Source organism: Neovison vison, chromosome 4 (assembly GCF_020171115.1).
Source record: "Neovison vison isolate M4711 chromosome 4, ASM_NN_V1, whole genome shotgun sequence".
Classification (NCBI taxonomy): Eukaryota; Metazoa; Chordata; class Mammalia; order Carnivora; family Mustelidae; genus Neogale; species Neogale vison.
In genome coordinates, this window is record NC_058094.1 from 137,256,938 (window position 1) to 137,378,833 (window position 121,896).

General features: G+C 56.6%; 4 protein-coding genes across 14 annotated transcripts; 1 reads left to right on the forward strand and 3 right to left on the reverse strand.

Annotated features, from left to right (window-relative positions):
• The first annotated feature begins 5,794 nt into the window (after positions 1-5,794).
• Positions 5,795-14,038, forward strand: LOC122904666 (histone H2A.V). The gene is made up of 5 exons (XM_044245731.1): positions 5,795-5,967; positions 8,157-8,234; positions 10,992-11,105; positions 13,281-13,410; positions 13,711-14,038. The coding sequence occupies exons 1-5, from the start codon at positions 5,965-5,967 to the stop codon at positions 13,770-13,772; spliced, it is 387 nt and encodes a 128-aa protein (XP_044101666.1). The 5' UTR covers positions 5,795-5,964; the 3' UTR covers positions 13,773-14,038.
• A 10,783-nt stretch (positions 14,039-24,821) lies between these two features.
• On the reverse strand, positions 24,822-27,835 carry PPIA (peptidylprolyl isomerase A). Its single transcript, XM_044245732.1, has 5 exons — positions 27,716-27,835; positions 26,590-26,620; positions 26,398-26,486; positions 26,049-26,221; positions 24,822-25,149 (listed from the first exon to the last, which is right to left on the reverse strand). The coding sequence occupies exons 1-5, from the start codon at positions 27,782-27,784 to the stop codon at positions 25,017-25,019; spliced, it is 495 nt and encodes a 164-aa protein (XP_044101667.1). The 5' UTR covers positions 27,785-27,835; the 3' UTR covers positions 24,822-25,016.
• Positions 27,836-39,542: 11,707 nt separating this feature from the next.
• ZMIZ2 (zinc finger MIZ-type containing 2) lies at positions 39,543-53,754 on the reverse strand. 7 transcript variants are annotated; one of them, XR_006384241.1, is made up of 20 exons: positions 53,376-53,448; positions 47,849-47,970; positions 47,592-47,706; positions 47,175-47,377; positions 46,835-47,027; positions 46,387-46,635; positions 46,064-46,219; positions 45,400-45,477; positions 45,034-45,202; positions 44,301-44,445; positions 44,002-44,212; positions 43,489-43,594; positions 43,220-43,377; positions 42,722-42,789; positions 42,389-42,457; positions 41,918-42,162; positions 41,387-41,556; positions 41,062-41,301; positions 40,773-40,970; positions 40,375-40,457 (listed from the first exon to the last, which is right to left on the reverse strand). XR_006384241.1 is itself a non-coding variant. In XM_044245736.1 (19 exons), exons 2-19 carry the CDS (start codon positions 47,896-47,898, stop codon positions 40,350-40,352), a joined length of 2,733 nt encoding a protein of 910 aa, XP_044101671.1. In that variant the 5' UTR covers positions 47,899-47,970; positions 53,736-53,754; the 3' UTR covers positions 39,543-40,349. The 7 variants fall into 7 exon arrangements, 6 of the variants coding, with proteins under 6 accessions (XP_044101671.1, XP_044101668.1, XP_044101669.1 ...); XM_044245736.1 differs by lacking the exons at positions 40,773-40,970; positions 53,376-53,448 and adding an exon at positions 53,736-53,754 and having other exon boundaries at positions 39,543-40,457; XM_044245733.1 differs by lacking the exon at positions 40,773-40,970 and having other exon boundaries at positions 39,543-40,457.
• Positions 53,755-60,584: 6,830 nt separating this feature from the next.
• OGDH (oxoglutarate dehydrogenase) lies at positions 60,585-115,588 on the reverse strand. 5 transcript variants are annotated; one of them, XM_044245745.1, is made up of 24 exons: positions 115,483-115,588; positions 104,205-104,453; positions 93,404-93,595; positions 91,806-91,908; positions 86,329-86,373; positions 78,052-78,167; positions 73,802-73,956; positions 73,573-73,719; positions 73,402-73,492; positions 72,819-72,998; positions 70,970-71,098; positions 68,607-68,786; positions 68,102-68,254; positions 67,796-67,898; positions 67,535-67,663; positions 67,258-67,408; positions 66,910-67,037; positions 66,628-66,806; positions 66,209-66,280; positions 65,664-65,792; positions 65,199-65,271; positions 62,098-62,261; positions 61,833-61,987; positions 60,585-61,657 (listed from the first exon to the last, which is right to left on the reverse strand). In XM_044245745.1, exons 2-24 carry the CDS (start codon positions 104,424-104,426, stop codon positions 61,537-61,539), a joined length of 3,117 nt encoding a protein of 1,038 aa, XP_044101680.1. In that variant the 5' UTR covers positions 104,427-104,453; positions 115,483-115,588; the 3' UTR covers positions 60,585-61,536. The 5 variants fall into 5 exon arrangements, with proteins under 5 accessions (XP_044101680.1, XP_044101675.1, XP_044101676.1 ...); XM_044245740.1 differs by lacking the exon at positions 91,806-91,908 and adding an exon at positions 92,027-92,117; XM_044245741.1 differs by lacking the exon at positions 86,329-86,373.
• Between the last annotated feature and the right edge of the window lie 6,308 nt (positions 115,589-121,896).

The following is a 121,896-nucleotide window of genomic DNA, read 5'->3' on the forward strand; positions in this document are numbered from 1 at the left end:
ACCCAAATGCTCTGGCTACAGTTGGCTCCATCAATTCAGCATGTGGTAGGAATCTGTGGCTGGGGCGCCTGGGTGGCTCAGGCTGTTAAGCATCTGCCTTTAGGTCAGGTTATGATCCCAGGGTCTTGGGATCAAGCCCCGCATCGGGTTCTCTGCTCAGCGGGGAGCCTGCTTCCCCCTTTCCCTCTGCCTGCTGCTCCCCCTGCTTTTGCTCTCTCTCTCTCTCTAATAAACAAACAAAATCTAAAACAAAAAATCATATGGCATCGTCATCAACTTTTCACAGGTTTCAGAGCAGCTAAACAACAAAATAGCCATGAGACAATGAGTGTCGAACCTAGCAAGTCCTGGAGCACAGCACTGTGGGTTTTCACTCTTTGTTGTTAACATCCTATTTTAGAAATGTTTGAGCCTCTGAAAATCAACATAGGGGCACCTAGGTGGCTCAGTCATTAAGCGTCTGCTTTCAGCTACGGTCATGATCCCAGGATCCTGGGATGGAGCCCCACATCCGGCTCCCTGCTTGGCGGGAAAGCCTGCTTCTCCCTCTCCCACTCCCCCTGCTTGTGTTCCCTCTCTCACTGTGTCTCTCTCTGTCACATAAGTAAATTTTTTTTAAGGGGCACCTGGGTGGCTCAGTGGGTTAAAGCCTCTGCCTTCGGCTCGGGTCGTGATCCCAGGGTCCTGGGATCAAGCCCCGCATTGGACTCTCTGCTCAGCAGGGAGCCTGCTTCCTCCTCTCTCTCTCTGCCTGCCTCTCTGCCTACTTGTAATCTCTGTCTGTCAAATAAATAAATAAAATCTTTTAAAAAAATTTTTTTTAAAAAGAAAGAAAATCAACATATACTGAATTGACATTTTTTTCTTGTAAACGAGGCCTCTAAATTTTGGTGGTATTTTGTTCAAACTCAGTTGGAAATCACTCATCCAAGCATTTGATGCATGAACTGGTAAGAAACTTCAGCTTTTGATGTGTCCTGAATCATCAATCTCCATTATTCCCAAATAAATCCATTGTAGCTGATAAAAAAAAAGGGGGGGGCACTTAAGCATTTGAAACTCTTAGTTGCAGTTATCGGAAACCAAACAGGGAAGCGGTGAATGTGGTCCCTTCAGAAGGACAGACCAAATAATGGTGGAGCATTCTGGAATGTGTCAGCTCGTGAACAGACTCTTTTAGTGGAATTCCTATGTTCAACTGGACAAATGTACAGTCTGCCCTGCAGTGGACTGAAATCGAGATGGTCTCCCATGTGGTAGCATCGAAATTTGGTGAAGAGTTGAAAGAATCAGAGACAGCTTACAAATGACTTGACGTGACTCACATGGCCTTTCTGGATCTTTCTGGTGTGAAAAATGAGAATCATAGATTGTACTTTGCTTTTTATTATAAGGATCAAAAAGCATGTATGGAAGGCACATTATACTTAACGACGGCATCTAGCACAGAGCAGGGGCCCCTCAAATTTTAAGGCTGCATGAGCTTTCATGCTTGAAAAATGTAGTCATTTGTCCTATTATCATATTAATTTTTTTAATTAATGTAAAATTGAAACATTTTTAAATGCTTTTTTAAAAAGATTTTATTTATTTATTTGACAGACAGAGATCACAAGTAGTCAGAGAGGCAGAGAGAGAGGAGGAAGCAGGCTCCCTGCTGAGCAGAGACCCCAACCACCTAGGTCCCCCAGTTTAAAACTTTCATAATAAAAAATTACAGGGGCGCCTGGGTCGCTCAGTGGGTTAAGCCCCTGCCTACGGCTCAGGTCATGATCCCAGGGTCCTGGGATTGAGTCCCACATCGGGCTCTCGGCTCAGTGGGGAGCCTGCTTCCCCTTCTCTCTCTGCCTATAAATAAAAATCTTTTTTTTTAAGAAACGGCCTTTTTTTTTTTTTTCTAAATTTTTTTAAAAATTTTATTTATTTGGGACGCCTGGGTGGCGCAGTTGGTTGGACGACTGCCTTCGGCTCAGGGCGTGATCCTGGAGTCCCAGGATCGAGTCCCACATCAGGCTCCCAGCTCCATGGGGAGTCTGCTTCGCTCTCTGACCTTCTCCTCACTCATGCTCTTTCTCACTGTCTCTCTCTCTCAAATAAATAAATAAAATCTTTAAAAAAAAAAAAATTTTTATTTATTTATTTGACAGAGAGAGATCACAAGCAGGCAGAGAGGCAGGCAGAGAGAGAGAGGAGGAAGCAGGCTCCCTGCTGAGCAGAGAGCCCAATGCGGGGCTGGATCCCAAGTCCCTGAGATCATGACCTGAGCAGAAGGCAGAGGCTTAACCCTCTGAGCCACCCAGGTGCCCCAAATAACAATCATTTAAACAATTACAAATATACATATCCTGTGCCTGTCAGTCAAGGTCTATTCTGGTTCCAGAAAGCACACCTGTTGTCGGAACAGAGAGGATGTAAAGGTTGCTAACTGGCAGCTAGCTACCTCAAAGAAACAAAAGGAAAACCTCAGAACCCTAAGGGAAGGGCCTGTGGCCTGGAGCTCACCCCTGAGGGGAGAGCTGGCTGGGCTGCTGAGCAGGAGGGAGGGGCCAGTCTAGTTTTGCCGGTGTGGGGACAACAGATTCAGTCGCTGCTGTGCAAGGAGTGAAGCATTGCTTGGGTGATGCTGGAAGCGAGCAGACAGACGTGCTGGCCTCTCCCTCGCCGTCTTGGGGTCTCCCTTCAGTCCTCCCTGTTGGCAAAACCTAGCAGGGAAGCAGGCGGCAAGTCACCCAAGGAACACCCGGGGTGGCTCAGTTGGTTAACCCTCTGCCTGCGCCTTCAGCCCAGGTCGTGAGGATCCTGCCTCCTGACAGACCTCATCCAAACCAGGCAGGTTCTGATTCATGGAAGCTGTGATCTACCGCCGGGGGCTGACCTAACCCCACCTTTTCTAATTAAAAAATAAAAAGAGAGGGGTGCCTGGGTGGCTCAGTGGGTTAAGCCTCTGCCTTCAGCTCAGGTCATGACCCCAGCGTCCTGGGATCAAGCCCCACATCAGGCTCTCTGCTCAGCAGGGAGCCTGCTTCCTCCTCTCTCTTTCTCTGCCGGTCTGCCTGATTGTGATCTCTGTCTGTCAAGTAAATAATAAAATCTTTTTTAAAATAAATAAATAAATAAAAAGAGAGTGTGTTTGTTATATTTCCGAGAGCGGCCCCAAGAAAATGTCTGTCTCTTAAAGGCTTTATGATGTTTTGGAGAATGCCTCAGTGTTAAAGGGAATTTAAAACTCAACACAGGGGTAAAAGCTTGAGGAATCTATGTAGTAATCCTGTAATTGTTAAGGCTGTCTTCTCCCCACACTGGCAACCCCAGGAACACAGATGATGGTAAACGGTCATCCTCTACTCTTTGTACCTTTACAATTCTGCACGTGAATATACGGCGCACTCAGGAACTTAATACAACTTTGCAAAGCAAAACCGTCTCCAGGATGCCTGGGGGGCTCCGTGGGTTAAACGTTTGCCTTCAGCTCAGGTCATCTTCTCAGGGTCCTGGGATGGAGCCCCTCATTCTGCTCCCTGCTCAGTGGGGAGCCTGCTTCTCCTTCTCTCTCCCCCTGCTTGTGTTCCCTCCCTCACTGTGTCTCTTTCTGTCAAATAAATAAATAAAATCTTTAAAAAAGAAAAGAAAGAAAGACCATCGTGCCAGGTCAGGCTTCCCAGGAAGCGGACTGTAAGGTGGGACTTGCCCTCATGGGGCCTGCTGCGGAGTGCTCCTGGCGACATCGCCATCAGCCGTGTGAAGGAGAGGGGACAAGTTGAACAGCAGTGCAAGCAAATGGGGGTTAATGACACACGGGAGACTGCAGTCATTTCAGATCAAGGCACAAGAGCAGGAAAGAGCGGCCTTGCTCACTATTACCCCACATTCAGCAGCTGTGGGGAGGCGGGCTACTCCCTTAGGCCAAGCACAATTCCCGGGAAGACCCCTGACCAATGACCAGGCAGACCAGGTGGCTGAGGGATCCCGTGCCTCTGTTTTGGAAGGGCTCTGGGTCGAGCATCACAGCTTCCATGACCCCGGAGCTTCTCAAAGTTGGGTGCACACCGCAAGGCCTGCTGGCCCCGCCCAAAGCTCCTGATCCGGTCGGGTGGGCCGGGGTCCGAATCTGCTCTTGCAACGATTCCAGATGGTACTGGTAGCGCCTAGGGCCCGCACCACGAGAACCGTCACCTCACCCTGGACCTGATCCGGTTAAACCCACCCACGTTGAATGCTAACGCGCGGGAGTTCATCGCTTGGGGATGCTAATTCCCAAAACTCCCTGTTCCGACGGCGGTCCCTGTGGGCGCAGGACACCTCCTCCGCAGCTGCAGCTCCGGGGGAACTGGACCGGGCTAGCTAACGCGCGTGCTGGCTGCTGGGCTGCAGGCAGTGCTCACAGTGCCCGAGAGGCCCCCGCGTTCCTCCGTCTGTGGGCCTCAGCCTGGCTCTTGGCTCTCCGCAGGGTGCGGAAGCCAGGGCAGTCCTGCCTGCGACGCGCGCCAGGTACGCGAGCCTAACTCCATTGCCCCATTCCGCCCACCCCCGCATCTGAGGCCTGGAAGAGGGAACCCACCTGCTGCTGAGGAAAGTTTATCGGCTGTTAAACCCGCGCTAGGTACCCGGCGGGGGTACCAAACTCCGCACGGTGGGCCGGGCGTAGGAAAACTCGGCGCCCTCCTCAGATCACACGCCCAGAGAGCGAGGGCAACAGGTCAGGTCTCCGGGGACGGGGTCTGCAGGTGCGCAGGGACGCCGGGGGAATGGCGGGGATCTGCAGGTGGGGGTGGGGGGACGCGGGCAGGGGCGGGGTGTGCGTGTGAGCGGGGGGTGGGGCGCGGTCTCCAGGTGCGCGGGGTGGGGCGCGGGGAGTGCAGGTGCACAGGCGCACGAGGAGGCGCGGGGAGGGGAGCGGACTGCAGGGGCGGGGGGAGGGGCGGGGTCTGCAGGTGTGCGGGGGGGGCGGGGTGCCGTGGAGAAGGCCGGGGATACCGAGGGCACCTGCTCCGGGGCCGGCCTCGGGGATGCTGGACCCGAACCCCGCTCCTCACTTGTCCCCTCCCTAACCCCTGCGGTCCGAGTGAGCCCACGCACCAGGCCATCCGCACCCCACAGTAGCCCCCACGAAGACCTCCGGGGTCCCTGCCGGCGGTGCGGGCGCCCCCCTCCGTCCCTGCCCCGGGGCGCATGAGCGAACCCCCGGCGCGGACGCGGGAGGAGGGCAGCAGGCGACCGCAGGGACAAAGGCCGACGCAGCGCGCCGCGCGCGGGAAAAGGTAAAGACTGGGGCACCTCGGCGGGGCGGGTCCTAGGGAGGCCCGCCGCACCCCGGGTGTCGGCGTTCTGTCCGTGCTCGGGCGCCGCCGGGACCCGAACGCCCGGCACCGAGGGCCTCGACCTGCGGGACGCCACACGCACAAGCTACGCCCGCCGTCGCAGGCGTCACAAACATTCCTCTCAGGCCGCAGAGCGGGAGCAGAGAACACGCGGGAAAGCCGCCACCGCCTCCGGTCAACCCACCCATTGGCTAACCCTGACTTCGTTCACGGCGACCCGCCTCTCCTGCTCGCGGGCGATGTTCTCATTGGCTGACTACCGCCAGCCGTCCGCCCTCATTAGCCCGCCCCTCCGTTCGTCGGTCTGGAGCGGTGGAGACAGGCCGAGAGCCGCGCGTGGCCCCGCCCCCGCTCGCACAGAGGCGCGTCGGTGTTGGTGCTGGAGGCCCCGCCGCCCCGTGCCGTGTGCAAAAACAAACAGCCGTTAGGGAGGAGGTGCCAGGGGCGGGGCCTGGTTAGAAGAGGCCGCTCGATTGGGCAGCCTCTGGGGTTCAAACCAACAAGGCGAACGAGGATTGGCCGGGGCGGCCCGAAGCGGGCCCCGGTTATTGTCCGTGCTTCGGCGGCGGCGGCGGCGGCGGTCGGTGCTCCGGAGCGGCGGCTCGGCGGCGGCTCGGCGGGAGCGAGGGCGGGAGCGGCCGAGACCATGGTGAGGGCGGCAGCCGAGTGGTCTGGCGGCTGGCGGCGCGGATACCTGTTGAGGCAGCCCGGGGTCGCCCCGCCCGCGGTGGCGTCGGCGCGCAGCAAGGGGAGCGGGCGGTGAGGCTGGCCTGCGGCCCTCCGCCGGCGGATGAACGCACGGGCGGGTCTCGGGAGCCAAAAGTCCCGGCGGCGGCGGGCTGTCGGCTTGCTGCGGAGCCGCGGCTCCCGGGCCCGGCGGGCAGGTGTGCGACCGGCGGCGGCCCCTCCGACCCCGGCGGCGGACCTGCGTGGGCCGCTGCCCCGTGCGGCTCGGAAAGCCCGCGCCTTAATGCCGCTGCCTGCGGAGCGGCTGGGACGTAAGTGACTTCGGGCCCGGCCGGCGCTGCTGGCGGCTGAGAGCGGGTCGGTGTTTTCGGACTCGGCACTGCGGGCCGCCGGAGCCGCCGGAGCCCTGGGCGCGGGGCGGACGGGGAGGGTCCCGTCCTGCGGAAGGACGGAGTGCAGGATGCTCGGGACGGCTCGTAGGTGCTGCTGCCTCCGTGCTGCCGCCGCCTGCGCGTTTATTGCGGAACGTTAGAGCCGCTGAGATGCGTGCGGTGGACGCTGTAGCCTCCGGGTGCTTCGTTTTGTGTTTCTATTGATGTGACAGAGATCACAAGCAGGCAGAGAGGGGGAAGCAGGTCTCTACCGATCTGAACGCCCGACGCGGCGCTCGATCCCAGGACCCAGGGATCATGACCCGAGCCGAAGCCAGAGGCTGTAACCCACTGAGCCCCCCCAGGCGCCCCTGTAGGCTACAAGTTCTTTGAAGAGTTGCGCTGCAGAGGGGCCGCGCGGTTTCAGAGCTTAGTGTCCACTCGCTGGCACAGCTGGTCAGTCTCGTAAACGGATTTTAAATGTTGACGACGCCGCGGTAGACTTGAATGGTACGGATGAATCCGTCCGGCCGAGAACCTCGGGTTCCGTCTTAGCTCAGGTCCTTGGTGTTCCCTCCCCGAGGCCAGAGTGTGTCTCACTTACCAGTGATGTCCCAGTGGTGTGTGCGCACGCCTGCTGCGCAGCCCGGCTCTACGGGGCGGGGGGGGGGGGGGTGGGGTGGCTACGGCCCTTGTCTTTTTCTCCAAGACGTAGTTTTGTGGGGGTTCGGGTGGCGCGTACCTGCACTTCAGTTGTTGAAACGGCTGTGAAAGTCTCCCTTACTTCCCTGTACCAGGTCCTGTTTGTGAACGGTAAGACTCCCCAGTCCTCCTTTTACTGGCTGTTGATAGTAGGAATCATTTAGCCCTTTCCGTGTAGCTGGAAGGTCTTTCTGATTCTCAAATATATCGAACAAAGTTTGGCATTGGAGCCATTCTTCAGTGTCCCATCAGTGGCATGAAGTCCTGTCACCTCACTCTGCAGCCAGCCCTGCCAGTCGTCTTCAGACTGCTTCTTTCTTCCAAAGTGACACTCTGCACCCGTGAGGCACTCACCCTGGTTCCAGCCCCCCTGCAGACTCTGGCACCCATCTTTCTCTCTGTTCCTCTCGTTTTGACAGGTGCCTCCTGTAAGATGCACCAACAGTATCTGCCTGTGAGGGTCGTGTCCGGCAGGTGCCACGGTGCCCTCCTCCTAGCTGAGTGCTCGTCTGGTGGACGTGCACAGTGCATCTCTGCCCCAGTATGCCAGCTGCTTGTGCCTCTGGGCTGCTGGGGACCTGCGCGCTGGTCGCGGCCTCAGTTTCGTAGTAGAGCCCCGGGTGGGACGGCTAGAGCACGTGCTACTTCATGGGCATGTTCTTGAGGGTTTGGTTTTTATAAGGTGCTTTTTTTCTCTTTCTCCAAACAGCTGACTTCTGACTATTTCTGTGGAAATGATATATGTTAACTGGTTTTTAAAAAATATTTTAAAAATATTATTTCATTATGAAATATTTCCAGCATAAAAGTTACATTGACTTGTTGAAGGTTCTTCAGGGTGAAATTTGAGAAAAAAAAGTCAAAAGTTCGGGAATCTCATTTTAAATAAGTATTTAAGATTCAACGTTATGTTTATATAAATTAATAAATGGTGGCATAAAACCTGTATGTCTGAACTTGAGGAAGAAGATGACCTAGAATTTTTTTAACTACCTGAGGTAAAACTGGAAGAAATTGTTTCCCATATCTTTTTGAAATATCATTTTCAAGTCTTCATCTGGAGCTTTTTTTCACTTAGGCTGGAGGCAAAGCTGGAAAGGACAGTGGGAAGGCCAAGGCTAAGGCCGTGTCTCGCTCCCAGAGAGCCGGGCTACAGGTAATTGATGTTCTCATAATTCGCTATTAAATTAGTTCCTTTACTGTTATGATTCAGGACCCAGAAGTGTTTCATTAATTATGAAAATGTACTTGTATTGTTGGCCTTTTAATGAGATTAATTGGTCGAAATTTAAATACTAAAACAACAGTGTTTTAATTTGTATTTTTCTAAATAAGAACAAGTCATGAAGTGACCTTAAATGAACTCTGTGATTTTGCTCTCTTAAAATCTGTTATTTCTGGATTGTAAGTATGTTCTTGGTTCTCTTATAAATTGGGTCATGTTCAAGTAAGTCTGCTGTGGGCTTTCTTCTGGGGGAGGTGTGTGTGGTCGGGGGGTAAACTCTGATATGACAGGAATTTGGGGCAGAATGACAGGCAGTTCGTTAGTTCTTTGACTGTCCCCAGTAGTTTCAGCTCTAGACTGCAGTGATGTACCCGAAACACTCAGTACCTTCACACTTCTTATATTTCAGTGGTTGCGACTGTAATCCACAAACTCAGAATGTTCTGAATAAGTACGAATTACTCCCTGCGTGTAAGACACCCTTTTCAAAGGAAGGTGTGAAGGCCAGACTGTAAGGTTTGGATTTTCAGCCTCTCGGCTGTGGTGAGCCACTGAGAGCTTTGGAGCAGGAGCATGGCATGACTCGTGGGTACTGAAGGAAGGGGCTAGAAGTTACCCCTGATGGTGCCTTCTGTATCCAGAGCATTGTGTGAACCTGACCACGGCGGGTTAGAGACAGGCACGGCGGCTGGCCTTGGTGCTGTAGTCGGCAGCGCGCCCCTACGCGGGTGCGGGGCAGAAGGAGCAGCAGGCGCGTGTGCGATCTGCCGGTAGAGGGTTGACAGGCGAGAAAGGTCTCCCTAAGGCTCAGAACCTTCGGGCGGAGGAGTTTGTCTTGAGGCAGAAGCAGGTTGTGACATAATCGGTGTCAGGTGGGTAACTTGAAGTTCCCCAGAACACCGGCAGGAAGAGACTCGCCAGTCATAGATCGGAGCCCCCATTCCAGGAGGGAGCGATCAAAAGAATGACAGATTTAAGTTCCCTTGTGTCAGATAGATTGTTGATGCTGCAGATGTTTGCTGATAGAGCATGAGAATAGAACACAGGGACCCTGGCGGACCCTCAGAAACACATGGGATCTGAGTCAGAGAAAGAAAAGCCTGAAGACCAGCCCTCCTGGAAGACCATTAGAGCTCTGTGTCATCCCTGCAGCTGATGGAAAAATGGGGTTCCAGGGGCGCCTGGGTGGCTCAGTGGGTTAAGCTGCTACCTTTGGCTCAGGTCATGATCCTGGGGTCCTGGGATCGAGCCCCGCGTTGGGCTCTCTGCTCAGCCGGGAGCCTGCTTCCTTCTCTCTCTCTCTCTCTCTGCCTGCCTCTCTGCCTGCTTGTGATCTCTCTCTCTGTCAAATAAATAAATAAATAAATCTTTAAAAAAAAAAAAAAGAAAAATGGGGTTCCACGTCCTAGTGTGTCGTTAGACAGCCTGCCTGCTCCGGGGGAGCCCGGGGTTAATTAGTGAAGGATTGTAACTGAGCAGAATGCCATGCCTTTCCTCCTCAAGGATGTGATCTAGAAGTGGCCTCTAGATTTGGCAGTTCGGGTGTCACCGCTGACCTTCAAGAATGATGTTCGGCAAAAGCCAAGTTTGGGTTGGCTTCCAACCCAACTTCCTGAGGTGACAGGAATGTTAGGGGTTTGGGGTTTCCTTTTAAGTTTTGCCTTTGGAGGGTCACCTGGGTGGCTCAGTGAACCAGTTAGGTGTCCGACTCGAGATCAGCTCAGGTCAGGCGAATTCAAGCCCCGAGCTGGGCTCCAAGCTGGGTGTGGCACCTGCTTAAACATCAGTCCATCCATCCGTCTGGGCCTTTGGAAAGGAGATGTGCAGACAAGCAGGAGCTTTGCTAGAGGCATGGAGGCGTTCTGAGCGAGGTGCACATGAGAGGCCGCATGGGGGTGCTGGTGGAGCTGCTACAGTGCCAGAGCAATGTAGGGTGGGGCGGTCAGGCACAGGGGTGCGGAACAAGGACCCCTTGGAGCTGAGGAAGTGCCTCATCTCAGGAAGAGTCCCAGTAAGAAAATGGTGTTGGTTTCTCTTAGCCACCAGATCACCTCTTAAAACCAAGCACAGAAGGGTGGCCGGGGCCCAAGGAAGGTGGCGGGAGAGGAAGTCCCACGAGGCTGTTCCATGAAGGGACTAATGATCCCCACACGAGGCGAGGCCCTGTGGGGTGTGCGCCGGCTGCTGCACCGCGTGCTTTCTCTGTGCGTGGCTGTGACACTCCGCGTTCTGAACAAATGCTGTTCTACCTTTTCTTCTCTCCACAGGAGAGTAACCGGCATGGAGGGGTGGGCTCCTTACTAGGACATAAGCACAGGTCCCGGGAGCTCTCTGTTGCTAGATCGGTGTGACTTTTTTTTTTTTTTTTTTTTTAAGATTTTATTTATTTATTTGACGGAGAGATCACAAGTAGGCAGAGAGGCAGGCAAAGAGAGAGAAGGGGGAAGCAGGCTCCCTGCCGAGCAGAGAGCCCAATGTGGGGCTCAATCCCAGGACCCTGCGACCATGACCTGAGCCAAAGACAGAGGCTTAACCCGCTGAGCCACCCAGGCGCCCCAGATCAGTGTGACTTCCGACATGCACAACCACATTCATCTTCTGTCCTCTGTCACCCCCATCACTCAGCCTTCGGTCACACGCGGTGGTGTGACGGTGAGACTCTCAGGTGCCTGATGGTTTGTCTTTCAGTTTCCCGTGGGCCGCATCCACAGACATCTGAAGACTCGCACTACGAGCCACGGAAGGGTCGGTGCCACGGCTGCCGTGTACAGTGCCGCGATCCTGGAGTACCTCACTGCGGAGGTGTGCGGGACGGGCTCATGTGGGTTCTGGTGGGGGCGGTTCTCTGAAGGACTGGAGCCCTCGGAGTTGGGGCTCAAGACAAAAAAACATGCGTGCTTCGAGATGCGTCTTACTGGCTGCCAGGGTCAAGCGGAACTTTGATGTACCCTTGTCTAAAGTCCAGACGAGGGTCTGCAGTCCGTACCTTTAAGCGATGTGACAAGGGAGTGTCACATACTCTCAGTGCTCCTCTAGTAACGCAGGGAGCCATGACTGTAGGTATCACTGCTCCGTGATCTTTTTTTTTTTTTTTTTTTTTTTAAGATTTTATTTATTTATTTGGCAGAGAGAGATCACAGTAGACAGAGAGGCAGGCAGAGAGAGAGAGAGAGGGAAGCAGGCTCCCTGCTGAGCAGAGAGCCTGATGCGGGACTCGATCCCAGGACCCTGAGATCATGACCTGAGCCAAAGGCAGCAGCTTAACCCATTGAGCCACCCAGGTGCCCCCACTGCTCCATGATCTTTGTGAGATTAGACCACAGTCTCCTGGCGAGTGAGGATTTGGGGTGGGTAGAGATTTGCCAGTGTGAGGATGCATTTTTAAAAATCGCAGGTACATAATGGTGATGGGGTCATATGCATAAAATGCCGTATCTTGGTCAGTTTGATACTTTAGGATGATAAGTTAGTTAATTCTTAACAGTTGGGTGATGAATCAGCACTGCCTCGGTTGTGGCCACTTCTAAGGCTCTGAAACTCCTTCAGCCACCTCCCAAGCCAGGGAAGTCATTAGATAAGCAAGCAAGCCAGACGGTGGCCATGGCCAACCTGGTGGAAATAAGGAAGGTTATTCCTCAGGAGAGCTGTGGTCGGGACCAAGGCTAAAGGTGGAAGTTTGATCTGTTCACTGTCACTGCTGCTGGTCTGTTAACTTCCCCAAGTCCGTAACGTGCGGACGGCCTCGTCTCCTTTAGGTCCTGAGCCAAGGATACGGTGTTGGCAGCATGGACCGTCTGCCCCCTTCTCCTGCAGCTATCCCAGTGTGCGTGCGCATGTGTGTGTGCTTAGCGGCAAACTTTGGAGAGGGCCGTACTGCATTTGCTCATGTGGAGGCATAGTCTTCTGGCTCAGAATGTTCCCAATAGTTAAGTTGGGGAAGTTAGTCATTAGTAGAAGTAAAGAAAATACTGGAATCTAAGGTCAGGGATAATCACTTTTCAGCCTTGGTTTTGCACTTGGTGAGCTCTCGAAAGATGCTGGTACCCCGCCTCCCGCCAGAGCAGCCAGTTTTGGAAAGAACGGAGCGGGGTCCCAGTGGCTTGTAAAGTGTTCCCATGGCTTCCGGTGCACACCAAGGCTTCCGGCTGCTCTGTCTCTGTGCGGCTCTGGGGACTTGCATTTGTAGGTTGTACAATGCTGGAATAGTCTAGGGAGGCAAAAAAAAACAAATTAAAAATGCAGTTTTATGGCCAGCTGGGGCTCTGAAGTTCTTTTATTTTATTTATTTTTTTTTTTAAAAGATTTTATTTTTTATTTATTTGACAGAGAGAGATTACAAGTAGGCAGAGAGGCAGGCAGAGAGAGAGGAGGAAGCAAGCTCCCTGCTGAGCAGAGAGCCCGATGCGGGACTCGATCCCAGGACCCTGAGATCATGACCTGAGCCGAAGGCAGCGGCTTAACCCACTGAGCCACCCAGGCGCCCCTTCTGAAGTTCTTTTAGTTGGAAATTCCCATTCTAGAATAAAGCTTGCTGCCTGCAGATTATAGGGCCCACTGATGTTAAAAACTCTAAGTGAGAAATTATTTTCATTAGGTTTTTAAACTTTTTACGAGTGCTAAGAAATAAACAGCAGCCGCTAAAGGCTGGGCAAAACTAGACTACAGGGACACAGAAAGAACGCTTTTCCAAGGCGTTCGCATTGAACATGGCGGCGAAGGGACAGTCTCTCCCTCACCGCCTTCTTGTAGAAGTGGGTGCTTGCCCGAGGGTCTCTTGTCCCTGCAGCAGGCGGCTGCGGAAGGGCCTAATGAAGTAAGGAGAGTCCTCTGAGAGCATCAGGAACGTGCAAGCACAGGTTGTCGGTTCCCACATCTGTCATGTCCAGGAGCCTCGGGGATCTTTCTCACTCTGATGGGTCCACACTGACCCTCAGAGCCTCCGCCTCCTGACGCGCTGTCCCCCTGGGCGCTTTGTAGGTGCTGGAGCTGGCAGGCAACGCCTCCAAGGACCTCAAGGTAAAGCGGATCACTCCACGCCACTTGCAGCTGGCGATCCGTGGGGATGAGGAGTTAGACTCGCTTATCAAGGCCACCATCGCCGGGGGCGGTACGTATGCTAACCTGCTGGCCTCGGCCATCCGTGGCTTCTGTGAGGAAGGCCAGAGTCATATCTAGGCTCCCCGGTGCCTGTGCGGTCCACGTGTGCGCACACGTGCTGACACATGCACACCCCGAAACCCATAAGAGCGCTATTCTGCACAGTTTCATTGGGGCTCCTGGAGCCCGAGAGAGGGAGCCCTGGGGGTAGGTACTGTCACAGGGTCGGCGTGTGGAAGAGGACTTGAGTCTGTGCGGTCGCTGACCGTCGAGGCGCCGTGGCAGTCTGATTCTGTGCGCTTCCTTGCAGGTGTGATCCCGCACATCCACAAGTCTCTGATTGGCAAGAAGGGACAGCAGAAGACCGCTTAGAGCATGGTTTTAACCAGCCCCTTCCTCCCCGTCATCGTACTGTAACCGGGTCGAAGAAAGAACGGGGCCGTGTGGAGGTTTTCGGAGAGGCGGGTGGAAAAGCATAGACAGTTACTGTAGACGCGATGAGAGACCTGTGTGTGTCCCGAGGCTCCAGTTTGACAAAGCCCCTTTCCACGTGGCAGCACCTGGGTGTTGATTGGCTGGGTTTCTCCCGTGTGTTTTATACAAAAATGGAATCGATAAACCATTTTTTACAAAAATAACATGTCTCAGAACTGTTCTGTTCGTGAGGTGTTAGAACTGTTTTGCTCCTTCTTTGAAATTTTTAAAATTTCAAATCAGTTATCCTATATTCACGGTAATTTTAAAACAGAGATTGGGAATATGGACTTCCCAGGATTGATACCATGTCCTTCTACGGGGTTGTAGGCATGCTCCGCTCATGGGACGCACCCTCAAGTTACACACCTGGAGGGAGGGAACCGGCGGTGAGACCGGGGCACGCCAGCAGTTAGGAGGTGCGTCCCGATTCCACAGGGACTCGAGGACAGAAACGTACAGTCAGAACCTATATACGAGGCTAGTGGAGTTGTCTCCGGCGCCCTTAACTGTGTGGCAGGCCCTGAGCTAAGCACTTTAATGATCAGGAAATTGTGCGCACCCACTCACGAACATACGGAAACTGGGGCTTGCAGATGTCACCGTTAGCCAGAAGATGCTTCTCTCATAGACAGAAGGCGGCTGAGCCGGGATACAGCCTCAACTTGGCCGACTCCAGAACCCACACGCGCACCTGGGATTAGAGTTAAAATTGATCAGAGTTTCTGTTTCTGCTTCAACCTCCAGCTTCCAGTTGTCTTGCCTTGACACAGCAGAGCACTCAGCAGGTACGGGCCGTGTTTCCGGACGCTGGCTTGCTTGGTCAGCTTCCAAGTAACGCGTGCGATTGAACGCAGCTGCCAACTCAGAGACCATCAGAAAGCTCTATGTTTCTGCCAGGGAGTCTTCGCTAAAAAAGAAAGTTTAATGTTTTATAATGTAGCACTATCAAGATAAAACTCATTTTAAAAAACATATTTTATTATGGAAATTTTCAAAAATACCGAAAATAAAGAGAATAGTGTAATAAAGCCTGGCGTGCTCCTCCTCCGGCTTCCAGGTTACCCTGTGCTCAGTCAGCTCTGTCTTACCTATGCGCCTGCCTGGCCCTCCTCCCAGTGGGCTGCTTTGAACCCCATTTCAGGCGCCATCTATTTGAGTGCCTGCATACTTACTGAGCTCTAAAGAGGGGACACTTTTTGGACCATAATCACAATCTTTTCTTTTTTTAAGATTTGATTTATTTGGGGCACCTGGGGGGCTCAGTCGTTAAGCATCTGCGTTCAGCTCAGGTCATAATCTCAGGGTCCTTTTTAAAAAAAAAAAAAAAACAACTCCTGGGACACTTGGGTGGCTCAGTGGGTTAAGGCTCTGCCTTCAGCTCAGTTCATGATCTCAGGGTTCTGGGATCGAGCCCCGCATCAGGCTCTCTGCTCGGTGGGGAGCCTGCTTCCCTTCCTCTCTCTCTCTGCCTGCCTCTCTGCCTACTTGTGATCTCTCTCTCTGTGTCAAATATTTTTTTTTAAAAATCCTTAAAAAAAAAGATTTTATTTGACAGCAAGAGACACAGCGAGAGAGGGAACACAAGCAGGGGGAATGGAAGAGGGGGAAGCAGGCTCCCTGCTGAGCAGGGAGTCCAGTGTGGGACTCGATCCCAGGACCCTGAGATCATGACCTGAGCTGAAGGCAGTGGCTTAACCCACTGAGCCCCCCACGTCCCCCTACAGTCAATAATTCTCATACCTACCTCCTAGAGTCTACAGTTAATAGTTCATCATGTAATTATTCATCTGTGGGATGGCTCTCATTTGCCTGATGTTTTTATGCTCTGGTTGTCCTGGTTATCCTGGTTTTCTTGTTGGAGAGGGGAAGGTGTGCGATCGGATCATGTCGTTATGTCAGATGACTGACAGGTTTTGAGGATCTGGGGACACAAGCGTCCCCTGGGATATGTGCTAAGTTCAGTCGAGGGCTTAGTGTGTTGAATAAGGACGTTTGCCTCTGAGATTCATGAATCCAATTCTGAGCAAGATCTGTCATCTGCTTGAGAGGGGCTTCAACTGAAAGTAATTTCAAAGCACTTTTTGGGGCATGTTCTATCTGTTCGGCCTTTGGGTGATGCACACGGCCTCCCCGGCTGAGGTCAGAGTTTGAGGCGTGCAGGCGCCGGGGAAGGTTAGGGCACAGCCTGAAATGTGCGAAGTTGAAGGCCACCCCCACCCTGCAAAACCAGGCTTTGGCACAGTTTACCAGTCGCCAACCAGTCTTTCTTTCTTTCTTTTTTTTTTTTTTAAAGACTTTATTTATTGGGGCACCTGGGTGGCTCAGGGGGTTAAGCCGCTGCCTTCGGCTCAGGTCATGATCTCAGGGTCCTGTGATCGAGTCCCGCATCGGGCTCTCTGCTCAGCAGGGAGCCTGCTTCCTCTTCTCTCTCTCTCTCTCTCTCTCTGCCTGCCTCTCTGCCTACTTGTGATCTCTGTCTGTCAAATAAATAAATAAAATCTTTAAAAAAAAAAAGATTTTATTTATTTATTTGACAGAGAAATCACAAATAGGCAGAGAGGCAGACAGAGAAGGGGAAGCAGGCTCGCTGCTGAGCAGAGAGCCCAACGCGGGGCACGATCCCAGGAGCCCCGCCGACCAGCCTTTCTTAGCGCACAAATAGGAAGTTAACGTGTGATCCGATGAGGCTCCAAGCTTAGAATTCTCTTCTGGAGGTAGGGAAGGTCACTACACATTTTCTTTGAAAACTCCCCACACATCTTCTATGGATTTGCCTCTAGCCCCCTAAATAAATCTGAGAAAGCAAAGAAATCCAGACCCACGGGCGTTCGCTAGCTGGTCTGGCTGGCCACACAGCTGGAGTTGGAACTCAGGCCAGTCTGACTGTGGGTTCCAGGCCCGGCTGCGCTGAGGCCACCACGGGGGACGAGGGGCCTGCTGCCCACCCAGCCTGTGCAGGCGCTGCCGTTCATTGTGTGCTTGGAGCTTCTGCTAGAAAATGTGATTAACGCAGACCTGGACATCACTCGAAGGAGTTCCTTCCGACACCTGCATGGACAGCCCAGGGGTCTTGTGTGACAAGTTTCCGTTTTCTCCCGGTTCCCTCTGTGGCCTCAACCCTCACTCAACTGCCGTCCTATCCCCTTCCTTCCAGGATTCTGCTGAGGGGTGAGCACACCCCCCATACTTCCCACAGGTTTCACGGGAGTGCGTTCCGAGTTTATACTTTCTAGAACATGCGTCCCGATTTTTCCCAAAAATGCCCCATGCCGGACCCTTCCCACTCACCACCCAGGCCACCATGCTCACCTCCTGCCCTGCCTCCCTGTTTCAGCCCACACCATGCGACACTGCCAGATGCATGGATGTGTCACTTTTAGTGTCACAGCCAGCTCCTAGGCTGAGTCCGTGCACCCTGTGAAGCCCTCCCTCTGCAGGGACCCTGCTGCCAGGATCTGCTGCCCCCATCCGAGCCTTGGCTGTGCCGTGAGCTATCCACACTCCCCGCGGCAGCTTTGCGTGAGGGCCACCAGAGTTTCTGGCGGCCGCACTCAAGGACCGCCGTGAGGCTACGTGCTGCATAGGACGTGGCTCCCCGAGGACTGGCACCATCCCTCCCACCATCCACAGATTGTTTTATCAAGTATCACCTAAGATTTGTTCCAAGTGTTTAAAAATTTAAAAAGTGTTTCGAAATGTTCAAAAGGGTCCAAGTAGGAACACCTCCGAGTTCAGACAGAGCTCAGCTGAGGGGCTGGAAAACCCAGGGAAGTTTGGGCAAGTGACAGGACCTTGCCATCAGTGGGGACAGGACTGGGGTGGGGGTGGGGGCGCAAGGGAAGGATGCATTCCTGGGGAGGATGCCCCCAGGGAGGAGGCCTCTCCGAAGGGGATGGTAGTTTGTGAGTTGTGCTCCATAACTTTCTGCCTCCGAGGTGTTCCTGTGTCCATCCATGGTCCCAATGGGGAGGAGGTGGTCTGAGAGCGTGATGATGAGACTGGTGGCCTGGGAGAGGACGAGGCGACGGGGGAGGGAGCTTAGGACAGATCATCTGAACGCAGAGAGCCGCAGGTTGCGGAGACGTGGGTGTGTCCACGTAGACGCCCCATATTCTGCAGAGAAAAGTGAGGTCTGCACCTGCACAGCCAAGGACAAAGGGCCCAGTGGGATGACCTCTCCCAGGCAGAAGCGTCAGAGCTTCCCAAACCAGGCAGCAGCACTTTGCACCACCAAGCGGGCGGGCCCTGAGGCCCCAGGCCCGGTAGGAAGTGCCTGCTGCTGGAGGGCAGAGGGAGCGGTTTCCAGTTCGCACGTCGCCCTTGACAGAAACCCGGGTCCCCTCCTGGCTCCTGCCTTCCTCCTTCCCTTGGCATGGAGCGCAGCGGCACTCCCGGTCGTGCCGGCACAGCTGCAGACGGGCTCCCAAGTTCACCCCGTCTGCACACGTGCGTAAGGGAACCCAGGCAATGGTCCTGTTCTTTTTTTAACAAAAGTCCAGGTGAGCAAGTTTTGAACTATGAGTCGCTGTGTCCTTCCTGCAAGCCTATCACATTCCGCCCGCCCTGGGGCTACTCCCGGCCTGCCCATGGCTTAATGGAGGCCTGCCCGGGCACTGCGCTGGGCTTTGCTGCCAGCAGGACGGACGGTATCTATCATCTCAAACCGCCGCACAGGGAGGAAGGAGCTGAGGCCAGCCCTCTGCAGGAGCGGGACGCAGTGGCCCTTTGCAAAGCTCTGACCTGGGACATAGAGGAATGGCTTTGGGGGATGCAGGTGCAGATACGGGGCGCGGCCACATGACTGGTGACCAGGACACCGCTCACTCTGGACCCGGGACGCCCAGTGCGCGATGCCAAGGGATCTGAGCAGCTGCGGCGAGCACTCTGCCCCCGGGACATGTGCCCGGCCCTGGGGCTGGCCTCCACTCCCCAGCCTCGGTGGGGGCACCGGGGCTGAGCCTGCACGGTGGGGCCCTCAGCACCGGATCCTCCGGCCCTCCTGGCCCTTCCCGGCACCCCCACCCCCGCAGCCATCCCTCAGGACAGGGAGGGGGCTTCAGGAAGTCTCTCCACCCTAAAGAGCCCTGTCCCCTCCGCATACACTCTGGAACACCCGATCAGCTAAGGACGTGGCGGATCTTCAGGGGAAGGAAAGGCCTGCACTTCGCCTAGTGTGGGCACAATTTCCCAGCTCTCCGTGGTACTTTCCAGCGAGGTCCGTGATCTCCTGGCTCTAAGCAGAGAAATAGGCTGAGTTTGACGACGCCCCCCACCCCCGCCATGTGGTCATCCTGGCGGGCGCATGGTTTCAGGGGCCCAGAACACTGGCCAGAATGTCTCACCAGTGGGGAGCGCGATGCGCTGGAGCTTTGCACCTGCGGTGGAGAGCGGATGGGGGTCCTGGGCCCGCCAGCACTTCCAGTAAAGAGGTGGAGTTGGGGACTGTGGCGCCAGCATCTGTGAGCGCATCGCTTCGAATCTGTCGTGAGCCGCTCATACGGCAGCTCTCGGGTCAGAAGCTATTGTCTCGGGGCGCCTGGGTGGCTCAGTGGGTTAAAGCCTCTGCCTTCAGCTCAGGTCATGATCCCAGGGTCCTGGGATCGAACCCCGCATCAGGCTCTCTGCTCAACAGGGAGCCTGCTTCCCTTCCTCTCTGTCTCTCTGCCTACTTGTGATCTCTGTCAAATAAATAAAATCCTTAAAAAAAAAAAAAAAAAGCTATTGTCTCCTTCTGGGTTTACCAAGAATCCATTTGATTTCTTCCCAGATCTGGTTATGCAAGTAAGTCGTAACTATTTTAAGTATGCAACTCAGTTAACAATTATGTAACTCCATGATTAAGTAAGTTGTAATGTCTAGGACCTGTAGGTTTGGGAAGGGCCCAGGAGCACAAACTCCTGTTTGAGAAGTGAGAGGCCCGAGCAGCTGGGAAAGACCTGGGTTTTGCAGGGATGTGCTTCATGGAAGGCCATGCAGATGCCCCAGTGGCAGGCCCTGCACGCAGTCACAGCCGCACCTGCCAGTCCGATTGGAGTAAAAATCCCATGTTTGGGGCACCTGGGCAGCTCAGTCGGTGAAGCGTCTGCCTTCGGCTCAGGTCATGATCTCAAGGTCCTGGGATCGACCCCCACATCGGGCTCCCTGCTCCGCGGAAGCCTGCTTCTCCCTTTCCCACTCCCCCACTGTGTTTCCTCTCTTGTGTCTGTCAAATATATAAATAATATCTTTTTTTTTTTTAAGATTTTATTTACTTGACACAGAGAGAGAGAGAGAGATCACAAGTAGGCAGAGAGGCAGGCAGAGAGAGGGGGAAGCAGGCTCACCACCAAGCAGAGAGCCTGACGCGGGGCTCGATCCCTGGACCCTGAGATCATGACCTGAGCCGAAGGCAGAGGCTTAACCCACTGAGCCACCCAGGCACCCCCTATAAATAAAATCTTAAAGAAAAAAAAAGTAATGCTGCTAGGACTTGCCTTGGGTTTGGCCACAGTTTGTTTTTCCCAGCTTGCAAATCATTTTTATTTTTTAAGAATATTTTATTTATTTATTTGACAGACAGAGATCACAGGTAGGCAGAGAGAGAGGAAGGGAAGCAGGCTCCCCGCTGAGCAGAGAGCCCGAAGTGGGGCTCAATCCCAGGACCCTGAGATCATGACCTGAGCTGAAGGCAGAGGCTTAACCCACTGAGCCACCCAGGTGCCCTGAGAGAGAATTTTTCTTTTTTTTTTTTTTTAAAGATTTTATTTATTTGTCAGAGAGAGAGAGAGGGAGAGTGAGCAAGCACAGGCAGACAGAATGGCAGGCAGAGGCAGAGGGAGAAGCAGGCTCCCTGCCGAGCAAGAAGCCTGATGTGGGACTCGATCCCAGGACGCTGGGATCATGACCTGAGCTGAAGCAGCTGCTTAACCAACTGAGCCACCCAGGCGTCCCGAGAGAGATCAAGCAAACTCCCTATTGAACCCAAAGCCCAATGTAGAAGTCGATCCCAGGACCCTGAGATCACGACCTGGGCCAAAATCCAGTCAGATGCTTGACAGACTGAGCCACCCAGATGCCCCTGCAGATTTTTTTATTCCTGAAATAACTCATCTTTTGTGGATAAAATGAAGCAATAAAAGGTACACTTGCCGTAAAAGTACATGTACTTAATTTTCACTGGTGACCACCTCCCGCTGGTCCCTGCACACCACTTGCCCCAGATGACACAGCGGCCCCAGGACCTCCGCCTCTCACAGTCTACACTCGGCACACAGTCAGAGGGACCCTTTCACAGTGTGAGCTCCATGGATCTTAATTGGATCCGCATTTCAATAAACAGGGATAAATTATTCCAACTGGGAATAAAAAACACTTCCGAGACAGAAGACACAGGAGAGGGATTGGATAGTTGATGATATTAAGGGAAATTATTTTAGATGCAAATAGTACTTTCGTTATACTAAAAATGCAAATTCACATCTTTTGGAGACACACTATGTACTAAGACATTCGTGCATGTGTCTGGAATTTGCTTCGAAACAGTCCAGTTGGAGGACAGGGAGGACGAGGGAGGAGAGCCGGAGCCCCACCATCCCTGAGCCGCGCTTCGCACTTCTGTCCGGTGAGCCTGGAGTGGGAGCTTACTGAGCAACTGTGGGGTTGTGGAAAAGAGGAGTATACCCATCTGAGTTTTGGTGGTGACTTTTGTATTTTGTATCTTTTTTTTTTTTTTTTTTTTTAGTTATTTATCTGGGAGAGAGAGAGAGAATGAGTAGCAGGGAGGAACAGAGGGGGAGGGACAGAGTCTCTCCCCTAGGCAGGGAGCCTGATGCGGGACTCCATCCCGGGACCTTGGGATCATAACCCGAGCTGAAGGAAGACGCTTCACTGACTGAGCCCCCCAGGCGCCCCTAGATGGTGACTTGGATGCAAGTATCTACTTCTCTCCATGGACCCTGATGTCACTGCAGCCGAGGGAGTGGGCCAGGGAGGGCTCACCGCGGGGGGGGCACCAGGCCAAAGTCACACAGACAAACAGCTCATGTCAGACAGGGGATGGCGTGAGCGTCCCAAATGGTATCGTTTCTAACAGGTTGAGAGTGAAAGTCCACGAGTCCTTAGTTATCAGAAGCGAGAGATTTGAAATTCACTCTATTTTCACAGTTTCAGAATAATGATTGATTCAGGCCGAGGTGAGACCAGAGGCCTGGGAACCGAGGCAGTGTCGCCTACGTACCACCTGCTCACCGGGAGGCGGACAGAGTCCCTTCCAATAGGGCCGTCCAGCGTGCAGCACTGCCTCACCGCGGAGACAGCCTGAGGTCAGGTGCACCCCACCAGAGGCGGGATAGAGGGCACACAGCCTCACCCACAAGGTCTTCCTGCTCAGAAGGGTCAGCTTGAGAGTAGTGAACATTCTCCGCTTCACTTCCAGATCACAGAGAAACATTCAAGGAAGGGACACGGACAGGTGATGTCTGGCAGCTCCAGAATCGAGGAGCTGCCTGACGTCACTGTTCCCCGCTACTTAGGGAGCCAATGACATAAAGAAAAGTGCAGGCTGGGGCCCCTGGGTGGCTCAGTCGGCTGGGCATCTGCCTTCAGGTCATGATCTCAGGGTCCTGGGATTGGCCGACGCCCCCCAACCCGGAAGCGGGCGGGACAGCACATGGGTCCAAGCATGTGGTCTTCCTGGGGTCTGGGGCGATGGATTATGGGGACAATTGCCCAAGTCAGTAAGTTCACTAATAATTATTCTATTAAGAAGGGTGAATTTTGGGACGCCTGGGTGGCTCAGTTGGTTAAGCAGCTGCCTTCGGCTCAGGTCATGATCCCAGCGTCCTGGGAGTCCCACATCGGGCTCCTTGCTCGGCAGGGAGCCTGCTTCTCCCTCTGCCTCTGCCTGCCTCTCTGTCTGCCTGTGCTCGCTCTCTCCCCCTCTCTCTCTGACAAATAAATAAATAAAATCTTTTTAAAAAAAAAAAAGGGTTAATTTTATGATGTGTAATTATAATCTCAAGAAAGTACTCAACAGAAATCCCACTATGCAAAAAAAGTGGAAGGATCGTTGTGGATTTAAAGAGACTGGAGACACAGAACAAGATGTGGGGCCTGGGCTGGGTCCCGGCCAGGCGGAGAAGGGGGTTGCGGAAGGCACCAGTTGTAGGGGAGTCCCACCCTAACAAACTTGTCCCAAGCCCCCTGGGGAAAACCTAAATATGAACCAGGTACCACAGGTTGTATGGATTTTGCCCCATTTTTGGAGGTACGAGAGGCGTTGGGTGAGGCCTGCCTTCAAGGGAGCGTGTTTGGCCAACTCCCCAGGGCATGGGGGGACACCGCAGCCACACCACAACGCAGACCTGCCCACCCTGCCTTCTCCTGGGGGCCTTCATCATGGAGCACTGACTGACCCTTACTTTGCATAGGTTTGAGCTGGCTGCCCTCATTTTGAGAACCAAGCCCATTATGTTTTGGGGAGACACATGGGTGCTGGAGACGGACAGGGACAGAGATCAGAACCATGGCTGCCTGTGGCGAGGCAACCAGCACGCCTCGAGTGACAGGCAGCTGCTCTCCTTCCCAGCCCTCCCAATGCACAGACACTGGGCAACTTCTAAAGGTGGCCTGAAAGGATTCCCACCCTGGTTTTGCGTGCCCTTGTGTGGTCCCCTCCCCTCAAGGGTGGGCTGAACCCCACAAACACAGCAACTGTGACACTGCGTTGTCCCGTTGTGGGGACTGACTTCCACGGACTCTGGTGTCACCCCCCGCATCACCATAAAGGACACAACCACTGACCAGGTGTGGATGATCGAGGACTAACCTGTTAACAAAGGAACAAGGCAGACTGGGTTGATGAAACATCTCCTGGACACAAGACGCACATGGACAATGTCCCCAGTCACCCTGAAGACAAGAGAAAATGACAAAGCCACAGACACACCAGCACCATGTGCAGAGGGAACTAGCGAGCAGCCGGACATTCTCACACCACTCAGCACAGCTCCCGGCTCAAGAGCCCCTAAGGGCAGGGGTGCTGCGGGTCGCAGAGGGTGCTCCTAGCTTGTAGTTCTAGACCTTCAGCAGGCTCCCTTCTGCCTGCCCAGCAAGCTTCTCACTGAACATTTGCACCACTTGGTCTCAAGCCCAGCTCACGAAGGGGAAGGGCCTTGCCTCAACCAGACCTGGGGACTCCAGATGATCAGGTTCCCACGATGGCAAGGTGGCAGCCCTGGGACGGGTCCTGACAGAGGTGAGGATTCAAGTCATGAAAGTCAGGCAGAGTCCTGGGCTCTTGCCCACCTTTCCCCATCACTTTCCTTTGTTAACATCCTCGCTTGCCAACCTTGTCCCCTAAGGCTGTTCCTGAAGTCAAGCTGAAGATCCAGCTACTCCACAATACAACATGGGCCAAAGACCTTCCCTAGGCTCTCCTGCAAAAGCACTGGGCACCTACAAAGCAATCGCCTCACAGGAAAACCAGAACCAGGTGCTGCCAGCGGTTAGAAGACAGCATACGTGATCTGGGGCCAGGCGGGTCGTCTGCCTTTGGCTCAGATCATGATTTCAGCATCCTGGGATCAAGTTCTACATCAGGCTCCCTGCTCAGCAGGAAGCCTAGTTCTCTCCCTCCCACTCATAAAAATCTAAAAAAAAAAAAAAAAAAGCACATAGTCCACACAGCAAGTGGGGGAAACCTAGCACCCCCTTAATGCCAGCAGACTTACATCCCAATGCAGGCCTCCAGAAGTTAGGATTCCACTTCCTGTAGCAGTTCCCACCCGCTCCAAACCTCTGGTCCAGCATGAGTCACCTCCTGTTGAAGTCACAGCCTGTGGACCCCCAGCCCCCACGTACTCTGGGGTCACCTTGTGATGGCTATTTCTTGGGTCAGGGGAGCAAACCAACCTGTTGCTGCAAGGGAAGGCTGTATGGACCCCCCCCCAAACAAGGACAGACAGCTGTGGTTTAGGTTTTATTTCATCATAAACTGAACTCTGAGATCCAGCTAGGCCTGGGGGTAAGGAACCATGGAACCCGCAGAACTGCAGCGAGCAGAGATTCTGGGGTAGTTCGAGCAGGCAGGGGTAGAGGGACGCTCTCCCGAGCTACAGAAGGAATGATCGGGTAGTTAAGATAAAACACGAGTCAGACTGATCAGATCTGTCCACAGTCAGCAATGGTGATCTTCTTGCTGGTCTTGCCATTCCTGGACCCGAAGCGCTCCATGGCCTCCACGATGTTCATGCCCTCTTTGACCTTGCCAAAGACCACGTGCTTGCCATCCAACCTACAACACGACAGGCGGCATCAGCGCTGGGGCCAGTGACCAAACAAGCTCGCACTGCGCAGGTAAGGGAGTGGGGGCCCCACACCCCAACAGAGTACATCCGGGAACATCAGGAGGGGGGCGCTCTCGGCTTTTAGTGCCAGCACCCACCCACCCAACACTGCATCCGTCTAGATGAACAAACGGCAACACCACAGTGACTAGGAATCGGCCTCAGAAGATGAAATTCTCTCAACTGCTGTTAACAATGCTCTGCTCAAAACAGACCCTGAAGCGCACCCGTGTGACCCAGTGAGTTAAGCACCTCCAGTCATCATCTCAGGGTCCCAGGGTCCCTGCTCAGGGGGGAGTCTGCTCCTTTTCCGCCTCTCCAGTACCTCCGCCAGCTTGTGTGTGCTCACAGGCCCTGGAGAGCCAACAAGCACACGCCAACCACAAAAAGCACCACTCTTTCCTTGTTTGTGAGTGATCTCCACACCCAACACAGGGCCTGAATTTATGATCCGGAGATCAAGCGTTCGGCCCTCCTGCGGAAGTGCCATTCACTCCTCTGCTGAACACCCCTCTCCCCATTCCAGTGTCTGTCTTCCAAGATTGTATTCATTAGACAGAGATCACAAGTAGGCAGAGATGCGGGGGGGGGGGTGCTGGGGGGCAGTAGCAGGCTCCCAGCCCAGCAAGGAGCCTGAGGCAAGGATCCTCGATCCCAGGACCCTGAGCCCAAGGCAGAGAGGTTCAACCCACTGAACCACCCAGGCATCCCCAGTATCTTGCCTTCTGTAGCACAGGACGGAATTCTGTAGCTCCCCCACATTCCCCCACCCCTTTAGACGGAAAACAGGAACAGGGAAGCGAGGGTCTATCGCCCCTCGGTATTCTTCGCCGTGCTCTGCCCTTACCACTCAGTCTTGGCAGTGCAGATGAAGAACTGGGAACCGTTCGTGTTGGGTCCAGCATTGGCCATGGACAGGATGCCAGGACCCGTGTGCTTCAGGATGAAGTTCTCATCATCAAACTTCTCTCCGTAGATGGACTTGCCACCAGTGCCATTATGACGTGTGAAGTCCCCACCCTGTAAACAAGAGCAAAACCTGTCACTCCTGGCAGCGTGATTGGAAAATGCACCAAACTTCGAAACTCTACCCTGAAAACACCAGCTCCAGCTGACTCGCAAGGTCAAGTGGGCAGCAGCTCCCACACACGCACCGGCTCGCTCTCCGGGGAGACTCACAGCAGCGCAGCCCGTACCTGGCACATAAATCCCGGGATGATCCTGTGAAAGCAGGAACCTTTGTAACCGAATCCTTTCTCCCCGGTGCTCAGAGCACGGAAGTTCTCTGTCGCGAGAAAACACACACACCCGCATGTACACAGACACACCCGCAGGCGCTCAGGGTCGCGACCTGCTGCACGCCAGGGCTCCGCACCAAGAACACTCACCTGCCGTCTTCGGCACCTTGTCTGCGAACAGCTGCAAGAGAACAGAGCGTGGTTAGAGTCCGCGCGCGTCTGCGGCTCGGCAGCCCGTCTCGGGACCTCCAAAGCACAACAAGAAAATGCCTCTTTGGTGATTATCACGAATCCCAAGAACCAACGGCTCCCGCCAGGCGGAGGTCCCGTGGGGTCGGGATGGGCAACAGGAGACCCAGACGCGCCAAACTCCGCCACCGGCCAGGAACCCGCGCGACTTCCCTGCCCCCAACGTCAGGGGCCTCACACTCCGAACGCGCGCGGCGGCTCCGAGCACCGGCTCCGGAGCGCTCAGACCCCCGCGGCGGCCTCACCCCGTCGGCTCCCAGAGGCCGTCCTGCACCGGGAGTCCCCGCGGGGCGCGGGACCCACCTTACACGTAACTGACGCCGCGTGCCCGCGCTGGGGCTCCGGACGCGCCCTCCAGGAAGCCCCCGCCCCGCGGCGCCCGCCGCAGCTCCACCCGCAGGGGTGCAGGCGCCTCCCGCAAGCCCCGCCCGCCCGACATCGGGGCGGGGGACGAGGGGGGACGGGGGGGGGGCGGGGGAGGCTGGGATCTGTCCCCGGAGGCCACCAGAAGGGGATTCCGCACGTCCCCCAGCAAATGAGCCCCCGGGAGGGGCCGAGGGCGCGCCACGTGCGGAAGGCTGCCGGGCGCGTCCCCGTGCGCCGCCCGCAGAGCTGCCGGGGGACCGTTGGGCGGGCGGGGCCGGCGTCGTCGGCGCAAGGCGGGGGCACCGCACGCTTCCGCCGGGCGGGGCCGGGCCGCTTCCGCAGTGCGGCCCCCCTCCCACACCGCGGTCCCCTAGGCCGCCCCCCGGGGCCCCCGCCGGCCCGCCTGCGGGCGTTGCCTACCCCGAGCGCGCGGCCCGAGCACGTGCACGCCGCCCGTCCCCCGCCGCCCCGCCTTTGTCCGCCACCGCCCCTCCCCCGCCGCCCCCGGCCGCCCAAAATGGCCCCTCGTCAGGAAATGGCGCCGCACCGCCCGCGCTCCTCGGGCCGGGGCCGCCCGTCCGCCCGCGCCCCCGCTCGCCGCCGCCCCCCGTTCGCCCGCGCCCGCCCGCCCGCGCCCGTGCGGCGCGCCCCGCCCGCCCACCTCGAAGGAGACGCGGCCCAAGGGCTCGCCGTCCACGGCGATGTCGAAGAACACGGTGGGGTTGACCATGGCTGGGCGGCGCGGACGACTCCGAAGCGGCGGCGTCTGCAAGGCGGCACGAGCTGCGCCGCCGTCCCTTTTATAGCCCGCCGGGCCCCGCCCACGGCCTGTCGCGCGCCCGGACCCTGGCCAATCGCGAGCGCGAGCTGGCCGGAGTGATGGTGCGGCTGGCCTATGAGCGGAGACGGCCCCGGAGGGGCGGGATGGGGGCGCGCGTGCGCGCTGACGGCGCAGGCAGGTTCCCGCCTGCGGGCTCCGTCGCTTCGCTGCGGCGTGGGGACTAAGTCGGGGACGGGGTGCGGGCGTGGGGGGCCGAGGCCCTGCGCGCCGCCGGAAACCTAGGGGGCGCCGGGCGGGAGGAGGACGGAGGCGACGGCGCGGGCCGGCCTATGCAGCCCGGCGGCCAGGGCGTGTCCCCATTGCGCAGAGGGGGCAACTGAGGCGAACGCAGGCCTCAAGGTCGCGCCGCCCGCCAAGGTCGCCCGCGCCCCCCAGGCCTGCATCCCACGACCCCGCGCGCGGCTGGGGGCGCCGGGTGTTCCCGGGCATTGCCCCCTTCAACAGCGCAAGGGAGGCGCCGCCGCCCCCGTCTCAGAGGTTACGAAATGCCTCCAAATGCCCCACTTTCCGAAAATACCCTGCAGAGTCCGCTCGAGCTTTCTCCGGGAGGGGGACGTTGACGCGAGGGCCCGGCAGGCGCGCGCTCTTGCCCCCTTTCGACCTGGGGAGCAGGAGTGAGCCGCGCCCCAGACGGCGTCCACCCCCACGCCCGAACTTGGACGCGGACGGTGACCCCGTCCCCCGTGCGGAGACTGGAAGGGGGTCGTCAGGTCCTCGGAGGCCGCTTAGTTGCAGCAGTCCCGGTGTCCTTTCGTGTGTCGTCCGCCCGGCCCGGGAAGCCACTCGATGCGCCCCGCCGCGGGCGTCCCGCGCTGTCCCGGCAGCTGCGTGCGGAGTCCGGGTGTGCTGGGCTGGCAGACCCTGCTTCCCGGCCCCGCCACCCCGCGGCCCCCGCTGTCAGCGCTGCAAAGTGGGGCTCCTCCCTGTGAGCAGCTGCTCGGAGTCACCGGCCTGCGAGTGTTCCGAAACCAGACCTGGAAACCGTCGCCCCCCTCCCGTATCACCTGGGGCTTGGTGGCCTTGAGGAAGCTGTGCGTTCCCTTTTGCATGAAACAAAGTGCCCCAGGCCCTCAGTCCTAAACGCGCGGCGCTGAGCCCTGTAGCACTTAGGGACCCGTCCTAGGGAAGGGAGGACCCTGCGAATGCAGAAGCGACCGGGCTCACGCTCACATCCCAGTAAAGTCCTGCCTTCTCGTAAACATCCCTGGGGTCAGCACAGTCCCGGAGCTGCCCCCTGCATTCACACCAGCACGCAGTGTGTGCACTCAAGGAGATGAGCATGCTAGAGGAGCCGGTGGGGCAGGGAGTCCCGAGTTAGCATTATCAGCTGAACCCAACTTCCTAACTGAGTAAAGTATCAGCTGGCCCAGAACCTCAGGAATGCGGGGCTGTCCTGCCTTGTTTGGATGAATCACACTTGAAGCAAACCCGACCGAGACAGCTCCCTGATCCCACTAGCTCCGGGGTGCTCTAAAGCCACCAGCACAACTCTGTAACCTTGTTCCTATAGCATGTTCTGCACAAATGGGTCCCCCAAGATGTCTCTGAGCCACAGAGAACATAATGGGAGAAAAACCAGGTTACTGAAAACATTAAGGAAACGGAAAAGGGTGACTCGACTCGTCTCCTGTGTACCTCTCGCCCAAGGACTGCCGTGGACCATCTGTCTTCCTGCTGCTGCTATGACTTCAGAGTCCACAGTCCCAGGGCTTGTCCAGGGTCCCCCTTCCCTGACACTGCCCTGCGTCAGCCGTGTCCCCCACAGCTCCTACTGCTTCCCTGAGGCCTTGGCTCCCCCAACTGTCTCTCCAGTTCTGCCTTCTCCCATGAACTCCTTCAGATTGTTCCTGAGTCACAGTTCTGTGTTCCACTTGGTGATGCTCCTTACACACCCACCACGGTCAGTCTCACCCATTCCCGAGGCTCAGATCACTGGGAGGCTTCTAGGCCAGTCCCTGAGCCCACGGCTCACTCCAGAGCTGCCATGGATCCTTCTGCCATTCCTCCTCATGGATGAACCACTCGCAGACAGCTCTGCCACCTCCCTCCCCAGGCTGCCGCTGCTGCCTCCTCCTCCTCCTCTTCCCTCCCTCCCTGGGCCTTCCCACAGCTACAGTTCCTGCTTGGCCTTCTGCAGCAGCGCCCTGCCTGATTACTGGGCCCCAGCTTTTCCAGGGACTTCCAGAATGATCATTCTCAAATCCTCTGAAATTGTAACTCCCATGCTAAACTACACAGGACAGATGGAAGCAGCCCTTCATGGCCGCATCTCAGCCGGCCTGTGCTCCGGTTCTGTCGGTGGACGGTCCTCCTGCCACCTGAGCTTCTCCGCACTGCCCCCCTGGCTTTGCAGGACTCACCCTTTGCCTACACAGGGCCTCCCTGCTCCCCACCTGCAAAGCTCACTTTGTGCTGGGTCCTCCCTGGGATGCTTTCCCGAGCTCTCTTGGAGTTGGGTGCCTGAGAACACCCCTCAGAATAGAGCTCAGTAAAGATGTGTTGAATCAATGCCCAGGTGAGGCCCGCAGTTCCGTGTGCTGAGTGGAAGGGCCCACAAGAGCTGGCTCTGGGTGCGTCTCCCTGGTGGGCTTGTCCATGAGTCCCCCCCACGGCCTGGCCTGGGCCTGCGCCCACGTGGGTGTCAGCTGGCTCTCCCAGCTTTGGACAGTCAGCCTGCCCATGGATGTGGTCGAGGGATGGGCAGCTTGCCTCTACTCCCACCCACCTCGACAGGCTGCTGAGAGCCGTCAGCACCCTTGCTTTCTTCCCTGACCTGTCTGTCCTCTCCCGGCTGCTGTCTGTCCAGGCCCGACCTACGTGTGTGGCCTGCCTCCTTCCAACCCACCACTCTGAACTCGCTTGCAGGGATAGCTGGCACTGTCACGTCCCAGACTCCTGCCTCACTTTGCCCCTCGAGCTGCTCCCACCCAGGCCCCCTGACCTCTGCTTCACCAGCCCCACGCACTTGTGTGCTTTATGGCGGCTGGTATCCGGTCCCGTGAATGAGGCAGGGTCCTCCACTCGGGGCCGCAGGGACCACCCCACCATTCGATTCAGAGCAGGCCAACAGCAAGGGGGGATGCCCACAACAGTGGCTCCCAGGGGAATTTGTCTAGGCACTGAGGGTCTAGGGCAAAGCCCAGCGCCTATGTGCTGTCAGAGGATCGAGCTGACCGGGAAGTCCGGAGTCAGGGAGCTGTGTGGGAAATGCCATCCCAGCAGGTACCCCTGTCCGCACCCGCTCCCTGGGCTGGTGGGCCTGGAAAGTAGATGGAGGTCCTCTGGCTGCCCCACAGGCACAGACACCACCAGATACTGAGGAGATATTTATGGACCTGAGGACTGCATCATGGTTAAGGAGGCTTATTTATTTATTTTTTTAAAGATTTATTTATTTGACAGAGAGAGAAAGTGAGCACTAGCAGGGGTGCTGCAGAGAGAGAGGGAGAAGCAGGTTCCCGCTGAGCAGGGAGTCTGCCTGATGTGGGGCTCGTTCCTGGGACCTTGGGATCATGACCTGAGTCAACGGCAGACGCTCCACTGAGCCACCCAGGTGCCCCGTGGTTAAGGGTATTCAGAGGAAGAGAACTCTGAGATGGCAGACTGTGTGTCCCCCTGGCCTGTGAGCAAAGGGGTGCAGGCAAGGATGCGTCCCCAAAGGACCTCATGCCCACTTTTAGGAACTCGCTGTCCCCAACCCCAAACTGCATTTTCAAATGAGTAGTTACAAGTTGATTGAAATTTCCAGTTCAGACCTGCGCATTGAAATCCTGCAAATGTTATGTATTGTGTCTTCACATTTAAGACAACTTTACGTTCAACATATTTAGAGGTTCATCAATCTTATTTAATGCTCAGGGAGATTTTCTTTGTTATTTTTGGCCAAATAAGGACTTTAAAAGGAAACCAGATAGATTACATTTAGAAAGGCTGTTGAAGGGCTCCTGGGTGGCTCAGTGGGTTAAGCCGCTGCCTTCAGCTCGGGTCATGATCTCAGGGTCCTGGGATCGAGTCCCGCATCGGGCTCTCTGCTCAGCGGGGAGCCTGCTTCCTCCTCTCTCTCTCTCTCTCTGCCTGCCTCTCTGCCTATTTGTGATCTCTCTCTGTCAAATAAATAATAAAATCTTTAAAAAAAAAAAGAAAGGCTGTTGAAATATTTGAAGGTGTATTTGAACAATTTCAAATCTGCTGTACTCACAAGCAGACTAAGATGGTTTGCAAGCTAAAGAATTATGTGTTTGTTTTTAGATTTATGTTTTTAGAAAGACAAATGTAATAAATTAAGTATCAGCTGGTAAAAATAAAATAACACAAGCCTACATGAGAAGCCATAGGGCCCACAAGGCCACAACAGGGGCCCTGGGGACTTGGCTCCTGCGGTCCCCAGGCTGGTCAGCTCAGGGTTCCAGATAGCGCCTCTCCCCCGCTCCGTATCTCCCAAGTTCATGTCCCAGTTCATCTGGCTGGGCTGCCGGAAGACCAGGGAAGGGGAAAGAAGGAAATCACAGGCTGGGAGTGACGCCGCCTATCAGTCCTGTTCCCAGCTTCCCCCGAGCCTCCCAGAGGCGGTCGCCCTCCGTGCAGTAATCCAGGAAACTGGATATTTGGGCCTGGGCGCACCACCAGCGAGCCCCCTGCATTCTGCTGGTGATGAGGTGGCGAGAGGGCGCTCCGGGGAGATGGACGGCCGGCAGCAGACAAGGGACTGGGCATCTTGAGCCGAGCACAGGGAGGACCAGACCCTCCAGGGCTGGGGGAGGCCCTCCAGCTGCTTCTTCAGCCTCCAGACCGGGCTGCGTTTTGGAGGCGGAGCCAGGTGTCTGCTGCGTGGATCCCAGATGGCCCAGGTCACCGGAGGCTGCTGGGGTCCGGGGCTTTCCCACGGCCTCCCACCGGGACTCACGAGATGGGGAATCCCTCCAACAGAAAAGGAGGTACAGTAACCAAACCCAGGGGACTGAGGCCTGAGTCCATTCAGAGCTCTAGGGAGTGTCCGGTGCCGTTCTTGGGGTCAGTGTGGAGTTCTCCCACCAGTCCTTCGAAGTGGACGCTGGTAATTTCCCCAGGGAGATGAGACTCAGCAAGGCCACACGGCTGGCAGGAACTAGAGGCGGGTGACACCTGGTCTCCCGGGCCCGGGTCACCTGCTCATTGCCGGCACACCTGGTCCCAGAAGTAAACCAGATAGAGGGCTCTGGTGCCGCACACACAATAGGACATTCGCTGCTTCAGCTGGTGTGGACAGCTCCACCACACGGAGCGCGTTCATTTCACGCTGCCACCCCCACCCTCCATCTCCAGAACTTTCCGTCTGTGCCCCCCCAACACGGAGTCCCCACCCCCTCCCCCACACCCCTGCCCCCTGCTCTGCCCACTGTCTCTTACTGCAGCTTCTGGGATACCTCCTGTAGGTGGGACTGTGTCCTTCTGTGACCAGCTCATTTCATGCCGCGTCGCGTCCCCAGGGACAAATCAGTGTCGCAGGTGTCCTTCCTTTTTGTGGCTGTGTGATGTCCCATGGCAGGGACACGCCCTCTTTTGTTCATCCGTTCACCTGTGGATGCACACTCCGGGCGCTTCCCGCCGCTGGTTGCTGTGAACGTGGCCGAGTCCCTGCTGTTGGTCCTTCTGGGTGCGTGACCCCGAGTGGCTCTCACTGGGCCACAGAGTTAACCTAGGTTTCATTCTGTCAGGAACCGCCATGCTGTTTCCTGCCACTGTGGCCCCGTGGCCACAGCCACCAACCCAGGTCCTCCAGGTCCCGCCAGCACCTGCTGTGTCCTGCTTGTTTCTCTGATTTGGTGGTTGTGAGGGGCGAGGTGGTGGTTTTGTTTGGGATTGTCCTCATGGTCACAGACACCGCGCATCCTCTCCGGGGTCAGCCGTCTGTGTCCTCTTCCGAGAAACGTCTGCTCAAGTCCTCCGCCTATTTTTTTCATGGGATTGTTTGCTTGCTCTTTGTTTGTTTCTTTTTTTAAAGCTTTTATTTATTTGAGAGAGAGAATGCGCGCAGGCCAGGGGAGGGGCAGAGAAGCAGGCTTCCTGCTGAGCGGGGAGCCTGACGCTGGACTCAATCCCAGGACCCCAGGATCATGACCTGAGCCGAAAGCATACGCTTTACCACCTGAGACCCCCAGGCGCCCTGTGTGCTTTTTCTGACTGTCGAGGTGTCTGGCTCTGGTCACATTCTGGGTATTAACCCTTTATCAGACGCGCGACTGCGCGAACCGGAACCTCTGCCGTGCGGACTGCGTATCCTTCCCCTGCCACCTGCTGGGGCTGTTTGGTTGGTTTTAAAGTCAATGACCAGCCGTGAGAATTGTATTTGGGAATTACAAATAATACGTAAAAGGCCAACTTTTGAGCAGATTTCTTTAAATAGACATTTTTCGAGCAGTTTCGCGTGTACAGCAAGACTGGGTGGAAGCTTCGGATGGAGATTTCCCCCAGGCTCCCCCCCCCCCCCGTGCCCACCACTCATGTCCTCACAGCGGGAGGTGCTGGTGACAAGGGATGGGCCGCGCAGACGGGCCATCCTCACCCAGAGCCCGGGGCGCACCTCAGGGCTCCCTGTGGCTGTGGACGAACGCCCTGCCTGTGTCCACCGCAGAGCCCTTTCGGCGCCCCCCAGCCCCTGCTTACCCCCGGCCGATCCTTGCAGTCTCCGGACCTGCCCATTCTCCAGAAGGTCAGACTTGGGATCCCGCAGGCTGAGCCTCCTCAGACTCTGTTGCTCAGAGCCGGACTTTGGCATCTCCACAACGTCCCCCCGCTCGCGCTGCTGGGAGTCCTCTGTCTGGACGGGTGGAGGGGTTACCCTCTCGGCCGCCGAAGGATATCACGTGCATCCGAGTTTTGCCAACACTGTTTGTCAGCACCTGTGTTCGGGTTCGATGCGGACACAAGTTCTCGGTTGCTTTGGGTAAATACCAAGGAGCCCAGCTAATTGCCCTGCAGAGTGGCTGCCCCATCTGGCATTCCCGCCGGCACTGAGAGCTCCTGCGGCTCTGGGGCTTTACTTTTATTATAATAATTATTATTTATTATTTTAAAATATTTTATTTACTTATTTGACAGAGAGATAGAGAGCACAAGTAGGCAGAGCAGCAGGCAGAGGGAGAACGAGAAGCAGACTCCCCGCTGAGCAGGGAGCCTGATGTGGGACTTGATCCCAGGACTCCAGGGTCATGACCCGAGCTGAAGGCAGCTGCTTAACCAACTGAGCCACACAGGCACCCACTTTTATTAATATTTTTTATTTTTATTTGATAGAGATCACAAGTAGGCAGAGAGGCAGGCAGAGAGAGAGGGGGAAGCAGGCTCCCCACTGAGCAGAGAGCCCGATGCGGGACTCGATCCCAGGACCCCAGAATCACGACCTGAGCTGAAGGCAGACACTCAACTGACTGAGCCACCCAGGCGTCCCTATTTTTATTTTTACCTTTTTTGCCATGAGAGGGTGTTTACTGTACAGAAGCAGGCTTTCCTGGTTGCAAGGAGCTCTGGGGAACCATGACTCTGGCAGCTGAGCTCCATGGGTGGCACTGTGGGCTCGTCTTACTTTGGGCTCCCGGTGGGTGGCGGGGGGATGGGTCAATGGACACGGAGGCAGATGGCTACCGGCCACCCACCGGCCACCCACTGGCCAGTGACAGGGGAAGCTGGAAAAGCAGGCTGGTGGAGGGCCAGAAAGCAGGATCTCAGGCCCTGGTTTGGCTTTGCGACAGGTCACCTCATGAGGCTGGCAGGCTCCCGCTGTATGGGTGCCACTGACCTCAGCACATGAGGGGAGTGCCCCAGAGTCAGCGCTCAGGAAGGAGAGGCAGCACCATCCTGCCTGCTCCCACCGGGGTCCCTCCACTGGAAGGTGGCCCTTGGGTGTGGAGCCTGTCTCCTGCTCAGCGAGTCCCGCCGAAGAGCAGGGCCACTCCTTGCGGAGTGGACGGGAGGTACCCTGCTCGGGGTCTCCAAGAGTGGGCTGGGGGGGCCTGTGCTGGGAGCCAGTCCTCATCTCAGCAGATGCTTGCCGGACACCTGCTGACCATCCCACTGGGACCCTGCAGGGCACAGGTGCTCAGCCGGCAATGGGGTAGGCTGGGAGTGTGGGGGGAGGTACAGATGGGGGCGCCCCTGAGGGTGCTGGATGCTCAGCACCCCCTGCATGCGGACCGCAGGCAGCCCGCTCCTATTTGCCCCTGTCTGCCCAGGTTAATCTCTTGGACAAACTTGTTGGCTTTGGGATAAATCAGGACACAAAAGAGGTCTGTTCCCATGGAGCTCACAGTCTCATAGGAAAGGTGGGTAGCAATGCTCATCTGACCCAGAATGTTTAGTCAAGTTCTAGACGTCCCCCTAGGGGACAGGGGACAGGACACACAGGGGTGAAGGAGAAAGTGACCCTTGGACTTGCTTCGAGGCATCGTGCCTGAATCGTTCAGAAAATTGGTGTAAGGGGAAAACGCCAAGGACTCTCCCACGTTAAGAGAGTAGAGACATAACGACCAACCCCAAGTGTGACCCAGACTGCATCTGGGGTTGGATGCAGTTACAGGAGGTGCTGGGAAGCCAGGCTGGGAGGGAGCACAGCGTGGAATGCGGCTCTCCTGCCCCGGTAAGGGTGCTCCCATAAGGGAACGTTTTTGCTTTTCCAAGATGCGCGCTGAGCAGCTCATCTGCATCGGACTTTCCCAACTCAGCGGCCACTAAACCCGCAGGGGCATAAAAAATGCAGCAGCATGGGAAGACGGAAGGAGCTGGCCGGACTGGCAAAATGTCAGCCATCCTCAAACCCAGGGCTTGTGCGGGTGCTCCCTGTGCTGTGTGCAAAGGCTCGTTTTTAAATAAAACATCAGAAAATGATCACTACTGAGCTGTGATTGATCAGCTGTGATGGGGATCAGGGAGGCAGCTGTGGGGTGGAGGGGAGCAGCAGCCGCTTATTCCAGAAGCAGAGGGCTCCCTGGGGCATGGGCGAGTCAGCCAAAGCCTGCAGTGGGTAGGATGTGGAGGACCCTGGCAAACCCCAGGGGTGGCCAGTGTGCCAGGTGCGGGGCTGGAGAGTGGTCAGGTGGGTCGTGGGCAGGGTGGAGAACGATCCTAGGGCCAACCCACGCCCGCCCCCTTCTGGTACCTGTTCCCTGTGTTGGGAAGCACTCCTGACCCCACTCTGGCCGAGGGCCCCTTAGCTGCCACCAGAGAGTTGGCCAGGGCCTTCCGGTGGCATCAGCAAGAGCAGGGCTCAGAGGCTCTGGTCTCTGCTCCGTAGCAACAGCCGCTGTAGACAGCGAGGCTCTCCAAGGGGACGGGCCTATCACTCTGGAGCTGTGTCTGCCCATGTCTGGCCTTCTCCAAGGCCCTCGGTGTCCTTTTCAGGATGGCTGTCTTGAATTCTTCCCCCCCAGTGAGTGGCCTGTGGGCACTTGCAGCCTGAGCTGAGGCAAGCGGACATGGGAAGGGTTTGAGCAGGAGGCAGGGAGCTCAGAGGGGCATCCACAAATCCCACACCCCGCCACAGCGTCACAGCCAGCGGTGTAGCCTATGGCTAAATGTGGAGTGCAGCCCTGTGGCTCCACTCACGGGTTCAAGACTACGTGAAGCCAGTCCCAGGTGGCAGAGGCGGCTGCAGGGGATGGGGATGGGCGCGTGACATCACGGAGCCTAGTGCACTTGGCATCGGGGCAATTCTCCGCTCCTCAGCTCAAACAGATTGGGCGAGTGACTGATGACCCCCGACTCAGAAGGCATCCGTAGTCCCAGGACCTGAAACATCTTGGTCGTGTCCAGAATCCCCACCTGATGGTCCCAATGGGTCCCTGTGATCAGCCCAACTTGGGAGGTGACCAGGTGAGGATGCCAGCGGGCAGGGACCATGGGGACAAGGACATTGCCCTGACATCTGGTAGCATCTGGTCCTGGGCCAGGGTCTCTACCCTCTTCTTTGTGCTGTCCACTGCTTCTCGAGCTGGTGCTCTGGGGCCCTGTGCTCTCACGGTCGGGGTGGGGGCATGTCTGACCGCCGGCAGCTCATGGGGGACCCCCTTCTCGTCCCTCTTGACAGCTGCTCCAGCCCCACTTCTGACCCAAGTCACTTGTCAAACCGAAGTTTTGCTTGCCTGGATTCGCTGCTACATTTCTGGTCTCACACCTGTCGTGTCTTCATTCCTTCTGCTGTTTTGCCTCGTGTGATTTTTCTAGTTCCTTCCAGTGGGCAGTGAGGTGAAGAGAATTCCTGGACCGCAGACGCTCACAGCTGTCCCATGTTGTCGTGACGCTGCGCAGCACCTCTGAAGGTGGGCGCGCCGCTATGTCTCAGGATGGCTCCTGATTTCACCTGCGATTCCTTCTCCCACCCCCAGGCTGTCCGGTGCTTAATTTTACCACCTGTTACTGTTTCCTGAAATGGGACACATTGTTGCAGCGATGCTGTTAGCAAACCTGAGCTTCATTCCTCGCAGTCAGGGACAGGCTTGGCACGTGGTTGGTTTCCATTTCTGCACCGGGGCTCTGTTCCCGCGTGCGTCTGGTCTGAGGTCCACTTTTCTGAAGTGGTGCGCGCAGCACCCAGGGGAGGAGGTGACTGATGGGTGTAAGGTGGCAGCTGAGAAGACAGCACTCCCCTTGAGGAGCCAAATGTCACTGGCACCTCCCCCGTCCCCGAGTGCACTCCTGTGCCACCCCGCAGGGAAGTGGTGTGGGCAGCCCATCCACGCCCCCACCTTCTTCCTGACCAGCGGCACAGACGTGGGACCCCTGGGAAACCCATGTCTGGTGTCAAGCTGTACTGAGATACATGGACTTCCGCATCCTGCTCCCTCACTGCGTGCTCCCCACGGCCCTGTGCTCCCTGTTCCCCTGCTGTCCTGTCGTGGCCTGGGTCCACCCTCCTGTGGGTGAACGCTGGTTCATCTCTGGATTTCTCCATTGTGCCCAGCAGCACCCAGGAGGACAGCATGTGTGGCACCCGTTCTTGGCTTCCTCCCCAACCCCAGCCTGGCTATGGATGACAGACAGAACTCCAGACAGGCCCTACTCATCCCTGGGCCTCCTTGTCCATCCCCCCAATCCCAGCCAGCACTGAGAGTGTGCTTCTGCCCCCTCAGCCAGAAACAGGCTGCGGAGGCACGAAGGTCCACATCTGGGGTCCCCAGTTGTAAGTGGGTAAAGCCACCCAGGCCTGCCTGCCCTGGACCCCACCCCCCCGAGCTTCCAGTGCCCTATGGGCACCCCCCTTTCCCCGCTGCAAGGCGCATCAGCCTCTCCTGCTGGGCCAGGAGGGAAAGGCCACCCAGGCAGCTGGTACACAGCTGGAGGGGGCTGTGCAGGCCCAGGAGCCCAGGGCCACCCTCCATGCGCCTCCGGAAGCTGCTGTCTGGAGCCAGCCCGGCCTTCAGCCCTGGTCCCTCCTGAGGCCCCTGACTCAACAGCTGGCTCCCTGCCCCAGGCACACCCACACAAGGTGACAGGGTGGCAGATGTGTCTCCTGGCCCTGGTGACACTTCACAAAATAGTTCTCTGGCAGAAGCCAACTTGGAAAATTCCAGAGACAGGGAAATTTACCATGAGGCCGGAACAGCTGGGTCTGGGCTAGGAACAGAGCCCCGCCCACGTGGAGAACTCAGGCTGGCATGAAGGAGGGACCCAGCAGGCCCGCGGTGAGGGAGTCCTTTAATAGAGATGGGCAGACAGGGGACACAACTCGGCCCTAGGCCAGTGGGGGCAGTGGCTCCTCCTCCCCCACCTGGCTTGGCCTCAGGGTGGACACGGGAAAGGCAGTTTTAAAAAACACAGCGGGACTGATTCTTCACTTTCACGGAAAAGGGGACCTCAGAGGAGCAGCCCGCTGGAGAATCTGTACACAGAGCGGGTCTCCGCACCCAGCCCTTTGGGCCGAAGCCTGCAGCCACCCCCACCCCCGCTGAAGGGATGGGCCGTCCACACCCACAATGTCCCTATGTTATGTACATCGTTGTGCTTTGGAGCGCCCCGCCCTGCAGCCTTAGCCTGGAGCCTCCTGTGGGAAGAGGGTCCCATTCCCACTGCGAGCTCGGACTCAGGACAGAGTAGCCCTGCTCCTCGCCCGTGAGCAAAGGGCTTGTTGAGACAGAAGGGTCAGTGCTGGACAAGATGCAGGCTGGTGGGAGCAGGCAGGACCGGGGACACCGGGGCAAGGCATGAGGCCAGGGTAGCAGGTGTGTGTGGGTGGGGCAAAGCTGGAGTGGGACCAGGCGGTGGCTTGGGGCAGGGCTGAGCATCTAGTAGAACCCCATTCCGCACTGGAGAGAAGGGGTTTGGGGGTCCACCCGCGGCCCCCTCCCACCCAGCGCAGATGCTTCCAGTGTCAGGGGCCAGGCAGCTGGCCCGGCCCTGGCTCTGGCTCTGGGTCCACAGGTGGGGAGGGGCGGGGCACGGTGATGTCTGCCTGCGTGACCCGGCTGGCTGGGTAGGGTCTACAGGATCAGTTGTTCTCGAAGAGAGAGAGCAGGTCGTCATTGTTGTTTGTGGGGAGGTCAGGCGGGCCCAGGTAGGACAACAGTTCCTCCGGGTTGGTCAGTTCTGGGAGCAGCTGGGGACAAAGCAAAGCCATCAGCAGCTCCGGCCTCGGACCCACCACGGCCCTGCGTGGGACCCTGACCCTCAGCCTGCACAGGGCTTCCCCCTGCCGGAGGCTGCTCTTTGAGCAGGAATCATTGCACATGGGTTGTCCAAGGCCAGCCAGGGACGCATGGTGCCGGCAGGGCCAGCACACGGGGTGGGCTCACCGGCGCCCGCGACTCACTATTCGGAGAGGCTCTAACTTCCCTCATAATGAACTTCAGGGAATTTGGGTTATTCGGGTCGAGGACGGTTACCTGTGTTTCACACACAGATTCTGGCTCACCCAGCAAGGGGCGTCGGACAGGCCAGCCCGCACCCTGCGCCGGTGTGGTCAGTTCCAAGCGCAGTCTTCTTGGGCGCTAGATAGTCCCCAGAGCCAACCTCGCGGCTACAGCAGGTGCCCGACCTCCTCGCCGGGGCTGGTACTACCTGCCCAGCTCTCCTGGCTCTGGAAGTCACTGGGGCGGCGGTGTTCTCCCTTCTATGAAGCATGTGGACCCTGGGGACGATGTGCATGCCGTCCTCCCCAGCCCCAGCTCCCACGTGCTCCCCAGCATGGGGCCCATACTCACGTCCAGGGCTGGTTCCGGGGCCTCCCCCGCCCCAGACATGGGGGGCCCCATCACGCCTGTGGCCGTGCTGAAGGCCAGCTCGCCGATGGGGCCCGAGCTCACTGGGCCCAGGGGCTGCCGGGATGCTGGGGGAGGGTTTGGATGGTGCAGCTGGGGCCCTGGGGGCCCCCCAAGGCTGGGAGCATGCAGCCCCTGTGGCCCAGGGTTGTGGGACGGGTCCAGGTGACCCGCTGGTGCCATCTGAGGAAGGAGAGAAGAACCTGGTCAGATGGCCCTGGGCCCCCCTCCCTGGGAACTGGCCCCCCAACCCTCTGCCAGCACTGACCTGCCCTGGGAGACAGGGGGCAGACTTCTCTGGTGTCAGGAGGCTGCTGGGAAGGTCAGACTGATAGGAGCTGGGGGGCAGCCCCGCGGTGAACTCAGGAAGGGCCGGGGTGCTGGGTGCGGCAGGCGGGAAGGCGTCAGGGAAGGTCCCGGGTCCCAGGAAGCTGGAACCTGAGAGTAGAGCCGGTCCTGGGTGAGGCCTGGGGGCTGGCGCTGGTGGAGTGGTCCAGGGAGGGGGGACCCCAGTGGTCTCCCGCAAGTAGTGCCAGACCTCACAGGAAAGGGCACTTCTTCTCATCACAGACGTTACTCTGGGACCCACCTCACCCAAACACACCCACACATGGCGTCAGAGAGGCCCCAGAAGCAAGCTGGCAGAAGGTCCCTGCTCCTCAGCTACCGCCCACCCCCACGGCCATGTCCCCGGCAGGCCCCAGGTGCGGGACCCGCGTGGTAGTGCTGCAGTGGTCTGAAGAGGACAGACCGTTGGCCTGTGGTAGCCGTGTCCCCGGGCCCAGCCCGCCGTACTCACCCTGGCCGGGGTAGTCGCCAGGGGCTGGGGCCGACGGGGGCTGCAGGGGGGCGAAGGGGGCGGCCCCGGGGCCCAGGGCTGCGATCATCTCCATGACACTGGGCATGAGCACGTGCGCAGGGCTCACGGTGCGGCAGCGTTTCAGCACGGGCCCATCGGGTTCCTCCTTGATGTGCACGTCAGGCTTCACGGGCACCGGCTTCCAACTGCACGTGGGGTCGATGGTGATCTCCTCATAGTCAGAGCTGGCCAGGGACACACGCACTACTCACGAGCTGTCCTGCTGCCTCTCCCGGCCTCCAAGGCTTGTGGCCACCTGGCACGTTCCACGGGCCCGGGGTGGGGGGCTGTGGGTTCTGGCCATGGCAAAGCAGTGGGGTGGGGGGTGCCTCCCAGTCATCCTGGGGCTGCCCGCTGCCAAGCGCAGATTAACCACTGCCGACCGCAGCCAGGCGAGGGGAAGACACTTACTTCTGAATGTAAATGAGAATCCCCAGCATGTACTGGTCCACCTCCAGCCCCTCCAGCAACGCCGTCTTGCTGTTGGAAACCAAGAGGATGGGGCTCGGAGGCCTGTCACTGCTCCGCTCCATCACTGTGCCCGAGACCACCCCGTGGGAGGTGATCCCTCAGGAAGGGGACCCCGTGTGTGAAGTCTCTGCCCTGAGCCACAGCGTTCTCGTCTGGGCGGCTACCACTGAACTTGACTTGGGTATTTTCTGGTGCTGCAGGGGGAGCGGACAGCTTCTGACAAGGACCACCCTGCACCCCGGGCCGTCATGAGGGTGTCTCAGGAATACTCACTTGCACACGGGGCATCTCCAGGTCCCCCGCTCACAGTTGAGCTGTAGGTAGGACTCTAGGTCGAAGCACTGTGGGGGGCAAGACAGGTGGCTTCTCACACGGGGGTCGGGGGCGACCTGGCCGCACCACACGATCAAGCTGCGTGCTTCTGGGCTGATCTGCTCATGTGTGGAGAAGCCACACGTGCCAGGCTTTCCCCAGGGCGCCCCTCCTAACAGACAGTCCTCACAGGGACTGGGATGCACGAGGCCAAAGGCCTGGGCATCTGTGCTGAAGGGCCACGTCCAGGACACATTGTCCAAGGAGACCCCGTGGCGGAGCGTCGGGGATCCGAGGGGTCGCTCCTGGGGCCTTGGGAGGACCGCACCTGCGGCCTCATTGCCTTTTGAGAGGAGACCCCGCAAATGCAGGGCAGCGGTGACTGTCCTCGGAGACAGGGGAGGGCTGACAGAGAACCACTGTCACAAGTCCTGGCAGAGCTCCACAGGGACCACCCACCTGGATGTGGCGGCAGTCGTGGCCGCGGGCAGGGAGCTGGATCCTGCGGAAGGTGATGGGGCACTTGAGGGACACCTTGATGGCCGTCTGTTCCACGCCGTCCTCGCCGTTGGGCCCGGGTGTGCCAGGGATGGTACCGCTGCTGAAGTTACGCTTTACTGGTGTCGACAGGGCAAAGGGCTAGACGGAGGGGCTGCCGCTGGCGCCACAGCCCCAAGGGACCACGTGGGCCGCCCACTGTTCCCCCAACCCCCTGCAGGGCCACTCACTCTTGCTGACGCAGTGCTCAGCAGGCAGGAGTCGCTTCTTGAGCAAGCCCTGCAGCACCGCGCGCACGGCGGGCCGGTGCACCAGCTGCAGCACGAACAGGTGCGACTGCGGCGGGAGGGGCTGGTCAAGACTGCAGCGGGGAGTCTCCCCTGCTCTGGAGCCCCCATGCTGCAGGCTGGATCTGCCCATCCGGTGAGCCCGCCACGGGGAGAACACCGGCATCTGGGAGCCCCCAGCCTACGGCAGTCCCGTGACCGCCCCAGAACCAGCTGGGGTGCGCCCGGCTGCCCCTCTTTGCCCCGGTGAGTCCCAGCGAGGCTTTCGGGATGGGGAGCCGGGGGGGCCTGCTGAGCCTCCTCACGGGGAGACAGGGTCAGCAGGAGCGCTCCATCCGCCTGCGCGGTGTGGGCCTCGCTGGGAAGCAGGGAGGTGGCTCCACACCGCCGTGGGGCCAGGAAATGAGACAGGTTGGGCGGGGCTGACGCAGGGGCGGGGGGTGCGGGGGCACTCACGCAGCAGCAGGCCGTGACCGTGATCTGGATGGTGTTGCGGCCGGGCTGGCACACGTGCTTCAGGTACAGGGGCTTGTGGGAGGTCTTGTTGTCGCCGCGCTCGATGGTGAGGGGCGTGGCGTTGACACTGACCTGCACCGAGGCCGGCCAGTTGGTGTTCATCTGCCGGTCCTCGTGGTGGTAGCACTTGAACTGCAGCTCCAGGTCAGGCCTGCGCGGGCCAGGCGCACAGTAAGGACAGGCCGGCGGGGGCGCAGGTACAGGGGTTGGGGCCGCACGCCGGGCCGGCGCCAGCTCACCTCAGCATTAGCGTCTTGTAGACGGAGTCGCGCAGTTGGAAGGCATGGTTGCTCACGGCCAGGTTGTGCTGCAGGCGGAAGGGTTCCAGGACCACCCCATCGCGCACGGGGAAGGTCAGCCGCAGCTCGTCACAGGGGCCACTGCCTGCGAGCGGGCCACGCTGGCGTGAGCCGGCAGCTGGCATAGAGGACGCCCCCCCCCCGCACCCCTTACCGCAGGGATGTGGGCTGGGGAGCAGGGCCCCTCCTCCCCCACCTCGGGGCTGGGCTGTGGGCAGCATCTCCCCTGGGGCCCCAGGATCTTGAGATCCTGCTGTTCCATCCTGCCTCAGGCACCTGGCCCAGGGTCCCCTAAATTATGACTGGAGAACGTGCCCCAGACCCAGAAAAAGAGGGTGACACTAGTGCTTTCGGGAGGGTGGAAGGCTGCAGAGGTGTGAATGGACCCCCTTCACCATCCCCACACTTGAGCTAGGTTTCTAGGACCTTGGGTTCTGCTCTGGCAGTCTACCCTGGACCAGGGGGTCCCTAGCCAGGAGAAGACTTCAAGGGATACACAGACTCCCTAAAATGATCCAGAGTTTCGTGTGCACGCATGTCTTTCTAGAGAGAAGATCCACACCTTGAAAAATCCGCTAAGACGTCTACGGGTGAAAGACAGGGTTATGGGCCCCCAACCCTCATGTCCCCAGAGGACCCCAGCCCAAGCAAGCTGAGAACAAGCGACACTCACCGGGGGGAGACGGGTGCAAGGAGCCCACGCTGGGCTTGAGGTCGGGCAGGAAGGGAGACTTGACCTCCTGGCTGGCGGACATGTAGGGGACGCTGCTGCCGGGAGTCATGGGCGGCGTGGGGCTCCCTGGCAGTGGGGAGCTGGGGTAGCCAGGGGTGGAACGGGTGGGCTGTGGGGTCGAGCAAACGGTCAAGATGGAATGGTGGGGGGTGGAGTTTGTTCTTGGAGCACCCGCGGGAACAGTGAGGACAGAAGAGAACAGGGGTAGTCCCAGAGGGTTCTGGCTGGGCACCCCCAATTTCCTCCTGTTTGGGCGCCCTCTCTCCATGGGCCCACCCCGTGAGCCTCCCGCCCGTCTGCCCGTACCCCACTCAGGCCAGGCTGGCTGTAGCTGACGCTCCCCCCGTTGAAGCTGGCGCCCTGCCCGTTGAACTGCTCTGTGGGCTGCAGGAGAGAAAAGTGCATGCGCCCAGGGCCCCCGCCTGGCCCTGGCACTTAACCCAAGGAGGGGGCTGGAGGCAGGGTGCCACCGTACACAGGGGCACTGGCCTCTAGTCTCTTCTTTGGAGGCTCTCTTCCTTCAGCAAGTAATCAACAAGGGGCTCACAGTGCTTTCATAATTTACGACATTACTACTCCAGGAAAAGAGATAGACTACTCACGCCCCAAGTTAGAAGGGTCGCAGGAGAGCCAGGAAGAGGCCGAAAAAACACACCTCCTCCTCCCCACATGCCCCCCATGGGCCCGTCCCCAGCAAGCAGAGGGAATGTGGTCACTGTGCCCTAAAAGACAATCAAGTGGCCTGGGGGCCTGCCCTCCGCCCCGCCTGCTCCCTACAGTGATTTTCTGAGCAGATACACACATCCCGCAGAGGATCCTTTCAGAACTGGATCCCCACACTGCTTGGGACCAGCGGAGCTCCGGGCTGCCTGCTCACTCTCATCCCTCCAGGCCAGCTCCCTCATCAGCCTGGCCAGGGCCCAGCACAGGGCCCTGCGGGGGTGCGGTGGGCCAGAGGGCCCAACCCTACCTTGTAGTGCAATCCTGCAGGGCCAGTGGCAGGCAGGGCCTGGGCCACGCTCTGCTGCAGGGGCAGCCGGTGCCCAGGGTAGGAGGAAGGGGTGGGAGGCTGCCCAGCGCCAGGTGCGTACTGGCTTCCTGGCAGGTACTGCTGCCCAGGGTAAACCTGAGAGACAGAAAGGGCACTGTGCTAGGGCAACGGCTGTTGGGGAAGTCAGCTCCCAGGGAGGACGCAGTGCCCACCCCATCCGGCGTGGCCGCTTCCCTCCCGTGGATGGCCGCACCCGCTGCGGCTCTGGGTGCAACCGGGACGAGGGTGGTCCGGACGCTCACCTCACTGGAATAGGCCCTCTTGACCCCCTGTCGGGGCAGTGGCTGGGCCTGGGGAGGCCCGGGGTACCCGTGCTGGGGCAGGCGCTGCCCTGCGTACAGGGGTGCCATGCCTGTTGCCCGGGTGGGGTTCAGGCCAGAGGGGCCCAGCAGCCCTCCCACGGCGGCAGGGTTCATACTGCTGGGGACACTGGGCCCCCGGGGACCTCCGTGCTGCAGGAACTGGTTGTTAAAAGCCTGCCCAGCCCCCATCTGGGGAGAGAAGACAGGAGCCATTCAGGCCAACCCCCAACCTTGGGTGCCACCCAGGGACCCCCACCGTGCCTCACCCCTTCCCCCCACTTTATCTCACTACGCACCCGTCCCCAGACCCTGACCCTGGTTGCCCAACCGGTCCCTGCTTTCCAGACCAGCACATGTGGGCGCTCCGGGAGGAGCGGCCGGGCCTCACCGCTCCGTACTGGCTCAGCTCCTGGCTCTGCTTCTCCTGGAGGGCGGCCACGGTGGCCGTGGCAGTGGCTGTGGCTGTGGCCGCGGCAGCAGCCACCGCAGCTGCCGCCGCTGCCTGGGTGAAATCAGTGGAGGGTCGTGTGGCATGTGAGGGCAGACCCAGGCCCCCGGGCCCCCCCGGACCGCCTGCATACCTGCGGGAGACACACAGGGCCGGGCTCAGCAGCGCTTGCCGCCCATCACCTGGGGGGAGCCACACGGTAGTTCTTGGGGCTCCGCTTGCGTGCACACAGCCCTGGGGGAGCCCCCAGCAGTGCAGCCAGGGGAGGGGTCCTGCTTACCCAGGGGAGAAGCCGGGGCCGCCAGGGTAGCCCCCGCGGCCATACACCCCCTGTGGCACAAAGCCCTTGCTGGTGGCGCCGTCACCAAATGCCTGCTGTCCAAGGCACTGCGGGGAGCTCAGGGCAGAGCTGCTGCCGGCCACGCCGGGCATCACGGAGCCGCCAGGGGGGCTCCCTGCAGGGCCCATGGGGTTCCCCAAAACCTACGGGAAACAAGAACCACCAGTGAGCACCACCCACACAACTTACTTCATGTGGTCGCTCCAAGGAGAGGCCTGGCAGTGGGGGCGGGGGTGTGGGCAGGGCAGGGGGTGCAGAGGTGAGGGGAGGAGAGCAGGGGTGGGATGCAGGGCGGGAATGGCATGAAGGCCAGAAGACTCCATTTCTCCCTGAGGAGGGGGGCAGGCACGGGCTCACCTGGCTCTGGGCCGCGTTGCCGACGCCCCACACGGTCGTGACCACGGACAGCGATCCCGCCGGCTGAGTGGCGCTCTGTTGCCAAGGCACTGCCTCGTAAGCAAACGGACCATCACTGGGAGCAGAGAGGTGGGTGAGAGGCCCAGGTCAGGAGCGCCCTGCTGGGGAGGCTGAGCGCGGGAGCAGCGAGGTCCCGCCCCGCCACCAGGCCCGCACCCCTGGGCCTGAGGAGGGAGCGCAGCACGAGCCCCACTCACCCGTGTGGCGTGGGGGGCAGGGCGGGTTTCACGGGGTGCATGGGGTTCATTGGCTTCGGAGCAGCCTAAAGGCCAAATCTGTAGGTGGCAGGAAGTGGTCCTCACTGCTGGTGATGCTCTGGCTGCTGGGACAGGAAGGAGGACATCAGCGGAGAAGCAGCCAGGGGCTGTCGGCAGCCTGCAGGGAGCCCTGAGCACGAGGCCCCCCGGCGCTGTGTTGAAAGAGGGAGGGCAGGATGACACCGGTGTCTGAGGGCCACCTTGCCCTGTGCTGCCCGCCCTGCCCATCCTCTGCCTGCCTCAGCCCCAAACCCCAGCCTGGAAGCCAGCATTAACCCTGTCTGGCCAGGACCTGGACCAGCTCTGGAAGCAGGCTTTCTGAACCCCAATACTTTCCATGCTTGTCCTCCCACACAAAGGCCTGGATATCTGTAAGAGTCAGGGAGCATCTAGCACCTGATTGCCAGAAGCCCCCAAGAAAGCACCAGGGGGGCAGGTCAAGGCCAAAGCCAGAGAGGAGGCTGGAGAGGAGCACCCGGGGGCACTATCTGCTCATGCTCTGAGGCCTGCCTGCTACAGAAGGAGCGCTGGTAACCAGGGGGGAGTGAGCTCAGCCGCCCTGCACCCTCCCTCCTGCCCTGGATGGCAGGCCGCTGCTGCAGCAAGTCCCCCAAGGGCTGCTCTGGGGCCCAAGGGTGCCATCTGAGACTGATGTGGGCACAAGGCCAGGCAGGCAGACCTGACCCACTGGACAGAGTTCCTAAAAGGGGAGGGATCCACACACGGAACCATGGGCGGAGGGCTGGCAGGTGCCCATGGACATGGCAAGGGGCCAATGGGAACACAGCAGCAGGGCTGGTGAACGCTTGCAGGACCCGTGTGCCCATGCCAGGGGCTTTCTCCTACCCTGTGAGGCTCACTCTCTCCCATTTACTGTCTCAGAAAAACCAGTGACGGAGGGCTAGGCCACTCACATCCTCCAACACCCCCAAAAGCAAGTCCAGACCCTTGCTGGCATGGCTGGGGCCACGTGCTTCTGCCTGGTCTCCGTGCAGACACAGGCTGGCGATGGTCCTCAGGGGGTACCCTGGGGGTCCTGGGTGGGGAGGCTACACCCCGCCCTCTGGACGTTGACATTCTGTCCCGGAGCACCGCTGCCTTTCTGGGGCTGTGAGGCCTCATACACGCACACAGACACATCACCTGGGCCAGGCTAACCTCCAGTGGCTCAGTCCTGCCACCTCAGCACTCTCGGGGCGTCCTTCAGGCCCAGGAGTGAGAAAGTGGCTCCAGCATCCACCTGGCCCCGAGACTCACATTCCTGAGTGCTGCCTAGGCACCTCCAGAAGGTCACGTCCTCTGGAAATACAGTCCTGGAGGGGTGTGGGGGGTGGGTCCCTCAGCGGGGACCCAGGGGAGATGGGGTGCAGTGGGGACTGCGATCCGGAGCCTCCCCCACCGAGCACAGAGGTACATGCATCCTGGAGTTGCAGCATGGCTGGGCCCGGGGCCGGGTGAGAGGGGGAGGGAGAGACAAGTGGGCTTGCCCACCTCACAGCTAGTTCTGCTTTCCTTCCCCGCCAGACCAGGCCCCACTCAGGAAACAGGGGCCAGAAAAAGCGGGCGTCAGTGAGTCCAGAAGGCTCTAGAACCCTGGACTCTGGGCAGAGATAAGCGTGGGAGCCAGGACACCGTGACCAGGCAAGGGAAGGCTGGTCCCTACGGGTCCAACTCCAGGATGGGGATGGGGGTGGGAGGTACAGATGGACAGACCTGCCAGTAGGTCAATGGAATAGACCAGAGAACCAGCTGGTCTCTGATGAAGGTACAGAAAACATGCACTGGAGGAAACCTGCCATTTCAACACAAGGTGCCAGAGATGCTGGATTCCCGAGCAAAAAACAAAACAAAACCAAACCCTAATCTTCCCATCGCATACAGAAATTAACTCAAAATGTGCCACAGATTCAAATGTCTAGCACAAAGCTGTAAACCCTTTGGAAACACCTGGGAGTGAATCTTCGGGATCCAGAGCCAAGAGTCCTCCCACAACACACTGAAAGCACACACCGTAGAAGAGCAAACAGAGAACCTGTCTGCAGAGCCCAGATGGGATGAAGCTACGGACCGGGCGCTGCCTTCAAGAGCCACCGTCCCTGACAAAGCATTAGCATCTAGAATATATAAAGAATTCTCAAAACTCAAAATAACCCAAAAAAACCAAAACCCAAAAAACCCACCCAGAAACTGGGCAGAAGAACAGACATTTCACCGATGAGGCGGTAGGGACAGTGAGTCAGCGCTCGGAACTGGGGTCCAATCCACGGAGCTGGGGTCCAACATCAGGGCCATCAGGCACGGGCAGAGTAAAGCCGCTGGGAGCCCTGGCCGCACCCCCGCTTGGAGCTGCTAGGACAGTGCCAGCGCCGGCCAGGCAAGGAGACCCGGACCTCGTCCCCATGGTGGCTGGGAACAGACCAGGGGCAGCCGCCCTGGACCACAGTTCTGCGGCTTCCCATAAAACAAAGCACACAGCCACCCCACGAACCAGAGATATTACTTCTGAACATTCATCTCTGAAAACTGTAAATGTCCGGTCACAGGAGAACCTGTATGTGCGTGTTGCCAGCAGCCTGCAGGGATCTCGGGGGACCATGCTGTGTGGGAAACGCCAGTCCCAGGAGATTCCACATGCAGGGTTCCCTTTATGTAACACTCCTGAGATGACAGAATCCCAGAACCCAAGAGCAGAGCGCGTGGCCAGGTGGGGAGGAGGGAGACAGGTGTGAACACAAGGTGGGGAAGGCCGTGTCTGTATCTTGCCTGGCGCCACCTGGCCTCCTGCTGGGACATGTCCTACAGCTCTGTAAGATGGCATCACCAGGGAAGCCGGGTAAAGGACACGGAGGTGTTTTTTACAGCCACACGTGAATCCAAAATTCCCCCCAAATTAAACTTCAGAGAAGGAACTGCCACCACCCAGCTCGCTGTCTCCACAGGGATGCCCACGGCAACCATCCCTCCCCCAAGCTGGTGGGCCTGGCTGGGCCTGCTCTGGTCCCACAAGCAGTGGCCAGAGTCCCTGGGGCTGGAGGGCTCTGCTTCGAGCTCCCGCTTCCCCAGCGTGGCCTCCGGGACTTCAGACTCACCTGCAGGGCTGGAGCCGGAAGACCGCATTTCTAATGGGTCCATGGTTGAGGACGCTGCTGATACAGGCACCCCAGTGTGAGAGCCAGGGATGCGGGGGTGGGGCGGGGACTCCACGGGCCTGGGGTCCCCGGCAGACTCCTACGTCCCATGGGTTGGGGGAATTCCACCCCCAAGACATCTCTGTTGTGAACGAGACCACAGATGTTTCCAGTTCCCTGAGCTGACTGCTCCTGTGGCTGTATGGGTGTGTACGGGTGTGTACGTGTGTGTGTGTGTGTGTGTGTGTGTGTGTGTGTGAGAGAGAGACTTCCTGCCAGACCAAGTCTGGTCTCCTCCCTGAGAAGACCTACACTCTCCGTGACCCTCTGCTCCTGACAGAGGGAGAGGGGAGCTCTGAGCACAGACCCTCTTCTCACTTCCAGGCCTGGAAGGCAGAGCTGGGAAAGCCCGGGTGTGTGTGTGTGTGTGTGTGTGTGTGTGCGCGCGCGTGCGTGTGTGCAAGGAGGCCTGAGCAGGCCTCTGGGGGCTTCTGGCGGCCAGAGGCTCTCCTGTACGCAGCTCCAGCAGGAAGCCAGGACCCCTGGGCAGAACCCAGCATACGGCTAGCTTAGAAGGCCCCATGGCTTTCTGTGGGTCAGGTCACATCTTCCTCCAGAAAAAGAGCTACAGAAAACTCACTATTCTGACCCCTCTTCCCCAGGGGCTCAGAGCAGCTGCACCCAGTCTCCTGCGTCCCAACGAGAGGCAGACCTTAATGTGGGTCATCCCTCTTCCACCTCCACTCCGTCCCTGCTGCCTGGTCACCCAGGAGCAGCACACCCCATGACAAGCCACCTGACCTCAGGAGGAGAGGCCTACTCCACAGTTCCAGAGCAGGGATGCCGGGAGCCCGTGGCTCCTGGGAAAGTCTCCGACCAGAGGGACACCGGAGCCTGGGCTCTACTGGGCTCTGAGAGGGTGGAAATGATGGCTCCAGGGAGGCAGGACAACACAAGGCGGGGACTCATATGCTCAGGGAGCTGAAGTTCTGACGCTCTCCATGTGAGGTCACAACACTCATCCCAAACCCCCAAGAACGAGCATCTACCCACAGACCAGACGCGGGACACTTCAGAGAGCAGCTAGAGCATTTCACTGCTCCAAGCCTCAGTTTACAACGTGTACAACGGGTACCTGGTGCCACCCTGGGACTGAGGAAAGGGGAGGACACATGCCCACCTTTACACTCTCAGCCCTGACCCTTGTAGTGGGGGCAGCTACCGCTGGACACTTCAGGGGGAGGCCTGGCTGCCTGGTCTTCATTACCTTCCTCTCCTCCCTGACTTCTACTCCCAGCCTGTATTGAGCCCCTGGGCATGACAAATCCTCAGGCCCAGTACCCACAGGGTGAGGCTAAGACCCCCCTCCGGGATCCTGTTATCCCTTTCGAGCCCTTTCAACAGAGGCCCTCTGGCTCTAGCACGCCAGGATTTGGTGGGTGAGTCTGTGTTCACCCTCTCTGCATCCACCACCCTCTTACAGACCAAGTCACATGTTCTGTGTATGTCCCTGTGAGATCTCAGATAACACAACCGACTTACAGAGGGGGCCACGGGTGTTCTGCAACTATCAGGAAAAGAGCAGGGCAGGGTGGGAGAAGGATGGGGGGAGGGGGCAGGAGGGAAGCAAGTCCGGGAGCAGGGCAGGGAGAGAGCATGTCAGGGGGCGGTAAGGGGGAGCAGGGCAGCGGGGAAAGGGGACCAAGGCAGGGAGGGAGCAGGTCATAAGCGGAGAAAGGAGGGCGGCAGGGGCCAGCGCAGAGGGAGAAAGAGGAGGATGAAGGGGGCAGGTCCGGGGAGCAGGTGACTCTCCTGCCTGGGCGTGAGCACGTCGGGTTAGGAAAGGGGTGTCCCCACGGAAACCACGGCCGGAGGCTGAAAGGTCAGCCCACGTCGCCGCCCCCGGGGCAGACACGAGCGGGTCCCACAACGCCTCGCCGGTGGGAGCGCACCGCCCAGCACCAGCCCGGAAGGCGAGCCCGCCGGCCAAGCGCGGCGTGGAGGCGGCGCAGCCAGGTGGGGCGAGGGCCCCGGGTCATCCGCCCCGCTCAGGAGGTCGCGGGGGCCGCGCACACCCCCCGGGCGCTCGGCCGACTTCCGGCTGCCCCAACAAAGGCTCAGGTGAGGGTCGCCCTGCGCGCGCGAGGACGGTGGGCCCAAGCGCACGACGCGCACGAGGCAGGTGCGGCAGGTGGGCGGCGGGGCCGCCTCCAACCCGGCCCGAGCCTGGCGGAGGCGCCGCAGCGCCGGGCCCCGGGCGCAGCACCTGCCCGCCGCGCGCACCTGCCGCACCTGCCGCCCCCGCCGCCCGCCCCCGCCCCCCCCACCGGCCCTCTCACCTCCGCCTGGCCAGGCCCGGCCTCTCGCCGCCGCGGCCCCCGGCCCGCGCTGCTCCATGCACTCAGCCCGCCCTCCGCGCCGCCCGCTGCCCCGGGGCAGCTGCCGCCGCCGCCCGCGCCATCGCGCCGCCGCCCGCTCCGAGGGCACAATGGAGCCGCCGCGCCGCTCATGCATATGCATGACGCCGCGCGCCAGCCCCGCCTCCAGGCCAGAGCAGTGGAGCCCCGAGCCGGAGTCGTGCGCGCGCGGGGCGGCCGCGGGCCTGCGCAGGCCGAAGCGGCAGGCCCGGGCCGGCCAGGGGCAGGCAGGCAGCGCGGGCGGCGGGGGATCACCACACGCGCCCTCCGCCCCCTCCACACCTTTCCGAACGCAGCGTCTGCGGAGCCCCCTGCGCTTCCTGCTCGCTAGCCGTCGGGGCGGGGCCTGATGGAAGGGCGGGGCCGAATGGAGCGGCGGGGGCGGGCGGCGGCGGCGGGGCTTGCCGATGGGCGGGGCCTGTCAGAAGAGGGTGTCAGAGCCTGGTGGAAGCGGCCCTGTCGGAGGCGGGGCCTGGCGGGGGGCGGAGTCCGTCAGAGGGGGGCCGGCCAGAGGGGCGGGACATTTGAAAGGGGCGGTCGGGGGCGGGGCCCTACGGGGGCGGGACCTGTCCTAGAGAGGCCGGTCAGAGGGGCGGGGCCTCTGGAGGGGGCGGGGCCCGGAGGGAAAGCGTGGCTGATGGTCCTCGCAGCTGGGCCTCAGGGTCGCGGCCGAGCCGTAGCGGTGGAGGCGTCCTGTCTGCCCCGCCGGCCCCTTCTCGCCCGGTCAGCTGTCCCGCGCGCTCCTGCCGCCGGTTCAGGGAGGCCGCGCTCGGCCGGTGTGGTCTCTGGTCGCGGGCACGGGACGGGGCGCGTCTCGGGCGCAGCGGGGCCGGCCGCCCTCACCGTCGTCTGCGTCGCCTCGGGCCTGTGCCTTCGGGCCCGGCTCTCAGCCAGGGGTCGCGCAGCGCTCATCCTGGGACGGCCCGTGTCCTCGAGGTCCGCGCACGTGCGGCGGGGCCGGGGCTGCGTCCTCCTCCAAGCCGCCGACACTGTCCGGCGGGTGGGCCGCGCCTGCTGTGTCCGCTGTCCTTTCGGGGCTCGCCAGGGTTTTCGGCACTGCGGACATGTCTCCCCTAAGGCCGGCTGGACCTGTGCCCTGTTGCTTCGAGAGCTGTCTGCTCGCTGGGTATGGGGCCTGCTGTGTGCCAGGCTCTGGTCTGGGCTCTGAGCCCTGCTCCAGGCCTCAGCCCCAGTGGAGGCTCGAGAAGTTGCAGTGTGTCCTTGAGGGACAGGGTAAGGATGACAAAGAAAGCAAGGCCAGAGGGTAGGGCGAGTGTAGGCTGGGGGAAGGCTCTATGGAGAGCTGCCCACATGAAGTGGGGAGCAGGTACCTGGGGACCCTGATGCTCTTCTGCCTCCGCGAGGCCAGGAGTGGCTTCGTGAGGGTCCAGGGCCTGGGACTGGTAGGCAGCTCTGCCCTCTCCCCAGTGTGACCGCCGCCCCAGTGACCCTCTGAGATGCCGTTTGGTGTCAGCCTCTTCTACAGTGTTTTCATCTTTGACCATACGGACTGTTAGAAAAGTCTCCCCTATTTACTGGGGAAATATGCCTTCCTAAAGCCTTTCTTCTAGGACTGCAGAGAATGGGAAGCCTCCCTTTGCTATCTGACAGCTGCGTCTGCAAGCATGAGAAGGAACTTCCCACCCCTTGAACCTCCCGCTGGAGACACGCAGGCCCACTCCCTTAAGTGCCAGCAGACGCTTGAACGCGGGGACTTCGTTCCAGTGGGCTGTCTCCTGGTGCACGGCAGCTGGACAAAATCCTTTTTATTTTTATTTATTTATTTATTTATCTTTTTAAAAGATTTTATTTATTTATTTGACAGACAGAGATCACAAGTAGCCAGAGAGGCAGGGGGAGAGAGAGGGGGAAGCCGACTTCCCGCTGAGCAGAGAGCCCGATGTGGGGCTCCATCCCAGGACCCTGAGATCATGACCTGAGCCGAAGGCAGAGGCTTTAACTCACTGAGCCACCCAGGCACCCCCAAAATCCTTTTTAAAATGTGACACCAGAGGGGACATGATACTCTGAATGTGACCAAAACCTGCACTTAGTTGTAACCTCAGACACTCAGTTATTACGAACGGCTAAGCACCCACAGTTTTCTCACTTCTTGACTTGCAGAAACTAGCTTGAGAAAGAGAAAGCGGCCACTTCTTTGCCTACAGGTGTTCTTCTGTGGAAAATACGGAGGAACTTTCATAATCAGTCGTGACCTTTCATCATCCAAGTATTGAGTGTTAATCCCTGTTCATTTTTTGGTCTCTTTTCTCCCAAGTGCTTCTCCGCATACGGTTGCAGTTTGGAGGTTACAGCCTAATGCGTGACTTCACACCCTTACTCCTTCGCTCCATCCACAGAAATGTGTCCTTTCTTATAATGCATCCTCTGAAATAAGCGTGAAGACTACGGGCAAGGACGTTTGCCGTGGCCTTACCTGGGCTATTGAAAATCTAGACTCAAGCTGTGTTCGTTCCTTCAAACTCTCTGTCGAGCGTCTGCCAGATACTGTTGTCCGTGGAAAACACGTTAGCCGGCAGAACAGCACAGAAGTCCTGGCGGCCCAGAGCTTCCACCAGTAGCTCATAGATCGACCCTCGTTAGATCGACCCTCGTGGGTAACACGGCCGTCATCTACCTCCATGGGCTGGAAACCCAGTCAGATCCTGTCTGAGGAGGTTTTTAATGGTAGGAGAAGAGTTTCCCAGACTTGCTAAGTGAAAAACAGAATACAAAGTTGCATGATGCCAACATAGTTTCTTTCTTCTTTTTTTTTTTTTTTAAGGTTTTATTTATTTATTTGAGAGAAATCGTGAGAGAGAGAGAGAGATGATGAGCTGGGGAGAGGAGCAGGGGAGGGGGGAGCAGGTTCCCCGCTGAGCAGGAAGCCCGATGTGGGGCTCGATCCCAGGACCCTGAGATCATGACCTGAGCTGAAGGCAGACGCTTCACCCACTGAGCACCCCCAGGCACCCAGCCAGCAAATATAGTTTCTAAAAAAAACCCTCAAAACAAAAAACCCAACACCAAAATACACTTATTCGTATAAGCTCGTCCTCCAGGCCACTAATTAACTTGTCAGGAGTGGAGAAAAGTACCTTTACGAAAGATGTGGGTCAGGCACCACCTTAACAAAAGGGCCAAGTCAGCTTCACCGAGCATGGGTGCGGCTGACATCCGTGCCGTTGGTGACATGGTGAGAGAAAGGTCAGAGACACCCCCCTGCCGTTGGTGACATGGTGAGAGAAAGGTCAGAGACACCCCCCCCAACTCCCAGTCCCGGTGGCAGTGACAACAGGAAACGTTTCACCTGGATCTAATCACAAGTCACACAGAGTCAGCCTCCAGGGCTGGCCTGGACTCAGAAAACTCCAGAAGACCAGCCTGGGGAAATGGTCAGAGGAGACCAGAGAGCCGGGACACTGGGTGGGGACTGGGCCACGCCCTAAGCCTGGGCAGTGCTGTGCTAGCGCGGCCTGGGGGTGGGTGCCCAAGGGTGACACTGGGGCTGCTTGGGGGAGTGCCCTGTTCTCTGGAGGCTGTCCGGGAGCAGGCCGCCGGGGGGAGCACCTCGGACGGGCCGCCAGGGCTCCCGTGGGTACAGCGAGCCTGCAAAGCATGCGTGGCTGGAAATAAAGGCTGAGTCTTTTCAAAGGTATGAAGAAACGGCATGAAGGTTATGTTATCTGTAACTTCGATAAAATGATGTAAAATTCTTTTTTTTTTTTTTAAGATTCCATTTATTTATTTGACAATCAGAGATCACAAGTAGGCAAAGAGGCAGGCAGAGGTGGGCAGGGGAAGCAGGCTCCCTGCTGAGCAGAGAGCCCCATGCAGGGCTCAATCCCAGGACCCTGGCATCCCAGGACCCTGACCTGAACCGAAGGCAGAGGCTTTAACCCACTGAGTCAGCCAGGTGCCCCATGATGTAAAATTCTTTGCAACACTGTGGATCACCGCCTCCTTCACAGGCGTGTTATGATCCACGTCATAGGCGATAGGGAGCCCATCAGGGCCTTCACGGGGCTGCAAGGTTGTGCCCAGCGGCCACACTAGGAGCCCCTGTCAGATGCGGGCTGACCCACCCCAGGCCCCATCCACCCAGGCCTCACCCCAGACCCTACCCCCAGGTTTACTAAATTGTATTAGCTCTTATTTTTATTTTTTAAAAAAGCTTTTAGTTATTTATTTGAGAGACAGAGAGAGAGAAAGCGTGCGTGGGGAGGAGGGGCAGAGGGAGAGGGATGCTGACCTGAGCTGAAGGTAGTCGCTTAACTGACCGAGCCATCCAGGTGCCCCTATATTAGGTTTTATTTTTATTTTTTATTTTTATTTTTATTTTTTTTTAAATAAATCTTTTTTTTTTTTAAAGATTTTATTTATTTATTTGACAGAGAGAAATCACAAGTAGATGGAGAGGCAGGCAGAGAGAGAGAGAGGGAAGCAGGCTCCCTGCTGAGCAGAGAGCCCGATGTGGGACTCGATCCCAGGACCCTGAGATCATGACCTGAGCCGAAGGCAGTGGCTTAACCCACTGAGCCACCCAGGCGCCCCTATTTTTTATTTCTAAAAAATATTTTAACTATTTACTTGACAGAGAGAGCGAGAGAGGGAACACAAGCAGGGAGTGGGAGGGGGAGAAGTAGGCTTCCTGCTGAGCAGGGAGCCTGACTCAGGGCTCGAGCCCTAGACCCTGGGATCATGACCTGAGCTGAAGGCAGAGCCTTCACCGACTGAGCCACCCGGGTGTCCCTGTGTTAATTTTTGAATAAAGAGTGTAAATGACAGGTCCAACTTCATTTTTTCTTATTGGGATCAGTTGTCCCAGTTGTCCAGTTGTCCCTGATTCCTTATTGGAATCAGTTGTTTTCATTGAAAACAGTCTTCTTCCCTCTTGATGCCCGTGCTGAAAATCACTGGAGCATCAGGGAAGGAGTATTTCTGGGCTGTCAGTCCTATTCCATCGGTCTCCATGTCGGTCCTCATGCCGGCACTCACTGACCTCATTGTGGCTGCACTGTAAGCTTTGAAATGGGGAAGTGTGAGCCCTCCAACTGTTTTCCTTCTGCAAGGTTGGTTTGGATATTCTGGGTCTCTTGAAGTTCTGTGTGAATTTTAGAATCAACTTGCCAGTTTTTACAGAAAAGTGTGGGACTTTGATGGGGATTATGTTGAATCTGTAGATCAGGGTTTTTTTTGTTTTTTTAAAGATTTTATTCATTTATTTGACAGAGATCACAAGTAGGCAGAGAGTCAGGCCGGGGTGGGAGGGAAGCAGGCTCCCTGCTGAGCAGAGAGCCCAATGAGGGACGCGATCCCAGGATGAGATCATGACCTGAGCCAAAGGCAGAGGGCACTCACTACAGGAGCCCCCTGTAGATGTTCTGAGTGACGCCATGTTAACGACATTAAGCCTCTGATCCATGAATGTGGGATGCCTCTCATGTTCAACAACAGTCGTTTTCAGAGTATACGTTTCACACACTGTTGGTAATTACTCTGGAGCACTTTCTCTGATGCTGTTGTACGTGGAATCATAGCTTCGTTTTCATTCTGTCTGTTGCCACGGTCTAGAAATACGTAGATTCATATGTAATGGCCTTGTACACTGCAACCCAGTTTGTTTCATTTTGTAATTCTAATAGTTTTGAAAATTGATTCTGTAGGATTTTCTTTATATGAGATGGTATCATCTGCAGATGGAGATAGTTTTACTTCTCCCCTGCCCGTCTGGCTGTCTTTCATTTCATTTTCTCGCCCAGTTGCCCTGGCTAGGACTCCCACACAGTGCTGCGCAGAAGGGGTGACCAGTGCCTCAGCAGGGACGGTTACCCGTCCCAGCCTCTCCCTCCCTCGGCCAGCAGAGGGCGCCCTTTGAAGCGTAGCTCAGCGTGGGGCGCACCACTTCTCAGAGCCCATGGCTGCATGCTCTGCCCAGGGCCCCTCTACCTTTACCTCGGGGACTCTCCGTGCTCGGCCCATGCTGGGCCACCTGCTGACCCCCAAACCTTTCCAACTCTTTGCCTTTTCACACCTTTGCTCCTTTCCCAGATTTCCACATGACTTTTCCCTTATTTCCTTTGGGTCAGTGGCTCCGGCAAGTCTGTACTCTAACACTTTTTTTTTTAAGATTTTATTTATTTATTTGCCAGGCAGAGATTACAAGTACGCTGAGAGGCAGGCAGAGAGAGAGAAGGAGGAAGCAGGCTCCCTGCTGAGCAGAGAGCCCGATGCAGGGCTCGATCCCAGGACTCTGGGATCATGACCTGAGCTGAAGGCAGAGGCTTTAACCCACTGAGCCACCCAGGCGTCCCTCTCTTAACACTTTGTGATGGAGACCCTACGTCTGGAAAGATGGGGGACATATACTCTTCCTATTCATCCTGCTAAGTACAACCCAAACCTTAGATGTTATATATAAATACAACATAAGACGGGGCACCTGGGCAGCTTAGACAGTTAAGCCTCTGCCTTCGGCTCCGGTCATGATCTCAGGGTCCTGGGATCAAGCCCCTCATTGGGCTCTCTGCTCAGCGGGGAGCCTGCTTCCCCCCCAACCCTGCCTGCCTCTCTGCCTACTTGTGATCTCTGTCAAATACATAAATAAAATCTTAAAAAAAAAAAAATAAAATACTGAGGCATGCTCCGCCTACACATGGCCATCATCCTACCAGAGCTGGAGGACCCTTGGGTAAGCTACAGGGAGCACGAAGAACATACCAGAGATTCCAAAGATGCTCCAAGGACAAGGGACACAGGTATGATCTAGAGGATGGGGTGGTCACCAGCCCCTATGTCCACACCCAGGCCTTTCCCTGAGTGCCCGCCCCCCAGGCCAAGGATGGTGTGCTGTGGGCCCAAGATGGCGAGGCTCTTGTCAAGAGGGGACACTGGGCCCCCAGGGGCCCTGCTGGTATGGCTGGTGCCTGGCAGAGGTCTGAGGAGCTGTGTGGGCTTCCAGGGGTGCAGACTGGCCAGGGAGCAGGGGGGCTCAGGACCAGGCACCACTTGCACCCATGGCACAGGGCCAAGCAGCGAGGGGCTGCCTCCCAGACAGGGTGGGGAGGCCTAGGCCAGCTCCTTCAGGGGGACGGGGCGGGGTGGCCAGAAAGGAGGACACGCAGACAAGCCTGGGGGTAACTTCATTTATGGGTCAAGCCAAATGCAATGCACAGTTGTTTTTGTTCTTTTTTTAACCAAAATAAATAAATCAGATCTGTCCCTGTGATGGGTGAGGGAAGGACCCCTCTCCTCCAGCTGCCCCTCGGCCCAGCCCTCCTCTCCCGCTCCTGACCAGCTGAGGCACGGCGGCACAGAGAAGAGCGCTTCCATCTTCATGGTGTGGGAGTGGATGGGATGGGCAGGCGGGAGGCAGGCAGTGGCCGCGCCGGGCCCAGCAGTGAGCCCTGAGCCCCACCACACCCTGTGGCTCCAGTGCCCCCAGGCCCCAGGTGGGTGAAGGAGGCACGGTCCCCACACGTGGTCCGGGACCCTCCCGAGTGGAGGGAGTGGACACTGCAGAGAGCGGACCTGCCCTCTCTGTGCCAGGCTGGGTGCAGGCCCCCTCCTGCCAGCTGCCCCAAGCAGTGCCGCAGCTCCCTGCGCAGGGAGAGCCCCACCGGAGCCCAGCCTACCCCACGAAGTCTGGACAGTGATAGCTCCCTCTGAGAGGCCTGGTGCTCAGGGTGGGAAGAGGCGGCCACCTTGTCCAGGTGCAGCAGCCGCCGTGTGGGGTGATCAGGACAGTTGGTACCTGCGAGGCCACGTGAGGCTGGTCCTATGGGGGCAGCGGGAGGGAGGGGGCACAGCTGACCCTCCCAGGACACTTGCAGGGGCCTCCTTTCCTCCTCCCGCTCCCCGTGGCCTCCATGAAGGATGCTCAGCTGGACGGAGGTCACAGCGCCGGGGGCCTCTGGCCTCGGGGGGCAGCCAAGCACACGGGGACAGCAGCCTAACTGGTAAGCGAGAGAGGGGGAGCATGGTGCAGCGGACGGGCAGAGGCGTGGGCAGCGCTGAGGCACTATTCTTTAGTTGAGAAGCGAGGGGTGGCCGTGGCTGTGGAGGGCAGTGGCCCACGCGGCATCTACGAGAAGTTCTTGAAGGCGTCCAGGTCGAAGGCCGTGTCCAGGAGGCGCTGCAGCTCCGTAAGGTGGGTCTTCTTGTTGCCAGTGGCCGGAGCGGCGGCGGGGTCCCGGCCGGCATACCTGAGCGGTGACAGCAGGTGAGGGCTGAGCCACGGAGGGCCTAGCCCTGTGGCTCTCCCGGCGTTCCTGGCAACCCCCCGCGGCTCTCCCGGCCTCCATGGCTCTCCCAATGCTCCCAGTCCCCCGCAGTGCTCCCAGCCCCCTGCGGCTCTCCCGGCCTCCCGGGTGCACGCACCACACGGGCTTGGCACGGCTGATGGTGGTGCGCAGCCTGGGCTTCACGTAGTCATAGTAGCCCTGGTTCTTGTGCTCCTCCTGGCACCAGGCCAGCTCGGCATTGGGGTACTTCTGCACCTCCCGCAGCAGAAGGTCAAAGGGGAATGGAGACAGCTGTGGAGAGAGCCAGGGCTCTGGTCAGGAGGGGCATGCGGGGAGCCCGGGAGGAGGCACCAGAAGCGGAGGGGTGTTGGGGGCCCGCGCTGCGCCCTGCCTAGCCTCACCTGCTCGATGCGCGTGATGGCCACCTGCTCCTCCATGCCCCGCGCCTTCCGCTCCCGGGTGAGGTCATAGTATACCTTGCCCGTACAGAACAGAAGCCGCTTGACGTTTTCCGGGTTCTTGGCGGCAAGGCCATCTTCTGGGATGACCCGCTGGAAGTGGGTTCCTGCGAGACAATCCCCGCGGCTGGAGTTTCCCTCAGGACTTGGTGGAGGACACCCAGGGCCCTCCCACTGCTGTCGTGCCTGGGCGGGACCCCTGAGGCAGGGCTGTGACCCACGCTGACGCCACGACATGCAGTTGCCGGTGCGCACCAGCCCCAGATGCCCTCGAATCCTCCCAGACCAAGAGCCTCGAGCAGCACATCATGCACAGTGTCAGCAGGCCAGGCCAGCCTTGGACCGCAAGTGGTGCCAGGTCCTTCTTCCCCAACAGCTCATCCCAGAAGACCAGGGCCGCCGACCACTCAGATTCCCCATGAGCTCGCAAACACCAACACCTTCCACACAGCCAGACAAGTACTCAGGAGTCCTGCCAGCAGGGCCGGGCCCCGCGAGGGGAACAAGCTGCATCCCGTGAGTGGCACCCATAAAAGGGTCTCCCTCGTGACGGGCACGCACACGCACATTTGTGCCACAGGGGACCCTGTCCCCACGGGAGGAAGGCCAGATACGAAGGCCCCAGCAAACGTCCTACTCAGCGGCGCGAGGCTGAGCTTCTCCCCTAAGACTGGCAAAGAGACGGAGAGGCCCCTGTCACCGCCCCCATCCGGCCTCATACTGTAAGTCCCAGCCAGAGCCGCTGGGGGAGAAGACAAAAGGCCTCTGAATTGGAAAGGAAGAAATAATATTATCTGTGTGTGGATGACGTAATCTGGCATGTAGAAAACCCCCAAATTAGAATAAATGAACTCAGCAAAGTTGCAGGATACAAAAGCCAACACTCAGAGCTCAGATGCAGTTCTGTGCTGGCAAAGACCGACCCGAACACAACAAACTCCACTTGCTGCAGCATCAAAAGGAACAAATGCCGAATAAACGAAGACAGGGAAGACCCTGCCTTCCTGTTGCCCAGTGCCGCCAAAGAAATGAAAGACACGAGCAAAGAGAGCAGCGTCTGTGCTCCCCCGAAGGCAGGAAGTGGCAGCCACAATATCCACTGCCCCCAGAGCGAGCTAGGGATTCAGTCTGACCCAAAGCCCAGTGACGTCTTCTGCAGACACAGAGAAATCTGCCCTAAAATGTGTGTAATCTCGAAGAACCCCGAACAGCCAGAGCGGCCCTAGAACATGAGAGTGAAGCTGCAGGCCTGGTTCCCGACTTCGGAACCCGGCCCAGAGCCACAGCGCCCGGGGCCATGAGGTGCCAGCACCGAGACATGCAGACCGTGGACAGGGAGCCCAGGCCGCTTGGTGGGGAAGGAGGGAGACCTTCTTGCCAATGCTGGGAAACCTGGACATCCATCTGCAGAGGAGGAACCCTCACACCACACAGAAATTAACCCAAAATGTGCTAACGACTCCAACACACAAGCTGCCACGCTCAAACTCTTAGAAGAAAATATGGCAAACACATCGTGACAGTGGATGTGGCAGCAATTTCCTGGAAGTGATGCTGATGGCCAGCAACAAAAGGGAAAAGTAGATTTCATGAAATTTTAAACATTTTTGTGCACCAGAGACAACACAGGGGTTGGGAAGGCACCTGGTGGCTCAGAAGGTGAAGCCTCTGCCTTTGGCTCAGGTCATGGTCCCAGGGGTTGAGTCCCGCATCAGGCTTCCTGCTCACCAGGAACCCTGTTTCTCCCTCTTCCTCTCCCCCTGCCCTTCCCTGTCACTCGGTCTCTCTCAAATAAAAAAAAAAAAAAAGAAAAGAAAAGAAAACAAAGAAGCCAGCACACAGAATGGGACAAAGCAGCTGCATCTGAACCGATGTCAGGTTCGGATCCGGCATATAGAAAGAACTCCTCAAACTCAACAACAATGCAAACAACTCGGCCGTAAATCAGGCAAAGGATTAGCAGACACTTCTCTAAAACAGACTCAGGAGAAGAGGCTCCCCACCGCTCATCAGCAAGTATCGAAACCCCTGCAAGGTATGATTTCTGGGGCTGGAGGACGGCTGTTAGAAACAAAAACCAAGCTCCGACTCGGACGTGGAGAAGCTGGAACCCTCGTGAGTGTAGGTAGGGAAACAGAAAGGCACGGTTGCTGGGGAAAATACTACAGAGGTTCATCAAAAACCTAAAACCACAATCACCACACGAGCCCACAGTTCCACCTCTGGGGATTCACGCGAACAAACCGAATGTGGCTTCTCGAAGGACCCCGCACACCCATGCTTACAGCAGCATCGTTCATCAGCCCAAAGTGGAGGCGACCAATGTCCTCTGACGGACACAGACACAAGAGGCTCATCCGCACGCTGGGCTCTCATCCAGCTTAAAGCAGGAGGGAGTCCAGACAGCTGCTGCGACGTGGGCGGCCCTGGAGAACGTGACGTGGTTGCACAAGCAGACCCGGGGCCACCTGCCGCATGTACACCTGGGACCTCTGAGTGCAGAAAGCAGGAGCTCTGGAGACGGCCGCACCGCTGTGGGCGCACGCATCACGCGCACGGGCTGCACACGCAGAAACACTGACGTTTTAATTTTATGTGATTCCAGCACAAGAATGATAAACCAACCAAGGAGCGCTTCACCGTGACTGATGACTAAGGGGGCTCCACGGCCGGGAGGAGGTGGGTTCCCCTGGCCCAGGGAGCCCGAGGATGTGGGGCCACTCCATGCTGTGTTTGCGGCCTGCTGTACAGGTGGGGTCTCAATGCTGAGGGCCCCAGGGGATACCCTCTGAGAGCAGCGGTCAGGCAGCCGGGGCACCCTGAGCTCAGGCTTGCTTCCCCGCCTCTAAACAAGGCCTGTGGTGCGGCCGGGTGAAGGCCGCAGACCCGGGGGGACACAAGACGCACATTCTGAGCAAGTCATAAGCAAGCCCCGACTCGTGGGCCGTGGTGGTCACTGGTCTTCACCTAGTGACAAGAGCCACGGTGAGACCCTCGGGTGCAGGCCCTGAGCCCCATGGAGCGGCAGCCTGCCCCGCACCCACCTGAGAGCATCTCGTCGAAGCTGGTTCTGGCCTCGGGGTGCCGCAGCAGGGACTTGGGGGTGAAGATGATGAGCTGGAAGGAAGCAGCACAGCCCGCGATGGACCCGGGGACCCGACAGCGAGGACGGACCCTGCGCACCTCAGACCTGGTACTGTGCCTCCAGCTCCGTGGGCAGGAGGTGCCTGGACAATGCTGCTTCCCGTTTGGCCGCACGCGCGCTCCTCTAGGATGTGTCCCAGGCTGCTGAGCCCCGGGGCCTCTACTCTGTGCCCGGGAGACAGGCCGCAGCCTCTCCGTGGGGTCCCCACCCAGGGCCAGGGCCCTTCACACAGCCTCCTCCTCACCACTCCACACCCTGCCCGGAGCCTGCTGGCCGGGACCCTGCGCACCCCTCCTCGTGACCCCACCACCCACCACCCGCTCCCGCACCCATCCCCTGCTGGGCAGGGGCACCCCGCACTGACTGGCTTCCGGAAGGGCAGGAGGATCTGGCGCCGCAGCACGTGGAAGAAGTTGCCGGGGGTGGAGCAGTTGACCACCACCCAGTTGCAGTCGTACAGCTGGTTGATGTCGAAGTTGGCCTCCTCCAGGTTCTGCAGCTCGAGGGAGAGGCCAGAGGCCGGTGGACTAAGCCCCTGCCAAGGGGCTGCCCCAGGGACCCCGCCAGGAGCTCACGCTCTGGGTTCTCTGTCCCACTTCATCCCGCCCCTCCTTTGCAGACCAGGGCCACACCTGCACCCGGTTCTATCACGGGCCAGTCGGATTTGTTCTACCATGGGCCAGTCGGATTTGCTATAGAAACAGATCCCCGATCACTGTGCCCAGTCGTACAGCTCCATCAACACCAGCCCAGAGCTGCCCGAGCTCCCTCCTCTAAGGCGTCTGCCTGAACCCAGCGCACATAGCTGCTCCTCACACGGCAGTGGGATGGGGACTCTCACTTCGGGGGCCGGCAGGAGCTGCCCGCATGTCACCCTGAGACCCAGTGTGCTGCCGCCACCCCGCTCACCGGTAGGACGTCTGGATCGTCATTGCACATCTGCAGGAACCGCTCCGGCCGGGCGGAGGAATGTTCTGGGCCCTGGAATCACACACAAAAATTACATCTCAGGAGCTCTGCAGAGTGGGAGCTGCACTTGCCTGGACTCGGGTCACTTCTGTCTGATAAACTTTGACTTGCACTGACCCGCTGGCTCTTCCACCCTGTCCCCTCCCCCAGAGCGTGGAGGGGCCCACACCCTGGCTCTGCAGTGTTTCCGACGCCTTGTTCTGGGATGGTCTCTCACAGGGCCTCCACAGCGAGGAGAGCAGGGGCGTGTGAGCTGGTACTCCTGCTTCTCGGCAGAGGTACAGCAGGACCTGACACTGGCCCTCGGGGATGAGGCGCACCCAATGGCCACGCCAGCTTCCGGGGCCCGTGGGGCTCACCATGCCCTCCATGCCATGAGGCAGCAGCAGCACGATGCCGTTCTGCCGCACCCACTTGGCCTGTCCTGGGCAGATGAACTGGTCGATGATGCACTGGGCCGTGTTGTGGAAGTCACCAAACTGGGCCTCCCAGAGGACCAGGGCGTTAGGGCTGGCCATGGCAAAGCCCAGCTCAAAGCCTGCAGAGGGAGGAGGCGGGACGAGAGCAGACTAAGTGGGGGTGGGGTGGGAACAGGTAGCGGGTGGGCGGCGGGAGGAGGGCCCGAGGGCCGGGGCACTCACCCAGGACCCCGTACTCGGACAGTGAACTGTTGCACACGGTGTAGGGGGCCTGGTTGGGCCAGAGGTGGTTCATGGGGATGCAAGTCTTCTTGTCCACGTTCTGGTCGTGGAGCACGTGGTGGCGGTGGCTGAGGCACGACACAGATTAGGGGGGCCGTGCGGCCACGCCCTGCCCCGACACGCAGACCCGAGAGGTGGCCACGTGCTCCGCAGAAGGGCCCGCGTCAGAGCAGGGGAAGGCTGCTTCCGAGCCAACCGGAGTTTCTTCTCGAGAAACCCCGGAGCTCTCCTCTCTGTCCGCCGTGCTCAGCGCTGCCATGAGAACCCCGAGGGGGTTATGGGTGTTACCTGAAGGTGCCACGCTCCACGTCCTGGCCGCTCAGGCGGATGTGGATGCCCTCCTTCAGGAGCGAGCCGAAGGCCATGTACTCTGCCAGCGCCCAGTCCACGGTCCTGTTCTTCACCAGCTCCCCGCGGGTCTTGAGGATCCGGCTCAGCCCTGCGCAGGCGCGGCGCTCACCAGCTGCCAGCTTGCCGCCAGAGCAGCACCACGGGCGGCCCTGGTGTCCTGCCCTGTCCTCCCCGATGGGGCCCAACTGCCCCGCGGCTCAGCAGGCGTCCTCACCTCCGTGAATGGTGAAGTTCTCCACAGGCACGGAGCTGGCCACGTTCCCGATGTGCGTCAGGATGTCCTCCGTCAAGCCCGTGGATGGGCAGGTCATGCTCCTCGGCTGCCCGTCCAGGGTGAAAAAGCCTAGGACAGGGGGTGAGCGGACACGTGGCTGCCACGTGGGGCCCACGGCTGGCCATGGGGGCGGGGAGGGGCGCAGGTGGGGCTGCTCGCTCAGTGGGGGCGGGGAGGGGAGGGGGTGGGGCCGCCGCTCACCGGGCCAGGGCGAGTCCAGCCAGTGCTTGATGTGCAAGATCTTCTCGTCCTTGGACCGGGCGAAGGCCTCCTCGCAGATCCGGTCGTACTTGGAGATCTCCTCCTGCAGGGGCGGGCACGGTGTGGCCGTCAGGGGTGCCCTGCACAGCGCCTCCAGGTGCATGACAGCTCTGAGGCCCGGGAACAGCTGGCCATGTCAGTCTCTGGCCTGGGCAGCCGTGTCTGCCGGCCATAGGCCTGCTTGGAGTCAGAGACCTGTCCCAGCAAGCCTGTCCCCACCCTCCGTGAGATGGAGCTGGGGCACACCTCGTACTCTGGCTGGTCGACCACACCCTGGGACACCAGCAGCTCGGCGTACTTCTGCAGCACAGGCTTCTGCTTGCGGATCTGCTTGTACATGAGCGGCTGCGTGAACATGGGCTCGTCCATCTCGTTGTGGCCGTTCCGCCGGTAACACACCTACACATGGCGCGGACACGCGGGCATCAGGGGCCCGCTGGCACCTGCCCGCTCTCCTGCGCAGCACCCCAGCGCACCTCCCCTACAGTCTAGACCTTCACAGCTGAGTCACTGTCACAGATGAAACGAGGGACCTGGGGACACACAGCACAAGACCCCAGCTTCCTTCTTTCCTGGCCTGGCTCACCCAGGTTGGGGCCTCAGGAGCCCTGGAGAAGGGCGGCCAGGGGACCGCGGGAAGGCCCTTGGATACTGGTGGGTCCGTGGTGTGTGGGAGCCCATGTGGGGAGGAGCACTGCGAGTCAGTCTGCGGGAGGCCGCCCCTCCTCTCCCGCACACAGAGGCTGCTCACCAGGTCCACTACCACGTCCTTGTGGAAGGTGCTCCGCCACTCGGCCGCCACCTTGCACACGTACATGACGGCCTCTGGGTCGTCCGAGTTCACGTGGAAAATGGGGGCATTCACGACGCGGGCCACGTCCGTCGGGTAGGGCGAGGAGCGGGCCATGCGTGGGTCCGTGGTGAAGCCGATCTGCAAAGGATGCGCTGCTGGGCGGGGCCGGGCACAGCGCCACTAGCCAGTGGCCACTTGGCCGTGCCCGCCTTCCCGAGTCCCCAGACAGCCATTTGGGACTTGGTTTTTTTATCGTTTTATTGTTTCCTATTCTGAAAATGAACTTCATGTACGTCCAACACACAGTTTGGAAGTATAAGAAAATTATAATTTAGGGGCACCTGGGTGGCTCAGTGGGTTAAAGCCTCTGCCTTCTTGGCTCAGGTCATGATCCCAGGGTCCTGGGATCGAGCACCGCACCGGACTCTCTGCTCAGTAGGAAGCCTGCCCCCCCTCCAACCTCTGCCTCTCTGCCTGCTTGTAGTCTCTGTCAAATAAATAAGTAAAATCTTTAAAAAAAATTGTAACTTAAACAAAGCTACATATCTTTCCACCAGCTGCAGCATAAATATTTTGATGTTTTCTTTGCCCATGTACATGTAACACATATTTAAACCTTCTGACACCATTCGTAACTTAGCAGTTCGCTCACTTAACGTGAGGAGCTAACATTACAAGTTTTGTGGAAAGGAAAAGTTAAAGCCTTCACAGCAGTCCTTACTTTGGTCAATGTACTACAAATTCTGTATTCATAATTTAACAACCTGCATTTCCTACTGACTTCTATGAAACGCCTCAGACAGACACAGTGTGATAATACCACAGCGGTCATGCCTGAGCTCCACGAACGTGACCTCTCTTCTACAGCGGGGCCTTCCCAGCCTGGACAATACCCACTGTCTTCTTATGCTTGTCCCTGCTTCACTTTTTTTTTTTTTAAAAGATTTATTTATTTATTTGACAGACCCATCACGAGTAGGCAGAGGCAGGCAGAGAGAGAGAGGGAAGCAGGCTCCCTGCTGAGCAGAGTCCGATGTGGGACTCGATCCCACGACTCCAGGATCATGACCTGAACCGAAGGCGGGAGGCTTTAACCCACTGAGCCAGCCAGGCGCCCCTAAAATTAGTATTTTAAGGGCTATCTGGGGGGCTCAGTCGGTGAAGCGTCTGCCTTTGGCTCAGGCCATGATCTCAGGGTCCTGGGATTGAGACCCGCTGCTTCTCTGTTGGGCCCCCAGGCCCGTTCATGTGCATGTGCATGCACTCTCCCTCAGATAAAGAAAAAATATACGTAATCTTTAAAATTAGTATTTTAAGAGCATATAAGGCCATGAGAAAATAGTGAGAGGAGTAAGAAACGGGAAGAACACAGTTATAAAACCAGGGTTCCTTAAAGTAGGATAGCCACCTATATGCTCGTGGGGCTGGAAGATAACACACCAAGGTCACATCACCATCTTCAGTAACAGGGTCAAAATCTCTCTTCTGTTTTATGTTTTTTTTTTTTTTTCTGTTTTATGTTTTTAAAAATATATATATATATTTTTAAAGATTTTATTTATTTATTTGACAGAGATCATAAGTAGGCAGAGAGGCAGGCAGAGAGAGAGAGAGGAGGAAGCAGGCTCCCCGCTGAGCAGAGAGCCCGACGCGGGACTCGATCCCAGGACCCTGAGATCATGACCTGAGCCGAAGGCAGCGGCTTAACCCACTGAGCCACCCAGGCGCCCCAAAAATATTTTTATTCATTTGAGAGAGAGAGAGAGAAAGAGAGAGGTCACAAGTAGGCAGAGAGGCAGGCAGAGAGAGAGGGGGAAGCAAGCTTCCCGCTGAGCAGGGAGCCCGATGTGGGACTCGATCCCAGGACCCTGAGATCATGACCTGAGCCGAAGGCATTGGCTCAACCCACTGAGCCACCCAGGTGCCCCCAAATCTCTCATTTTTTTTATTTTTTATTTTTTTAAAGATTTTGTTTATTTGTCAGAGAGAGAGAGAACGAGAGTGAGCACAGGCAGACAGAGTGGCAGGCAGAGGCAGAGGGAGAAGTAGGCTCCCCGCTGAGCAAGGAGCCCGATGCGGGACTCGATCCCAGGACGCTGGGATCATGACCCGAGCCGAAGGCAGCTGCTTAACCAACTGAGCCACCCAGGCATCCCAAATCTCTCCTTTTAAAACACGTTTCTGGCGCTGTCCCCATCTTTTATAAAAGAGCCACCTTTAGAGCCCAAGAACTGTCCTAAATAACTGAGACGCGTCAGACGGCCGCAGAGCACAGAGTCCTCAGGAGGTCTGCAGCTCCCTGGCCCTGGGGCCCCTGTTACCTGGTTGTTGACGACCACGTGGACAGTGCCGTGAGTCGTGTAGGAGGGCAGGTCGCTCAGGTGGAAGGTCTCATACACGATGCCCTGGCCAGCAAAAGCAGCATCTCCGTGCAGGAGGATGGACATGACCTGCGGGCACGCGAAGGAGACCCCAGATGCAACACAGCCCGGCTCACCACGGCCACAAGGCATACCGACACTAAGTTGCAATTTGCTTTTCCAAAAGTAATGCATTTTGAGATCATTTCCAACTTATAAATAAAAACAAAATGGCAGAAGAACACAAGACCCCCCAGTCCCACTGGGCCCTGCCCTGCTCCAGTGGCACACCGGCCAGTCCACCACCGTCTGCTGCAGAGCCCACAGATGCCACACCGGGCACGGCCTGTGGGACCCTCCCAGTAGGAGAGCAGTGCTGGCTGGGCTCCAACCAGGAGCAGCTCTTCCCTCTCCTGTCTCCACAGCCTGGACAGGCCTTCGTGACCAGACCCAGGACAGGTGCGCTCCACACCAGGAGATGCCCCAGCTTGCCTGCCCCTTGCTGGAGGGCGTCCCTGTGCTCACCTGGACAATGTCTCCCTTCCACTCATTGTTTCCCCCTCGGTCATGAGAACCTCTGGGTCCTGCTCCTCACTAACCCCTGCCCGGTGGCCGCAGCAGCCTCTCCTGGGCATTGCCAGGTGTCCCTCCTACGTGGATCTGCTGGTGTTCCGTCAGAGCCTGCCCCTCTCGTCTGTTACTCACACTCCCATGTGCTCTCGCTCCTGTCTCATTCACCCCCCGGGCCTGACTCTCATCACAGTACAGCTCCCACCGTCCCACGCTCGGCGTGAGGGCCGCATGTCGTCTGGATGGCGGCCCCCACACAGCTTGGAAGGAGAAGGTTCTCCAGGAGCCTGGTACCACCAGCAGGGATGGTTGGTGCTGCTCAGGGTCCGCGTTCATAGGAGGACGCAATGCTGCCGTGTGCAACCCGACTGTGCCATGCTGTCCTCCCTCCACATGCACAGGCACATCCAAGACCGCGAGACCCCACTCCTGCAGCCCCTGCTAGGAGGAGAAAGTCTCCCCTGTCCTCAACAGGGGCAGAATCTGGATCTCGTGAACGGAACCCTGCGTGTCCTGCCTCTGGCTGCGGGGATGCTCCCTGGGATGGGTGTGTGCAGGGGCCTCCGTGGAGGGGTGGGTAGGAAGGCCACAGAGTCCTGCCAGAGCCTTCTCCACACATGCTCGGCCTCCTGCTGTCGGGCGCTCCGGGGAGCCTCCCGCCTAGATCGCCCGGGGAAGCCACACTGGGGCCCTCGCCAGGCGGCACGGCTGTCCCCGAGGCTCCCTCAGTGCGGTACTGGGTGCTGACACCACGGGGCCTGGCGCTCCTTGTGTCTCATGGCGCCCTAGTAAGCTGACCGTCCTGCTGCACCGGGGGCTGCGTCCCCACAAACACCCCAGGGCCCACCTGGGTCAGGCCCTGTCTTCTCCCAGGTCACAGAACAAATCCGGTCATGTGCACAGAGAGAACATAAGCTTTCTGAGATGCGGAAGGTCGTGGAACAGACTCCAGCTCTCTGAGCTCTCAGCTGAGCAGAAAACAGCTAACTGTTGGGCTTCTGGACAAGTGTTGAGGACAGGCATGAAGGGTCTGGATTGATGGTTGGGGGTAGGCTAGGGTTGGAGCGGCTCCCACACAGAGGTGGGTGCTCGAGGGGTGGGCTGTCTGCACCGGGAAAGAGCCCTCCTGAAAACCCGAGCCTGGCAAGCACACGGGCTCCCTGGCCTCTCCTGGCCGCACATCTCACAGCAGGCCTAAGGGCTGCCACCATCTGGAGGGTGCAGTGTCCTTGGGCCTTACCTTCTTCCCCTCGGTGTCCCCGCAGTAGAACTGCTCTGCCTTCGTCTTGCCCATCACCACGGGGTCGGCGGCCTCCAGGTGGGATGGGTTCGCCACCAGCGACAGGGTGATGTTCCTGTCGGTCACGCGGTTGATCCGCCGGTGGTACATGCCCAGGTGGTACTTCACGTCCCCAGAGCCCTGGCACACAAACACAGGGCTTTACTCATGGGATGAGGGGGGACGCTTGGGCCTTCGACCCCTTTGCTCTGTGCTATTTCTATTCCCAGAACCCCCCCATTCCTGAAGGTTTCTTCCCAAGGCTCCCACCCATGGCCCCAGGAGAAGGGCCGTGTCCCCAGTGGGAGGACCAGGACCCGGGGGCCACCACCCATGTGATGGAGTGGAGGTAGCCAGCTCCTGCCGGGGGTGGCTGTCCTGAGTGAGGGTGGGGCTGAGGGTCTCGGGGCTGAGGGTCTCAGGGCAGGGGTCTGGGGCCGAGGGTCTCAGGTGGGGGGGTCCGGGGCCGAGGGTCTCAGGTGGGGGGGCCCGGGGCCGAGGGTCTCGGTGGGGGGGGGTCTCGAGAAGAAACCACGCGCCTCACCTCGTCAGCGGCTTCCAGCTTGGAATCGAACTGGCAGAAGATCTGCTCCAGCTCCTTCCGGATGACATTGGCAAGCACGTTGAGCCGCCCCCTGGGACACAGAGGCGGGTGAGCCTAAGGCCAGGGTGCTGGGGACCAGCGGGAATGGTCATTGGGGCGGCGGGCGCGCACCTGTGGGGCATCCCCATGATCACGTAGTCTACCCCATTCTCGCTGGACTTGTCGATGATGGTCTTGAGCGCGGGGATCAGCACCTCACACCCTTCCAGACCGAAGCGCTTCTCGGATGACCACTTCCGCTGCAGGAAATCCTCAAACCTGGCCAGGGACCACCATGTCACCTGGGCCGGCACCACTGCCCGCCCTCCCGGGGAGAGACCAGACAACGCGCAGCCCACACCTGGTGGACCGCACGAGCCGGGCCAGCAGGGTCCGCTTCTCCTCGTTGGTGAACTGCATGATCCCAGGCGTCTCGAACTTCTGCCGGATCCACTGGCACTGCTCCAGGTCGTTGATGAACATGAACTCCACACCGATGTGCTGACAGTAGGCCATCTGTGCGACACACAACCCTCCCCGTCAAGGGCTGCTCCCCCCATGGTGTCGACTGCCCACCCAGCCCAAAAACTGGCGGGAACAGCGTCCTCCCTTCCAAAGGCAACAGGGCCAGCTGCAGCCCGGGTCAAGGCCTAGGTCCAGCGGGTCATGCTGAGCCCGGCGAGCAGGGAGGGGACGGTAAGAACCGTGGGGCCAAGGTTTTCCTTTGTGTCAGGAAGATGGAGGCACCAACCAGAGGATGGACGATTCTGGGAAGCCAGCTTCCTTGACCTCAAGGTTAGACCGTGGCCAGCACCACAAGACAGAAGGGACCCGTGCTGCCCATGTATGACAGAACCCAATAGCCACTCAAGACTCCTAGGTGTTTAGATTTTAAATTCTGCTTTTAATAATTGGCCCCTCCTGGGAGGCCTGGGTCCCACAGAAGTGTGAGTACACACATTACAAAACAGAGGACCCAGAGCAGGGCAGCTGTGTCCCACCCATGGTGCTCACATGATAGCTGGGAAGGTGGCCGTGTGTCCTGTGGGACATGTGGGCTCAGTACAAAGGAAGCTAGAGTGGGAGAGGACAGGAAGGCCACAAGAGCGCCCAGTTTCGGATGCGGCCTTCGCAGGCGCCCGCGCCTTCCTGAGACAGGTGACCAGGGCCCCTTGTCCTCCTCCACCCACAGCTGTCCGGGTGACAGCAAACCCAACATCAGCTCTGGAGTTAAAGAAGGACGCACCCTGGTGTGGCAGAGGGAGGCTTTAGAGACTCCCCAAACCATCTCCAACAGCTGCACTGCCCGCGCACTCAGACCGCCAGGCTTTGCTCGGAGGGTGCATCTGTACTCTGCTGGTTTTCACAACAGACATGGAGTGGGCTGGCCAGGTGCAGGATGGGGATGTGCCCTGGACCCCTCACTTGGGTCTTCAGAGCAAGGGCGGGCATCTCTGCAGGTGGCTCCATGATCGTGAAACAAAGGAAGGTCTGCCTGAGCTCACAGTACCCACCGAACACTATATACACCAGCATCCTGGCCAAGAGAGGAAGATTGCATCTAAGGATGAAGAGAAGTGGGGCTGGGAAGGGCCTTGGTGCCTCTCTGAAGACATGTCACCGGGAGTGCAGGAAGCCTGGGGGCCGGCCTGGCCTGCCGGGCTGTCCTCTCTGACTTCCTGACTTCCCAGGGGCTGTCCCCCTGACTTCCTAACTTCCCAGTCAGGACCGGCTCCTGCTGCCACAGCTTCATGGTCCCACGTCCACTGGGCCACATGGCCCAGCCAGAGGGCCTGTGAGCAGGAGCCCTCCTCCTCTGCCAGTCTGAAAAGGTTTTCCTGGGGCCCAAATCTGGGCTGCAGGACAGAGGGGAGTGAGATGGAGGAGGGAGCAGAGGGAGCTCGAGGAAGGGAGGGTTGGAGGGGGAAGGAAAGAGAAAGAGAGGAGGAAAGGTAGGGGAGAGAAGGGGAGGGGAATGGGGGAAGCAGGAGGAGGAGAAGAGGGGATGGAGAGATGATGGGGGAAGGGATAGAGGCAAGGGGAGGGAAAGCGGGAGGGGATGAGGGGGGAAGAGCGTGGGGGTGCAGGGTGAAGGGATGGAGGGAAAAGCAGAGAAGGACAGGGGAGGGGAGGCAGGGAGGGAAGAGAATGGATATGGGAAGGAGGGAGGGAGGAAGGGAAGGGAGAGGACAGGGGGAGGGAGGGAAAGGTGAGGAAGGGGAGGAGAAGGGAAAGGACAGCCAGGGAAGGAGGGAAAAAGACATGGGGGAGGGAAGTAGGGGAAGAGGGGAGGGTGGGGAGGATGGGGGAGGGAGGGAGAGAAGTAGGGAAGAGGTGAGGGAGGGGAAAGGACAGGGGGAGGGAGGGAGGGGAGGATGGGGGAGGGAGAGAAATAGGGAAGAGGGAAGGGAGGGGAGATCTCTGCAGAGAGATGGTGAGGGAGAAGGTGGCTCCTTGTACCCCAGGGGCAGCATTTCCCCGACTTGAACAACTTAGGGGCTGGCAGGAAACTAGGAGGTGGAAACTGCAGACACTAGTGTGCGTCCACCACCAGGAGCACAAGTTTAGCTATTGACTTGGACTCACGGTTACAGGGCCCTGGGTCATGTGTTGTTTTTCCTGTTCTTGGCTCAGTCCCCAGGAGAAAAGGTCATGCCTTTCCAGGGCGGATTCTGTCTAGCAGGACACAGCATGAGGGCAACTCGAAGCAGCACCTGCCCCAGCTGCTCCCAGTGGCCCGAGCCGGCCCGCGGTCCCAGCGGCTCACGCCAGCAACCTGGTGTGCACACATGTGCGTAAACACACACACCATGGTCAGCAACTTTGCCCAAATACCTGGAAGCCGTGAGCATAGCACACAGGCTGGGACGTGGGCACCCTGGGGCCAGGGGAGCTACGGCCAAGGTCCCCCAGCCAGAGCCTGACTCCTGGGCTGAAAGTGAGAGCCATCAGACTCTGGCCCTCCAAAGGCTGGGCTCGGGACCACGGGGACCAAGGCCGAGGAGGTCAAGCAGGGGGCTCTGCACAGCCCTGCTCTGCTCTGCGGGAAGGAAGGTGCTGAAGGTGCCCCGAGGAGGGGGCCAGAATGCCCGCAAGGTTTCTGGCTTGGAAGAAGGGCTGAGCTCCCCACTGGAGACTGTGTAGGGGTAGGGAAGGAGGGGCAAGCGCACTGTGTCAGCTCTCCTGCTGACCAGTCCAAGCTCTGCTTTCCAGACAACACCAGCACCAGATGCCTGGGACACCTATGGGTGGGGCTTAGACCCCCTGGAAACGTGACACGCTTATCCGGAGAAGGACTGGTCTACAAGGGGTGCCATTTCTGGGGTCCAGACCAGGGGAACCCCTAGCTCATTACTGTCCCAGAGAAACAACATGATCATGGGGCGAATTTACATTTTTCTAATATGAATGAAGGAACTCTCAGACTCTATTTGGTCAATGTATCAAAACATTCTCTCTCTGGTACTTAAGTCACTCAGATATTCTGCGTGCTTCCAGAACTCAGCAGCCCCAAGGGGCTGCTGGCCACGCTGGACAGAGCAGGTCTAGACACTGCTGTCAGTGGTGAGGCCAGTGTGAAGGGAGGAAAAGGATGATGCTGGTCCTGGGTAGGTCCATTGGGTAATCCTGCCCACCCCTCCCCATCCCTCCCCGAGGCCCACACCCCTCCCCAGGGCCCACCCTTCCCCATGTCCACACCATCATGTTGGCACGAGGTCTCCAAGTCTCCTCATTTCCCCAACAGCCCGTGGGGAAGTGATGAGGGCCAAGCTGAAATACTGACACCATGGGACGCTTGTCACAAGTTAAAGACAATGTCCCCAACAGACACTCAAGACTTTTTTAGGCCACCAAAGCCACAAGTGACGCCAGCAATGGGAGCATTCTGACCAGACCCCACTGGCTGCAGCAGGTCCCCGTTCATCAACCCCCGAGTCCCAGACTGGGGTGTGAGCAGCAGTGCTGGTGCCCGGCTCGGAGAGCCCCGCTACTGGGAGTCGTGCAGCTGGGGCTTGCCAGGAACGCCAGGTGCCGCCTGCGGTCCAGAGTGTACGTGCCCTGCAGCGCGCTGGGTGACAGCACGCTCCCCTCTGGGGAGCCCCATGCCAGAGTTCTTGTTTCCTCCGTGTGTCTTACTGGGTAGCGTGGGCACCGATCCCCCCACCCTCTATGGATGAGAGGCTGGACAAGGCCGCCGGCAGCAGAGCCCCGTGACCCGGCTCCATGCAAACCAGGTCCCGAAAGGCGAAGGGAAAGAAGAAAACAGAGGAAGGATGGAGAGCAGACAGACCTCTGTCTGGAGTGGGGAGCCCCGCTCCAGCCGCAGCCCTAGGCGCCCGGTCCCGGCTGGCAGAGCACGGGTGCCGGGAACCTCCACGCCGGACATAAGCTCCCATGGGACCCAAACACACAGGGACACTTTTTCTCCTCTGTGCTGGACGGTAAAAATAAAAAGCATGAATTTTTACCTACAAGAGAGCAAATAAGCTCCCCTTTCTTACACTTTTAAATGCGGGAGTCCCAAGAGAAATGACCACCCCGTCGGGAGGCCCCGTCAACATAGGCTCCGGCAAGCGCACACCACCGCTGTGCCCGCCACCGCACGCTCACCTCCAGCCGTCGGATTATCTCCCGCAGAGGAAGAGCCGACTCTTGCCCGCCGATGAATGTGGTGGTGGGCAGGTGGAAGACCTTGTCCAGGTCAGACTCGTCCAGGCCGTAGAACCCTGCAGGGGTGAGGAGAGACGGGCACAGCCACACAGAGGCCACAGTTTATGGAAAGGGGAAGGGATTCCCCGGAGGACAGAAAAGAGAAGAGAAAAAAATTCATAAAAATCTCTAATATACATGAAAATAAGTAATAGTTTACAGCCAGAAACACACACTTGAACAACAAACAGAAGCTGAGAATATTGCCAGCACCATAGCTAAACAAGAGTAAATCCGTGTTACATGTGTGTCAGTCCTGAGCATCGTAATCCTAACTCAGAAACAGATGCACTGCGAGGTCCCGGACACACAGATTTGACTTGGAAGGCACTGGTGAGTGGATTGGAGAGCAAAGGAGAAGTAGTTCAGGAAGGAGCATAGGCAGAGACTGAGGAGCTGGCATGGGGGAGCCCTGCGTCCTGTGTGAGGACGGGACGGCAGCCGGGGGATGGAGGCAGGGGTGACGGCCGCCCCCTCTCCGAACCGCCCGTCTGCACCTGTCCTGCACGGGGTACTCGGCAGGCCCCCCGGCCCCCGCTAACACACATCCACGGACTAGTCACCAGCACTTCCCGCAGTGCCCGCTATGCAGGCGCCTCCTCTGACAGCGGATCTCAAACTGACCCAAACGCAGGCGAAGGGCTCCTTCTCGGGCATGATGGTTTTGTTTCCTGTCACGGTGACTGTCATGGGGAAGAGGCTTGGAGGACTGCCGGGCGACAGAGCAGACTGGGCTCCTGCCAACCCTGAGAGCTCATGCCGGTGGAGGTCACACCAAAATGCCGGACGCCAGCAGGCCGCAGCCGGGGACACCCAGCTGCCAAGGTTGCACTCTGTCCCGGTTTTGGCCTAAATGGCGACGGAACAGAGGGCCAGGAGTCGGCCTCAGGCTGTGGCAGGCAGAACCCAGGAGGTCTTGTATCTGCAGGCCCCACTCCAGGGCCGACACCCCGTCAAGGTCATCGGTCATGGGGGGATCAGGCAAGTCCAGGTGTTCCCATCCAAGCTGCCATGAGGACCATAGCCCTAATGCATTTAACGCTTTAGCACACATTTTTTAAGTCTTAAAAGCAAATTCTGTTTCCTAAACCCTTTTGGCTTTCTTGAAACAAACGCAAACTGGCAAGCTTTTTCATGTCGGGGCAGTGTCAGCAGCAGTGGCTTGGGGAAAGGCACGCACCCCTTTCCTGCTATTCTATCCAGAATGAGGTCAGGCCATCACACAGTTCTGCTGAGGCTCCGGGAGCTCACCAGCTGGCTGGTGGTATTTACGGAGGACAGTCAGGATCACGTGGGGGGCATTTTCCCCAGATGATGAGAACAGGCATGCATACTCTGTTGGGAATGCGCTGATCTAGAGAGCCTCAGCATGGTAGGACCCACCCAGCATGCGCGCGGCTCCTTGCCCTGTCAGTCTGCACTGACCAGTCCCGAGCTCTCCTATGGCTACGTTCTTCAGTCACAGAAGAAACTGACTTTTGGACACCTGCTTCCGGGAAGGTGGAGCAGACGTTGTTTCTAACTGTACCCCACGAACTGCAACTACAAAGCCCAGACACCAGAGGTAAAACAAACACGGTGCAGAAGAAGGCTGACCAGCCAACAAGGCCCCCAGATCTCCTTCTGGGCTCCCAGACCCCAAACTTGGGGCAAAGAACAAGCAACCTGAGAACTTTTCCAGATACAGACAAAAAGAGCCCCAGTGAAAGCCACTCTCTCTAAAGGGTCAGGAAAGGGGCAGCGGAGCAGGGCCGAGAATTCAGAAAATGACCACTCTATTCTGCCCAAATATGCAGTACACGCTGCAGCCCAGTCACACCCCTGCAGGCTGCGAGACACTCCAGCGTCCAGCTCCATCCCAGGGTTTCAGGGAAGGCCCAACAGGGAGCCCAGACTTGCTCCCCAAGAAGGGGATGCACCAGCCTACTTCCCCATCCCAGCATCAGCGGAGTCTGTGGGCACTGGGGCCCCTCCCTCGGATGGCAGTGTTTAGACAGGCCCTGCTGTAACAGACATCGGGGTACGATTCTAAGTCTGATAATACCCAAACATCCTGGTTTCTATAAAAGAATCCCTCACAACAAGAACCAGGAATCACTCAGACTGAATGGGGAAAGATAACCTACAGACCCAGCTCCCAGTAGCACGGACACTGGAACTACCCGCTTGGGGCTCTCCAGGAGCCGTCCTCAGACACTTCAGTAAGCACTCAGAATATGACAGGAACAGTGGGCAACTGAGTGTCTACAAAAACCGAACATGCATAAAGGACCAAATGGGAAAGTCTGAAACTGCAAAATGTAATCACCCGAATTAAAGTGGGCAGGTGGGGTTGAGGGCAGAGGCAAGGGTCAGAGGACCAAGGACCCTGAAGACAGAACAACAGAGATGAACCAATGTGAACAATAGAGAGAAATGAAGAAAAGCCTTGGGGACATGAACGTAAAACAAAAGTCTTCATGTTTGTGCACAAGAATCCCAGAAGGGGAGGAAGGAGAGGGAAGATGAAAAAAGGGACCTGGAAAATAACGGCTGAAATGCCTAAAATATGGCCAGAGACTTCAACCCACAGATTGAAGAAGCAGGGTGAACCCCCAGGAGAAACACAAAGAAAACCACGCCAAAACATGGCATAATTACACTGCTCAAAATTAAAGACAAAGAAAAAATCTTGAAAGCAGCCAGAGTAAAAGGAGGGAGAAACCACTTGAAGGCAGAGGGTTTCTCATCAGGAGCCGGGGTGCAGGGGAACACGGGTGCACACTTTTTCAGAGCCCTGTGTCCGGGGATGACGCCCTTTAGGAATGAAGGGGAAATGGAGGCATTCTCAGTTGCAGGGAATGGAAAGAGTCTGTCACTTACAGGAATGGCTACAGAAAATTCTCTACAGAGAAAGGAAGTGACATCAGAAGGGATCTTAGACATTAGGGAGGAGGAACATGGAATAAAAAGGACAGGTTAATAAAGCAGACTTCCCTTCTCCTCCTGGGTCTTCTAACTTAGGGCTGATGGTTGAGGCCAAACTATGCCACTGTCTGATGTGGTTCCAAACATGTAGAGAAAATATTTAAGGCAATTTTATTTTAAATGAAGACAGTAAAGGGACAGAGAGGGAAATACACTGTCTACACTTCATTTGAACTCATAAAATAGCAATACCAGTAGATTGTGATGAAATGTAGATAAAGAATATCATACCTAGATAAGCACAAAAAAGGCTGAAAGCAACTACTAAAAACACAAAAATATGACCAAAAATACTATATAAAAATAAAAATGAAATTCTAAAATATAGGCTTAAAAGCCCATCTGAAGTCAGGAGAAAGAGGGCAGAAAAATGAAAAAGAGAATAAACAGAAAATAAAGAACAAGATGTTAGACTTAAGCCCCAGCAGATCAATAATTACATTAAATATAAGTGATCTAAATATACCAACTAGAAAACAGAGACTGGCAAAATGGATTAAAAAAAATGAACAAGGACCCCACTAGATGCTTGTCTACAAGAAACCCACTTCAAATATAATGACATAGACAGATTAAAAGTAAAAGGATAGAAAAAAATAAAAATGTAAACACAACCAAAAGCAAAGGTAGATGTATTATTATGAGATATAGTAGACATCAGAGCAAAGAAAATTACTAGATGCAGGGAATAGCATTACGTGACGACAGGTCAATCCACCCGGAAGACAGGAATCCTAGCCGTGCATGCACCCAATGATGGAACTATAAATAACATGAACCAAAAACTGAGGACAGGAAGGAGAAACACACAGGGGTGCCTGGGGGGCTCAGATGGTTAAGCGTCTGCCTTTGGCTCAGGTCATGATCCCAGGGGCCTGACACTGGGACCCCGCATCGGGCTCCCTGCTCAGTGGGGAGTCTGCTTCTACCTTTCCTTCTGCCATTCCCTCTGCTTGTACTCTCTGACTCCATCTCTCTGTCAAATACATAAATAAAACATTAAAAAAGGGGGTGAAAAAAGGAGAAACAGAGAAACCCACAAGTATAGTTGGAGACTTCAACCAACTTTTCTCTCTTGAGAATTCATTGAAAGAGTGAACAGAAACTCGCCAAGGATACAAGAGTCAACAACCACCGACCAGCAAGCTCTAACGGGCATTTACAGAACACAGGACCCAACCACAGCAGAGTACACCTTAGTCCCAAGTGCCCTGGGGCATATGGGAAGACAGACAATTCCTGGGCCATAAAAACTCCTGGTCAAGTTTAGAAGAACTGAAATCATACAGAGTGCATTCTCTAACCAAAATGGAATTAGACTAGAAATCAGTAAGACAGATAAAAGGAAAATCTCCAAATTACTGGAAATGAAACTACACACTCCTGAACGATCCATAAATGACGGAGGAAGTATTACAGGGTATCAACACACTGAACTGAATGAAAATGAAAATATGATACCAAAATCTGTGTCACAGCTAAAGCAGTTCCCAGAGGAAAATCTCAGCAGTAAACACACACATTACAGAAGAGGCAAAGTCTCAGGGCGCCGGAGTGGCTCAGTCACGTAAACAGCTGACTCTTGGCTTCAACTCAGGCCATGCTCCCGGGGTTGTGAGATCAGCTCTGGGTCAGGCTCCATGCTCAGCACAGAGTCTACTCGAAGTCGCCTTCTCCCTCTACCCCTACCCCCCACGCGCAACAGACATGCGCACTCTCTCTCCCCCTCTCTTTCTCCCATCCAAGTACTAACCAGGCCCGACCCTGCTTAGCTTCCGAGATCAGACGAGATCGGGCGCGTTCAGGGTGGTATGGCCGTAGACTCCCCCTCTCTTTCTAAATAAATAAAATCTTAAACAAAACAAAACACTAACAGAGACACAAATTACAGGTATCAGGAACAAAACAGGGTAGCAATACAGACTCCGCAGACATTAACAAGATACTAAGGGAATCCTATGAACCACTCTCTGTAAGTACACTTGACAAGTCAGATGAAACACAGCATTCGGAGAACAATACAAACGGCCATTACTTGACCCAGTACAAAACAATTTGCAAGAGCTCTACAACCATTAAGGACATTGAATTTCTAAATAAAAAGCTTCTGAAGAAGAAACACCCATGTGGTCTTGCCGAAGAAGTCTACCAAATGCCTCAAGAATAATTAACACCAGCTCCACATAATTTCTTTCAACACAGAAAAGAAAGAAGGAAAAAAAAAAACCACAACCACAATAACTCATTTTATGAGGCTAGAACTACCTTGATACGAATGGCAAAGACAGATGAAAAAAGAAAATTACAGACTAACATCCCTCATTAATATAGATGCAGGAAATATGTAGTTGCAGCAATATTTAAAAAGAATTCAGGACTGTGACCAAGTGAAGTTTATTGCAGTGATACAAGGTAGGTTCAATATTTGAAAATCAATCCGTGTAATCTGCCGTACTATCACGTTAAAGAAAAATCATCTGTGTCAACAGATGCAGAACATTTTCACACTTCTTCAAAACAAAAACCGGCAAAAAAAATATGAATAGAAGGGAACTTTGTCAACTTGATAAAGAACATCTATAAAAAAATCTATAGCTAATACTAAATTGGTGATGAAGGACTGAGAGCTTTCCCCCCTAAGATCAGAAACAAGGTGAAGATGTTTATTCTCAGCACTCTTACTCAACAGTGTTCACGATTCTCGCCAGGGCAATTAGGCATGCAAAGGGAATAACAGGAACACGGGTTAAAAAGGAAGAAATAATTATTCCTCTTGTTAGATGACATGATTCTCTACACAGAAAATTCTACAGAACCTACCCCCCCCAAATAAAGTCCTAGAGTAAGTGAGCTCAAGTAAGGCCTCAGGATACAACATGAACACAAAAACCCACTGTATTTCTAGATATTAGTAATGATACGTAGACACTAAAATTAAAAAGAAAAAGAATCTTGGGTACAAATCTAACATGACATTTCCAGGACTTACACATTGGAAAGTACAAAAAACTGGTGAAAGAAATAAAAAATGATCTAAATAAACAGACAGGCATACTAGGTTTATGGATTGGGAGGCAATGGAGTAAACATGCCAATTCTCTTAAAAGGATCTGTGGATTTAGCACTGCTGTCACCAAAATGTCAGCAACTTGTGTGAATAGACAAGCTGCCTCTCAAACTCATCTGAAAGAGAAAGGCCCTAGAACAGCCACGTTCCGAAGCAGGAAAATAAAGCTCAGTAGTTAGGGTAACCAAGAGAGATTCAGTGGTGGGGGAACAGGTACAGAGACTATAGGAAAGGATCGAGAACCCAGGGACAGATTGGTGCAAGTCAATCCAACTGACTTTTGACAAAAATGCAAAAGCAATTCAACAGAGGGAAGACAAACTTTCCAGGTATTGGGGCAACTGGACAACCACAGCCAAAAAAACTCCCCCAAAACCAACAACAAAAAAAGCCTCTCGACCTAAAATTCAGGTTTTATACAGAAATTAACTCAAAATGGATCATAGATTTTTAAAAATTTTTTTATTTTTATTTTTTATTATTTTTTAAAAAGATTTTTATTTATTTATTTGACAGACAGAGATCACAAGTAGGCAGAGGCAGGCAGAGAGAGAGGAGGAAGCAGGCTCCCTGCTGAGCAGAGAGCCTGATGCAGGACTCGATCCCAGGACCCTGAGATCATGACCCGAGCCGAAGGCAGCGGCTTAACCCACTGAGCCACCCAGGCGCCCCAAAATGGATCATAGATTTAAATGTAAAATGCAAAACTGGAGAACCATTAGAAAAATACATAGAGGGGTGCCTGGGTGGCTGAGAAAGAGAAGTGGCCAGCGGGATTTCAGCTGAGGTCATGATCCCTGGGTTGTGAGATGGAGTCCGCCGTTGGGCTATGGGTTCTGCACTCAGTGTGGGTCTTCTCTCTCCCTCTGCCCCTCCCTCCACGTACACTCTCCCTCTAAAATAAATAAATACATCTTAAAAAAAAAAAAAGAAGAAAAATATGTAGATGAAAATCATTGGATTCTTAGGTTTGGCAACAAAAGCACAATCCATTAAAGGGAAAACCGACAAACCAGACTCCATCAGAATTTAGAATTTTGCCCAGCAAAAGACCCTATTAGCCAAAGAATGGGAACAATGCCAAGGTCCTTGAGTGAACAGCGATGTGTGGGACACCCACAGAGAGGGTTCTGCTCAGCATGAAGGGACAAACCAGTGTTACAAACCCACCTGGCTTGAATCCCAGAAAAACTGGGTTGATTGAAAACTGCCAATTCCCAAATGTTACACACTGTGGTCCCATCTGCATAATGTCCTTGCACTGCCAAAAATGCTCCAGAAATGGAGCCCAGGATCGTGGTTGCCAGGGCTGAGTGGGAGGAGGATGGAGGGAAGACGGGTGTGGCTAAGAAAGGCTACAGGAAGGCCCCGACTGGCCTGGCCAGCACCCTGGTGGAACGTGCTATGGTTTACAGGATGTCACCATGGGACAGGCCTCAAGGCAGGAGGATCTCTGCGAATTCTTACAACTGCCTATGAATCCACAATGATCGTGAAACAAAAAGTGTCATCAGAACTGGGGTCTCACAGCTGTGGTGAGATGGAGGAAAAAGAGAACTGCCCAGGGCCACCTGGCATGGAAGGAAGACTGGCCACCAGGGGCGTGACAACAGGCAGATGGACCCCAGCCCTCACTCTGGATTCTTCAAAGTATTTTGCCCAGAACCACGGGTCACTGAGGATTCCTTACGTCATGAAGTAAGTTTCTATCAGTACTTTAGTTGTCCTTCAAACATGGGAAGATCAAAAGAGAATCTCGTCCCAAATGCCCCAGAAACAGAACCAGAAAGAATCCAGAGCCCAGTCGAAGGCACAGCACGGAAGGTGGAGGAGAGGGTGTGCCGACATGCAGATGCCGTGTGTCTCTGCCCTGGCCAGCTGGGCAGGAGCTCCAGGCGGCCTGGCCAGCGCTGGAGACAAGCTCAGCAAAGCAGCGGCGAAGACACACAGGAGGTGAGAATGGACGGGAACAGAAATGACACAGAAGTGGCGCCCCCTGCTGGGTGACAGCGGAGTGATGGGACAATGCATGTGAGGACAAGGAACAGCCAACTTTCCCCAAATGGCATGCTGGGAAAAGTTGCACATCCTGCTCAAATGAGGTCCTCAGCTCCGGAGAGGTGAAGGGCGCGTTATTTTCCTACCTCCTACTGTTAGCATTCGGAGTCGTTCCTTGAACACTGCAAGGTCTGAGAGGCAGAGTGAGGTGGCGTGGGTGAGCGCAGAAGGAAAAAGACAGCGAGAGTTAGTTCCAGACCCAGACATCCCAACCCTGCACCGTCACCGCGGTCACGGGGGGGGGGGGAGAGACAGACACCGCCACACAGACAGACACTGAAGGGCAACAGGGTGGGGCTTGGGGGGCCGACAGCGACTGGGTGCATGTGGGAGCTGCTCAGAAACAGCCAGAATGAGGTGAGCCCACAGGAGGGAAAGGCCGCTTCCTGCACGGGGAAGACCTCCTCGCCTCCCCATCTTGAAGGGCTGACACAGCGCTCTCCTGGGGAGTCGAACCCACCCACCTAGCCCACTTCGGGGTGACAAAACCAGGGGACAAAAACGGAAAGGCCTAATTTCTAGCAGACCGTCCTCAGAACCAAAGCAGCAGGGAATGGACCAGACCCTAACCCCGTCTGGATTCTGACAGGTTCTGAAGGACAGAGGTGGGTCCTTAGTCCCTCCTCAGTGACAAGGCAGAACCAGGAGGGAGCTCAGCTACACAGGACCACCCATGGTCCTCCTGCAGCAAACGTTTGAGGGCCCTGTACCATTCCTGGATGCCTTCCGGGCCACTGGTGAAAGCCAGGGTGTCCATCTGGGCACACAAAGCACTTTCCTTCTCCTGTCCCTGGTGCCTCAGGAGCATGAGCCTGGGGGCTGGGTTCGGAGAGGGTCGTGGTGGCAGGGCACGCAAGGACTGGTGGCTGAGTGGTGGGGGGCGTGCTCACGCCACCAGGAGTGCAGAGTCCCCTGCTCTGTGTGGGCAAGCCCTCCCCCTCTCCCGTGGGGACAGCAGCACACAGCAAGGACCGCAGAGCTGGTGGCTCTTAAGACAACAGATCATCCGAGTTCCGCACAGAAGTCTGGACGCTTTGCTTAAGGGCAAGAAGAAAGAATGTTCCTTTCTCTCCTTCAATCCTCAGAAACAAGACAAAGGACGACACTCCACCCCAACAGAACTGCCAGCAAGCTCCGTGTGTTAGAAACTCTACAGGCCACACAAGGAATGTCTTGAAATGCTGACATCCGTTCACTTCGGGTACTGGTGGATGCTCTCATTCTGATCTGTACTTCCTGGTAGAACTAACAGGAGACAGGAATAGCCAGTGCGTGTGTGTCATCTGCAGAGAACACACGGGGATCCCTGCAACCCACATGTTCCTTCCTGATGTGTGCATGACACTGTGGGAGACATGAGCGGGTAGGATTTGACCATGGTGGCCCCGGGCTCTCTGGGCATCTGGGAGGACGCCTCCGCATGACATGACCCCTGTGACCTTAGCTCAGCATGAGGCTGACCCCCAGCACACGGCAGCCCACAGATGTCAAGTGAACTGCTTCGTGTCACTCCAAAATTAGGAAAGCTAATAATCAACTCTATTTTTGGTTATTCTCCCCAGATGTCAAAGAAGCAGAAGTGGTTGTGGCGGACACGGAGTGCTCTAGAAGGACAGCAGGACAGCACAGCCCCAGCCATGCCGGAAAAAGCAAACCCACGGACGTGGTCAGAGTGGTGCTAGGATTTTTGGCTTCTGGATGGGCCCCGCGCCACAGGCACACCTTGTCCTATCGTGCTTCACAGATACGGAGCTTTTCTGGTTTTTTCCTGTTCGGTTTTTTGTTTTTTAACAAGTTTTAGGTATTTACAACTTTGTGGCAGCCCTGTGCCCAGCACACCCACTAGCCCCGTTTCTCCAACAGTATTTGCTCACTTCCTATCTCTGGGTCTCGTTTTGGTAACTCTGACCACACTCCTGACTTCTCACTCTTAAAAGCGACCCGCCACGGTGCTGCGATGGGACGAATGCCCGACAGCTCAGAGGACAGTGAGCGTGAAGGTGCGCGAGCCGTCATTACCCAGACACGGCGCTCACAGTAACAGAAATGTCTCAGCAAGTGACCTTGACCAGGAGCCCCAGACCAGCAAAGGAGAGCCAGTGCGGCTCTCAGAGCGAGCCCCTGGAGCTCCTCGGTGTCCTGGGGCACCCGGGTTTCCTGTGATCTACAGAATCTCTTCCAGGCTCCCCTGTGTGTAGAAACCTCCCATCACACTAAAGGGCTGTGACCCCTGTCACTGTGTGCAGCACGCATCTACCCAGACCACAAACCCGGGACATCAAAGCCGGAGTCTAATTCACGCACCACACATGAACGCGGGACACGGGTGGCAGGTCAATGGGACCTTTCTGCACATCCCAGACCAGTGGAGGGTGGTGGTGGCTCAGCTCCCTCCCATGCGAGCGAAACGAGCACGCCGGCCTGCACACGACACAGGTGTGACTATGTCCAGTTGGTCTGAAGATGGCAATGACCCCGACCCGCAGGACTCTGTCTGGAGCTTTCCATCGAGACCCATACCCCGACTCTAATTTAGGGCCAACCAGGTGGGCTTTGCTAGGAAACCTGAACCTGTCTGGACCTCCCGAGGGATGCGAGGAGGAATGTGTGCCCAGGCACCTCGAGTCCGTGCTCCCCACCCTCCTCCACGGGTGTGGGTTTGACAGGAAAAAAGGGTACAGATCCAAGGCCGCGTTTCTGGGGCCTGGCAGGAACCTGGCTACTGACAACACACACCCGGGGGAAAAGGCGCCCCATTGTTAGTGACTGTCCACCCAATCATGGGCCAGTTGAGAAACTGTACAAACACTGGTTTAAACTTAAAATCTCAATTACAGTCATCAGTCCTCGAGGTTTCTGCCTCACTGGCGGCAGGCGGTATTTCTGTGTGTGCATCTGCTGGTGACCCCAGCATCCTGGCCACCCAGGAGCCCTGCAAACCAGCCGAGTCTGCTGTGACAGGTAAGAGCCTGCCCGTGAGTTCTCTCTCCAACCATTACTTCGGGGGCCAGGAGGACGCATGTGACGTCAGGGTAGGGACTCTAGGTCTGCAATTCCCAACCCTCTCCAAACCAGTCAAAGGCCAAGACCTTAACGGTAACTACTTCACACAAACACCTGGGAGCACACAGCCCTGCTCGCACTGCAGACCAGTGTCTGCAGCCCTGGAGACAGCCGGCTGCCTAGCCCTGGGCTCACACGCCTGCCCACAGCTGCCCCTCTGCCCACCTGTTTCTCCAGCAGCATAGCGTGCTCTCAGACATGTGCGGAGCGAGCATCTCCCGAACCTGGGCTCCCCACAAGAGGATGGAGAAGCTGTGCCCGCACCCCCAGGGAGAAGGGGAGTTCAGCCCGGATGCGGCACGAGGGGGACCCAGGCTCCAAACAGACACGCAGCCTACCCTGCTCCAGCCCCAGCTCTGGGGCTCTCTCACCAAAACTAACTTGGGGGTGGCCCCGGGCTGCTTGCTCCGTCCCTCGGTTTCTGAATTCACCTCATTACCAGACGGCCTGGTAGCTACCTGGCTCGAAAGTCTGATCGTAATTGTACTAGTTCACAGCTCTGCGGAGCGTGGGACGCTCCAGGCACTGTTCTAAGAGTACGATTCTCAAACAGCCTCACAGATGAGGAGGTGCGACACATCCTGAGCCGGGGTTCCTGCTAGGGGAGCTGGCTCTGAGGCCAGGCCCGTGGCCTGGAGGCGGCGAGGGGCATAGAAGCACCCAGAAGTGCCCACGTGTATGAGCAGCGGGCGCGCCGGGCTGGCTATTTTCCCGAAGACGTGCACGGACCAAAGGTGACACAATTCAAGCAACTTTCCTGCAGGTTCACTATTTCCATTTTTTATACCTCAAGAAAGAACTCATCACAACCATTTCAAATTCTCAGGATGAAATTGCACTTTCCTCTGCAGAGCAGGGGCTGCCCCCTGACTTGCTCTGGGTGGTTCTGAAGGGCTCCTGGCCAGGAGAGGCCGCATCTCTTCCTCAAAGGAGCCCGGGGGCTCTGGGGCCACGTCTGTGTGGCTGTCCTGGTGCACCACAAACGCTTTGGGACACTACTCTAGGAGAGTGAGGCCACGGTGGCCGGGAGCGAAGTGGGAAGCATGACAGAGGCCCTGCTCCCACTCCTGCCTCTGTCCTCGACCAGCACCGGGACAGGGACACTGGGGTACGGCCAGGCGTCCCAGACTGCACGGACTAGCCGGGCTGGGAGCGTCGGGGGACCTCTGAGCAACTCTGCCGGTGCCTGTGGGCTGCGGGTCTGTCCTGCCGTGACTAGTCTCAATGTGGGACAGAGCAGAGCTTCACACCCTGCTCCCTGAAGTTCGAGCGAGAGCGCAGGACCACCAGGGCAGCGCCCACGTAACAAAGGTGCCGCTGCGGTGCTGCAGTTTGGGGCAGGACAGGCCACCCCTACCTGCCGTGCCCCCTTCCTGTCGGAATGCCTTGCGGTGTCCTGGTGCCGGAGGCCCTCACCCCTCTCTGGAGAGAGGCCCCAACTTCAACACCTGGGAGGCGCCGAGGGGCTTCAGGATAGGTGAGCACAGATTGCACGGTGCTGGGGTGCTGCTGGGGCTGTGCGGGGAGGAGGAAGTGAGGGGAAGCAGCCCCGGCAGCCTCCGGCAGTGTTCCTCCAGTGAAGAGGCAGGGACAGACCGCTAGCTAACACGTACCCTGGAGCTGACGCTGTCTGAAACCTCGCCTTACCTGGCTGGAGCCTGACCACCCACACCCAGCCCAGCGACATCTACGGGGTGCTGGGGTATCACAGAAGGTTAGAGACCAGTGCTCGAGGAGTTGAGTTCTGTCCCCTCCCGGAGAGCAGCATTAGGCAGGTAGGCAATCGTGAGTTTTATTAGCATGCATGGTGCGTCTGGTGGACACGTGGCCATTTCCGGATCAGTCATTTCAGCACAGGTTAGCGGCACGGTGACCGAGAGCAGATTAACTTGAGAAAGCAACCGCAGGGTGAGCCCAGCCGCGCTTATGTGTGCTTCGCGGCGGCAGAGGAGGTAGCGGGGACGCGGGGCAGCAACTGCCCGAGCGCCACACACCTCCCCGCGTGCCGGGATGCCTTCCAAAGTTTCCTTCCTCAGTGTGATCACCAGCATTTGGGAATCGACACCCAGTGCACAGTGCACTCTGGAACTCGCCCGTTAAAGGCAGGTCGTGCCTTGCGCCAAGAGCACCACACACGACGACAGTTTGGAGCGAGGCCGTTTCGGGCAGAGGCCGTGCCACACTGGGATTTGGAAACCGAGCCAGCAGAGCCGGCCTCTGGCACGTCACGTGACCCGCCTGCCCGGGAGGTCATCTCTCATGTCACAAACCGGGTCTGCCCCGAGTTGTACTCTCCAATTTTGAGACTTAGACAATGGAGCTCACAGAATCTGGGTGAAAAGCTGGGATAAAAGTAACTTGCCCCAAACCCGCTAAATTTCAAGTGATCAGAATGAAGGAAACTTAAGAGCCTCTCCCTTCCGTCTGAGGACGTCCTGGCCATCACAGCTGTGATCGGAGCAGCTAAGCAGCGCGGCGCTGGCCGCTCCCAGACCCTCACCAAGTTTGTCTGTGGAGGAGATAATGTCAGCGGGCACGGACGAGTCCAGATCGGCGTCCAAAATCCCCAGGGGGTCCAGCTGCGCTACATGGTGCCCTCGTATCTACGGACGGGCCAGCGAGGGAGGGGGACACACACAAAAGGACAGGAGAAAAAAAAGAGGGAAGGGGTAAAAAAAAGTAAAATTACATTAAAATTAGCGTTTACAGATCAATTCTCACCCACGTTTGAAGAAACAGTTACCGGAGCATCATCAAAATTTACACAACTAATTCCGAGAGGATCAAGTTTTGCAATGTGGTGACCCCTGACCTGGAAGCAATAACACAAGCAGTGGTTAAGCAGGACCCGCGGGCTGTGGGGGGGGAGGGGAGTCACACGTGGTCAAACCTTAACCCAAAATAACAAAATCAGTTAAAAAAAGCCTTCGAATATTTTATCATGAAAGTGCTCTTGTGCTTGTAAACAGAGATAAACTTGGGTCACAGTGAACTTGGCGGTTCGGGGATCCTTGAGTTTCCCTGGATAAACCAAGTGGGGCCCACTAGGGGCTGACGCCCCCGTGGGGTTGTGTAGCTCAGCACACCAGTGCCCCCAAGGACAGGAGCGCAGGCCGCACTGAGGGGCACAGAGGCTTCGGCATCTGAACTGAACTAAGAAGGAAAAGGAGGAAGACAATCCCGCCCAACCTCAAGCATTGGCTGCCTGACCCAGGACTCTGCTAGTAGTGTGAGAGCCGGCGGCTGCAGAGGGGGACCTGGGACTGCGTGAAGTTAACGAGGCTACACGAGCCAGGCAACGGTCAGAAGCCACCAAATGCGTCTCCTTCCTCCAGAAACACCCACTGAACAACACTCCAGAGCACAGGGCCATGCCGGCCACGTGGCTCGGGGTGTCTGTCGACTCGCCAGGACCCACTGCCCGGCCCGTGCCACCTGCCCTGATCCGTGGCGTCTCCTGGAAATGCACCCAGAAGAGATAAGAACTCCATGTGAGCCCAGGTGCTCCCTTCCAGGGAACCCCCAGACCCGATTTCTCCTCCTGTCCTCAGAGCTTCTCTCAGAACCGGCCTTCCGGTCTGAATTCTGGGCTCTTCCCTGCCCGGTGGAGAAAGGTCAGGGGAGCCCCGCCTGTCCTGCCCACCAGCATCTGATGGCACGGACTGCTAACTGGAAGGCTCCAGGACACCAGCCTGCCCCTCAGCCCTGCTCATGCAGCCATGGGCTCTGCTCCTGTCCCAAACTCCATGGGTTCATTTCCTCCTGTCGTATGTGGGTGCTGGCAACTGAGAAGGGGGTGCACCCCTGCCGGTCCCTGCTCCCTCCTGGTGAGCAGCAGTCCCCCTTGAGACCCTGGCAAGGACCGTTTTCCCCTGCCCAGGAATTTTTCTTGTCAACTTATGGAAAGAAAAAGGAGCTATCTGCAGGGCAGGGCCTACGGGTGGCAAGGACGTGCTCAGGCAGGGGCAGACTGGCTGTCCCTGGCTCCTCTGCTCTGGGCATGGCTCGTTTCTGCCTCCCTGGGCTCCCGGGCAGGGACAGCGCGCTGGCTCCAGGACACGTCACTGGGGCACTGGCAGCCAGTGGGCGCAGCCTTACCTGGTAGGCTCTGATGAGAGACTGCACGGCCAGGTGGTCTTCCACCAGCTTGTCCACGTTAGGCTGCGTGTCCACCAGCGGCTGTGCTCGCGCCATGGCAGACAGGGAGCCCGGGCTCAGGGGGAGCGGGCTCTGGTAGGCGGTGCCCGGCGGCGCTCCAGCATTGGTGTTTCGGAAAAAAATGTCCCATGACTAAAGACAAAGAAGGAACTCGCGTTACCCCATGGCTCACCTAGGACGTAGGACTCATTTTTAGCCCCAAAGAGCAGTGTTCCTGGCAGGCAAGCCATGTCCCAGTTATATCCGCCCACCGGCAGGCTGGCTGGGCCGACTCACTCCTAATCGGACGGCCTGACTGCACCCCTGCAGGCTGGGGCCCCCGGGATGCCCCCTTTCTCCCGGCCCTAAGATGCAGGCGATGCGAAGCAGCCCTGCCATCGAAACCCCACAGGCCCAAGGCCGCAGCACTCCAAAGCCGTGATGACTGCTTCTGCGGTGGGCGGCCAGGATGCAGGGGAACAGAGACCTCCTTAGCCCGTCTGCCCCGGCCCAGCTATCTGGAAGACCGGCGCTCCTGGCCCTTGTCTGTGGGTCTGCAGCTGCTCCGACGGAACCACCTGAAGGGAACCAAGCCTTCCAAGTGTCTCTCCAAATGCAGAGGCTGGGCAAGGTGTTGGGGGGCCTGGGCTGGCCTTGCTCATGCTTGTGTTCCCAAGCGCAAGACAGAATGAGGCCCTTGAAGGCGTGCAGGGCTTATGTGTGGAAGGCTGCCATGCTCCCTCACTGGCCGCTGGGGAGGCAGCCTCGCCCCAACTCAGGAGGGCCACTTAGGAGCCACTGGGGGCACGTGCTTGGGGATAGAACTTGGATCTCCGCTCCAACACGTGGGTGAGTCACCCAACTTCCTGTGCTCCGTCCTGTGAGGGGAGGACAGCCCCGAATAACCCTCACAGGTCTGTCGTCGAGAGCGAAACACACGGTTAAGGACACCCAGACCATAATCTGTCGGCAGTGAGAGCATCACCGGGGTGACCGCTGCTCCCAACCACCTTGTGCTATCGCGATCCTGGTTCCGTCTGTTCTTCTGTCCTCCGTATTCCGTGCTCCGAAGGTCCCATTTGCGATTTACAGGAACACCGCGAACTACGGTAGTTTGTCACCTCAGGCAAAGAAGTGAGGTCTCAAAAACGTGTTTCTGAGCTCAGAGGGATGAAGGCTGAGGGACGTTCCTCTGGGAAGAGCACTACTGGAAACCAGCAAGTTCAGACACAGGAACGCTGTCTTCCCTCAGTGTCTGAGGTTCCTCCAAGAGTACGATTTAGACCTGGAACCAATATCGCTGACTTCTGTGCTCGACATCCCAGGACGAGCCATCAGGACGCCGTCTGGAGCAGCTGGGCTGGGGCTCGGCGGGCACCGAGCCATCAGGACGCCGTCTAGAGCAGCTGGGCCGGGGCTCGGCAGGAACCGCACCAGTGGACCGTATGTGACCGAGGCCATGGCTTGGGTCCTCACCGCCTTCTCACTTTCTCAGGCAGGCTCAGTTCAGCTGTTCGGGGCCCCTGTGTGACCGGTCACAAGCCTGTCACCAGCGCAGGCCTGGTGCACTGCCTCCTGTGGGGCAGTCTGGTCTCTCCCTGTAACTGCTTTGGAGGGAGCCGGGCGAAATGTTTTAGATCATTCTACGAGAACTTCCTCCTTTTGTATTCAGAAAAGGTCATTCTCAACAATCAAACCATTAGTGGGATGACCGTCCAATACTGAGTTGCACACTTTATGTGCCTTTGTGTCCAGATAACAATTGTAAAATGTTTTAACTCGTTAGTCAAGCTTTTACTGCTTTTACTTTTCCAGCTCATTTGCAGCGTGTCAACTGATGGTAGACGGGCTCTCTCCTGGCACCTGCCTTTACGCCCACGTACAGCGCCCTGTGCCGCACGAAACCTGACAGCTGGGGCACCCACTACGATCCAGGACCCGGGGGTCCAGGCCATCCCCGCCTCCTTCCCCCACCAGCCTGGCCTGCCTGTGACACGGGTAAAAGCCTGTCTACCCGGGAAGACAGCTGCCTTCGTTACTGGAGAGAAAGAGAGGCCTCCTGAGTGGGGGAAGGGAAGGCTGCCTCCCAGCTCCCACCTGGTTCAGGACGGGCACACAACGAGCTAACACACTGGACCCCCATATCCTTTTGACCCTGTGGGGCTTGTCCAGCACATTTGAGTGAGCCCTTGCATCTGGAGAGTGGCTCGGACCCAGGGCTCTCCCTGGCCTCCGTCCAGGCCTCCAGTGACTGAGGGCCTGGCCCAGAAGGAGCTCCGAGGTGGCAGTGAGGCTTAAAAGCCAACAGCGTGCTGCCCAGGGCACTGGGACAGCCAGGTCACAGGGACGGCTGCAGGGACACGGGACAGTGGACAGCCCTCCCATCGACAGCATAGCTTACCCGCCCACCCTGCCAAGGAAATGCAGAAATGAAAGGCCTCTCCAGCAGTTGCGGAGGGCACGGCCAGGAGACAACAGCGGCAGGGGCCCCACCCAGCCCGGCCCCGGAAAGTGGGGATTGGGGGGTACCATCACCACCATCGGGCCTCCTCCCTCTGACCTTCTTTTGTGCTCGAAATAAAACTCCAGGTGATTTCCAATTGGCTGAGGATAAACGCAGGGCTGGTGCTGGAGGCAGAAGAAACTGGTTCACACCAGTCCTGCAGAGGAGGGAGTCCGCAGGAGGACAGCGGCTGGAATGTGGCGCCCGGTTCCCGTCACTCACCCCCACCGCCCCCCAGGCTGGGCACCTGACCTCTGGTGAGCTGTCCCCACAGAAGCAGCGAGCCCCCTGCCACCAACCGGGGGGGCTTTCACACGCGGATCTCTGCAAGCGGGAGTCTGGGGCGGCGTGTCTGTTCATTTGCACCCACCGCCCCGAAAACTGAGACGGGCATGTTTTGATGGCTGTCAGCCATCACCAGAACTGGCTGGAAAGTCTCTGCAAGTGGAGGTCACGTTTTGGCGGCAGGCCTCCCCACCCCACACAACCGCTCCCATCCTTCTGGTGCTTTCTGCTCCCCAAGGAGCCTCTCTCTCCCTGTCTCCCTCTGTCCCTCACCCCGGGCCCCGAACACAGGGGAACACGGGTCTTCGGCACCACCCGGAGAGGGCTTCCTGTCCGAGCACCACTGCCCTTGCCAGCACACACCTCAGCAGCAGGTTCTCAGACCTGCGTGCTCGCCGCTGCCGTACTCAGTGGAGCGGTGACCGCAAGGGGCCAGTCAGGGGAACCCTCCCTCTGAGAGGAGGAAGCTTCCAGAAGAGGACAGTTATCCCTGCCCATCTGCTCCTTGAGCCTGGCAATGTGAGGCCTTGTGCCATCGCGGCGAGTGGCCCCAGGTGTCTTACTGAGAAAAACCCCGTGTGCATGTGCGCATGTGCCAAGCGGCACACGTGCCTTCCTTTCTGAGCCAAACTCGCTCCTCTTCTCCGGACACCTTAACCCTGTGGCGTGGTGACCTGTGCTTGAGCACTAACTGCAGTGACAAAGCAGACAGGGAAGGAAGACTGGGGATCGGCCGGCGGGGTGACCTCTCAGCGCAGATGCCAGCAGCACGTCCAGCCCTGTCTCCGGAACACACTCGACCAACAAGGCACCACCGACACTGGCTGCGGTCTGGGGCTGCGGTACTTGGGCCCAGAGGGTGGCCTTCCGTGTCAGACCGAGCCGGGAGGGAGTCCCAGCCCCGCCACACAGCCTTGCAACACAAGCCCCCAGCCACCAGACTCACGCTGAGGGTCCAGACACCCCGTCGCCAATCTCTCCATCAGCTACTGGTGCACAACTAACCCACCAAGGAAATGCTCTGTCCCACTGCCTGCCCTTGAACCTAGCAGTGGCCATTAACGGACACTCCGTCCCCCGTCCACCACTGGAGAGGGAGTGGTGGTCTGAAGGGAGAATGAGAGAAGGCACCTGCCCCGGGGAGTCTCACAGGACAGGAGGCTTCCAGTGACATTTTGCCCGCACGGGAACAGTTTTCCCAAAGGCACCCATGATGTAGCCCGGCAGTGCTCTTGGACAGTTCAGTCCCAGGGAAACCAGCTTGAGGCTGCCTCGGGTTTGGGGACAGGTGGACGACCACCAGGAGCCCCTCTCTCAGGAAACAGAATGGGGTGGACGTGGAACAAGATGGCACCTCAGGGGCAGCCAGTGCCGTGAGCCCTGCAGGACAGGGTGACTTGGTAGACAGGACTGGAGAGTCGGCTGCAGCCAGGCCACAGGCTACACGGGAAGAGGGGACAGCAATCAGTGGAGGTGTGGGCCTGCCACCCCCTCCCACGAGTGGGGCTGAGACCATCACTTGTTGCCGAAATGACCTCACCAAAACACGGGAGGTTTTGAGTATAAACAGGTAGAGTATTCTGATCCAAAATACACCAGAAAAACAAAACAAACAAAAAAACAAAAACAAACTCCCCCCCCAAAACCACTAGAATTCTTACTCTGAATTTCAGATAAACGAAAACATCCACCTATGGTCTGCAAAGCTCTGTTCCAAAAGCCAGCACCCTCACACCCCCAGACCTCCCGCAACCACAAGGGGCTCTCCTGGTCGTCATACCCTGTCTCCACTCTAAGCAGAGGAAGCCCTTCGAAAGCCACACACATGTCCCTCAGGAAGCTACTTCAGGCTTTGCACACAGAAGGCGCTCAGCACACCCGAGTCAAACTTGGACAGGTTCAGGCTCCGCCACAGGGAGAGCAGCCGGACCAGTCTGCTGTGGTGCCTGGGTGGGGGGGTGGGTGGCAGGTGCGGTGTCAGGTGTGGTGCCAGGTGAGGTGTCAGCTATAGACACCCGTGGCCTCTAGAATGCAGAGGCGCCCCCCCCCCACCTGGAAAGGGTGCTGGCGCAGGTGGGCGCGGTAGACGGGAGAGCGGGTGGGGAGTCAGACGCACTCTGCCCTCAGTTACTCACTGTCAGCAGGTCACAGGCGCCTCAGGGCCCGGTTCCCGGTGTTCACAGAGCGCTGCAGTGTCAGAGGGGCAGCAAACATGCCACCCTGAGCCCCGTCACCTGCCTAAAGGCCCTGGGTGTGTCTGACGTGGCGGCCAGCACGGGCGCGCGACCTCAGGGCCCCAGGGACACAAGCGCATGGCGGTGGCGAGCCTGCCTCCCACGGGCTGGGCACGGCCAGGCCAGGCCAGGCCAGGGAAGCCGCTCTGGCTGCGTGTGTACCAGATCCTCGTGGCAAACAGAGAGACCCACCCCTGTACCCGCAAACCTCACCGCACCATGACAAGCAGCCCCAGGGCATGTGGAGCTGCTCTAGGAGCTGAGGGTCAATGCTCCACCCTGGGGCTACTGAGCTCTAATCCAGCCACCGACTCCACGCCGCTGGCTTCTGGGCTGACCACCCCGTCTCTTCCTGTCCACCGGGCCCTACCTGCCCGCATGGAGCACCCCGGCCTGGCAGGTCACCCGATGCCACCACCACCCTCTGGCAGCACCCTGCCAAGGGCCCTGGCGTAAAGCCAGCCTGGGGGTGGGTAAGGCAGCTTCCGGACTGGACCAATCCCTGGGCGCAAAGGCCAGTGCAAGGCCGAGGGAGTGCGGGTCTGGGTCGGATCCCTGCCCCTTGATGAACGACCGATGGTTAAGTCCTGGTACCGACAGTGTTTCCTTGCACCACCAGCACAAGCGCCAGGGCGGCAAGCAGCCTGCGGCCATCCTGGAGCAAGGGTTCGGCTGCTTCAGGCTAATTCAGTTGAACAGACCGATAGGGGCAGCTCCTCAAGTGGAGGGTGGTCACTGGTGGCTCGCGGGCTGCCGGGGGCCACTGTGAAGCTCCTGTCCTCCCCAGCCCCCCCCACACGGGCTCCTCCCATGTAGGTGTGCTAGAAGCTCTGCACTACGTTCAGGTCACTGAGCCCAGCGGCCCAGCCACGGTGCGTGGCTCTGCGTCCCCTGTCCCTGCTGCATATGAGAAGGCTGCACTGGACGGTCCTCATGCCCGCCCGATGTGCCCTCGTTGTGCCAACTGCTGGGTCACAGCCTTCCCTGAAAACGCTGTGTGTGCCTGCCCCAATGTCCCACCATGTGGCTCTCACCCCTCCATCTGCTGGCAGGGCTGTGACCGGCCCAGCACCGTGTCTGGGAGGCAGGGAATGGCAGTGCCCTGGGGTCCGGGCCTGCCTGACTTGTAGCCACGGAGCCATCTCTACGCAAGCAGTTAAAATTGGAGGTTCTACCTGGGTACCCCTCACTCACAGCGACACCGTCGTGTTGAAGGCCCAGCACCACACAGGGGAGGGAACGTCTTCAGACGACCTCTGCTACCTTCCCTCCCTGTGGGCGCAAGAGCGGAACCTCAGCGACCCCCAACACGAGCAAAGGAAAGCTGCCTCGGCTCTGCCCTGTGTGACCTGACCGTGACTGCTGCTCCCAGCCTCTGCTCAAGATGAAGGCTGGCGGCCCCTTCATACCTTGCCAGAGAGGACCTCGGGGGGCTGTCCCCACATAGCACAGTCCCCACAGGTGCCAAGAGAATCTGACCCTGGGAGTCACAACAACGTGGTGTAGAGGCCTTCTTCTCAACCCGCAAGGGCGGCAGAGCCAAGAGCCCGCAGACCTTCACACAGCTCCGGGCTTGGCTTATCACAGCCCCCTCCAGGAGAGGCAGACCTGCGGCCCTGGGGCTGAGAGGTGGCGGCCAGGCCAGTGTGCACAAGGCCCCTGCCCCAGCATGTTTCCCCGCTGCCTCTCGCTCCTGTGCTCCAACCGCACAGCTTTGGGCTGCAAACTGCCTCCTGTTCCCTGCACCGTGGCCATGAACTCCGGCTCCCTATCAGCATCCTGCGGCCGCTAGGGAAGGTACCCCGCCTACTGAGTGCCTCCACGCACACCGGTCACCGTGGCTGAGGTACCGCTGATGGGGAAAGCCGAGCACCACCAAGGGATGACATTACTGAAATCCCACCATGTACCTGTGAGCCCGCACTATGTGAGTGTCTGTCGCTGAGGCCGGCACAGAGGTCTCTGGGCACAGCCAGGGCGGCTTCAGAACTGCACGGTGCCAGGGGAAAAGGCACGTGTCACTGTGAATGGGGGATGATGTGCTTGTGCTCTGCCCATCTGGCTCTCTTACACGAAACGAGGGGGTTGTCTCTCACGAGCATGGAACGAAGAGGCAGAATGGTCCAGGCTGCAGAATGTGGGAATGAGTCTGGAGACTGTCCAGGTGCAGGGAGCACACGGGACCAGACCTGTCCCTGTGCTTGGAGCAGCCCGGATAGCACAGAAATGGGTGTGGTTAACGAGAAGAGGAAGAGACTATTTCGGAAGAAGGCTGAGGTCACTAAGAAGGCCTGGCAGGGGAAGCAAGCTCTGCGGCTCCGGGGAGAGCCAGAGGCAGAGAGGGCCTCCCTCCAGCTCCAGCACCGGGAGCAAGCCAGGATCTCCCCTCGCAGGGCTGACACCACGCTCCGCTGGTGTGTATGTGGTCAGGGGATGGGGGGACGTGCCTTTGCACACAAATGGGGTCCGCCGGTGCCCAACCTCTGAAATACTGATGGGGCGATATGGCTTTCATTCCAAGTGTTTCTAAGACTTAAACAAAAATAAGCTGCTCTGGCGCCTGGGATGCTCAGCTGGTTGGGCATCTGCCTTTGGCTCAGGTCATGATCCCGGGGTCCTGGGATCGAGCCCCACATCGGGCTCCCTGCTCAGTGGGGAGCCTGCTTCTCCCCCGCCATCTCCTTGCTGCTCCCCCTGCTTGTGTGTATGTGCGCGCTCTCTCTAATGAATAAACTCTTAAAAAAAAAAAAGATGCTGTCATCTGACTTGTCCTCAACACAGCTGAGACTCCCATGAGGGAGGTCTGCTGACACAAAACGCCCCTGCTGAGGGTTCCTAATGGGGTCCAGTGGTGGGCTGTGCTGGATAAGGCATTTAGATTGGAGGTGACGACGGGGAGGGGGCGGAGTCGGGGCCAGCGGCCTGTCCATGCACCAGGGGCATGAGGGCCCCAGCTCAGAACGGCTTATGGACGTCACCAGTGTTCACAGCGAAACATTTAAAAACGTAAGTGTTCCATGGGGTGCCTGGGGGGCTCAGTGGGTTAAGAATCTGCCTTCGGGGGGCGCCTGGGTGGCTCAGTGGGTTGGGCCGCTGCCTTCGGCTCGGGTCATGATCTCGGGGTCCTGGGATCGAGTCCCGCATCGGGCTCTCTGCTCAGCGGGGAGCCTGCTTCCTTCTCTCTCTGCCTGCCTCTCCATCTACTTGTGATTTCTGTCAAATAAATAAAATAAAATCTTAAAAAAAAAAAAAAGAATCTGCCTTCGGCTCAGGTCATGATCTCAGCGTCCTGGGATCGAGCCCCACATTGGCAGGGAGCCCGCTTCTCCCTCTCCCTCCCCCTGCTCACGTGCGCGCTTTCTCTCTCTCTCTCTCAAATTAATAAGTACATAAATAAAAATCTTCAAACCAAATCAGCACATATGCTTTAAGAGAGGCACAGCCGGCTGAGGCTGAGAAGTAGACGCTGGAGAGTTATCTTGTGAACTGTTAGGTGTGGTAAAGACCACATTCCTGTTGGTGAGAGTCGTGCAGAAATGACACAGGTCTGGATTGGCTTCAAAGATTCCCCTGGGCCCCCACCCAAGTGAACCAACAAGCAAAAAAAGAGTGGGGCAGGAGGAGGTTCTAGAAACTGGCACACTGTGGAGTGCTGCTGAGGCTGGACGTGGGTCTCCTCATAGAGGCTCACTTTATTCTCTTCCCTCTACTGTTTGAAAATATCATAAAAAGCTAAAATAATTGGAAAGCTGAGTGTAGCAGGGCAGCGAGGGGAGATGCTAAAATTGTTCTGTTTCTGCCAGATATGAGTAAGTTCTGGGCCGAAAGAGAGGGAGAGGACAGGTCCAGACCTCAAGGCACAGAGTCTATACCGTACCATAATGCACACACGGGGGGTCCGAAAGCCAAACCATCTCCATCTTCAAATCTAGTGTATCATTTCTGCTTAGACTATGGGTTCTAAAACAAAAGTACAAACGAAGCACTCTTAGAGAAGTTAACATTTCTAAGGACTTCCCCACATCACGGAGGCCTCTGCAATCTGATGCAAGCTCCGGACTGTGTCTCTGAAGAAACACGGACACATCGGGTAGGAGGCCTATCCCAGTTCGGAGAGGAAATCGACTCCCCATGGCTGAGACAGTGGAGAAGCACACCCCCGGACTAAGCCGCCTTGCCCCCGTCTCTTTCTAGAAGATGGGTTGTCCCCTGGAGAATCCCCGCCACAGACACGAGCACATAAAATCTGGCCTAAGGATGCTGACCCATGCGGATTCTCGTATCTGGCTGGCAAGTCCCTTCCTGAGAGCCGGCACACTTGCTCTGCAGCATCTGAGCGCTCACTCTGACGGCAAAGCCCAAGGACCCAGTCCACAGCCCGCACTCCTCCCCGGCCCGTCAGTGGAGCCGTCCCCGTGCTCTGCTCCCCGGGAACAGGAATGAAGTCTGGACGCCGCAAAGGCACACGCCACCGTGCCCGGAGTCCACACACTACTACAGCCCAGAGGACAGAAGCTGTGGTTGGTTCCACAGAGCTTATGTTTGGGGAGAAGGCCGAGGGACAGGCCCGGCGAGCTTTAGTCCAGAGCCCAGCGCGCAACGCCGGTCTTCAGAGTGGCCAACGGCTAGCACCGCCGGCAGGGCCACTTTCTCGGGACACCTCTGGATGGTCCTTTGTGTACAGACCAGGGATACAGCTACTCTCACAGGAAACCAAGTCTCACCTTGCTCAGGGAGCCAGGTGGCCTCCAGGTTGCCAAGGGAACGGGGAAGGACCCAGCTGGATGCCCTCCTTTGCCCAGCAATGAGGCTCAGACCAGGATGAGACAGGCCAGTGGCTCCAGCAGCCACATGAACGTACCCAACCTTAAATGTCACGAACATTTCAAGGTAAAATCACTCTCAGGGGCCCAGCGGAAGCAGCTGCCTTTTGACAACGAGACCCCAAGATTCATGAGGAAGGAAGAGGCCAAGGCACCCTTGGCACCTCATGTGTACCGTCTCCTCCAAACCTCCCACGGCCTGCAAACGGGGCACAGACGGAAACTGGGGGACCCACCCTCCAGTTCCTGTAACCAGGCCAGCTGCCTGGCCTGAAAACCTGCCAACATCACTGGCCAGAATGCTAGGAAGAAACTCGGCCACCAGGCATGCCCTGTATCAAGCAAACGTGTGCACACGGGGCTCTGACGGACGTGCCTTACAGGCGACAGAGGGGAATGAGAAAGAAGCACGCACGGAATTTACTTTCAAATACAGAAGCATACTGATCGAAAATGCCATTTACACATCATTCGCCCACAATGGTTTTAAGATTTCTCAGGAAGATGGGATAGAAGAGTATCCTGCAGGGTCGTAGCTGCTGTCTGCCTCGTGTCTTTGGAGTCTGTACCCAAGGCATCCTCAGGGAGGCCTGGAAAGGTGCGTGAGCCTCTTCAAGATGCTTGCAAGTCGAACAAGCCTTCTGTTCCAGGTAGCAGGTCTCCAGGGAGCAGGTCTCCATCGTGCCGTGTGCCAAGTGAGAGGGGAACGCTGCTCCAGAGGGGCGGTCGCTGGGGGCCGGGCTGACTGCCGAGCTGCCAATGCAGATGACTCCGCTGGGTGGGATTTTGTGCCGCCTGCCGGCTGGCCTGCCTACCTTCCAGAAGGCTCCTTAGGACACAGGCACTTACCTGGATGGCTGGCCAACGTCAGGCCAAGACTCCAAACACATGAAGACATCCACTCCCGGGTGCCTTACCTTGTGTACACTTTTGGGGTTTTCCAACCAAGCATAGTACATTTCTTCCACATAGTTGGAGCTAGTCCCGCTGAGGAATGGCTCAGCAGCAACGGGGGCGGTAAAACACCGAATCTGCCCCAACGTCCTAGCTGCTGCCGGTCTGTTCTGTGAAAATGTCTTCACAGTCTGTGAGGCCGTCAACGGCCTCAACTTAGCAGCACAAGTCCTTAAGTGAAACATCCTTGTCCTGAAGTCTCTCACGACTGTCTGCACAAAAAAAAAAAGAAGAAAAGTCAGAAAGAGTGATATATCAGGCAGGGAAAACCGACGCAGGCTGTGGCTGGCCGTGAGCTCCGTGTCAGCGCCAGGGTCCAGGTGCAGAGGACCCGGCCGAGCGAGTGCCCACCCACACCCATCTCCTCTGAATGGGCCCAAGCACACAGCACGGCAGGGAAGATCCGGCCGTGGACGTGCTGGACGGCTGTGAGGCCCACGATACCGATGGGATGCTCTTCAAGTTTACGTGTGTGTAACACAATCCCAGAAAAGATAGCCAGGATCATCTCATGAGGATCAGATTAGGCTTAACCATAAAATCAGAAAGATATCTCTAGGGGCACCTGGGTGGCTCAGTGGGTTAAGCCGCTGCCTTCGGCTCAGGTCATGATCTAAGGGTCCTGGGATCGAGCCCCGCATCCGGCTCTCTGCTCAGCAGGGAGCCTGCTTCCCTCTCCCTCTCTCTCTGCCTGCCTCTCTGCCTACTTGTGATCTCTGTCTGTCAAATAAATAAATAAAATCTTAAAAAGAAAAGAAAAGAAAAGAAAAATATCTCTAATCTATCCTGAAACAACTGAGGAGTTACAGGACCCGTGCTGTTCTGAACATACAGAGAAACTGGAAAATATTTTGGTCACCCTCAAATAATTATCATCAGGTAGAAAAGAGAAGAAATTAAAAAAAATTGCAGAGAGAACACGGAGTACTTGAGAAGCACCAAAAATGCCAACAAAACTCCTGGAAAGGCCCGTCCCTTCCAGATGGGAGGAAAGAGCAGCCCAGGGTGGCTTCGGGAAAGCTGCGGTTTTCAGGCCTCGAGGGAGCATTTAGCTGTGAAGGAGAAGAGGCATTCTAAGCCAGAGGGTCCGTCAGGGGAAAGACAGCGGCAGTAAAGTGTGGAGGAGCAGAGAAGAGCAAGCATCGTGGGCCGGAGACAGGGAGCGTCGTGTGCAGGCTGGACAGCACCGCGTGGAGCGGCCGACACAGCGGCCAACACAGCCCTGCGACACCGCCACACTTCCTAAGCACTGAGCTCGGGCCAGGGGCTGCGCTCTAAACAGGTTCCGAGGGGATGTCCACACAGCGACCGGACAGAAGCGTTTACCAGCCCTGTGACGCGTCAGGACTCCTCGCGGACCCCGCAAACCCCCAGAAGGCAGGCATGAGCTCTTCTGTTTACAGACTGCCCTTCTGAGTTTTACTATCTTTCTTGAAAGAAAGTCCGTAGGGTCACAGGGCCGTCAACAGCAGGGCCAGGATGCAACTCCCACCTTCCTGTTCCTCCTGGCCATGAAGCAGCTGGAGAGGAGGGGAGAGGCCAGGGTGAGAGGGAAAGGGCTGTGGCAGGGAGGGTGGTTGGGTACTTATTGCTTCTGAGTGGACCTTGGTCACAATCTCACTGAACTGCACACGTACCTCTGTCAAGCACAGCTGTGCCACAGAACGAGCGGCTGCAGCCACCAAACTGTGCAGAGTTCAGCCTGTTCCAGAGCACTGTGAACCAGTTCCAGCCACGCCCGAGACCCCAGGCAAGCCTGCGGGCAGGGCCCCTGTGGGAGGCATTGAGGACATGGTGCCGCTCCCCCCTGCCCTGCCAGAATCCTGGCTGCCCGGGGCCGGGGAGGGGAGCAAGGCCCACGCCATAGCTCCCCACCCCCACAGGTGGCCAGGTGTGCAGGCCTAACGCCTCCCTCACGCCTGTGCCACCAAGCTGGCGCCACGGAAGCAACCACACCCAAGTCCACACCTCCTAAAGGAGATCCAAGACCAGAATTTGCCGAGGACTCCCCTGAAATAACTGCCGTGCAAACTCACCCCCCCCCACACACCCGGGGACTGTTTACAGGTCTCTCCCTCTTGGCCCGAATCCACTCAGAGTCCGCACAAGGCCTCAGACGCAGAGGGCGCCGGCCCACTCTGCCGCTCGAAGACCAGCCGCAGAAGCAACAGCGGGGTGGGCGCTCCGGAGCCAATCAAGCCACCAACGCAATCTCGCCCAGTGCAGGGTGAAGACGGGCCGTCCACGGGTCTCGAATGTGACCATGGCCTGTGACCTTCTCCCCTCAGGAGTCACGGCCATCTGTCCCAGCCGCTCTCCCCAGCCCTCAGCATGCGGCTGTCCACCGAGCACCTGCCAACACAGGGACGGCGGAAACCACCGCTGCCGCTCTTCGGGATTGAGGTCCCAAGGGAAACATTTGTGTTTCCCCTCCAGCATCACTGTCATCGGGCCTCCTGAGCCACGCCATGGTCTCTGCTTTGGGCTCGCCCCCAGGATGCATGAGTCTCACCTCCACTAACTGTCATTACTGAGGCGCTGTGATGCCCAGTGACACAAGTACCACACTGACAACCACAAAACCACTCATTCCTTCGGTTCTGCCAAAGGCAGTCCTTTCCACACGATGCTGCAAACAGCCCGTGTTATCTCGCTGCTGTCTGCAGTCACTGAATCCAACACGCGGCTCAGGGCTGCCCAGTCACCGGGATACAGGGCCACCGTCAAAGCCCCTTAACATGACTCATCAGAAAGACTGCTCCCCAGTGGATGGCTCCACCCAAGGACGCCCATGATTAGATGGACCTGAGCAGACACTGGGTTTACATTCCAGATTTTGGAAGAACCAGATTCTGTCTTTCTAATTCTGGAGTCCCCTGAAGTCCCTGTAAGAATAGAGCATCATTTGGTAGAGACACTTAATTGTTCATACACTTTCATGAAAACTGTATTTTCAAAAGTCCAAATGTTCTGACTTTGGTTTGGATGAAGATTTTTATTTGACAGAGATGCCAAAAAGTAGTCCTTTCAACAGATGGTGATGGGACAACCAGAGTTCCACAAAAAAAAGAGCATAAAATTAGACCCTATCTCACACCATATAGAAAATTAACTCAAAATGGATCAAAGACCTGAATGCAAGAGCTGAGGAACTGTAAGACTCTTGGAATCTCATAACTTCCAAGTTACAGTGGAGTAAGCCTTTGTGGCCCTAAGTCAGGTAATGGGTTCCTAGTTAGGAAACCAAAAATATAAGCGAACGAGTAACAGATAAATTGGACCGCAGTGATATCAAAATCTTTGTACGTCATCACAGACACCATCGAGAAACAGAAAATACAAACATAAAATAGGAAGAAACATTTACAAGTCACATGATTATACGTGGAATGCATGTATAATCTCTTACCATTCAACAGTAAAGAAAAAAGTAACCACATCAAACGACCAGCACAGGACAGGAGTAAATGTCTCTCCAAAGATCCACAAACAGCCAACACACACATTAAAAGATGGTTAAAATCATTATTCATTCGGGAACTTCAAATTAAAACTCTAAGATACCACTTGACGCCCACTAGATGAGACACGATCCAAGAGAAAACAGGTGTCGTGGAGGACGCGGAGGAACGGGCGCCCTCGCGCATGGCTGGTGGGAACACAGCTGGCGCAGCTGCCTGGAATGCAGTGTGGCAGGTCTTCAGAAAGTCACACACAGGGCTACCACGTGACTCAGCACTTCGCTCCCAGGTACCAAGCAAGAGGAATAAACGTGTGTATACAAACCCGTATGTGTGGATGTTCACAGCGGCATCATTCAGAGCTGCCAGAACACGGTACCAACCCAAATGTCCACCGGCTGATGGAAGGGGGTACGGCCAGCAACGCAGCAGCCGCTGGCAGTAAGAAGGGGTGGGGTGGAAGACGATGCTGTGACACAGATGAGCCTCGAGAGCCTTCTGTGAAGAAAGTCGGCCACGAGAAAACAACAGGTTATATGAGTTCACTCACGTGAAGCGTTCAGGATGGACAGAGAGCCTGCTGGTGGCTACACAGCGTGAGGGCAGAGGGGACACCTGCCCGCTAATGGGTGTGGGTCTTCTTTGGAGGGGGAGGGAGGGGCTCTACAGCTAGGTCAGGCCACTGTCCTCACGACCTCCCAATGTACTGGGAAACGCCCAACTGTGAGACGTCAGTGGGTGAACTGTATGTGCTGTGAAAGGAAAAAACACCACGTCTAAGGAGAAACGTTGAGTGGATCTACAGGTCTGAGTAAAGACCACAAAATGACAGCATTTGTGACTCAGTAACGTCCAGATGCGGGTAGAGACCTGTGCCTTCGGGGAAAAAGAACACTTAAGATAAGCAAAATCGAAGGGAAAATGTCTGACTAAGGATTCCCTATACTGCCCTTATGCAACCGCATGCTGACCCAGAGCAGGCCTTTATCATGCCTGGACCTTCCCCTGGCGGACACAATGCGTTCCTCAAGGCCACCTCCCCATGCACAGAATGCAGAGATAAACTGATCTTGACGCTATTGAAGTCACGAAGCCACATTGGCAGGGCAGAGGCGGGGCAGAGACAAGGTCCAGCCAAGATAGCAAGGCGGCCGACTGCCTCCGGCTCAGGGCGTGATCCTGGAGTCCCGGGATCGAGTCCCACATCAGGCTCCCAGCTCCATGGGGAGTCTGCTTCGCTCTCTGACCTTCTCCTCGCTCATTCTCTCTCTCACTGTCTCTCTCTCTCAAATAAATAAAATAAAAAAAAAAGATAGCAAGGCGGCTCCTCGGGAAATGGGTCTGAGGAAAAGAGCCTGCACCGTTAAGGGACTGTTGCCCATGCATCTTGCCCGACCACCACTTAAAAAGCACAACTGATCTTGAAGACATTTTTTCTTTTCCTTTTATGGCTTCAAACTCATTGAGATGTTCGCGATGAGTCAAGAAGACCGCGTCTGCCCCATGCCCGCAGCTGTTCCTTTCTGGACGATGCTTCCCGCACTCAAGCAGTGACGCACGCATGTGCGCACAGGGGGCACGGATAGAAACTCGGCCCGGCGTTGCGGAAAATCTCCAAGAATTCCATGTGTTTCACTTGTGACGCCTCACCAAGCACACACGGAAGGACAGGGAGGTAGTGACAATCACTTTCGAACTGCAGAGGCATCGCGCCATTGCTAGGTGCTAGGTGGCAATGACGGTCAAGCCTGCAGAGCATACAGGCAAAGGGACTCCAGCTTGCTGTGCGAGCGTCAAACACACCACTGGCTCTGCGTTCAGACTCCTTTGCCAGAAAATCAAGGCAGCCATCACTCCTAGTCCTACCCACTGCTTTTTGTGATATGAGAGCATGGTCACACTCTGAGAGCATTCTAGGACTACAGAATTACTGCTCACCAGCAGGAAAAAAAAGACCAACTAGTGAAAACTCTTAAAAAGCTTAAGTTCCCAAGGTAAACCTAACCACAAATTAACGTGGAGTGGGTCACTGACCGATCACTAAGAGGGGCTCCCACTGCCGAAGTCGGAGCTCCCCAACAAGCTTCAGTGCGTGGGTCTGGAAGCTGACCTGTCCTCACTCAGACCGCCGCTATGTGGTAATCTGGGTTGTAGCTGGACGGGCATTCTTCAAGGGTGGTGGCAAATTATTAGGTATTAATAAATAAATTATATGATAAAATATTAGGTATTAGTGGAAAACAAAGCCATTTGTCACTATTTATTAAAAATTTAAAGACACATACAGTGGGTGCCTGGGTGGCATAGTCAGTTAAGCATCCAACTCTTGGTTTTCACGCAGGTCCTGATCTCAGGGTCATGAGATCAAGCCCCACATCAGGCTCTGCACTCAGCATGGCGTCAGCTTGGGTTTCTCTCCTCCCCTCCCTCTGCCCCTCCCTGCTGAAGTAAATAAATCTTAAAAACAAAAACAGGGGCACCTGGGTGGCTCAGTGGGTTAAGCCGCTGCCTTCCGATCGGGTAGTGGTCTCGGGGTCCTGGGATCGAGTCCCACATCAGGCTCTCTGCTCAGCGGGGAGCCTGCTTCCCTCTCTCTCTCTCTCTGCCCGACTCTCTCTCCATCTATTTGTGATCTCTCTCTATCAAATAAATAAAAATCTTTAAAAAACAAAAACAAAGGAGGACACATATAGAACTTCAGTTTCCCACTAAATGCAACTGAAGAGAAATAAGATGTTATATTTAAACCAAACAAAACAGAAGACCCTGCAAGGTGGAAAGGAGGAGGCCGACTGGGAAGGGATCTGGGGCCCCAAAAAGACACAGCATCAAGTCCTCAATTTTCTTTCTGCTTCATACATCCCAGACTGGGTGCTGAGGAAGCTGGCAACCCAGAAATGCCAACTGACTTGGAAAAAGCTGTGAATGAAGCCTGCTCCCTGTGGCCAAAGGACCACAAAAGCACTGCAGAGCAGGACAGAACACTTGTAGACAATCATTGCTCTGCTGCTGCCTGCAGTCAGCCCTACAGAAAACACTGTGCCCACCTCGATCCAGCGGGTGGTGTCAGAGAAGGTCCAGGACTTCCAGCTCCACCAGGTGACCCCCATGAGGGCAGCAGAGGCCAGGAAGAAGCCTGCATTCCACCTGTGCCCAGCAGTAAGAGGGCAGCACCCTGCCCTTCCCAGGCAGGGTTAAATCACAAAGGCTTAATGCGGAACTTACACCCACACAGCAATAACAAGGAATCCCTCCCCACAGATACCAGGGAGGCTGGGGGGGGGGAGCCTACATTCCACCCCTGCCCAGTAGCAAACAGGCAGCACCCACGCACCTGCAGCAGTGTCAGCAGAAACCTGTTCTCTGTGTTCAGATATTTAAGATTCAAGTCTCAAAATGTCACATGCCAAACGTCCAAGACATAACCAAAGATCACCTCGCCACATCAAGAACCAGGATGATCTCGGGCGCCTGGGTGGCTCAGTGGGTTAAGCTGCTGCCTTCGGCTCAGGTCATGATCTCAGGGTCCTGGGATCCAGTCCCACATCGGGCTCTCTGCTCAGCAGGGAGCCTGCTTCCCTCTCTCTCTCTCTGCCTGCCTCTCTGTCTACTCGTGATCTCTGTCAAATAAACAAATAAAATCTTAAAAAAAAAAAAAAAGAACCAGGATGATCTCAACCAAACCTCCCCAAAAAGACAATCTATAGACACCAAGAAAATAGAAATGTTAGAATTATTTAACAAAAAGTTTAAGAGAGCCAGCTTCAAAACGCTTCCTTGAGCAACTATGAACATGCTTACAAACAAAACTAAAACAAAACAAAAATTAAAAGCCCCAACAAAGAAATGAAGGATGTGAAGAGGAACCAAATGGAAATTTAGAACTGAAAAAATACAACCATCAAAATTTTTTAAAATGATGGGGTAAGCTACAGATTGAAAAGGATAGAAAAAACTCAGTGAACAAAGACACAACCAAAAATTTACTCAAGTTGAACAAAAGGGAATAGACACTGAAAGAAAAATGAACAGGGCCTCAGGGACATGTGGGACCATAACACGGACTTCATGATGAACATGAATGCCGTCTACTACTGGTGGCATGGAAATGTCAATAGAATCTCAAGAGGAGAAGAAAGATGGAGGGGCTGAAAAAGTGTTCAAAATAATAATGACAAAACCCTACAGATTTGAGCTTAGTGAACCTCAAAAGAATAAACAAAGAAATCCACTGCAAGACATATCAAAATCGGAACTGAAAACTACAACTTGAAGAGCAGATCTCTCACCAGAAACTGCGGAGGCCAAAAGAAAAGTGGCACGACACTACTCAAGGGCAGGAGAATCACTGTGAACCCAGAATCCTACCTCCAGTGAAACACTCCTGAGGAATGAAAGGATGAAGGAAAACGAAGAGACTATGCCACCAGCAGACCTGCCTTGGAACAAACGACTAAGTGAAATTCTCCAGACAGAAATGAAGTGACGAAACAAGGAATCCCTCAACATCATGAAACAAGAAAGAACACACGGGTAAATAGAATTTCCGTCTCTTGACTCTTCTCATTATGGGGGACAGATCAAACAAAAATTGCAACTGTCTGATGTGGTTGTAAACGTGCACAGAGGTAATACTTAAGGGCATTTTAAATGAGGGAGAGTAAAGAGATGTAAATGGAGGTACGGCTACACTTCCCTCAAACTGATATAAAGGTGACACCTACGGACTATGATAAATCACATTCGTATAACATAATATCCAGACAACCATGGAAAAGGGTATTCAGAGAAATACACTCAAAACCACAGATGGCAGATAAGCACATGAAAATGTGTTCAGTGTCAGCAGCTGTCAGGGAAATGCAAACTGGAACCACAAGGACACACCACTACATAGCTATCAGAATGGCAAAAACAGGGGCGCCTGGGTGGCTCAGTGGTTTGGGCCTCTGCCTTCAGCTCAGGTCATGATCTCAGGGTCCTGGGATGGAGCTCCACATCAGGCTCTCTGCTCAGAGGGGAGCCTGCTTCCCGCCCTCTCTCTGCCTGCCTCTCTGCCTACTTGTGATCTCTGTCTATCAAATAAATAAATAAAAATCTTAAAAAAAAAAAAAAAGAATGGCAAAAACAAAACTAAACAAAACAACGACACCACGAAGTGCTGGGGAGGATGTGGAGAAAGTTACTAGTCAAATACGTTACTAGTGGGAAGGTAAAATGGCACAGCCGCTATGGAAAAGTCTGGCTATTTCTTAAAGTACTGGACACGCAACCACCACATGACCTCGTAACTGCACTCCTAGGCATCTATCCCAGAAAGACAAAAACTTACGTTCACATAAAAACCTGCATATGAATGCTTCTAGGAGCCTTATTCATAACATCTGAAGAATGGAAACAACTCAGATGTCCTTTAATGGGGTTGCATCCAAGACCTGGAGGCATAAAAAGGAGCTAAATGAAGGCAGCAGGCTGCATTCGTCGTCAGAGAACTGAGGAGTGCAAAACGCCAATCCCAAAAGGTTACATGCCTTATGATTCTCTTTATATAACATGCTTCATTTGCCAAACTCATAGAAATGGAGAGATTAGTGGCTGCCAGGAGCTAAGGAGATGGAGGCAGGAAGAAAGAAGGTGGCTACGAAGGCAAGAGGAGGGCTCCTTGCAAGGAGGGAAATGTTCTGCATCTTGGCTATTATCAATGCCAGTACCTGGTTGTGATAACATACTCTAGTTTCTGCAAAATGTTAGCAATTGAGGAAACTAGGCAAAGGGACACCGGCATCTCTCCGTACAATTTGCTGTAACTACATATGACAAATTTATATGCAGAGTTATCAAAATAAGTCTCAATAATGGCAGTTATCCCCAAATTTAAAAAAACTATCTAAAAGTTCAAAAGGTAGAGAGCACAGTATTTTTTCTTCAAATGGGGCAGTGGGGAGTGCGATCAGTTAGAAGCAGATCTTATACGTAGGTGTAGGTGTGACAGACATACAATAAATACAATGTTTGGTATTTAATAAACTCGGCAAATTTAAATGAAACCCACAGAAATTCATGGTTCTGACATTAGTTTTTGAAAGCAACTAAACCGTGGTGATGGCTACATAACTGAACACAAGACAAATCATTTAATTGTATATTTTAAGTGAGTGAATGATACGGCACACAAACTGTATCTCAAAAGCGCTGCAAAGGAAAAAAAAACCCTGAAATCTGGAATGTGCTCTCAATCATCAGGAAACTCCAATCTTGCTCCAGCTTTCCCAGATCCAGTCCTCGTCCACTCTGCAAACCTAGAGGAGTACTGCGTGTTTTCGTAGGAAATGTGCCTGTGCGAAAACAATGAGGTTTGACTGTCACAGCTCCTGCCACTGTGCAAACCAGGATCCATTCCAGGCCACATGTCCTGAGGCCGCTCAGAGTAGTGGGCCTGGAAGTACGCCCCCAGTCCCGGCTCCACAGTCCAGGACCACAGAACAAGGCACAGGGAACGCCACTCAGAGGTCACCCCTTGGGCCCAGGAGTCTTATCTCCTCCGTTCTGCAAACTCAGTTTTCTGCTGAGTCTCACACACAGCTCACAGCTCGCGCGGGCAGCTCCACCGAGCAAAGAGGTGCATGACTAGGATACCGCCCCAAGAAGGCGCTTCGCCTGCACCGGGCCACAGGGCCTCCGAAGAGCGACCAGTAGGGTGGGGTGCTGCAGGGTGGTCTGCCAAGGCCGTGCCCCCCAGCACGGGGAGGAGGATGGGCAAAGCGGGGTGCCGAGTCCGAAGGGAGTAGGGAGTACAAAGGGGCCGCAGGGCGGTCCACTCAAGGGTGTCTCCCCAGGAGCACAAGAAAGATGGGTAAGGCCGGGTGCGGAGTCCGGAGGCGCACAGAGTACAGGGTGCTGGGGAGATTTAATAACGCTCAGGGGCATCGCCCCAGGAGTGCAGGGAGAAGGATGGGGAGATGGGCTATTCGGTCTAGAGGGGTCCGGCGGGGGGTCCGCTCAAGGGCGTCCCCCAAGGAGTGCAGGGAGGATGGACATGCGGGCTGCTGACTCTGGAGTACTGAACCCACTCCAGTCAAGGGCGTCCCCGCAGGAGCGCAGGGAGGACGGGTAAGGCGGGGTACCCAGTCCCGAAGGGTACTGGATCCACAGGGTGCTGGGGGCGGTCCTCTCAAAGGCGTCCCCCGGGGAGCGCAGGGAGGACGGGTAAGGCGGGGTGCTGGGTCCGGAGGAGCACTGCGCACGGGGTGCTGCGGGAGGTCCGCGCAAGGGCGTCTCCTCAGGCGCGCAGCCCCGGTAGGCGCGGGTGGAGCACAGCCTGCGGCCCGCAGTCCGCAACCGCTCCATCAAGGGCGCGCCACCCTTCCGACCCGGCAGAGGACAGCGCCGGGCGGCTCCCTCGTGACGCCTCCTCGACCTTGGGGGTCACCCCGGCCGCGGCGCCCGTTCCCTCACATCCGCCCAGCCGCCCGCCCCAAGCCCGCCACAGCCAATAGCTCGCCGCTGCGCGCCCCCCGCGACGTCCGCGCGCGCCCGCACCCGCCAATCTCCGCCCGTCAGGCGGCGCTCGCCGTGCCATTGGCTGTCAAACCCGTCCGTCAAGCCCTGTCCCACCCACCTCCCTCCGTCAGCCCTGCTCCATCCGGCTTCACTCCCTGTCACCGCGGCGCCAGCGACAACGAGGGCGCGGCGCCCTCGCCCTCTGCCGCAACCCCTACCTCCTGCCCGAGGGCGCGGGTCTTCCCAAACCGGGCCAGGCCCGGCGGCAGTACGCGCTTACCTGTCCCCGGCTCGGCTCCACCCGAATGAGGCGCCGACACCCCACTCCGGGGCACCAAACTCTTGACCCCGCCCCGACGTGTGGCGTCAGCACGCAGCCCCGCCCCTGATGAAGAAGGCCCGCCCTGCCTTGTGGGCGTGGCCTTGCGTCATAGAGCCGCGCCGGCGGTGCGGCGGCGGGTCCTTGTAGTCCGCGGTGAGCCGGCTGGGTTGGCGGGTTGGGGTGCGCAGGACTTCTGCGCTTGGCGGTTGGTGTCGCCGGCGAGGGGCTCGGCGGACCCTACCCGCGTGGCCGGGGCGGAAGAAGCCGGTCGGACCCCAGGCCTCAGCGCAGGCGAGTGCGTCTGGAGGCCGTCGCGGACGCCAGGGTCTCGCACGGGCGGCGCTCGCACGAGCTGGCGCTGGACGCTGCCCTGCGCGCCCCGACTGCGCGGGCGGCGGCTTCTAGAGGCAGCTTCCCCGAGAAAGAGCGCTGTGCGAGGACTCCGGGGCGGCCGTGGGAGTCCCCGTGGGGACTGGGCGCCGCTGGCCAGGTTTGCGGCTGCGCCCTGTTCGCGGCCGGGTTATGACTGGCCGCCCGGCGGGCAGTCCCGGAGCTGGAGCCGGAGCCGCTCCGTCTTCCTGAGGCCCGACAGCTAATCTGCGGTGCTTCCGGCGAGGGCGGGTGCCGCTTTCACGGCCAGGATGAGGAGCTTTTGCAACAGACCGTAGCGCTTCGAGGCTGGGAGCGGGAGGGCGGTGTCCGGTGACCGACGTCCGGGAGACGCTGGGCCACGCCGCCTTCTTTTCCTTGAATGTCCCCAAGTCTCGAAGGCAACGACTGTGTTCTGTGACATGGCGTAGGCCACTGGGTGACCCGGGCCAGCTCGCTGACCCACAGAGCTCCATCAAGGATACAGCTATCTGAGTGTGGGCCGGGATTCAGGGCGAGCGCTATGCCACCCCTCGCGGATGCGGCGTGGACTTGGAGCCGAGTTTGGAAGGGAGGGCTGCGGCGGGGTGGGGTGGGCTTTTGTTGTTTCTTTTGAGCAGGAGCTTAAGTGCTTCTAAGAGCGGAGTTGGACAGGCGCGGGGGTAAGGGTCCAGAGAGCAAACCTCAGGATGCTTTTACTATTTATCTTGGGGGGAAGGGATCAAGGGAGAGAGAATCCTAAGCCAACACCAGGATGCGTGCAGGACCTAGGATCAGGGACCTGAGCCAAAGTCAAGAGTCAGACACTTAACCACATGAGCTACCCAGGCACCCCTTTAACGCCTCATTTTTAAATAAACTGTGGTAAAATGTGCATAAGGAAAAAATAATGCCCTTTTATTCTTTTTTTTATTTTTTATTTTTATTTTTTTTAAAGATTTTATTTATTTATTTGACAGAGATCACAAGTAGGCAGAGAAGCAGGCTCCCTGCTGAGCAGAGAGCCCGATGCGGGACTCGATCCCAGGATCCTGAGATCGTGACCCGAGCTGAAGGCAGCGGCCTAACCCACTGAGCCACCCAGGAGCCCCTTATTCTTTTTTTAAAGATTTTATTTATTTGACAGGCAGAGATCACAAGTAGGCAGAGAGGCAGGCAGAGAGGAGGGGGAAGCAGGCTCCCTGCTGAGCAGAGAGCCGGATGTGGGGCTGGATCCCAGGACCCTGAGATCATGACCTGCGCCAAAGGCAGAGGCTTAACCCACTGAGCCACACAGGCACCCCAAAATGCTGCCCTTTTAAAGAGGACACTCAGCATTAATTATGTTCCCAGATTGTGCTGCCACCACCCTGCTGTTTCTGCAGCTTCTTCACAGCTCAGCCAAGGCAGAAGCTCTGTACCCTTTCAGTAATAACTTAACATCCCATGAGCAGCCTTACCCTCTTCTCCCGTGGTAATCTCTGCTGTACCTTATGTCACTCTAAGCTGAGGACTCATATAAGTGAAATCTTACAGGATTTGTTCTTTTGGTCTTGCTTAGTGCACCAAGCATCATGTTTTCAAGGCTCGTCTGTGTTGTGCCAGGTATCAGGGTTCCCCTCCTTGATGAGCAGATAATAGTCCCCGTGTGGATGGTGTATCCACACTAAACAACTTGTCTATCCCTTCCTCGTTTGCTTTGTTCCCACATTTTGGCCTCTGTGACTAGCGCTACAGTGGCCGCTGGCTTGTAAAGATCTGTGGAGCACAGTACTTGTTTATGATCCTATTGGGAGTGTACCTAGGAGTGGAACTGAGGGGTCAGGGGTAACTACGCCAGGTTTTTTTGCAGCAGCCACAGCGTTTTACATTCCCACCAGCAATATGTGAGGCTTTCTTTTTTGTTTTGTTTTGTTACATTTCTGGTAAATACTCATTTCCTTTTCAAAATTTTACTGTAGCCACCTTAGTACATGTGAGGTATTCTCATCGTATTGCTCTGCATTTCCCTGACCAGTGAACATCTTTCAGTGTGCTTATTGGCCATTTGTGTATCTTTGTTGGAGAAAAGTCTGTTGGAGATTTTCCCTGTTACTGAATCAGGTTGGCTCATTGTTTAGTTGGAGTATTTCTTCATATATTCCGGATTATAATCCTTCATCAGATCCATGATTTACACATATTTTCTCCCATTCCATAGGTTGTCTTCGCTTTCTTTATAACATTCTTTGACAACTGCTGCTTCCAGCCGGTGATAGAGAAGAATTAGGCACGTACAAATCAGCTGCAAACGACTGGGAGCAGAGGACAACAGTTGAAAGGGACTGTTGCCACGAGCAACTCCACAGTCTCACTTTTATTGGATTGAAAACAATAGCCAATAGAAGGATTGATGAAGGTCAAACGTTAATCCGTTAATCCCGTCTTGCAGACGAGCAAGGAGGAGGATAAAGTTTATAGTTAAACAAGCACATTCAAAGGACTCCTCTAACAACCCGTGCTTCTGAGAAGAGAAAGGAGTGATAACAGATAAGGGAAGCAGGCTGTTTTCGTTCCACCCTGAGCTGACCGGGCGTTCCCGGGTGCTCGGCTTCCCTGAAGCAGGCGGCGGCATTCTGCCCTGGGCGGGCGGGGCATTCCCGGCTGCCCAGCTTCTATGAAGGGGCGGCATTCCGCCCTGAGCGAGCCAGGTATCCCCAGCTGCCCAGCTTCACAATTGTACATCGTCCTTCTCCCCAAAGACCCGTTGCCAGTATATGTATTTCTTAAGGCCGTATCTAAATGTGCTTGATAACTAGTAAAATCCTCCAGGGGTTACAGTTTGAGTAACAAATTGTTCCGAGGGGCAGCAGCAGACAACCAAAAACTTCTAATTTTGAGGAAGTCCACGTTATCCATATTTGTTCTTTCTCCTAGCCCAGCTAAGAACCCATTGCCAACCCAAGATCGTGAAGGTTCACCCTCCTGTTTCTTCTGTGTGTTACAGTTTTAACTTTTTGAAAAATTGGATGATTTTTAAAAATTGAAGTACAGTTGAGTTACAGTGTAGCTTTGGTTTCAGGTATACATCATAGTGATTTGATACTTTCATACACTAAGAAATGATCCCCACAGGGACACCTGCGTGGGTGGGTCAGTGAAGCGTCTGTCTTCCGCTCAGGTCATGATTGCAGTGTCCTGAGATTGAGTTCCGCTTTAGTCTTCCTTGTGTAGTGGGGAGTCTGCTTCTCTCTCTCCCTCTACCCCTCCCCGCCTTGCTCTCTCACTTGCTCTCTCCCAAATAAATAAAATCTTAAAAAAAGAAAGAAAGAAACGGTCCCTGCGATAAGTCTAGTTACCCTCTGTCCTCATGCTAAGTTACTAACGGTGCCACTGCCTGTCCTCCCTGTGCTGTAACCCACCACTTAATTTATGGCTGAAAGTCTGTACCTCTTCATGCCCTTCACCTGTGCCTGCTCCTAACCCCTTTCAACAGTTGCCTGTGTCTTTGAGTCTGTTTCTCTTTTGTTCCTTTGTTTTTTTAGATTCCACATGGGAATGAAATCCTTCAGTATTCATCTTTCTGTCTGACTTACTCCACTTAACGTAATATCTGTAGATCTATCCATCTTGTTGCAAATGGTGGGATCTCATTCTTTTTATTTTTTTTTAAAGATTTTATTTATTTATTTGACAGAGATCACAAGTAGGCAGAGAGGCAGGCAGAGAGAGAGGGGGAAGCAGGCTCCCTGCTGAGCAGAGAGCCCGATGTGGGGCTCGATCCCAGGACCCTGGGATCATGACCTGAGCCGAGGGCAGAGGCTTTAACCCACTGAGCCACCCAGGCGCCCCAGGATCTCATTCTTTTTAATTTAATAATATTCCTTTGTGTGTGTGTGTGTGTGTGTGTGTGTGTGTGTGCGCGCGCGCACACCACAGGTGGGTCCCATGTCATCTTTATCTGTTCATCTCTCTGTGGACACTTCAGTTGCTTCTGTATCTCGGCTGTTGTGAATAATGTTGCAATGAATGTAGAGGGTGCCTATATCTCTTCAGATTCGTGTTTTGCTTTCTTTGAATAAATTCCTAGAATTGCTGGATCATAGGGTAGTTCTGTTTTTAATATTTTTAGGAACTTGCATGCTGTTTTCCGCAGCGGCTGCACCAACTTGAATTCCCACCAACAGAGCACGAGGGTTTCCCTTTCTCCTTGCCAACACCTGTTCATTGACTTGGTGATGATGGCTAACTTGACAGGTGTGAAGAGCCGTCTCATGGTGGTGTTGACTCGAAATGCCTGGATCAGTGATGTTGAGCATCTTTTCATGTGTCTTTTGGCTGGTCTTCGCCTTTATACTTAGGTTGTTTATCCATTTAGAGTGAGTTTTGTCCTTTGGTGTGTGGTAGGGCCTCGCCGTCATCTTTTGCTTGTAGAACTCCAGTCGTCCCCATGCCATCTCTGGAGAAAACGATTCTTCCCTGACCAAGTGGACCTGGCATCCTCTTTGAAATTCAGTTCACCACATATGTTGGGTTTATTTCTGGACTCTCAATTCTAGTCTGTTGGTCTATATGGCTTTATGCCAGTACTACACTGTTTTGATCACTGTAGCTTTGTAGTAAGTTTTAAAATCCATAAGTGTGAGTTCTCCAGCTTTGTTTCTTTTTCAACATTGTTTTGGCTGTTTGGGACCCCTTGTAATTCCGTATGAATTTAAGGACTAGCTTTTCCACTTTTGCACAAAAAAAAAAAAAAAAAAAGGCAGCATTAGAATTTTGATAGGGACTGTGTTGAATCAGTAGACCACTTTGGGTAGTGTTGACATCCTAACTATATCAGGTCTTCCAGTCTGAGGATACCTTGCCCTTTATTTGTGTCTTCTTTAGTTTCCTTTCCCATTCTTCTTACTTTTCCATATACAAGCCATGAGCCTTGGTAAAGTTATTGAGTGTTTTGGGAAGCATCTGTAGGCAGAATTGCTTTCTTAATTTCTTTTCCTGACTGTTTATTCCTGGTATATTGGTTTTTTGTGTGCTGATATCGGGCCCTGTAACTTCACCGAATCCTTTTTTTAAAAAAAATTTATTTATTTCACACACAGAGGAAGCGCACAAGCAGGGGGAGGAACAGGCATAGGGAGAGGGAGAAGCAGGCTCCCCACTGAACAGGGAGCCCAACGTGGGGCTTGATCCCAGGACCCTGCGATCATGACCTCACCTGAACGCAGCCACTTAACCGACTGAGCCAGGTGCCCCCTCTGATGTCGTTTATTAGGCCAGGCAGCTTTCTCTTAGATTCTTTGGGATTTTCCTTCATATATGGGATTATATCATGTGCGAATATAGTTTTTCTCCCTTTCCAGTTTGGATGCCTTCTGTTTCTTGTCTAATTGATCTGGCTGGAACTTCTGGGACAGTCTTGAATGTCAGGGGTGGACATGGGCCTCCTTGGCCTGTACCTGATTTTAGAGGAAAACTTCAGCCTCTCACTTCTGAGTCTGATGTTTGCTGTGGGATTTTTGTAGGTGCTCTTTATCATGTTGAGGAAGTCCCCTTCTATTTCTTAGAGTTTTCTGAGTGTTTTTGATGGTGAAAAGGTGTCTGATTTTGTTAAGTGCCATTTCTTTCTCAGCTGAGGTATCATGTATTTTTCTCCCTTCCATTTTATTAATGTGATTTATTCTATTGATTTTCTTCTGTCGAACCACGCTTGCGTGCATGGGACGAATCCTCCCTGGCCATGATGTACAGTCCTCTTAATGTGCTCTTGGATTTGCTAGTATTTTGTTGAGTTTTTTTTCATCTATATTCATAAGTGAAATTGGTCTAGTTTTCTTTTTCTTTTTTTTTTTTTTTAAGATTTTATTTATTTATTTGAGAGAGAGAGACAGTGAGAGAGAGCATGAGCGAGGAGAAGGTCAGAGAGCGAAGCAGACTCCCCATGGAGCTGGGAGCCTGATGTGGGACTCGATCCCGGGACTCCAGGATCACGCCCTGAGCCGAAGGCAGTCGTCCAACCAACTGAGCCACCCAGGCATCCCTAGT

Excerpts from the sequence above, each read along its gene's own strand:
- ZMIZ2 (XM_044245736.1), bottom strand. The coding sequence starts at position 47,898 with ATGAACCCCATGCACCCCGTGAAACCCGCCCTGCCCCCCACGCCACAC. Across the intron at positions 43,378-43,488 it reads TGAGCACTGCGTCAGCAAGA|TAAAGCGTAACTTCAGCAGC; the intron begins GTGAGTGGCCCT and ends TGTCGACACCAG. Across the intron at positions 40,458-41,061 it reads CCCCGGAACCAGCCCTGGAC|CTGCTCCCAGAACTGACCAA; the intron begins GTGAGTATGGGC and ends CTTTGTCCCCAG.
- OGDH (XM_044245745.1), bottom strand. The coding sequence starts at position 104,426 with ATGTTTCACTTAAGGACTTGTGCTGCTAAGTTGAGGCCGTTGACGGCC. Across the intron at positions 93,596-104,204 it reads ACCCCAAAAGTGTACACAAG|TCATGGGACATTTTTTTCCG; the intron begins GTAAGGCACCCG and ends CTTTGTCTTTAG. Across the intron at positions 67,038-67,257 it reads GTGGAGCGTGGCACCTTCAG|CCACCGCCACCACGTGCTCC; the intron begins GTAACACCCATA and ends GTCGTGCCTCAG.
- LOC122904666 (XM_044245731.1), top strand. Across the intron at positions 11,106-13,280 it reads TGGAGTACCTCACTGCGGAG|GTGCTGGAGCTGGCAGGCAA; the intron begins GTGTGCGGGACG and ends GGCGCTTTGTAG. Across the intron at positions 13,411-13,710 it reads GGCCACCATCGCCGGGGGCG|GTGTGATCCCGCACATCCAC; the intron begins GTACGTATGCTA and ends GCTTCCTTGCAG.
- PPIA (XM_044245732.1), bottom strand. The coding sequence starts at position 27,784 with ATGGTCAACCCCACCGTGTTCTTCGACATCGCCGTGGACGGCGAGCCC. Across the intron at positions 26,621-27,715 it reads TGGGCCGCGTCTCCTTCGAG|CTGTTCGCAGACAAGGTGCC; the intron begins GTGGGCGGGCGG and ends GTTCTCTTGCAG. Across the intron at positions 25,150-26,048 it reads TGCACTGCCAAGACTGAGTG|GTTGGATGGCAAGCACGTGG; the intron begins GTAAGGGCAGAG and ends GTCGTGTTGTAG.